We start from the raw sequence: 144,179 nt of genomic DNA on the forward strand, positions 1-144,179 counted from the left end.
TTTTAACCTAATGTTTTTCCTAATATTTTTCTATATTTTAACTTAATGTTTTTCTACACTTTTAATTAATGTTTTTCTACATTTTTATCTCATGTTTAACTACATTTTTGCTAACAAATTAATTTAAATACCATTCTAAAATAATCTAAAATAATTAAAATAATTTAAACATATTAAAAAATAAACAATTTTAAGCATTTCACTCACAAAATACGTCAAAAACAACTATTTTAAGTACGATTAACATCTATTAATCAAAAAATACATTAAAAATCTATTAAAAAATGGAGAGAAAAAAACCACTAACCAATTATGGCCGAAACCCTTAACCTGCTCTCCAAACATTTAGGAACCGCAACAGTAACAATGATAGCCACTAGAGGTTTGCGGCGGGTTTTATACCGTTTTGGAGTTTCGGCCGAAATAGTACGCGTCACATAGGCGTGCGAAATCGCCATGTGTGTACAGTCGGAGGACTTACAGCCGAAACTGTTACGACCGAAGTGTTTCGACCGAAACGGTACAAGATATCACAAACGGTGACAGAGCTTTGTGCTTTTACCCTGCACACCGGAAACAATTGGGTCACCGCTAGCCGAAGCCATGATAAAAAAGCCTAAAGACTCCCATAGTAAATGCAATTTGACAGGTGTTGCTTGGAGAAGGCAAGTTTAGACGAAGAGACGTACTCAAGAGAACTGAAAAATCGCATGAGGCAAGAAACCCTAGCAGAGTGAAAATAGATTCAATGTAGGAGAAACATTAAAAGGCATAGTTTTAATATTTACAAAATCTTGACTTTTATATAACAAGACTGAATTTTAAAGAGAATTCTATATTTTTTCTATTTTTGACATCTTTAATAACAAGAACCTTGATTTTAAAAGAAAATTTTTAGTGTTATTGTAGTTGTTCTCGAGAAATGTAGTTTAACAAAATATAGTTTAACAATTGGCATGCATTTTAGAATTTAAAAAATAAATTTAGTACTTCTTAATAATGTTTTTTACTAAAAAATTAAATTAATCTAAATATATTAAATAAATGGGTCAAGAAAATTAAAAATTTGAAAATAATTTCTATATCATAAAAAAAAGTGCCACTAGTGACATGTTCTTATCATTATAGTTTAATAATAAAACTATACTAGCAAAAGTAGAAATAAGAGTCTAAATTTTTTAATTTTTTAATTCAAATAAATTCTATATATAATTCAAATAATTTTATGTCATGAAAAAATAAATATTATATATTTTAATTTTAACTTTGAAGATTAAATTAAAAGATGATTTAGCAAATTTGGTTAATGGTTTGGAATTTGATATTTAATTTAAATGTACCCTTATATAATTAACAATACTAAATTTATTATTACCAATTTAACTCCCCTAAATTCTAAAATATGCTTTAGCATTATTGATTATAATTATTATTTTAAATTTATATATTTTACAAGATTGATTTTAATCTTATATTTGCATACTTTGGCATTCATCAAATTATTTAATAGACCATATAATTGGGTCCTATAACACCAATTGAAATGAACCAATCAAATTTGAGAAATATAATTTTATAATATGTAAAATTTGTAAATAAATAACAAAAATTTATAAATATTTCAATAACACAAAAAATAGTATTTTTCTAATTGATAGAAACTAATTCATAATAATAAACAAAGTGAATGCAATATTGCTGCTCAGATACAATAAACAACTAAATAAATTCTTATGAATAAAATATCTTGGTTGTTTAAAATCATTTGATAGAAGAAATTGAGAGAAGAATTATTGAGAAATTCAAAATATATAAATATATGTTTAAATAAAATATATAAAATCCAAGAATAACAACTAATAATTAAAATATATTTAATAACTTAAAAATTCAATAAAATTAAAAAATAAAGCAATTTAAAAACTCATTCGTAATTTAAAAATATACTATTGCATTCACTTCTCTACAATTAGTATAATACTTATATTGTTTTGCACCAATCAACTGTAAGTATTTTTCATTAATTACATATTTGTAAAGTTTTGATATTTATTTATTAATTCTTTATATTATAAAATTTATTTATCTCAAATACTATTGGCTCTATTAGTATTGTGTTATAGGAGCCTTTTCTTGGAGGCTCCTCCATATTCATTTTTTTTGGCCAAATTTTTGGTAAGAATTGTTAATATCAATATGTTTTTAAGATTAAAACTTTAAATACATGTATATAATATTAATATTAATTAATATGTTTTTAATAATTCATATATCACAAAATAAATATTATATGTAAATAGATTTTTAATATATATTATTATTATTTATTAAACAATATTATAATTTATGACATATATTTTCTAAAATATATTGTATTAAACTTTATTATATACATATTATAAATAATTATTACAATTTATAATATATAAAATGTATTATTATATAATCTATATACAATATAATTATATATAATTATATATATATATATATATATATACACACACACACACACACACACACACACAATCTTATCATTAATATTTTAAAATATGTCTTATTATAATAGATGTATAATTTTTCTTCAAATATTATATAATCTTTTAGAAAAATTGTTTTAAATGATATTAAATAAACCAAATAAAAAGTATTCTTTAAATGGGGTTTACTTTTTTTTTTTGGTCAAAACTAGTTAACTAATGTAACAAAAATTAGAAAAAGAAAAATATTAAAAGATCAATTTTATTCTCAAATATATTTAGCTAGTTATAAAGAATAAACATATTTGTGTTTAACAAATAACTATTATGTATTGCATTGACTACTTTGACATATAGATTCTAATTCAGTAATGTTAAAGTTGAATTTTGTGCTAATACTATTACATTCTCATTCCTTCTTATGAGTACTTATATGAACAACAAAAAATTTACTATTATTATTATTAAAGCTTAAATTTGATGCATTAAACTACTATTTTTATTTTTATGTGAACCCTCTTTGGTGCATTAAAATTAACTACTCTTCAAAAGATAGAATATTATAATAATTGTTCTAAAATTATTATTATGATAGAATATTATAATAATTGTTCTAAAATTATTATTATAATTTTCATTTATAATTATTATAAAACTTATATCAGTAAATACATGCCACTACGTGGCACTTGTTGCAATGATGCATTCAATTGAATTGAATTGTACTGTGACGAATATTTTATAAGTCAATATAATTTCTTGTTGCTCATAGCCAATGAAAGTATTGATAAAAAATTTCTATAAATTTATAAATACATGATATTTACTAAATTATAGAATAACTTAATATATTTGAAAAATACTTTAGATGCAATAATATCTCTTATAACAAGAACTCATGCAAAGCTAGAGTCCCTGCCTTTGGGTGAAATAGAATAGAGATTTGCTAGAGATTTGCTTGTAGTTTTGATTGTATATATAAATAATTGGTAAATATTATATTTATAAAATAATAATATTATTAATACAAAATTAATGTTATATTATTTATAAGTAAAAAAAATGTCAATAGTTTTATATTAAGCTTCAAATCATAATAATGTCTTAAAATTTAAAAATTGTAAAAGGTTAAAAAATTAATGTTAATCAAAGAAATTATGTTTGTATATACAAATATTAAAGATATATAAATTATGATATGATAGTTAAATAATCCTTTAAAACTTCAAATATATATATAAATAAAATTAAAAACCATCTTCAATTATATTTAAATTTTTTCTTTTTTTTATAAATAAGTGTTTATTAATAACTTATTACAAGTAAATACTTAATTTCATATATTATTGATTTATAGATTTATGTAATAATTATTTTTTGAATGTTCTATTGTCTCATTAAAAAAATTATTTTACATTTCTCATTCTTTATGTGGATCAATTGGATTTGTAAGGATCTCTAAGAGTTATATTCTAAAGCTTTGACTAATGGTTCATTCGGACATTGATGTTAATAGAGGTATCATTAAGCTCCTCCCCAAGGACAGAGAGAAGACTCTCATTAAGAATTGGAGGCCGATTACGCTTCTTAATGTGTCATATAAGATTTTGGCTAAAATTATGGCTCTTAGGTTAGTCAATATTCTTCCTAAATTTTTCAATTATACCCAAATCGGTTTCATCAAGGGTAGATATATTATCGATAATCTTATCGCTAGTTGGGAAGCCATGGAGTGGTCTAAATGCTCACATCAAAACTCTGCCATGCTTCTTTTGGATTTTAAGAAGGCTTACGTTAGGGTTGAATGGAGGTTTATTCTCATGATGTTGGAAGCCTTCGGATTCCCTCCCTTTTTTTGCAATACTGTGCGAGTGCTTCTTAATGATGCATTTGCCTAGGTTGAAGTTAACCGTGTTCTCTCTACCCCTTTTTCTCTTGGGAGATCCATCAAACAACTTTTTGTTATTGCCTTGGAGGCTCTTTACTATATCCTCATACATAATTCCATATCCCCTCAAGTCAGAGGTATTTACCTTCCTAATGATGAAGAGCTCATCAAGTGTCAATTTGCAGATGATACCGTGTTCTTCTTTGAGCTTTCAAAAAGTAATTTTAAAGCCATACAAGATAAACTCAATTTTTTTAGCTCTATATTTGGTGCCAAAATCTCTTAGGCCAAGTCTATCTGTTTGGGGTGGGATGAGTAGCCTCGAGGCTAGTTTTCCCAATACAATTTTCAATGGGGAGGCCCCAATAAAAATCACTAGATACCTTGGTATCCCTTTTTTGGTGGATCCTGCCATCAAATATATGTGGTCCTGGGTTAAAGAGAAGATTGATAAGAAGCTTTATAAATGGCATAATAGGGCGTTATCTCTGGCTGGTAGAATTCAGGTTTGCCAGAAGATGTTGTCCTCTTACACCATTTACTACTCTTTTGCTTGGTTTTTTAACAATTATCAGATTGCTGAAATTCAGAAGTCCACCAGACACTTTCTCTGGTCTGATGGACAAGGTAAAAATAAAATTCATTTTGTTAAGTGGGCTTGGTGCCACACTAACAACACCCTTGGGGGACTTGGGCTTAAGGATTTAAGAATTCAAGGTATAGCCCTATCTGCCAAATGGATCTTTCAATCCATGGAGAGTGATTGTCCTTGGAAAGTGCTGGTTAGAAATAACATTGAGAGGGGTGTTCCTAAGAAAGCCAAGTCTTGGACTAACCTCCCTTTTTGTGATCTCATTATTGGTAACTTTCTTGTCATGGTCCAAGGTTCCGTAATTTTCAGGTCTATTTGGAAGGCTTGGGAACATGTTAGAAATTTTATCGCTAACAAGGATTTTCATCTTAATAGTCAACTCCATGGTGAAAGATCCATTTGGTGGAATCTTCACCTAAATGGTAAACCTTTGGCCCTTACCCAAGGGTGCTCTGCCAGACTGTGATCTAAGAAGGGTATTAGGCAGTTCATGGATCTCTTTGAACAATATCAAATCATTCCTTGGGATGAGCTTAAGAATAAATATGATATCCCAGACTCTCATAAAAGAACTTATAATATGGTTGTGCAAGCTGCTAATGGTCTTCCCACTATATGCCATGTTGACTCTCACAGGTACCTAAAGTGTAATTGGCCTAGAAGAGTTATCACTAATTTTCTTAAGGCCAAGAATATTTATAGAATCCTTGATTGCAATACTGATATTATTGATCATATCAATGTTGTTTGGTACTCTTGTTATGATGTTGATGTGTGGAAAAATTATTTTGATGTCTTGTGGAAGAATTCTATTGAGCCTAAAATTAGATGCTTCAAATGGTTAGTTTTGTTGAATAAACTTCCTATTAAGAGAGATTTTTCTAATCCTGATATTTATAACTTATCTAGAGTTCCTAAAATCAGTAGACATATCCTTTTAGATTGTATTTTTGCTGAAGAGATATGGAATATGTTTGGCATTGCGTATCCTATTGATGTTAATATTCTTGATATTGTCATTGGTCATATTAATGGTCTTCCTAAAGATACCAATTTATTTTGGAATATGTTGTCATCTAGCACTCTCTGGCAGATCTGGAAGTGCAGGAACGAGGAAAGGTACCAAGGTAAGCCGAGGGTTCTTACTGAGTTTTTTTGAAAACTCACTTATTTTAAAATTTCTTTGCAGGTTCAGGCTACTATGTTGATCAAGAGGGATAAGCTGAGAAGGTTCCTTTAGGACGGGCATGCTACCTTTTTCTAGTATGAGTTGAAGCATGAATACCAGTGGCGAAGAACCCTGGATGATTTGCAAGCTTTTGAGCAAGCTTGTATTAGGCTGAACAGAGAAATCAGAAAGAATGTGAATACCAAAAAAGAATATTTGTTCTTATTGATGCAGTTTCAAGAACGTACAAGTATCGTTTGGATAGAGGGTCCCTTATGATGGATTACTTGGATGGATATTCACTATGATGTTCTTAGTTAGATGATCTATCTTCTCTTCTTTTTGTCTTGATGTACAACTGATACGGCTCTTCCGTGGTGAGGTTTGGCCTCCTTGTTATTTGTGGTGACTATTTGGTTCCTTTTTGTTTTTTGAAACTCTTATATCTAATAGAAAAAAAAAATAATAATAAAAAGTTGAAACAAGTGAAATTAGAATCATCCACTAAATGAAGCTGCTGACAAATATGTTAGCGCCTAACTAATAATAAATGGAACTCATTTATTATTCCTTCAAATTTTACGATTTTTTAGCCACAAAAATTCATAAAAACCCCAGGAAATTCCTGTCCATCCAATCAGAAAATCAGAATTAGAGAGACATAATTGATTTAAAAAGTTGAACGTTACAAAGTTTCATAAAAAACATTTGTTTTTCCATGCAAAAATTAATGCCGGTAAGAATTTGGGGGCTAACTGAAACATTAGTTTCGGGACTAAAAATTCTAACTATATTATGCCGCCAAATAATAGCTTGGAAAGTATTTTAGCTCTAGTGGTGGACCGTGCGAGTGAGATTTTAAAAGGCATACTTATCCATTCGATAATGCTTTAAAACAAAAACCATAGTAGATGTAAGAAAAAAAGAATTTAAAGCACAGATAAAGCACAGATAAAGCACTGCAGATACTCATGCCAAAATAACATTGGATTGACTGGATCCCAATGGAAAAACCAAAAAATTTAAATAACATTATTTACAACAAATCTACGTTTAAAATATAACATTTGAAAAAAAGATTGATGACATAATCAAATGGATCAAATAACTGAAGAAGTACTTTAAAAAGGACTAAAAACACAGAGTTCTATATTTCCTTCAACGTTTGGTTCATTTGCTTGTTCTATATTCTTGCATTTCCAAATGAGTATCCTGCAACCCCTTAAGCTGTCCAATCGGTTTTCCATTTGCAGAGATCGACAGTATTTTATTGTTCGCCCCACTTTTACATCGCCCGCTCCCGCTCTCTCAGCCTTCAACTTTTATCGGCAATTACTAACTTTTAAAGCGGAAGTCTTTGAGCTGCAGTTGAATTGCTGCTTCAACAATAATTGGTCAGCGATTGAATGCAATGGACAACAATCAGTGGAAGAGAAAGATAAGGTATGTGTTAATGGATAAACACTCCAAATACAAGCTTAAATGATTTTTAATGAATAATTCTAGAATGTGTCATAATTCTTTATCAGGACACCCACTGTACTGCTTAGCGTTGGGCTGTAGTCAGATAAGAAGGGTTATAGGGCATGACCCATATTTAAATCCCTACAGCTTTAAAATAAACCGTGTTGTAACAATTGTAGCGTTCAGAAAAGTGGCACATTAGCTTCCCTATTATTTGCTGAGAAAAGAAAAATCAGCGACCTCATTTTAAATTATCAGAAACACGAGTGCCGAAGTTTATTGGATTCATGGGGAAAATTCAGGGGAGGTTGGCATCAGATTTTAGAACGCAATGAGCGGTATAACTGCATTCTTTTGCCAAGGAATCAGTAATTGTGGAGACGGCCACGCTGTTGTCAGTTTGACGTAATCAAAGGTAGAAATACGTCCTTTCTTTACTGCGTACAGAGTGTTTTCATTTGGCTGTCTGAGACCGTCCAAACCAATTTCCACGATGTTGTCAACCTTACTTGTATTGCCTTAGGGCCAAAATGCCGGATCATTGTAGGGCTGTTGTCTAGGTTAAATAACAAGTCTAGACCAAAATTAGAACCAAACAGGGCTTATCAGAATGTTTTGGAACTGATATTGGAGTCAAGCAGGGCTGTCTCTTATCCCCTACTCTATTCAGATGTACATCCACCGACGAGAGGAATGGGTAGACAAGTTTGGTGGTGTTGATTTCCATTTGACCGCTATGTAATAAAGCTGCTCCTTGATGTGGACGGCCGTATTTTAATGGCAAAAATAACAGAAGCTATGAAGAAACACTTGAAAGCCCTAAAACTATTTTGTCATGAGGTAGGGATGGAGGTCATAATTTTTACCTTGAAGAGAAAGAAGGTTCATAGAGAATACATCTTGGAAGCCAACTCTTTGCAAGTGGTCATTGAACATAAATACCTGGATCTTAATTTCCACAGTAAACTCAGCTGGGAAACATGTAGAGCAAAAAGGTTGTAGGAAGGGTGGAAAGCATTACACTCACCACAAAATAGATTTAGAAGTGCCAAACTATGGGATTGGAAAATTAGGAAACTTTTTTTTGGATTTCTAGTAGTGCAGGTTATGCTATATGGTTGTGAGGTACGGGGGAGTAACACCAACAATTAAATGGAGACAAATACAATGACTGCAAAAACATTTAATCACAAGTGGACTTAAGATTAAATCATCTAGTCCGCATGAGCTTCTCTTGGCAGAGGTTGGGGCTTTTCCTATTGAGGCGACAACTATGTGCCAATTGCTATGCTAAATTAAGAAGATCAGAGAACATAGAGTAGCATCGCCACCCAAAAGTGGCAGCAAAAGAGAACAGTAAATGATCGAATAAGTCAGGTATTACAATAAGTGAGTGCCAAAGCATGAACTAAGAAATAAAAAAGTTATGTTTAAGGGAAGTTCAAGGAAAGCATGTGGATTGGGCATCTTGGGAGGAAAAGAGAGTACAACATCAAACATTTTAATCCCACACATAATCATACTCAAAACTTTAAATAACTACATAGGAATGTAAATAAAATGAAAAGAAAAAGTGCTAATTGTACTGATAAAAATCAGGTTGCACCAACTTAATTGTGAAATCAAAAGTTGATCAATATTAATGAAGAGTGAGAAGACAAAAATATGTTGTTGCACTCAAAAAGTGGTGGAGAGAAAATAACATTACATCATAGAGTGCTCAATCTACAAGGATATTTGGGTGAATTGCATTGATACACTAAAAGTGAACACCTTGAGTAAGTTGTTGGAAGAAGAAAAGATTATAAGGGTTGCAGATTTCGTAACCAAGATACACAACAGAAGATCCAACCTGCAGTAGGAGAAAGAGATTTAGTTGGTGAGAGCCTTTTGTTTTGAGCTTCTTGCTTTTTTATTTTGCAGGCTATCCATGTGTCCCAGAGACTGGCCTCATGGGTGTTATCAAAAGCTTTCTTTCATTCACACTGTCCTAACCTTTGTTTTTAGGTATGCATTAGTTGAATTTTATGTTTGCCATTTTAGTGTTCTGGAATATGCTTGCACCAATCTTAAGATTTGTAAACTTAGGATAAACTCCTTTGACCTGAACCTCCATTATCTCTACATGTCCACAGGAGTTGAGCTTTTCCTCAACTGTTGGAGGGATTTGAATATGAGACACACTTTTGGGAGTGTGCCTTATTAACATCACATTGCAATTCACAGTACTGATCCATGAAGTCCATTATATAAACAAAATGAATTGCATTCCCACCAGTTGTAGAAGTTTTACTGCTAATAAAATTATTCATTTTTCTTTAATATGTATAGAAGAGTGGTTAACACCAATTATTAGTAGCTTTAATCGATTATAAATTCACAATTTGTTTTTCTAATATGCTCTGAGGTTCTATATCTGGCTGTTGGCTACTGCCAATATGAGATGCACTGGTTTTCTTTCACTGCCCTATTTTCGTTGTTACTTCCTTCAGTTCGGTGCCTTTTCCATGCAAACATTCTGATTTCTCTAGTTGTTTTCTATGATCTGCCTTTAATGTGGTGTGGCATACACTTAAAATATTTGTAAAGATGAATAATTCTTAAATTCATGTCATAATCTTAGTTACCGATTCGGGTGCGGATATGGATGCGGATGCGAGAATCGTGTGCAGGTGCGTGCATTTTTTTTCAGGGATGTGGATGTGGATGTGTGTGTGTACACACACACACACACACACATATTATGAGTATGCAAAGAAATGCAATAAATATGCAAAACTAAATCATTTGGCAGTATGATACTTCAGTGTTCACCAACACCATTGATCAAGATATCTGATAGTTCACAAATATTCAATTGAAATTCAAATAACTAATAACTGATTCAATAATCAATAAGCCATATCATATATGTCTATGTTCACGATTCCAATGCAAATAAGAAAATCATCACAATTACAAAATCAAAATATAGTTCCTGATTCAGTGTTCATCAATCCGAATCAGAATCATATGGATTCACAGAAAAGTCCTCATCATCCCCAACTTCTCCAACTGCCACAAGTTCAAAATTATTTGAACAAAAAACAGTTCCACTTGTGCTAGATGCATCATGTGTCATGATGTTATGAACACCATCATTTGTGATTTTAGTAAGATCTTGAATTGTTGCATCCAAATTCAAACACTTAGGTTCTACATCCCAAAGCTTGGACGCCCCTTCGTTGTAGTGATTCTCCTTATGTGATGAAAGGCGCAAATTGGTATGAATGTAAACCAAGTCTTCAACTTTTTTTGAGCCCAACTTGTTACGTTTCATTGAGTGGATAAAGGAGTTTGTACTCCTATTCCGTTCAACAACAGAAGAACTTGCAACCTATATAGTGTTGCCAAAATTAAAGTAAAACATAAAAATTAAAAGCAATTTAGAGAATTGTAGAATACAATTGATAAACAAAAATTTAAAAAAAACCTACTTGTAAGAGGATCTTAAATGCCAGAGGTTTTAGATGCTTAAATGTTTAACCACAGAGGTACCGCCATGATGAGGAGGCACGTTGCAAGTGGTCTTTTACCTAACAATAGGCTTACAAGCCTATTCACTACAAAATTGTCAAACACAAGCCCTAGGAGTGTACTTACCGCTCCAAATCACTTCATGAGCATGTCATAATGCTCTCCAATCCACTTGACACATGAGACCACAAGTTCTTATTTTCATCCATTTTTGAGTAATTGCATTCAAAGATGTAAACAAGAACATTTAAGGGGTTTGACCACCTACACCTATTCTCCAACAGAGTTATCATTAGGATTAGTCTCCTATGGTCAAATGAACACAAACTTGACAGGTTTTAGGGATCCAACCTCTCCCAAATACCCAATCTTGGCAATTTGGCTATTAGATCTACAAGCCTCCTAATTAGGCCTCCTAACTCAATTTTTACCCACAACTTTGGTTCAACTTGGGATTTCCCAAAACTAACACCAGATATGGATACTCTTTTGGCTTTTCTACTAAATTCCCAAGTTTCAAGATTTGATCAGGGTTGCCCTTATAAGCCACCTATTAGGCTTATTAAGCTTGTTTTACAGGTCTGCTGATAGACCTTCGTTTTAGACCATTCCCCCATTCAATCCACTCATGCCAACACTTCTACTAGATCAACTACAAACCAAACAACCTTTCCACAATGATCAAACCCCTTGATTGAACTATCCAAGCAATCTACACTGCTTTGTTTGTGCAATTAAGCCTGCCACATAGAGATGCCAGGCTGCTAGGGCTCACTCACAAAATTAGCCATAAGTAGTAGCAACAAAAATGATTTGAGACTCTTAATATACATGTATGGACCCTGCAATCCTTCCAAGTTTCAGATTTTTTAACTGTGGATGCGGGTCTAAAATCTATTATTTGTTTCCAAACCCTAGTTGACAAGGGTTTCATCCAGGCGATGGAGATTTATTTGCTTCTCTCTTATCCTACAACTTCAGATTATCCAAGTATATGCAAGAGAAAGATAAAACAATATCCTATCTAGATGAATAATTTCAGTCTAGCAATCCAATAACATAGAAAACACGTACAGGAAACACATAATTTGCTGCAATTTTTCATTGTTTCATTCACCAACTTGCAGAATCTTCTTCACCACCCTTGCTCTAGCCATTACAAAGGTTTTACAATGTTTCTACAACAGTCGACAACTAATTTTTGAATTAGTTGCCTGTTATCACCTATTTTGCAAATGTTACAACTTTTTACAAATGTTGTCAATGTTGTTATTGACAACATTGCGACATTTTTTACAATATGTGACTTCCTAAGCATTCTAGGACTGCAAACAACATGAGATTGTTAAATATGATAGCATCTGTCAGAATATAAGGATAAACCAGCAAATTGTATGTATATGTGTGTGCATGTATGTACACCAGTATGATGAACTGGTATACATGCATACACACACTTAGACAATAAATTATCTTGCTGTAAAACTCATTAGGATCATCCTTGCATTAACCGATCAACCTAAGTATGAAAATCTGAGCAATCAGATTATTGTTATCTCTTGGATTGGACTGTACATCCCTGATCTATATCGATCATATGTGCATCAAGATGGATTGTGTGAAATGATCCACTACATTAATCAGATTGGAGGATATGAATGAATTGTTTAGCATGTAATCATGCCCGATAACTTTCGGGTGCATTTGCAAAAGGCACAATGGTTAATCCACAAACTATTGGGTTTTTTTGTTAATTAGAAATTTGCCTTCGTGTCTCTTCAAAGAGACATTTTCCTGTCACATCCATTCCTTCTTACGCCTTTGGACAACACTATATATGTTGACCAATCACAAAGAGGAGATCTTTGAAATCAATAAATGTTCTGCCTCAACTAGAGTTTTGCAATTAGACTTCATAATCAGTATTTCTCAATATTGATTTGACATCACATTTTAATAGAGATGACTATAATGACCTTAAAACATGATGAAATGGTTTTTCCCACATTTTGACCTCTTTTGACCAAATATGGACAATAATCTCTAATTGGTCCTAAAGTACATATTCATGCCAACTTTGGCTTGTAACAACTTTTGCCTATTACATTATTGTTCTACATGATCCATGTGACCTTATTATACTTATTCTACCTGCTAGGAACCTAGTTGGTTTGGGCCTTCAATTCAAGGTTGAGGTGTCGTCGGTAGAAATTGTGTATCGGCCGATGGGTCCCTTCGGAAAGGAAATTGTGTATCAGCCGATGGGTCCCTTCGGAAAAGAAATTGTGTATCAACCGATGGGTCCCTTCGGAAAGGAAATTGTGTATTAGCCGACAGGTCCCTTCAGAAAGGAAATTGTGTATCAGCTGACGGGTCCCTTCGGGAAAGTTCTTGTTATGTAGTCGACGGGTAAATAGTTTGTAGCGGACATGATGTATCTGGCCGATGGATACCTTCGGGAAGGTTTGTCGGAAAGTATTCGAAAGTATTCGATGTAGTGAAGAGCTCGAAGTTGAATGTCTGCCATGAAAGAAGTAACGCACCCCCGTGGACAAATAACTGAGAGAAGACTGTAAGTACTGTATATATGTAAATATTGTACATAATTGTTCCAGAAGTGAGATTTTCAAAAAAAAAAAAAGGTGATGAAAAAGCTACTGTACGGATTTTTGGAAACAAAGCACCGTACGGATTCTTAAATATTCACCGTACGGTTTTGGAGGAAGTGTATGGATTTTCCAATTCAATGTACGGATTTTTGTGCCGTATGGATTTCACCAGGTTTTGCATCTTGTTACAGAATTTTTTTGGAGGTTTTGAGCAGTGTACGGAAAAGCATCAAGTCTGATATGTACCGTACGGATTTTAAAATGATGATGCATTGTACGAAATTTATTGGTTCACCGTATGGATTTTTATAAGAAAGCAATGTACGGTTTTTTAACCTGCAGATACTGTACGGTTTTTAGTAGCAAGTTTACCGTATGGATTTTAAAGACAGTTCCCGTACGGTTATTTTCACACTTGTGATGTGAATATCAGGATTTAACTGTGTGATTTTTGAGTCAAACTCGATGACCCATGTTTCATGAGTAGTGATTCAACATGAATCCATCTCTCATGAGAATAAATGGAACACTTAGCACTCATTGGATCTAGGTGATGCTCACAGGGGTGAAGCACCGGGACTTCCCGGGAGGTCACCCATCCCAATACTACTCCAGCCTGAGCGCGCTTAACTACGGAGTTTCCTCCACAGTTAAACCCAAAGCTTGCAACCCCATTTGCAAAACCTTCACCAAGTGTTGTGCCTTATGAACCATTCATTAGAAAGCCCCTTAAGCTCATCAATTGATAAGTAGGAGATGATTTCCACAGCTAGTCAAATTGTGATGTGAATATCAGGATTTAACTGTGTGATTTTTGAGTCAAACTCGATGACCCATGTTTCATGAGTAGTGATTCAACATGAATCCATCTCTCATGAGAATAAATGGAACACTTAGCACTCATTGGATCTAGGTGATGCTCACAGGGGTGAAGCACCGGGACTTCCCGGGAGGTCACCCATCCCAGTACTACTCCAGCCTGAGCGCGCTTAACTACGGAGTTTCCTCCACAGTTAAACCCAAAGCTTGCAACCCCATTTGCAAAACCTTCACCAAGTGTTGTGCCTTATTTAAGCGTGGTGAAGGTTTTGCAAATGGGGTTGCAAGCTTTGGGTTTAACTGTGGAGGAAACTCCGTAGTTAAGCGCGCTCAGGCTGGAGTAGTACTGGGATGGGTGACCTCCCGGGAAGTCCCGATGCTTCACCCCTGTGAGCATCACCTAGATCCAATGAGTGCTAAGTGTTCCATTTATTCTCATGAGAGATGGATTCATGTTGAATCACTACTCATGAAACATGGGTCATCGAGTTTGACTCAAAAATCACACAGTTAAATCCTGATATTCACATCACAATTTGACTAGCTGTGGAAATCATCTCCTACTTATCTATTTTCACACTTGCCGTACGGATTGTGGAGACAGCGTACGGATTTCTTGTGATCGAGCAATGTACGGATTCTATGCAGTACGATGTACGGATTTTGAAAGGAGCTAAAGTGAAGACAATGTACGGATTTTTGAGTTTTGAACAGTACAGGTTCTAATGTATGATGTACAGATTTTATAACAATGATGCACTGTACGGATTCCCATCATTCCTGCCATACGGATTCAGGGAGGGAAAACTATTGTACGGATTTGTGGTCTTCTGGTGGTACGGCTTTGTTATTTGATTTTCCTTCTAACTTCTTCAGAGTACCGATTTTCAATCTCCTCTTGCGTGTATGGATCCTGAAAATCATTTCAAGGGTTGCAATTCACCCTCCACTTGTTTGAAAGAATTCTCCACTGTACGGATTTTCAGTATAATATGGTGTACGGGTTTTGCATAAATGATAAATATGGCATATGACTTCTACCTGTTATTGCATTCAGACTTTGGAGGACGTTATAGGATATTGCATAAGGAAGGAATCGATACGGTGGCAAGATGTATGGTGTAGCTGTACATTGGTAGCACAAAAGGGCGACAAGAGGTTTTCTTTAAAAAAAAAAAAAGAAAAAAAGTCGACAAATCAAGAATGCTCAGATTGAGTAACGGAGGATACCAAAGGGAAGGGGAAGCATTAGCGATTTCCAGAAAGAGTATAGAATCGGCAAAAAATGACAGAAATTGGTCTTGGTGGCGAGAGGCGCACTCGGGGCGCTGCCCCAGGACCTTGCGGGGGCGTTGCCCCTCGACCCCGCCGGGGGCGTTGCCCCTTGGACCCCCAGTCGTTGCGGATATCAATCGTGGGAGTCTGACCAGTTGAGAAGACTTGGAGCTGCGGCAGGCATGGAGTGTCTGTGTATCAGAGGCACTGAGAGTAGGTGTTGGTCGTGAGGCTGTCTTGGTGGATGCGTAGAGAGCTCGGGAGGAGCTGATCATCCAGTTGGAGGCAGTGCAGCGACACATGGTTCAGTGTCCTCGGAATTGGAAGGCAGAAAGCGACACAGGTGGCTATCAGGGTCAGATGTCAGATTGGCTAAGGTGACAGTGTTGAAGACCAGTTAGTCAGTCAATGTATTTTGGTTGCTGATTTGTCTCAGAGATTTTGTAATAGTCGTCAGGAGACGACTTTTCTTTTTAGGGGGGATGATGTCGTCGGTAGAAATTGTGTATCGGCCGATGGGTCCCTTCGGAAAGGAAATTGTGTATCAGCCAATGGGTCCCTTCGGAAAAGAAATTGTGTATCAGCCGATGGGTCATTTCGGAAAGGAAATTGTGTATCAGCCAACGGGTCCTTTCGGAAAGGAAATTGTGTATCAGTCGATGGGTCCCTTTGGAAAGGAAATTGTGTATCAGCCGACGGGTCCCTTCGGGAAAGTTCTTGTTATGTAGCCGACGGGTAAATAGTTTGTAGCAGACATGATGTATTTGGCCAATGGATACCTTCGGGAAGGTTCGTCGGAAAGTATTCATAACCCCTTCAGGAAGCATTGTAATCATATCATAGGAGATCAGAACCTAATGTAATATCTTGGCATATGCGAATAATAATAAGAGTTCTGCTGTTCGTGTTCGTGTCCATTATCTGTGTGCAATTCTTAATTAACTTATGCGGTAAACATGAGGTGCTCTTGCACTACACCATGTAGCTTTGGTCCTTTATTGCAATTTGGACTAAGTTTTGCTTCCAAAAAAATTAAGCCAAATTCTGCTCTAATTGTTTTGTGCATGTCATCAGCTTGGAAGAGTCTTGCAAAGTTTTGTAGCACCCACCAACAACTTCTTCATACATATGGTGCTATTCTATCTGGCATAACAAGTACTTCCTTGCTATAGTACCTTGGAGATAAGGCATATGCAAGGAGGTGCAATGGGGTAGTTATTTTTTACCAATGATGATGAATAATTGTTTCTAGCTGATTGCATAAGGCTTCACATTGTGTTGGGTCATTCTCATGTGTTTGTATGGAAAGTTTTACCTTGTCTACCTTTGTGTCCATGCCATCATAGACATCCCCCAAACAAGAACGATCTTAATCAGAAAAGCAAAGCGTAGTCATGATATGATTCGTGAAGTCTAATACAAATTGCACCATGAGCCCACTAATTGTCATCCAAGATCAATGCTTTGACCTTTTGCGTCCTCTTTGAATTTGAAGCCTTCATTCAATATACCCCACCGGCTAGAAACAACCATTTGGCTTAATGACCCTTGTACCTTGTCAAGTTGTCTTACAAAATATTATGAGATGCAAATCGAGTTTCAGCCACCTAAGTAAGTTAATAACAATATTTCAATAAATATTAAGAAAAGTTATATAAAATTTGATAATCGAACATGACATAAGATTATTAAATAAATAAATAAATAAAATTTAGTAATTACAATTTACTTTTAACAACTCCAATATGGAGAGTGATCTGAATATCGATTGTGACATGTGATGATATGTCACAAATATTTGTATTTTCCTCTTGGAAAATTTGCTTCACCCAATCTATTTGAGTGCCAATTTGTTTCATGGCCAAGTTTAGATAGTTTAAGGTGCATGGTGTCCAAAAAATAAGGTCATACCAGCCCTCAACCAAAGCACCTGCATCCCTACAATTTTTGGCATTGTTTGTGATCACTTGGACCACATTCTCACTGCCCACAGTTTTTATGGCCTCAATGATAATTCTGGAAATGAATTGTGAATCTTTCACTTTCCTTTCACAATCAGCTGCCTCAAAAAACATTGCCCCTTTGGGTGACTGCAATCACATTAATCAATAGCTGTTTTTGTGTATCTTTCTATCCATCATAAACAATAGAAACACCTGAAGTTTTACAAGAATTTTTGTTTGATGGAATAGCTTTATCTACACAAGTCTCCTCTTTTTGCAATATAGTGGTACACACCTTTTCATACCTAGGACTTGTGTAATCAACCGATGCTTTGTTGATGTCTGCCACCATTTCCTTTCAATATGGTAACCTCACCAAGTTGAAAGGAAGACCATTGGCATAGATGCAACGTGCAACAGCTTGATCAACAAGCTCTCTTGCCTCCATTTTAAATGCGGTGTCCAATAGACCTCTTTTGCAAGTAGTAGTTTCTATTTTTTCCTCTTCCTTTCTCAATATAGGTAATTGCAAGAATGGATGTTTGGAGGATGCAATTGGTTCAAGTGCATTGTTTTCTTTTCTGATGGAGGTTGATGAAAACTTTTTTTTAAATCTTTAAACCAAATTATCAACAACTTCTTGTTCTTTTACATATGAAGCTATTTGTGCATTAAACATCCCCTTCCCATCTGTGCCTTTGCACATTGCCATTCTGTTGCCAGTGTTGGCAATAGTAACTGATATGCATAGTATGTCGTCATTGATGACAACTACCTATACTTACTCTTGATCATGTGTGAAGGTTACGTATTCTACCAGATGTTTTTGATGATTAAGTTATGTGTGTGCCAGATATGGTTTTCTGGACAGTCAGTATCAAAGGCTTGATTAAACAGGTTTTGGTATAGTTATAGGATGCGATTACAGACATAGCAAGTAGACATAGGATTATGTATAATCCAATGATTGTGGGCTTCAATGTTGGCATATGCATGTGATATTCATCATTGAATATCTGGTTGGTAGTTTTTGTGAAAGACAGAGCAATTCGGTTTAATCCATTGGTATGCATGAATAATTAGTATTAATTCTTTGGTTAATGATACATTTTGATGGAGCTGACATCAGAAAAAGTCTACTTTGGTTAGCACGCTATGTTTTGGTAATTTGGTTATGGGAGATTTATGGATTGTGCACGTTTCATTATGGAAGCCAACAAAGTTATATTTTGAGTTATGACATGATATTTAAGATCGAGTTTTAGGATGTGATGGATATAGATGTGTGCATATGTAAAGAATGGTTGGCAAACATTGCGAGCAGATTCAAATCTAGTGTTTAGAGATAATATTTTATACCAGAGCTTCATTGGTACTATACAAGAAATCCATTGGTATGCATGAATAATTAGTATTAATTCTTTGGTTAATGATACATTTGATGGAGCTGACATCAGAAAAAATCTACTTTGGTTAGCACGCTATGTTTTGGTAATTTGGTGATGGGAGATTTATGGATTGTGCATGTTTCATTATGGAAGCCAACAAAGTTATATTTTGAGTTATGACATGATATTTAAGATTGAGTTTTAGGATGTGATGGATATAGATGTGCATATGTAAAGAATGGTTAGCAAACATTGCGAGCAGATTCACATCTAGTGTTTAGAGATAATATTTTATACCAGAGCTTCATTGGTACTATACAAGCATTTGTAATGCTACTAGTCAATTTGGTATAGGACTGTAAGTCCATTTTGATTGTGTAATTGGCTTTATGCCTTGATGTAATTGAGAAGTGAGCTCTAGGCCATATGCTTGAATGCAAGTGCATTTCCCTCTTTTTGTACTTAAGCCTTTCACCAAACATCCTTTAACAGGGCACCTTATTATTGCAATAGTGAGATATTTGTGGGTATCATCTCCTCCCGGTTTTTTTCTCTTAACTGATTTTCCTTGATAACAAGTCATGGTGTTATGTTGTTCTTGTGTTGGATCTCTTTTTTAAATTGCTTTTACATTCAACTTTAAATTGGGGTTTGGTTTAAAGAAGAACTTATAAAATAATGCAGCACTGATTCATAAAAACTAGCATCAGAGCGTTGTTCCTTAGGAAAAGCCTAACAACTTAAGGAGAAAGTTGATGGCAGCATCTAGCAGTATTCAGACTCAGCTGTTGAGAAATCTTGATTATCTTGACAAATCAAATGCTCACATTCTTGAATTGGAACTGAGGGAATCTGAGAAATTCATTGACAGTCTGAAAGATCAGCTAAAGCCATAGTTACACCTCCCTAGAGGACGGGGGGACAAGTTTCTAGACGGGGGGGGAATAAAGGGGTCTTAATTTGGGGATGACAGGGGGACGATGACGGGGGATGGGGGGGGTGTATATACTATATACTATACATGTGGTACTTAAATATAATGTTAGCTTGTTTGATATATTGGTGCATGGTAATTGAGTAAATCTGAATTTGATAACGTGATGCTTGATTGCTGAATTGTATGTTTTCTTGATCCCAAGATGTTGATGATTGATGTGGATTTGATGATTAGTTGCTTGATCTTGCTATTTGATTTTTGCTTGATTTCTTGAGGGATTAATTATTTATGGATGAATGAGGGGTTTGTATCAATCAGTTAATGAGTGAAGATCTATAAGTGATTCTTGAATGATTGAAATGGCCTCTTTTATGCTTCATTGGTGATAAGTTTACCACCTTTCATAAGTCTTGAGTCACTTCCCTCCTTCATTGCCCTTTGGGAGTAATAAAATTCTCTCCAAAATTGATTCACTTCCTTATTTCTTTCCCATTCCTGCCCTTAGTCCTTCCTTAATACCTATGCTTCATTGTTTCTTCCACCTTCCATCTATATTTGGTCTCAATAGAAATGATAATCAGTATTCTTGATCTGATTCCTTAATCAGATTTTACCTTTATCGATGTCTTCTGCTGCTTATATTCCATCTATATCTGCTTGGTTCATATCTCTTATCCTTATTATGTTTCTTCTTTTTCTAGACTAATGTCCTTGATTGTTCTTCTCTATATATCATCTTTCTGCTGTCTTATTTAATGCTTCTTCTGTTTACTTAATTGTGTCTTCCTTTCTGCCTGATTAATTCTTTGCCTAAGTCTGAGTATGACAGCTGTAACTTGGATCTGATCTTATTTGTTGTTGTATCATCTTAAAAAGTAAGCAACTACTTTGTGCTCATTTTTGGACCATTTTTAGCCCATTTTAGTGTGTTCCTTATGTTAGGACCTCGCATTGCACCTAATTGCATATTGAATTTAAATCAAGGTCCTCCCTTCTTCTTTAATCTTGCTCAAATTTCTGTGCACGATTTCCCATTTTTTTCTCCAATCACAAAATTCATTTCCCTCCCAGGACTTATTTAATCTCGAAATTCAAACCATTCATTGAAATCAATTACAGATTTAAATCTCAGACCATTGGATCCCTCGTGATTCATCTTTCAGGATTATGCAAAGTCTTGTTAGTAATAGGCCAAGGTTGGCCTATTCCTTGGAAATCGGTCGAAAGTCAGCCTACTCCCTAGGAGTTTGTTCTCACTTTAAGGGCCCAAGCCCATTCCGGGGAATCAAAAAGATTTCTAGGTTTGTGGTCAGCTTGTTAATTCTGACCCTCAAAATGTGTATGATAGGATGCTTCTTCCTCTCATTTTGACGTCCATCAATTACATTAATGATTCATCTTTTCAAGAAATCATTTAGATCAAGCTATTGTGCATCCAAAAAGTTCAAACTCACATTCATGGAAGGCATTGATTATCCATCAAGCATTCAAGCATTTCCTTCATAGATCTGGCTTCTTCTTCTTCATAGAAGGCAAATGAGTTTTGTTGTGAGGTTTTCACACATCGCCCCAAATCTTGGGGACCCCCCTTTTGCGCTTTTTTCATTGGTCCATTGATGAGGTGGCAGCTTCTCATTGGCCGATGGGGTGGCAACCCTAATTAGGGTTTTCAGGATCCAATCTGGATTGTTGATCTTGTTTTGATCTCCACCGTCCGTTGTATTTTTTGCCCCTATAAAATGCCATTTGCTCTCATTTGTAAAGTGGTCGGAGAAATTGTTGCAAAAATAATACCAAAATTGCTCTCTTTTTCATTGTTGCGATTGGCATGTTTACTTCCACTTAGTTAGAATTTTCTTTCAAGTTGTTAAAGTTGGTTGCATTTGAAGTTGTTTAAGTGAAGTTAAAGTAGATGAATAGTTGTATGGTAGCATTGGTAAATGTTTGATAGGGATCAATACTAGACCACTAGCATCCTAGCGGCTGGTTGGGAAGCTTTGTGTGGTAAGCTAGTTTATTTTTCCTTTGAATCATTGCACCTATGGAAGTGAGGCCGCTGGTCAGCTCTCATTAGGTTCGATGCCTGTCCATTTACTAACCTTCCATTCATAGGAATAGGAGTAGAATAGTGAGTAGTTGGGTAGTCGAAGTTTAGAGAGAGAGGGAAGTTAGAAGGAGTAGGCCAAGCATTAGAATACATCCATTCACCTCCCACAACCATCTCCTTCCCATCAACATCATCACTGGCAGACACATCCTTCATCACCACCACCAACATTATCTGCCACCCGCACATTTCACAAATCGAGCCACCATCACCTTCATCCCACCAAAGTCCAAGTCATCTTCAACAATTTACGTAAGGCCACCTACGTGATTATCAGCAAATCACATCGATAAAACTGAGTGAATATCCAACGGTGTAAGGAACATTGGAGCTATTGCTTATGTCTTCATGAGTAATAACTTTTCAAGAGAGGAGTTGCATGTTTGATATCCCATATTGAATATTCAAATCCTAATATGTTATGTAAGTGATACAAAACTCGCATCAACATTATTTGGCGCTAGGAGGGCAAAATCAAAGTTCATTGGAAGGTTGAATTGAAGTTTTGAATTGTAGGAGGGCTTGAATTGAAATTCATTCTTGAGAAAATTGGAGCGTTATTGGTGGACATACCCTCCATTGTCACATATCAACATTATCTGGCGCTAGAAGGAGGGCCCAAAATTTTTATTTTGAGGATTTGTTGGCATTTAATTATGAAGAAGAATGGTGCTCCCTAGATCAAATCAGCCTAGAGCAACTTGGAGAACACTTCAAGATCACATTGTAGCAAGTTTGTGCTCAACTGCGTGGGAGGAAAGTGAGAACACAAGAGAGTACCTGGACACCGTTGACGTGTTAAATCAAGAGGAAAGAAAAGCAAGAGCTATTGAAAGGAGAATTCAAAGGAGGATAGAACGTCAAAGAGAATTGGAAAGGAAGCTTGAGAGAGAAAGGAAAGCACAAAGACAAGCTCAAGCTATTGTTGAAGAGAACTCGAATTAGAGACAATCAGGTTGGAATCATTTTCAAGCTGGATAGAAAGATTGGATCTTTTTCCCCCGAAAGATTTGAAAGACTAATATCTGATAAGAGGCAGAGAATATTGAGAAATACACCACACCAAGAGGAAGACTTACTTGTGTTAGAATCTCCCAAGAAACCAAGAAATCGTCGGGTGGCTGATACCTCAAACTTAGCTAGCCCCTCAAGTAGTCTACCAGTCCAAGCTTCAAGCAGTCTACCAGTCCAAGCTCCAAGTAGTCCACCGGTTCAAGTTCAAGTTAACCCACCAATTTAGACCCTAGTCAATCAGCCAGTTCGAGCTCAGATCAATCAACCACCATGGATCCAAAACAATGCCTCATCACTCTTATTCCAACAATACCATGATCTACCAAAGAATCCAACAGTATTTTGCACCAAGTTTTTTGTCAATGATCCTAATCGTACAGCGGATGAGCATATCAAGGTATTCCAAGAGGCATTGTGTAATAGAAAAATTCGGGAGGAAGATGTCGCGTGTAGACTTTTTCCTTATTCACTAAGTGAAGAACCTTATTACTGGTTTGTCAACTTACCAGCATCATCAATAACAGGATGGGTTCAACTCAAGGACGCCTTTCTCGCAAAGTTTGGTATGCCCATCACACCACTGGAGTTACATAGAAGGTTTGTGGACATAAGGAGGCATGATAGAGAGACAATAAGTTCCTTCAGTGATCATTTCCATAAGGCTTACACAAGATTGCAAGCCCCTTACACAATGACAGAGGCTGGTGCATTGGAAGCATACTACAGTGACTTGGACAACCAGACGGCTATGTTCACAAGAATGGCGAATCCTGCTCCCACAACATTAACTGAGGCCTACACTAAAGCAATTGAGATAGGAAGGCAATTAGGCCAACAAGGAATGGAACCCCAAGGTGCGAGATACCCAAACAATCCGGTTCCATAGCTTGCATACCAGGTGCCTGCAAATCAGTTAATAGTACACCTGGGGCCTCCATTATCTCAAGCACCGCCATCAGTACCAGTTTATCTACAAGGAGCGAGTTCCTCCACGAGGACGCAAGAAGAGAAGGATGAGATGAAAGAATTGATTGACCAAGTCAAGAAACTGTCTACGGAAGTCACCCATTTGAGAAACCAGAACAACCAACTCCAAAGTTGCCAAAGAAATAATCAAGGGAATAATTACCCGAATCAAGGTGGAGGTTATCAAGGAGGCTATCAAAAATTCACCAAGACAGAGACTACCAAAGGAATAACCAAGGTGGTAGCTATCAAAGGAACTACCAAAACAATAACTATCAAGGTAATACCCAGTTACAAGACCAAGGATACAACAATCAGTCCAACTAGAGGAGAACTTGGAATACGGGTCCAAACAATGGAAATGTGGTATCACCACTTGATAATCAAGCTTCTGCAGATAATAGACCAATGGACTGAATATTCTTGGCTAAGTCCGCCATGTCCAAGTATTGCAGATTCCATGAGACGGATCAACATTCGGAGTTAGCATGTGCAGAATTCAAGAGAGCATCTAACCTGTTCCAAAACATAATAGATGAATCAAGTAACCAACAAGATGTTAATGTTACAGGATATGAGATTGTCCCTTCCTCGGGATATGATCAATGTCTGACTTTCGAGGAGTTTTCATTTCCACTGGAATTTGAAGCTTATAAAGAACCCCAAGGGAGATTTCCTCCTGAGTCAACAAACGGACCAGTTGATGAGGTAGTAGTTCAGAAAGGATCAGTGGGTCGGATTTTTCTTTCCCACCTTTGGAAGATACTGTTTTAGTTCAAGGAATAGGAGGGAACCAAATGTTTCAACAACCAATTAGCAATGCTAGGTTTTATCAGAGAAACAACAAGAGAAATGACGGACCTTTCACATCTTCCATACCCCCAAACAATTTCAATACGCCTCCACACCCAGATGCGAATAATATACCGAATCCCTCGAGGGATGCACCTGAATATAGACAAGGCAACCTTGGCAGTGGGAATGGACAATCGAGATTTCAACAAAACACACAGCAAAACAATCAAGGTACTCAAAGAATGCAAAATGTCCAGTCGACACAAGAAACAAGTAAAGGAAGGACTGAAAACAATGTCGTGAACAGTGAAGAGTTGAAGAGATTAGGACAAAGCGTGACAGAGGAGATGAAGAAGGTTAAAATCAGTCTCCCTTTGTTCGAATTATTGAAGGTAGCATAGATTAGAGACACGTTCCTTGATAGTTTGAAAGATAATAAATCACAAGGATTCCGCACTCAAGGTGCAACAACACAGACTCAAGGGAGGTCTCCTCCTAATCCGATGCATGTAATCTAGGACGCTCCAGGGAAAAATACGACAAACTCGTCTCAAGACATTCCATCCAGAGAAATAGGAAGTTCTACACAGGAAATTGCATATGGTGACATCAATGAATTCAACAGACAGTCGGGACCTCAACTAGTTTACGTGGCTCAAGGATCAACACTTGTAGAACAACAAACTCAAAGGCATCAGGACTCGATAAACAATAAAAAAAAAGTGAAGAAAGAAGAGGCTGCTCAGCCAACAGATTTTGGAGTGAAGCCAAAACAAGTACATAAGACACCCGTAGTGTATTACCAAGGAAAAGATGAGCCAGCCCCATTTCTGCTATCAGTAAGGATGTTTGGGAAATTGCTTCACAATTGCTTGATAGATTCAGGGGCATCAAGTAACGTTATGCCTTTGAACATTTGCAGAAGATTAGGAGTCACGCCTTTGGGCTCCGACAGAAGAGTTACATAAAACAGAAGTACCAGTAGTGGGTGAGCTACATAACATACATATGCAGTTGGCATCTGATCCAAGAATGGAACACATGGTAGACATTTCCGTGGTAGATGTGGCCGATACCTATGGATTGATCCTAGGTAGAGATTGGGCTAGAAGATTGAATGGATATATGGCAACGGACTTCTCTCACATGTGGCTCCCATGGAAGGGGCTAGCTAATCAGATCAAAATCGACAGCACCCCGAGGTTAAGATTGACGATCACAGAAAAGGACGAACCAAATGAAATATTGTTCGTGGAAACAAATATGAGCACCTACAGACCAAAGAAAGTAGAAGTATTGACTATGAACATCATGAGTGAAGGAAAGGATTCCACCGAGATCTTGATTGAGTTAGATCTAGATGCTTCATCCGATGAGGGTGAAGGCATGTTTGAAAACTTCAAGAATTTCGTGACTAGAATTGTGCAACAAGGGATGGAGTGGGGTGACCAAACACCAGTAAGAGACTTAATATTACCCAACTGGTGTAGAATTGACAATGCATTCCACTCGGAATTATCTTGCTCTTTGTGTACAGTGGCCTTAGAACAAGTGGAAAAGAGGATCCCAGGGGCCCTAAAACATGAGAATCAACATGGCAAACAGAAAGTTGAGATTCAACAAGTTGAGGAAGCTGAAAGTAGCGTGATGGGAGAAACGAAGAACCAAATTACACCACCAGATGAAGAAATGAGAGAAAATGATGAATCAGATAAGTCGAAGAATTTACAAATGGATTATTTAGAAAGAAATGGAATATGGACTCTAAGGTTCGATGGCTCCAAAACCAAGCAAGGAGCTGGAGCATGGTTCGAGCTAATTAGCCCAACAGGGGCAACCTATTTGGAGGCACACAGATTGCAATTCCCATGCACCAACAACATCGCAGAATATGAAGCATTGATTCTAGGCTGCTTGTGTGCTATTAAGAAAGGTGCCAAAATACTTCACGTACTAGGGGACTCATATCTAATAATTGAACAGAGAAAGCAAAATTTCGCTTGCCATGACAAGAGGTTGAAGAATTATAGAAATCGAGTTTGGGATTTGGTAGAAAGCTTTGATGCCTTCAACATCAAGTTCAGCTATAGAGCGTACAATCAGGTGGCAAATGCCCTTGCACAGATTGCAAGCTTGCTAGCACCAATAAAGTTGGATGGCTTGAAGATGTTTAGAGTGGAATTGGCATCGGTTCCATTAGTACTAGACAACGTCAAGAATTTCCAAGTGTTCGAAGATGATAGGTATATTCTTAAATTTTTGACGAATTTAGATATTTTCATAGCACAGATCATAGATGGCGAAGTGGATGAAGAAGTGGAGATTGACACCGAAGGAATTATGAGCCTAAAGACCAACACTATTCCAAAAGGAATGATTGAATTAGAAAGAATGTTTGACATGGATCAATTCCACAAAACGCAATATCAACCTACAGGAGGTGATGAGTGTGAAAAGGTTAATTTGGGAACAAAAGATTGTCCCAAGATTGTCCACATTGGAAAAGTTTGTACATCTAAGGAGAAAGCAGACATCTTGAATTTGATGAGGGAATTCCCTGACGTGATTGCTTGGGGATATGAGGATTTGAAGACATATGACCCCACCATCATTACACACACGATTCCATTGAAGGAAGGGAGTAAGCCATTCAGGCAACGACAAAGGCCGGTCAACCCTTTGGTAGAACCGTTGATATATCAAGAAGTAAAGAAGCTGCTTGATGCACGAATCATCTTCCCAGCGAGACACTCAACGTGGGTCGCCAATCTTGTCCCAGTCAGAAAGAAGAATAGAGAGATAAGGTTGTGCGTGGATTTTAGAAACCTGAATGGAGCATCAGAAAAGGACAATTACCCATTGCCATCATTAGATGAGGTTTTGCAGATTATGAACGGAGCTAAAATGGTCATTTATGGATGGATACTCAGGGTACAATCAAGTGATAGTTGAAGAAGAAGACAGATTGAAAACGGCGTTCAGCACGAAATGGGCAACATTTGCATATAGAAGGATGCCTTTTGGCTTGATTAATGCCGACACAACATTTCAAAGAGCTATGGACTATGCCTTCAAGGACTTAAAAGATAAATGCATTATCATTTACATGGATGACATAACGGTATTTTCAAAGAACAGAGAGGATCACATAATGGACTTAAGGAAAGTTTTCACAAGATGTAAAAGGTTTGGGATCTCTTTGAATCCAAAGAAATGTATGTTTGGAATTACCGAAGGGAAGCTTCTGGGATATGTGATTTCAGAAAAGGGTATAATGATAGATCCAGAAAGGGTAGAAGCAATTTCCAAACTTGGCGTACCAGGTATTAAGAAAGAGCTCAAATCTTTCTTTGGAAAGATCAACTTCGTGAGGAAGTTCATATCTGCGTTTGCTGAGATTGTGAAACCGATGAATGACATGTTGAAGAAGGATGCAAAAGTAGATTGGACTCTAGCAGTGAAAAGGGCATTTGAGGAAATAAAACATGCTATTATCAATGCACCAGTCCTAGTAAGCCCGGATTACGAGAGACCATTCAACATATATTCTTTTGCCTCTAATCACGCATGTGCGGCCATTCTAACATAGAAGAATAAGGAAGGTGAAGAGCATCCGATTGCGTTCATGAGTGCACCTTTCAGGGAGACCGAATTGAACTACCCAAATGTGGAGAAATAAGCCTATGCCTTGGTGAAAGCGGTAAAGAAATTCAGGCATTACATCTTGAGAAGCAAAGTACATGCAATCGTGTCAGACATAGCAGTAAAGACTTTGTTAATGCAAAGTGAACTTCTAGAAAGAAGAGGCAAGTGGGTCGCCATTATTCAGGAATATGACATAGAGATCCAACCAATGAAACTAGTTAGAGGACAACAATTAGCGCAGACGATGGCATCAGAAGGACCTGGACTTGTACAACAAGTTTACGAGTTGGAGGAGGTGCATCTCGATGAATGGTACCAAGACATAATCAACTATCTTTTAAATCACCGATGTCCTTCACATTTGAACCCAATGCAGAAATGGGCGCTAAGATTTAAGAGCAGAAAATACATGCTACAAGGAGCAGTGTTGTACAAGAGGAATCATGAAGGAGTATATTTGAGATGCGTTGGAAAGGAAGAAGCAAGGAACATTTTAGAACATTTTCATGACAAATGGGGAACATGACATGGATCAGATTTGGCCACAGCACATTGGATAGTAAGAGCCGGATACTATTGGCCAACTTTGTTCAAAGACACTCACGAGCATGTGAAGACTTCTCATGTTTGCCAAACTGCGGCGAAGAGACAGAGAAACCCAACGATGCCTTTGCGGCCAATCATCGAGGTGAGACCTTTCGCAATGTGGGGACTTGACTTCATTGGTCCCATCAATCCACCTTCCTCAGTGCAACACAAGTATATTCTAACCGCAACTGACCACTGTACTTGGTGGTCAGAAGCCCAAGCTTTCAAGAATTGTACTGTTGAGATCGTCATTAAGTTCTTAGAGGAAAAGATCACCACCAAGTTTGGTTGTCCTTTTGCTTTTGTTTGTGATAATGGTTCTGCTTTTACTTCTTTGAAATTTCATATTTTTTGCATTTGACCATGGGGTTATTTAAAAATTTTCATTAGGATATTATCCCCAGGGTAATGGCCTAGCAGAATCTACAAATAAGAACCTTCTGATCGTGATTGGAAAACTTTTAGACAGGAATCCAAAAGATTGGCACACACAACTGAGATACGCCTTGTGGGCGGATAGAACTAGAGTGAAAGAGTCCATAGGAAACACACCTTATCATTTGGTTTACGGACAAGATCCTGTATTCCCAATCCGATTGAAAATTCCAACTTTGAGGTTCATACAGGAGCACTACGATGAGAATGAAGACCGAGTCCAGGCTAGGTTGACTCAATTGATGCAATTGGATGAGAAGAGAGATGAAGCCCTAGATAAATTTGCAAAACATCAAGGGGTAGTGAAACGTTGGTTCGATAGGAGAGCACAAAATAAGGCCTTTAGGATTTCAGACTTGGTCTTATATTGGGACAAAGCCCATGAAAGGAAGGGACAACATGACAAATTCGACAAACTATGGAAGGGTCCCTTCTAGATATCCGAGATCATTGGAGATAATGCGTTTAGACTAAAGACACTCACTGGCGAGGATGTCCCATTGCCCGTCAATGGACAATTCCTCAAGCATTATTTCCAAGCCTAGGACTCCACCCGGAGCCCTTTTTTGTACATAGTTAGAATAGGTAGTTAGTAGTTTAGTTTGCTTTCAGTTCTTTAGAATAGAGTTTGTCTTGGACCATTTGGCCCAAGGGTTTAGAGTAGTTTCCCTTTCAGTTCTTTAGGGTAGTTTTCTTTCAGTTGTTTAGTTTAGGTGTTGTGAGGAAGCTCGAGTTTGATTTGTACCAAGTCATTTGACTTGAGATCTTTTACTCTTCCCTTAGTTGGAGCAATTTTGGTTTTGGGCCTTTGCAGGTGCAAAGGGGGGTACATGCTATCACTCGTGGGCGAGGTGTGTAGATTTTACATTTTTGGTGACAAAGCAGAGTTTGCCTTGTTCATTTCTCGAATACATTTAACGAGGTTTAGAGGTTAAAGGATGTGCTTAGTCGTTGGTCTATGGTAGGACTTGTACTAAACTTGGGTTTAACTTGATAGAGGTTCTTGAGCTATCTTTGACATGGTTACAACATTCTACTCACACTTAATTGCTCTGAGTTCTTGATGTCTCAAAGAGAAATTGACTTAGTAAAAGTCATACACCTGCTTCAGCGCCACTGTGGTCTTCCAAACCCTCCGCAAGCTTCATTGCCTGCAAACCAAACAAAAGATTGAAAAGAAAAGGAAAAAGAGAAAATATCATGAGAAAGGAGAAAAAGCAGTATCAAAGTGAAAATAAATATGAAATTTGGTTCAAGGGTGTGCAATCATCTCTATTAGTGCTATAAAAATAATCACTAAAGGTAGAACCATGATTGTGGTGCCGCAACGATAACTCCGTCGGGGCTATAGATGCCTGATTGGCAGCGGGGCTCTATCCAGGTTGCTTTTGAAGTAAGGATATTATAACAGCTAAGTTCAAAGGATCTAAGAGATTATCGAGTTCTTGTTGAGCGGGGAATAAATCATTTGCACACACGTGAGTAACTTCTTATGGTCAAAAAACTTAGGTTCAACTTGAGAGTTCTTTCCCTCGTTGAGTGCTTGTCCTTAAGTAGGTTTTCGGATAAACCATCCTGAGATTTTTTGTTCTAAGTTGTTTTATTCTTGAAACGTTCAAGAACATTTCATCCGTGGAGTCGCCAGATGTTGTGAGGTTTTCACACATCGCCCCAAATCTTGGGGACCCCCTTTTTCTTTTAATCACCTCGACAAATTTTTGGATTGCCCAAAATTTTTTGAGTTTTGAAAATTTCATGCCTTGGCACCTTCAGGACAAATTTGGGAGGTTTAGCTTATTTTCACCCAGTTTCAACTTGATTTCTAGAGCTATCAATTTTATCCTTAGGCCGAATAATTTTTTAAGTTAATTTCAACTTGGCAGGATAAAGTTGTGAATTTTGTACTTAGACGTTTTCTTTTGAAAATTTGGTTTTAACTCTGTAAATTTGTATAATTCTCAAAAGAGAAATTTTAATTAGGCTTAAGTTTTTGGAAAATCTCAAATTTTTCTTTGGTGAAATTTTTTTAATTTTGTTGAGGAAAAGTGCAAAAAATCGATTTTTGGTTCTAAATGCAATTTTAATTTTTTAATTTTTAGCTTGGCAAAATCGATTTGGTAGAAAATTGCAAAAAATTGGCTTTAATTGGATTAATTGCCTTGAAAACTTTTAAGTTTTTAATGAATTTAGTAATTTAATATTGAAAAAATGGCTTTTGGTTAGCCAAAATCCAAATTTAATGACGTATTAATTACTAAACCCTCATTAAATGGAAATATTTAACACCCTCAAGGCCATTTAATTTCGTTTTGCAATTGGAGCTAATTGGTAAATTTAAAAGTGCAATTTTCTTTTGGCAAAATTAATTTTTTTTGAGCTAAGTATTTAATTGTGGGCCTTAACTTGAATTTAATTTTTGTTTTTTTGTCTTCTCCTAGACCAGGTCGACCAGCTTTGAGGAGAAGAAAATTGGCTATAAAGGGAGTCTCCTCCCCATTTCATTTTCACAAATCACTTTTCTTCCTCTCCATGTGGGCGAATTTTGTGGAGGAGCAGATTTTTTCAAGACTTGGGTGAGTTTTGTGGAGGAGCAGATTTTTTCCAGACTTGGGGCGAATTTAGTGGAAGGCAATTTTTTGCATGCTTGGGCAATTTTTGCTTGCATTTCTCCATTTTCAGACCTTGGCGATTTTTCTTATGGGCAGATTCTTGCATATTTTGGTGGTTTTCTCCTCCATTTGTGGGCTGCAATTTGTGCCCTAGGTAGCATTTTGGGCATATTTCAGACTTCATGCATGGGTGAATTTGAGACAAAGGCAAAATTTTCCATTCTTGGCATTTTATTGAGGCAGATCTGATTCTGATTTTTGAGCAATTCATGGTGAAGGTCTGATTTTTTTCTACTTAGGACCGCATTTTTATACCAGATTTTGGCAATTTTGTTGGGAGAAGAGATACATATAAAACTTCGATTTTTGCATAGAAAGCAAGTGTTGGATAGTTTTAGGAGTGTAAATTTCTAATTTGCAAAGGGATTTGAACTTCTTGAAAGTTATATCCTAGGTTCCGAAAAGTCGCTGTTAGTTTATCGGTTAAGGTGAATTTTCATCATCTAGAGTTGCAAGGAGTGCTTAAGTTGACATCCATCTTTCGTTCTAGTCTAAGGATTGCTCTGCTTGGTTCTTCTTGCCTTTTGGTCCACCACTCTACCATCCTGTAATAGGGCGACGAGCATGGAGGATGATAGTGCAAGTAAGAATCCCAAGCGGGTGAACACTAAGAAAGACAAAGAGGATATGATGCCCAAAACTTTCTTCTTCTCGAAAATGAAGAGAATAACTGATACCAATATCTGTACTGTGGACATGATACTGATGAGGGACAGATTGAAGGAAGGACAATCCCCCTTGGCAAAAAAGATTTACAAGAGTGGAATTGTACACGCAGTAGCCTTTCCTCCCACATTGCCTTGTCCAGAATTGATTATGGAGTGTGCATCCATATTTGATCTAAACAGTAATTCCATCATTTTTGATGAACGGAAGAGAGTGTTGGCCAGCATCGGCGAACAAGCAATTGAAGAAACATTTAAGTTTTTAACATTCCCCAGTACAAGGGCATGACAATTGTAATGATGGATCAAGCAACTAAATCATTTAAAGATAACCAAGAGGCCTATTACACGCATCTAAAGCAGAATTGGATACGTGAGGGAAGAAAAGGAGTTAACAGATCATCGAGGCTTACAATGGCAGATTTCAAACCAAAATATCCTGATCTCGTTGTTCTGCTTAGTCGAATCATGGGCCTAGCTCAAGGGATGAGATTTGAAAATTGGATGTACTTCTTCATTGATGAGATTGAGAAAGGGAAAAGAAGGTTTGCTTGGGCCAAAATCATAAGCGATAACTTAGAATTGCAACTTAGAACCGTGCAAAACCAAAGGCAATTCTACATGAGCTCCTATCTGTTCTACCTAATTGCTAGATTGTACAAAAGTCCGGGACTTAAGGCCTTAGGAGAAGTTGGTAGTGGACCGGGGCAATATTTGGTACATGAATGCTATCCGCAGCTCCATTTACACAATAACAAAGATTACAAGATATTTTGTGATGCCTTTGCCATGAAGACAATGAGGGTATTACAAGGGACACCGGCTAAGAGACTTTCATTGAAAGCAGAGACAAGAATTAAGAAGTTTGGGAGTTGGTTCATCCAATTTCCGTAGTTTACATACATTAGAGTGGCAGGTAGTATAGTTTGTCCCAAGAGGCTTCCAAGGTACCCATCCGACAAGGTAGTTTTGTTAGAATTGGCTAGACAACTTGAGCACTATGATAGAATATTGAGAAACGAAGAAAAAATTGGCATTTCATTCTCAATCATAATTGGCAATGATAGCTGCCCAAATCAGGCCTCCTTTGAAGCCGTAGAAAAGGAATTTGAATGTTATCATCTAGGATGGTACAGAGCAAGGCAAGGGTTTGACCCTAATAGTCTTATCAAGGCATCTCATGGAAACGAATTCAAGTATGTTCCCACCATAGAAGACTTTTGGGCCAACGCCAAAGATGACTCTCATGTGAGAAAGCTAGCTTTCTCAAGGCTGAGGGTGAACATGATGAGGGCTATTAGGTGGAGAGGCCTCGATATTTCGGATCAACTGGAGGATGATGGAAATGTGTTGAGAGAAGACTATGATACAGTAGAAGGAACATAATTGAATCCAGTGGATTGGGATGACCATCAGGATCCTTCCTTGGAAGCAATTACAAGGGTAGTGGATTTACATACTGAGTCATGGTATAATTAAGGACTAAGGAAGCTACAAAGACAAAGGAATCCCCTTACCTATGAGATGATGAAGCCAAAAGAAAGACAAACAAAATCAGTTGGGCACAAGAATGAAGGAAATGGTCGGCAACAGGAAATAATTAGAAATGGCAAGAAGAAGATTTTGGAGGTAGCGAAGGGTAAAGAACATCCAGAGCCTCCAGCCAAGAGACAACATGCAGCGCCATCAAGAGAGAGTATAATTGAGGCTAGAGACCAAGAGGTCAATTCGAATGATAAAGGGGCCGCAGTGGAGGTGAGCTCTGATTCGGAATCAAGTGGCTATAATGAAAGCACCGAATACTCCCCTCTCTCGGAGAACTAGCAAGGAAATGATATGGAAGAAAATAGTAGAGAAGAAGATGGACCAATCGACATCGAGGCAATAAGTCAAGAACTCGAGGCCGTTGATGATGCTTTGTTAGTCGAACCAAATCCAAATTTGGGGAGATACACTGCACCACTATGGTTAAGACAAATGCTTATGCCAAGAGGCGGGATAGTAGCGGCCCATACAGTTGAGGACATACAAGGGTTAATAGAAAAGGTTGATAGCGAGAACCAAAAACAAATGGCAAGAACGGTGGCAAGGATAATCAGGAGCGACAATGATGATCACTGAAAGGTTCAGATTGCTATTCCAACAGTCAACAAGGCGGTGAATGAGATTGTGGCCCAAGAATATGAAATAGTGGAACATAACTTGGGAAGGAATACAGATGATATGGAGTGTGACGAGGTCTAGGAAGGTATAGCATCGATTAGAGAGAGGTTAAGGAAGGCAAATGAAAGGATAGTAAAGTTGGAGGCCGAGAACAAATATTGGAGAGATAGCCAACCCATCCAACAACTGCACCAGGCAACCCTTCCTCAAGACAGCGGGAGCAATTCAAGAGAGATATCAGCTCAGCTACACGAAGTTAGGGATTGGATCCATGATACAATCCAAGATGGGCGAAATTTCTTGCCTTCCTTCGTCTCGATATTCCAGTCATTAGTAACTGTTAGAGACAAGTTCAGATTATTCGAAGAAGAGTGGAAAGGTTTCTTTCCCATCAAAGATTTGGCTATTCCTAGGCTACAGGCGTTCATTGGGCTACCAGAGGCACATTTGCAAAGGGCCAGGTTGGTTGATGAGAGAGGATTGAGTATAGTTGAATCTTTGTTTGTTGCATTGACTACCAGATTTAGAACACTTGAAGAGATACATAACGAGATTGCACGACATAGTCCAAGCGTCAACACTTCTATTTCAACCATGATGAGCGACGTTGGGGTGACACTTGATTTTGAGGATATCAGAGAAGAGGATGTCAATGAAACAGATTTCGGATCGAGATTGGATAAGTTGGGAAAGGTTGCTATCAAGAAGAAGCATTTCGGCACCCTTTCCTCTCTCAGCGCTTTTATTGGATTTGCAAAGGAATATGAGAAGGATCACGAAAAGATACTACAAGCAACGAGCAATGTGGCAAAGTCAGCGGAACTCAAGGCGAAGCACACACCTTGTCCTCCTATGGAAGAAGTTAACGAAAGGCTAGCTAAGTTCATTGCCTTAGCTAAGAAAATGAAAGAAAAAGGAAGATTTATATTAGAAGATCATTTGGTGTAAGCCCAAGTGGCAAATTTCCCTTTCTTCTAGAATAGGATAAGTGTCTATTTTTGATTGGCCACCATTTTGGTGCTTTTTCATTGGTTGCTACTTTTTGCATTTTTTTCATTGGTCCATTGATGAGGTGGCAGCTTCTCATTGGCCGATGGGGTGGCAACCCTAATTAGGGTTTTTAGGATCCAAACTGGATCGTTGATATTGTGTTGATCTCCACCATCCGTTGTATTTTTGGCCCCTATAAAAGGCCATTTGCTCTCATTTGTAAAGTGGTCGGAGAAATTGTTGCGAAAATAATACCAAAATTGCTCTCTTTTTCATTGTTGCGATTGGCATGTTTACTTCCACTTAGAATTTTCTTTCAAGTTGTTAAAAGTTGGTTGCATTTGAAGTTGTTTAAGTGAAGTTAAAGTAGATGAATAGTTGTATGGTAGCATTGGTAAATGTTTGATAGGGATCAATACTAGACCACTAGCATCCTAGCGGTTGGTTGGGAAGCTTTGTGTGGTAAGCTATTTTATTTTTCCTTTGAATCATTGCACCTGTGGAAGTGAGGCCGCTGGTCAGCTCTCATTAGGTTCGATCCCCGTCCATTTGCTAACCTTCCATTCATAGGAATAGGAGTAGAATAGTGAGTAGTTGAGTAGTTGAAGTTTAGAGAGAGAGGGAAGTTAGGAGTAGGCCAAGCATTAGAATACATCCATTCAGCTCCCAAAACCATCGCTTTCCCATCAACATCAGCACTGGCATACACATCATTCATCACCACCACCAACATTATCTGCCACCCGCACATTTCACAAACCGAGCCACCATCACCTGCATCCCACCAAAGTCCAAGTCATCCTCAACAATTTACGTAAGGCCGCCTACGTGATTATCAACAAATCACATCGATAAAACTGAGTGAGTATCCAACGGTGTAAGGAACATTGGAGCTATTGCTTATGTCTTCATGAGTAATAACTTTTCAAGAGAGGAGTTGCATGTTTGATATCCCATATTGAATATTCAAATCCTAATATGTTATGTAAGTGATACAAAACTCGCATCAACAAGTTTGCAATCAAGGAGAGAGATCTGCATTCATTCATTCAAGTCTTCTTTTTCCTCAAATCAACATTTGTGGCAAATTACAACATCTACTACATGATGTTTTTGTTTTACATGATTTCCTTTTGGTTTTTGTGTTGAGTCAAAGCTATTGAATCAACATTTTTGATTGCATTTTGAGTATGATCGCATTTTAAGTATGATTGCATCTACATTGTATGATATGCTCTATTATTTGGATCTAATCTCTCCTAAATGACAACACTTTTTTCCTTTCATTTATTTCAATTCAAGGTTAATTCCTATATAGGGACCTGATCGAGGCAAGCTCCTCCTCAACAACAATTTTCTCCTCTTTCTTGTGTGCAAGAACAATTGTCAAAGTTACAAATCTGCATTTTTAGAGATTTGGGACTAGTGACAGACCCAATACAAAACTTGTTCTTAAAGAAAGAGGTTGAATTGGATCTTAGGTCGGCATATGTTCTAAAACTTTGATAGTTGAAAAGATACTAATCTCAGGGTCCCAAAGCATAACAATCTCAAGTTTTGATAATTTTCTGACAGGTTTTTTCTAGATCTAAAGCTCACTTGTCCTCTTCTAGCCCGTAAGGTGAGTTCATCATTCTCATTTCCTTTTAGCACGTGCTTTGATACATTAGATGATATCTTGTTGGTTATCATTGCATAAGTGTTTTGTCATACTTAACATATATTTATGTCTGTACAAGGAATACACAAATCCCTCTTTACTTGGATCTTGCATTTGTATCCCTTTATCCTTTTGGGTTGTGCAAATCAGATTTGGTCCAAGGATTTAGTATTCCAATGTCCAATACAATTTGGTGAGTCATCTACATCCTAGCATCACTCACCATTTTTTATTGTACAATTGTATTTTGCGATCATTTCAGCATTCAAGATCTTTTTTCTAATCTTCCTTGATGTCTTCTCTCAAGACTTTTCTTCTCCTCCTTATGCCCCTTATTGAGATAGGAGACACACCTCTTAATTTGGCAATGCACACCTCTTTTTAAGTTAATCGCTGCCCTTTAACATGGCTTGCCTTTTATTGTTTTATTATTCTAAATAAATTGTTTTGTTCTCAAATCAAGTTAGCTCTTTTAGGGTTAAATTTATTTTAGTATTCTTATTTAAAGTTGCTTTCTCCTATGGTTGGCTCCTCATAGCCTGGCACATTGTGAGCCAGATTTGATGGAACTTGAGTTTTGCCAGGACAGGGTTGGGTTCATCCAAGGCAGGCCTTTCTGTCCTAGGTACTTGTGGGTCTGTCCTGCCTTGGTTGAAACTGTTTTATTTGTGAATGAAACTCCTTTGTCGATGGTAAGTCTCATCTATTAGTGTAGCTCCAAGCATTCGCATGAACTTGCTTAAGGAGTTTAAATTAAAATCCGCTTATAAAAGTACTGAACATCAACCCTGATTATCTATCATGCTTAGTACTAACTACTAATGATCTTACTCTAGCCTTTTTTGATGTCCATGCGTGCCATGGCTTACCTTGAATAACAAGTGACATTTCAGTACCATCACAGTTTTTGGTTCTTACTATAACCATGTAACCATTGAAATATCTCCATTCTCAACCAAATTCAGTAAGGTTTGTAGTTACCATTTCTAACCTTGGTGCCACTAAGTGGATCTAGGAAGAGAACTCAATCCTTGTGGATGCCATTTGATGTTAGGCACCGAAGTCAATAATACAAGATGGAGTTGATGATATAGTGGTAACTAAAGCCTTGTGCTTAGAATTTTTTCTTCTTTTTCCATTGCCTTGGTAGATTCTTGATTTGATAGAAGACTATTTGAAAGATTTAGGTACCTCTGTGTTGTGATTCTAAAAAAGATATGAGAGGTGGTCAATTTTTCTCATCAAAGTGTTGATGAGTGTTTTGTGACCACACGAACATAGAATAAAATACCAAGGTATCTCATCCTCCCTTAAACAAAATCCTACCTATGCTAAGATTGAAAAAGACCTTACAGTTCATTCCAAGGTTCTTTTCTGTTAGGTCTTGACATTTGAATAAGCTCAATGGTCATTGTAATATGCTGGCAAGACAAAGTGACTTATGTAATTTGTTCTCAAGAAGACTTGGATAATTTCAAACTTTGAAAGATTTGGCAATGAGAAGTACTAAAAGATGTTTTCACAAAACATGCTGCAAGTAAATGAGAAAGGGTTGAGAATTCCTATTCTAGTCCTAAGAACATGAAAGATAATGATAATGATTGCTTAGATGAGATATACCACACTTTTCTTTGCTGAATCAACTATACAAATGAGTTACAATCTTGAAAAGTTGTGGAAGAAATTTCCATATTACATATGAACACCATCATATAACAATGCACATTCAGTAATAGAAGTTAATCATCCACTTAAAAGCCTAGGACCAACCTTTCCCCTCACATCAAATTAATTCAATTGCAAAAGGCATGTGTGAATGGTTTCAACATCACAATATAATCAATCTCACTTATTTAACAACCTGAGGATAAGTCTAATCCGAGGGAACGAGAAACCATGCAAACTCGCAAAGAACTTCAAGTTATCATTGAGCTTCAATGAAAACTTTTTTGTTTTGATAGCTTATAGAAAAAATCTCTAAGGTGGGAAAGCCCCTTATATAGATTTTCAAATTACAATGAGCAGCCCAAATTGAAATATTATTGGGGGCCCAGATGTCGCCACCTCAACCCCAATTAGGATTAGCTCATGGAAAGACATTGTCATAAATTAGTGGGTCCATGTAGTCCAATAAGTAGAGGGTCACTCAGTGATGGATTGGTCAAAGTGATCATTAATGAAATGAGCTTTTTACTACGCATATAATGCCCATTCGCCTAGAATAGATCAAGTTTGATTCCTTTCCTTAAATGCTTTTGAACTCCATAATGGCTAAATTCCTTTTACGCTTGCTAAAGTTCTCCCAATCCGGTGCTGACTTCTGAATCTTGTATATGATATTTGAGAATAAATACACTCCAAGTCTTCTACTAAGAAGGAATTTGTGCCATAGAGTTCTTCCAATCCACTCTTCAATCTTTTTGTTGTCACTTCCTCATCAGTTAACCTCTTTCCAAACATTGCTTCAACGACATAGAGGTCTCCATTATGAATAATTCTGATCTTTTTCCTTAGTTGAGTTGATTCTTCATTTGATCTCGAATATGTCCTTCCCTGTGATCATTGCACCATACCATCGAGTAAACTCACAAACTTCGCCTTCTCACTTCACTCCATCTATCACTATTTGTTTGGGAATCTCCATCTAAGCTTCCAAGTGTGAGATGTTCTAGTACTGGTAAATATGAGTGTCTTCCCATGCTTCATCCACACACTGTATGTTGGAAAGGATAGCTAAAGTCCCTCAATATGTTTGAGTTAGGTCCTCAACAAGCCTACATGTTGTGACCTAATCACACATCGCAAATGGGGACCGCTTCTTTTTGCTCTTGGTCTTGTCCTTTTGGCTTTAGTTCTTGGTAGTTTTGGGCTCAGTTCCTCGAGATTTCCTTGTTTCAAATGAGAATTGGTAAAATTGGCCAAGTCTAGAAAACAGTGGTCCACATGGCACTTAGAATGGAAACTATTTGTTTGTTTGAGAATTGAATGTATTGACATACTTAATTTTTTTCTAAAACTTCTATTTTTAGTATGCCTATTTTTAGTAAGTTTCACATCCTCCTAAATTGACCTTATATTGACTTTGGAACAACTTACTATTTTTAGCTTGTCTATATATGGTAAATTTCATTGCCTTCCAAATTGACCTTATTGTGACTTTGGAACAACTTCCTATTTTTAGAAAGTCTATTTTGGCAACAAGTGAGATTTGGTTGATAAAGAGACGGAAGGGTATCTATTTCTATATCCAGAAGAATGAGCAAGCAAGGTAGTCAATCAGAAAATGGTTAAGGCTTGAAACACCCTTGAAATATCTAAAAGTGGAAAGACATGAAAACATCAGAATAAACGTTTGTCTTGGAAAGTTTCTCTTTCATGGAAGACTTTGTAATATTCCCATCATAAAATAAATATATTTAATTAAACCTTGTTAATGGGCCAATTGATTTAATATATCTCGGACCCATTTTTAATTTAATTGTTTCTGTCAGCTATCTTTATACACCCTCGGAAGTTTTTCCCGACGGGTATTTAAGCACGACATGTAGGTAGTTGTAGGCATGGGATTTGGATTATTTCTTTGTATTGCGAATTCCCATTGGGATTCTCTGTTGTTCGCCATTTCGGAAGTGAAAGATCTTCCCTACTTGGCTTATCCAGTTTCTGTGGGATTGAACCCTCACCCTATTCTATTGCATGTAATACTTTGCTTGGCTCTGGCAAATTGGAGCACCATCTTTTGGCAAATATTAATTGAAGGATTATGTGTTCAATCTCCATTATTGTTGGGATTTTATCTGATGAATTTGGGATTACAAGTTTATGTTTGAAAGAGTGAAACCACCTTCCATTCGTACATTAGCACACACAACATTACCCATCCGTATGGCTATCAAATCATCATCATCGTGCTTCATTCTCCTTCATGCATACTACCTCATACCGTACAGCTAGTCTGGTAAACACATTCACCAATGAACAAATTGCCCTCCTTCCTATTGTACGACCACGAGCCTCTTTCATACGACCATTGCTCTTGTCCACCGTATGGCCCATACTTGCACACCGTACATCTCCTCCAAAAATCGTACGATCCTCAACCATTTGTGTACGAACGACTGGTCACCTTGCCTCCATTCCCTCAGCCACCATACGACCCCCCCTTTGTGTTACTGTGCAACACATCTATACTGTACTGTACGACCTGATACCTTACGGCCTTCCCATTGTCCGTACATTTTTGCTTTGACATCCGTACTGCCCTCTAGATTACCGTACATGCTTCATCTGATTGCCATTTTCTGGGGAGAAAGATTGTTTAAAAATAGTGGTAGGGAATGGAACATTTTAGTGGTATCAGAGCTTTTTGATTCCGCCAGCTTGTGGAAGTGAATGCAAGTTTATACTCGAAGGAGAAAGTGAAATAACCCTATTGGTAGAATGGCAGATCATCAAGATCTTATGATAGAACTCATGAATCTTTTAAAAGAGCTCAGCAGAAACCAAATACAAATCAATGAAACCCAAAGGCTGATGTAGATAACACTACAAAAATTATCCGAGGGAAAGACAACAGGAGAACAAAATGGATATAGCGACTACTTGGTCTTGGGGAGGACAAACTTTCAACCCTCTCGCTCTCGACCCTCGATACCCATATTCCTTCCAAGGATGGAAGCACTGTGCAAAGAAAGAGAGCCCACTTTTCAGGAAATGCAAGAAAAACTTCAGGAAGATTGGCAGAACGCGAATATGGAAGGTGATATATCTTACATAGACTATGTTGATCTAAGAATGAGATATTCTGGCAGGGGAAATTGCAGTTATTTTAATGATGATCTCAGGAGAAAGATCAGAAAGGTAAACTTATCGTCATTTGATGGATCTTGACCCATTACCACACAATCATGGGTTTTGAAGGCAGATACCTATTTCCAACTCAATCTGATGCCCAAAGAGGAAGCAATTGAATTCGTAGCACTTCATCTCGAAGGAGTGGTGCATGAGTGGTGGCATCATGGATTGATCACTCTCGGTCATGACCAAGTAACCTCTTATGTTGAGTTCATTGAGAGACTCATTGACCGTTTTAATGAGAAGGATCCTGAGCTAAACTTCAAAGATCTAGCACAGCTAAATCAAACTAGTACGTTAGATAACTACATCACTGAGTTCCAAAGGCTGTCAGTATTAGTCACAAACATCTCTGAAAGACATCAAATTGTGTTATTCATGGATGGGTTGAGAGAGCCTTTGAGAGGCTGGACCAAAGGGTTCAACCTGTGTGCGCTGAATGAAGTTATAAAAAATGTGCATGACATGGCCACATCTTCCTCCAAAACTCATGCAGTTGCACCAACACTATCCCCACAAGAAGACAAAGACAATGAGCGAATTCAGAAAAAACCTCAAATTGATGAAGATTCTCAGCAAGAGCTTCGAAGGAAAAAGCTTTGTTTCACGTGCAAAGAACCATGGGGACTTGGTCATCGCTGCTTGGGGAAGGGAAAGATTCATTACATTGAGGTGATTCCTGATGATGATGATGGACAAATACCTGTAGCAACTGATGAAGAAATTAACTAGCAGGAAAGAATAAATAACCTGATACAAAAAGGGGGTTCCATTGCTACCTAGAAGTGGTATCTTCAGGGTTTGTGGCACACTTCATGGAAAACGAGTCCCAATCATGATTGATAGTGGCGCCACACTTTCATCAATTCATCTTTGGTCACTAGTAAAGGCTTGCGCTTAGTTGAGCATGGAGGATTTGAGGTTAAGGTTGCAGGAGGAACCTTGTTACCTTGCACTCATGTGATCCCACGGCTACAAATTTCCATGGGAAACTATACCATGACAAATGAATTCTTTGTTATAGATTGGGTTGATACCGATATCATTTTGGGCATCCAGTGGCTGGAAACTCTTGACCAGTACACCCAAAGTTTCAAAATGATGGATTTTTCATTCGAGACGTATGGCAAGAAGGTGCTGCTAAGAGGAATGTCAAATAGAGGATTGAGGGAAGTCATAATCAAGAAGATGGAGGCCATTTTAAAACATGATTTGATCTAAGACACTACAAGTAAAAACTTGACAATCAACACCTTACCCCATTCCTTGGATAATTGGCGGGCCCATCTATTGGTCGAGTACTCCAAGAACACTTTTGCATGTCAGTTGATGGATGGCTATGTACGCGATGAAAGATACAAAGTTATTGATATCATTTACTTTGGCAGGAAGATCTACTTAGTACCTGACTTGGAACTGAAAAAGCTGATTACGGAAGGTTTCCTAGAACCAGATTTGCATTTGCTTGAGGACAAGCAAATTTTGGGATGGGAGGATTGTAATATCTCCGTCATAAAATAAATATATTTAATTAAACCTTGTTAATGGGCTGATTGATTTCATATATCTCAGACTCATTTTTAATTTAATTGTTTCCGTAGGTAAGTTTGGCCATCGACTATCTTTGTACACCCTCAGAAGTTTTTCTTGACATGTATTTAAGCACGACATGTACGTAGTCGAAGGTATGCAATTTGGATTATTTCTTTGTGTTGCGAATTCCCGTTGAGATTCTCTGTTGTTCGCCCTTTTGGAAGTGAAAGATCTTCCCTACTTGGCTTGTCCAGTTTCGGTGGGATTCAACCCTCACCCTATTCCGTTGCATGTAATACTTCGCTCGGATTTGGCAAATCGGAGCACCATCTTTTGGCAAATATTAATTGAAAGATTATTTGTGTTCAATCTCCATTATTGTTTGGATTTTATCTGATGAATTTGGGATTACAAGTTTATGTTTGAAAGACTGAAACCACCTTCATCCTTCGACTATCAAATCATCGTCATCGTGCTTCATTCTCCTTCACGCATACTACCCCATATTGTACGCCAATCTGGTGAACACATTCACCATTGAATGAACTGTCCTCCTTCCTACCGTACGGCTACAAGCCTCTTCTATACGACCATTGCTCTTGTCCACTATACGACCCATACTTGCGCATTGTACATCTCCTCCAAAGACCGTACGACCCTCAACCATCTGTGTATGGCTGACCAGTCACCTTCCTTCTATTCCCTCAGCCACTATACGACACCCCTTTGTGTACATGCTTCATTTGATCGCCATTTTGTTGGGGAGAAAGACTGTTTGAGAATAGTGGTAGGGAACGAAAAATTTCAGAGTTCTTCGGAAATCTTGGAAAAAAATGAAAAATCTTGAAAAATTTCAAAATCTTGGAGAAACTTGAAAGCTTGGACAAAAATAAAAAATCTTGGGAAAACTAAACATCTTGGAAAAACTGAAAAATCTTACAAAAATATCAGAAATCTTGGACAAAATGAAAAATCATAGAAAACTTTGAAATCTTGGAAAAATTGGGAATTTTGGAAAAAAAAAAAAAAAATCTTAGAAAACTTTGAAATCTTGGAAAAAAATGAAAACTCCTAGAAAATTTTAAAATTTTGGAAAAACCCAAAATCTTGAAAAAAATGGAAAATCTTGGACAAACTGAAAATCTTAGAAAAAATTAGATCTTGGAAAAAATGGAAAATTTTGGAAATTTTGAAAAATCTTGGAAAAACTCAGTCTTGGGAAAAGTTGGAAATCTTGGAAAAAATGAAAAATCTTGGAAAATCTCAGAATCTTGGAAGAAAAAATGGTTAAGTGTTGGAAATTTTTTCCTTCATGGAAGAAAAAATGGCCTAGTGTTCGAAAATTTCTCCATCATGGAAAGAAGAAAAATGAGAAGTGTTGGAAAATTTCTCCCTCATGGAAATATTAAAAAATGGCCAAGTATTGTGAAATTTCTCCTTCATGGAAAGATGAAAAAATGGCAGTATTGGAAAATTTCTGCTTCATGGAAGAAAAATGGCAAAGTGTTGGAAAACTTCTCCTTCATGGAAGGAAAATGGCTAAGTGATGGAAAATTTCCTCTTTATAGAAAGATGGAAAAATGGCCAACTGCTGGAAAAATTCTCCTTCATGGAAAGATGAAAAAATGGCTAGTGTTGGAAATTTTTCCATGGAGAAAACATGAAATTGATAAGAAAACATGAAAGAAAGCTTAGGATTTTGGTGAAATAGGATTGCATCAACATCTAACAATGAGGCAATGGATTTAATCATGGCACTCTCAAGTTTAAGACCAATTTCATTTATCTTCTTGCAAATTTGAAAATAAAATTTTACTGAAACCTGGAAAATTAAATAAATTGCAATATAGTATACTCAGATTTATTATCTCACCACCTTTTAATCTCAGATTTTGTAGAGAAATCTTCTTTTAGCTGTCTTAATCACTGCTCTTTTAAGAAAGTTTCTCTCTCCTAGACAATCCATTTCTACTACGAGAGCAAAAAGAGGGGGTCTCCAACATTGCAATGGGGCAGTGGTGTGAAAACCTCACTAACACCACCTAGATTAGTGGTGAAGGAACCTAAAAGTAGGCATGCATCTCCACTAGTCTAAATTTGTTCGCCTGCAACCTCCAATGAACTCTAAGTTAAAAAAGGCACACCTCAGCAAGCTTAACTCCAAAATAGGAGTTATCCATGTGAAGTACATGTAGGAATAGTCTACAATAACACAAATGACACGTTTGACAGTTTTTAATGCTTCTCTTACAAGAAATCTATCTTCGCATGATTTGTGTTATTTTCAGGTTTTTGTTGGAAGTGCTAATAAAATACTCCTTATGAAAAGAAAATGTATGAAATTCAACCATGTTCGACTTGTAGAAACTCTGATATATTCAACAGTTGAATTAATCACTTGTTTGTTGGAATGCATATTGTGTTTCTCATATTCACTATGAAATATAAGCATATGAACAAAAGTCTCATTCCATATCAAGATTTTCTGATAATTATCTTTAATTGTAATATGATCTTTACTTCCATAAATAATTTTCCACAGCCTATTCTGAAATGATGTCACTATCCTTGTACAGTGAAACCAATATATGTTTCTGTTCACTAATCAAAGTTGTTTCCCCATGCTGTATTCTGTATGAGAAATTAATTTCAACTTAAGGATAACTAAGCATCGAGAAATTGTGAGAACCAGTTCAAGTGATTTCCAATGTCAATAGCATTATTGTAGACTCATGCACTCATTATTTCTTAAAGTCGAGTAAAATTCTGATTCATGTTAATAGGCGAATTTCCTTAGCTATGTCAATTTGATAGCTTGCATGCAAATGCAATGCATAGTTCAAATTGTCATAGCATAAATTCGAGGAACTCATATAACAATGTGACTAGTGGAAACAAGCTTAAATTCATATTTTTGAAGTTGGAGTCACTGTCATTAATGCTCCAGTCAGTCTATCATGAATTATAAGAAGTACTTAATGATTGATTTGTATGTAACTTTATTTATGAAACACAAAGTAGTAAGATGTTTTCATGCAATTTTAGAACTAATCTTAAGTTTCGGTCCCAGATGAAAGTAGCTTCTTATTTTAGTTCAGATGTGCTAATTGTCACTTGTTCGATGATGCAGAGTTTGGCAGTCCCAATATTTGCCAAGGAAAGATCTAGTGCACTAGCTGCACTCGCTGTAGGTTGGTTGTTCCCTTGTAATGCATTTGCAGAAACATGCACAGATAATACAGGGCAAATATTCAACATGCCTCTACTTTTTGGTATAGCTCTGATAGGAGCTGCTGTTGGAGGTAACAAACAAAAACAAATGATGCTTTGAGATTATAGGTTGAGCCTTCGCCATTTGGTAATAGATTTAGGATTGTATCATGCTTTTAATGTTGCATGCATGGGTTTCTTTGCACATTCATTTTGTCAGAAGCAGATGATTTTGTTTAGAATCTACATCTTCAGTCAATTTTAGTTTCAATGTTGCAATTTGATGAAATTTGAGTACAGGGAAGGGATCCCATTCTGGTAACAATATATTTTCTGTTGAGCAATGTTTGAAAGCAGATTGTGCAGAAATGGCAATTAATTTTTGATGATATCCGACTCTTTCTGATTCTTTTTACTGATTCAATTAGATGACTTCTTTATCATTTTGGATGCTAGAGGTCAGCATTCTAATCCAGTTTTTTGACTGTTGGTATGCTTGTCTCGTATTCCATGTGATTCACCTGCTTTAAATTACACTTATCGTAATTTTACTTATTTGTTTACTGACCATCTGAGAAAACAATTTCTAAGAAAACAAATTTTTTCTTTTATTGAGGGTTTTGAGAACCCATCTAAAGGTCTGCAATTTTTTTGAAACTGTAACGTTTTCTCAAAGACAACACTATACATCAGGAGATTCTCTTGAGCATGCTTTTGCAACTAAATCATCTTCCATCATCAACTGTATGGTCACCTGAACATTCACTATCTTGTTCATCTTAGTCGAGAGAATCTTGTTCTTGGTTTACCATTTTCTAGAATTAAATTCACCATGTTTTTGGAGCTTGTTAGGCTAGGAAGCATTGCAAGACACTATTTAAGGATGCTGATTCATGACAAGGCTCAAAGTTATTGCAGCTGTTTCACGCTAATGTATGTGGTCCAATGAATACTTCTTCTATTATTGGTGCTAGATATTTCTTGCTTTTTGTTGATGATTTTGGTTGTAAAATTTGGGTTTACTTTCTTAAATAGAAATTAGATGTGTTTGTTGTATTTTGGAAATTTAAGGCCTTAGTAGAAAAAGAGTCTATCTCTCCAATTGTTACTCTCAGGTCAGATATTGGGGGGGCAGTTTTGTTCTGTTACTTTCCCCACCTTTTGTGATACACAATATCAAACGCTAGTTAATTACACTTTAAACTCGACAACACAACATTGTTGAATGTTGAAACTGTGCTATCACAAAAATGGCTAGATTAATGATGGGACACAAGAGTATTCCTAAGAAATTTTGTGCAGAAGCAGTTTTCGCTGAAGTCTATCTTCTTAATTGGTCTATCAAAGAGGTTGTTAAAGGGAAGACTCTTGAGGACACTTGGACTGGTCGTAAACCTAGGATCAGTCATCTTAAAGTCTTTGGCTCTTTAGCATATGTATGTATTCCAGATGCTTAGTGCTTTAAATTGGATTCCAAGAGTCATGAACATATGTTCACATGGTATAGTGACAACTACAAGCCTTGCTAACTAATTGATGTAGACATTGATCATCTTATCTTTAGTTGTGATATTGTCTTCAATGAAGAATGAGGACCTTTTCAGATCTCTTCATCCATGCCAATTTTTAAGGATCGACCTTTGTAGGCTATTGATTTGGGTGTCTGGCTTTCATTTGGTTCACCTAATGGGAGGGATGATACAAAATCTGACTTTGATGATGTACTATTTGAATTTCCTTTGGATGATCTTCCTCTTGTTAAACTTGTCCAGACCCTATTCCAATTATTCCTATTGCATTTAATGTTGGTTCTTTTGATCTTCGCAATAATGGTGGGCTAAGACTATTGGTGATCTTCGTCCTAATGAGTCATTGTGGGTAGACCTCCTAGAAATAAGAGCAAGCAACAAAATACAATTAAATTTTCTCTCATAGTCAATATTCATAGTATTTTTGAACCTCAAACATTTACTAAAGCTAAAGGGATTTCGAAGTGGGAAATAACTATGGAAGCTGAACACCAAAGTCTTTTGAAGAATAACACTTGGGAAGCCCATTAGCTGCAAATGGGTCTTGTTGATGTGAGTTTTGTTCCACTACAACATGCAGAATTGAATACTTCGTATTCTGGGGATGAAACACCAGATCTCTAACTCTCTCTTAAATAAGGATGCTCATATGCTAAACAATATATGGACTGTGTGATCAAATGAGACAACCTCAAGGTTTCTTCTTATTGTGGACTTTCACTTAGGTTTGATGATGTGATATGCTGGTTATCACAAAGGAACTTACGTTGTCCAATCAATGGATATCAACTTGACTTTAGTTTCTTCCATCCAACAAACTACGAAGGAAAGATTTAGAAAGCTATTCTATTCCTAGAATGCAAGAAATTGTGGATGTCTTTGTGTCTATACTAGACTTAAATAAGGATGCTCATATGCTAAACAATATATGGACTGTGTGATCAAATGAGACAACCTCAAGGTTTCTTCTTATTGTGGACTTTCACTTAGGTTTGATGATGTGATATGCTGGTTATCACAAAGGAACTTACGTTGTCCAATCAATGGATATCAACTTGACTTTAGTTTCTTCCATCCAACAAACTACGAAGGAAAGATTTAGAAAGCTATTCTATTCCTAGAATGCAAGAAATTGTGGATGTCTTTGTGTCTATACTAGACTTAGCTTAGCCATCAACATTAAGAAGCTAGTGTGATCTCCTAAGGTAGATGCTAAGTCACAAGGTTCGAATTTGACAATGAAGTTCAGCAAAGCAAAAAAAAAAAGACAAAAATTTCGACAATAAATTCGCCTTATATAATTTAATAAAAATAAAAATATATTATCACGATTCCTAGCTATGGGAGGGTTTGTAACTTTGTAGATGATTGTAAAATATGATATTTTTTTTTACTTTTCTTTGTTAATAAACAAAATCAAAATCCTAAAATAATAATTGTTCTATTTAATTTTGACTAATTAAAAACAATTAAAGTAAAAAAAAAAGAAAAAAAAAGTGCTGTACTAATAAATAAGTTAATTATCATAAATAAACATACAAATATTAATATTTTATCAATAGTAAATATATAAATATACATAAAATAATATACACAGATATAAATGTTTTCCTACAATAAATACATACTTATACAAATATTTTTCTCTCGTTAAAGATCTAATAAAAATAACATTTATTATTTAAATTTCATAGAACATTCCTAAAAATGAAAATAACATTTATTATTATAATCTTATTAAACTTTCAAACCTAAACAAATAAATAAAAACTATTATTAACTTAACCTGTGAGACCGTCAGTTGGAAATGGTTGTCGTTGGAGAAACAAATAGACGATGAAGTGTTTTGGCTGTCGTTGGAGAGACCATCGGCTGAAAGTGCATATAGTTAAGTAGACGCACAAATTTTGTTAATAGAGAGCGAATGGAGAACAAAGTTAAGTAGATGTAGACGAACAAACCTAAGTAGAGGTGAATGGCTCTGGAAAAGCTCTTACAGATTTACAATCCAAAAATAGTTCCATATTTTGAAGAGGCAATTGTATAAGTTTGCGATTTTCATAAAATTTGTTCATTTGAAATGCAAAAAGAGCTCCGCATGAATATTACCACGAACTTTGACAATTTTTTAGTTTTTTGTGGGTTCGCTGAATTTCAAACTTGAAGCTGAAAATTCAGCGAACCCTGTGACTAAGGGTAGATGCAAGATGTTCAAACTATTGCCATTCCATTAACACCATCAATTGGTGTGTACAATGTGCAAGCAATAATTGAAGTAAAGATCATAAATATGTCGCTCAACTATGCAAGACACACTTATAATCAGCAAGCAGCTAGTGGTTTGGTCTAAGTGAGCTCGCTAAATATGCATGCAAATTATCTTACATTCAACTAAACAATACTAACCAACATGAACTAGAATCAATGCTAAGTGACAAAATGTAGAAACAATGCAATACTCCAAAATGATACAGGCCATTCATCATGAAGATCAACAATGAATTAAGAACAATGTGGTAGTATCTTAGTGAATATGTGAAAACTGGAGCTTTAACAATGCATCTAACATTCCCACTATTCACTTGTATTCTGAGATGAAATTGAATAAGTAATGTAAATTTAGAAATGCTTGAAATTAGATAAAATAAGATACATACCTCATGATGGAATTAATCTGGAAATACCTGTTTTCTGATGCCTGTGTGCAGTCTTGGGAAATTTTGCAACCCGCTCTAGATTGGAAATGCTGAGATAGAGAAAACCTAGAAAACTTTTGTCTTTTTGAAGGTAGGTTGACCTTGACCCTGATAGTGGGGCACAATCTTTCCCCTTTATTTCCAACCTTGACCTGCACTGCTTCGACGGAAATTTTGTTCATGGATCTTGGAAGTTCGTCGAAAGGGTACTCAAATCTGCACTGATATTATTTGTCTTATACTTGTACCTGCGAGAAAAATGGTTTTGTTGTTTGGATGAAGGGTTTGCCTTGGTCAAACCCCGGTTTGGAATGAACCTTAGTAATGAAATTGAAATAGAGAATGCTAGCAAGTAGCAGAAGTAGATTTAACAATGAAGCTATTATATTCAATAGATATGCAATTGTGGTTTGGAATGAACCTTAGTAATGAAATTGAAATAGAGAATGCTAGCAAGTAGTAGAAGTAGATTTAACAACAAAGCTATGATATTCAATAGATATGCAATTGTATTTGAAATGTAAACAAGTATGTTGATATGAAAGCTTGAACATAACATTAGCAAATGTAAAATCAAAACCTCCATGATTGTATGGTTGAAATCCACCTTGAGAGAAGAATGAAGAGATCTGGAAGATGAATAAAGGATCTTGAAGGAAGATCACACCACCATGATGGTTAGATCTAGGGTTTTGAATGATGAATCTTGAATGCTTGAACCAAATCCCTTCAAAGGCTTGAATGCTTGAATTCTTGATCTTCAATAAATAACTTGAATGAAGACAGCAGCTTGGATACTTGATGGAATGCTTGCTTGATTGTGGAAAATAATGGATCATCCGATATCTTTTAATTGAGAAAATGAGAGGAGGCTTCCTTACATAGTGATCTAGGGCACAAACTTCTAGAGAGGCCGACATTGGAGAATTAAATCCCAATTAACCTCAATACCTAGAAATGGACCTAGATTAAATGCAATTTAAGAGTTTACGGTTTTAGAGACGAAAACAACTAACACGGAAGCGGGAAAACAATTCTTTCCGAAATTCGACATCCAGAAATCATAGAACCTTGAAATTTGGACCATGTCGACCTTGACCCTGAGGTCACACATCTCAGGATCTCAGTCCAAAATGCTAGAAAAATGCAGAAAGAAAGTGGAAAAGAGGTTGGGAACAGGGGGAGAAAAGAAGAACAGGGGAGAAATAACCATATCAATGCAAAGATCTAATCAAGGCGCTTGACATGATCCTAGACCACTTACTTGGAGGACTAAACGTTCTTAACATGGAAGTGCTTCCATATTAAGATGATACATTAAGCCCCCACTTTAACAAGAGTATGGATTCAATGCAAACTCTTGGTAAAGGAGAAGAAAGAAGAGATCCAAGTGGATTCACAATGAGATCAAACAACACTTAGCTAAGGATACAAGCCCCTTGGCTAAGGATTCTAACTCAACATACACGCACAAGGGTGCGAAAACAAGAAAACCAAAACACACAAAAGAAGGGTTAGTACCAAACAAACCCAAATCAACTAGCACAAGAAACCTTGCTAAGAAATATTTCTCATACTAATATCATATTTGGAAAGCTATTATACAAGCATAAATGATTACATTAGAAAGACAAGAGCAACACTATAAATAACATAGCTTCATGATCATGTCCTACTAGCATGAAAGTGAAAAGAGGGAAAAGAGGAAGTGATTACCTCGCCCAGTAAGATGCCTGCCTTACCGTGAATCACGAAGGGAGGGAGAGCAAAACAGGTGGCCAAACCTGATAGTTCACCCATAAACTGTGCTTGTGATTGTAATGCGTCTTCTGACGGCTTTTGGAATATCCATAGATCCACCTTCTTGTATTAGTATGAATATGGAATGTGTGTCTCCTCAGGATTTAACAACTTATATGCCTTACCTTTGGAAGATTTAGCATATTAAAAATGCGTCTCTTCAAGATTTAGCAACTTATGTGCATTACCTTCCGAGATTTAGCATGTAAATAAAAAACTATAGTATAAGGGAGACCCTATATATGCCCCCCTCCTTATCATGGTTGTCTACTAGACATGATAAGGAAGAGGAAGAGGATACCTATTGCACAATGCAAGGAGATATCTTGTTTAACAACAATGTATATCATATTCTTAGCGAGGGATATTGACCCCTACATCCAAGCGCATACATAATTGTGAAAAGGATATGTCACTCATGGAAAAAGGATTCTCAAAGAAAGAGATCTTATCAACAAGATCCCCACCATAGAGGAGTGCTTTGAGAGAAAATATCATCTTTCAAAGAAAAGCCAAGTGGGAACAAAGATTCAATCATCAAGCCCTTGACAAACAAGAGGAAGAGGAATCTTTGATTGAGGGAAACAACTCTAACGTCAAAGAAAGAGTAAGAGTTTATAAAGAAAAAAATTTGCAAAATAAAGAAGAGGTGATGACCTAGGACAACAACCTCTCATAGAAAAGTGATGCAGGAGCATCTTGGGTGTAAAAGCAATCTTGCATCACCCAAAAACATTTTTATTTTCAACCTTTTCTATTTTAAAAGGACTAGTGGACAAGGGGGTTGCTATTTCTGGGAACTTGCTGTTTTTAGTAAGTTTGTCATATGAGCTCAGAATGTTCTCATTTTCTACATGAAGGTTCATTTTAGAATTATAAGCCTACCATAAAAATCTCATTGCTCCAGCTTAAGTATCAGAGAAGTTATTGTGGATTTTCGGTGGAAACTTTTCGAAAAGTATCTGCAGGCTCATCGTTGGAGGCCTTAGAGTGCTTGGATGAGGTCTGGAAAGTGGTTATAATAGCCAATTGGAGCAACGGTTGGAGAGTTATGACCTTCTAGAGTTGAGCTACCCAAAATTTCTAAAATAAATGTCAAAGATGTATTTGGCCAACTCTATATGTATTTTTAGGGTCTGTTGGCCCTAGGTATTAAGTTTGAGCATCTAGAACCTTCCCGAGTGGCATAAAATTGCCTATTTAAGAAATCTCCGAACATTGTCTAGGACAACTTTGGGTGGTAGTTTGCAGCTTAGTCTTGCAGATTATTGTAATGAGGGCGCTTATGTGGGTTAGCATATTGTACATGTGAATTTTGTAATTCCGCATTTGCAACAATAATAAGTCCATATTTTGTTCTCGCATTTGCTGTTGTTTCTTTGTTTCCTGTTATGAGTTTATGGTATTAAGGGAAGTACCCTTCATCAAAAAGAATATCCATAGTCAAAACATCAGTCATTATAATGAAATAATGTTGCAAGATAAACAAATGCCACTAAGCTAAGGAAAGCAAATCCCTAGAAAAAGAGAAAGAGGCAAGAACCTTGCCCCCTAGGTATGAAAGACAAGGGATACCTTTGCAAAACAAATATTTTTAGAAAAGATATCTGGAAAAATAAAAGAAAACTATGGATGATTATGAACATAATACAAACCATAGGAATAAAATATAGAAAGGATAACAAATTAAGCTCAAAACAAAACATAATGGATCTGAGAGAACTAAAAGAAATACCTCTTGCCCCCTAGTGAAGAGACAAGAGGAGAAAGATCTATTGTATAGACGAGTGAGGAGTAAAATTATGAAGAAATCTCAAAGGGGGAGTTTCTTTTCTCTTCCCTTTAATATCATTATGGATCGAATAAGAAGGTGAAGGTAATTTAAAGAATTCTTGCACATCTACATCATAAACCATAGTTTGAGCCTCATCATAAGTGTGGGAAGAACTAGGAATAGCAAATGGATGTAATAACCCCAACTGGTTATAACTTCATCAAACACCAAATTCTTTTAAAATTCAGTTGTTTCACATTTTGTTAAACACTTTGCAATTAAGCTCTGATACCATTGTAATGAGCCCTGCTGGCTCTCAAACAATCTATGCCAAAGAAATGATTTCTTTCTTTTCTTTTTGAGGTTTTGCAATTTATGATACAAAAATATAGTAGAAAAATAGAAGATATTACAATAATTATTTCAGCTCAAATATTTGGATATTACATAGGGAATATATAGCTGAAAATTCTAGATTTTAATATCAACTTAGATACCGAGTATTTTCACAAAATACCAACAACCTAATTGATAAAATATCCCCTATTATCTAAATCAACAATAACTAGAAAAATTAGAAGTTACAATCCATGAACATACAGATAAGACATGCCTTGAAACCTATGTAGGGATGCGTTTTCAGCCCTAAGCCTTGAGTTTCAGAAATTGTCCCTGTTTCGGGGACTTGGGGGCGATAGGAAACTTTTCCAAGCCAAGCAAGAAATTTGGAAACTTGTCCTCGAAACTTCTGAAATGGTCAACATGTTTCCAAATGGTGTTGACCGTCCTAGGGACTCTGTAGTAGTTTCTCATCCGTCTTGGGGACTGTTTGAAGTTTCTGATTTTAAAATAAAATTGAACTTTAAAAAAAAATTAATAAATGGTGATTTTCTGCCCATTCGCTGGCCCCACATTAAAACAATAAAATATGTTAATATGACCCATGTTGAAAGATTTTTTTTTTGGAAACCATTACAAACTTAGCATTCAACTATGATTGAAAATTAAAACTTCAATTTTTGTTCAACAAACTAGACCTGAAAATGATTGTAAATCAGACTTATAAATATTCATATTGTAGACCTGGAAATGATCGCCGTTGGGTTGAGGAATACTTAGATTGTTTTTAGCTTTGATAATGCTCTGATAGCAACAATAATTGCCCATAAATAAATTGTTGTAGCTGATTACTGTGCAAACAAGATGACTACTACCCGTCTAGGAAGATTTGGCACAACAAATTTGGTTTTCCTCCAAAACCCACAAGAGAGGGCTCTAAAGTCTAATCTATGGTAGATTGATTCTCTCATTTGATGTCATCCAATGTTTCGATTCTTAGATGATGATTTGATTTAATGCTATGTTCTATGTTGATTTGATGATGAAATTGATAATTTTAAACTATGTTGCTATGATGAATGTGACAATGTTATGTAATTTTGAAATTCATATGAAAGAAAACCCGTCTTGGAAACCCGTTTGCTCGTCCCCCCGTCCCCCCATCTTGGAAACTCGGGGTAACATAGCTTGAAATCCTTTGAAATGAAGTGTAGCAGCAGTAAAAGAATTCTCCAACAAACAAATGGAATTGTAGATATGCAAAATGCTGCTCCCAAAGTGCAGATAGAAAATAACGCCCAGCAGCAAATATAAATGGGTACTCAACCAACTCCAAATTAACCAGCACCCAACCGCTTCTCAGCAACATTAATAACAATATACAAGATGCCAAATTCCAACTAGGTGTGGAGCCCAACTAAGGTCAGAATTTCAACCTTGCTTGGGCTTGGGGGCCACATGGAGGGTGGAAGTCTGCTCTCTGTTGGGCTCTGGCCAAGTAAGTCTTCTCTCAAAATGCTAAGTGTTAACTCCTTTATTCATGCTTGTTCTTTCTTTCAACCTTTACTTCTACACCGGTAACCAACTGATTTGTTTTTTTCACATGCCACATCTCAGCAAACAAATTGTTTTTCTCTCAACATTCATCATCAACTACTTCTATTGTGCCTTAATCTAGCTTATTGGCTTCTCGTACATCAAATTACAAGTTTAAGGATGACTAAGATAGGGAGCCCCACAAAAGGAGGAATTTCACCCTCTTGGGCTCTTCAGCCCAATGAAGAGTGGAATTCTGCTCTTTCTTGGGCTCAACCTAAAGTCAAAATCCTCCAAGTCTTTTATCTTTCAAATCTTAATTTTGACTTGCCTTGCACTTGTGATTTGCAGGTTGGTTTTGTAGTTGTCATCTTTTATTGTGAGTTATATTTCATCATGTCATGCTTTACGGAGTTTTGAGCCTCTTAAAGAAAGGGTGACAATCAAAGGTTGGTTGGCACAAGGATCCCCAAGAAGTCTAGAATCCTGCGCTCTTCAGCTTTTGAAACCCACAAAGGTAGAAATTCCAACCTGCTATGTGGTCCATCCAAAATTTTCCTATGTGAACTTTCCATTTGATGTTAATGTTGTACTTTCAGTCAGATTGAATTGACTTAGAGATAATCCTTATATGGTTATTGGTTAATTATCAGCTAGAAAAACCTTCATATATCTACTTGTATATATATATGTATGTATGTATGTATATGTTTTATATTACTGCTAATATTTTCTAATTGATGAGTAATTTATAAATTACCATAGAGACATGTCTCTTCTATGCATATTTATATTACATTCAATCTGCATTTGGAACACACAAAAATATGGTAGTGTTATTATATTTGCAGAGATCTTTTCTTCAACAAGGTTTTAGAGCTAATCCTGGAAAGAAGATCTCAATAAAGAAATTATAAAATACCAGAATTTAAGAAATAGAAAAGAGAAAGCGATGATTTAAGAAGCAAGCAGAAAGAAAGACAACCTTGACATACTCGATAGTCATGATCAGAGTTGTAGTTACAAATGATGCAATTTAGCACAGATGACAGCATAGATATATAATTATATGAGAAGGTCACTCATTATTGAGGAAATGATATGCCATACCATAAACAAAAAAGAAAAAGTTTCAAAGATCATAGGGTAAAAACAGATGGTGGCCTTGAAGAATAACGTGTACAATAATCTCACCTTTCAACTTATAGCAGTGAGAAACATATACATAAATAAAATTTAAATTCATTCATGGAAACAATCTCCATCAGAGATTCGTCGATAAATGAAGATGTTATTTGGGAAAATGCCCATATGATTATAGTTGATCATTGTATTTCCTAAAATAAGAGGAAGAGATAGACTACTCAGCGGATTGTCTGGACTTCCATTCAACTGTTGTGACATTGGAACAAACAATTATGCTTTGTACTAACTATGCAGCGATCACCTATTGTGGTGTTTTTTTTCCTTCATCGAGTGAAAACTTAATGGAAGTTGTCAACTCCAATGGATCGAGGAAGTTTGCAGAAAGAGAATTCAGAAATAGCTGAATAATATCGCCTTCTAGGTTCTATAAAACAAGAAGAGGTTGTAAAGGCCTTTTGTAGCCTTGTGTATCAGTTTTGTGGGTTGTACTGTAGAAATTGATGCATATCGAATCCTTCTAGACATACATAAGATGAAGAAGAAGACCACCAATGAGAATAAGGTATGATTGCCATCAATATCTTCTTGTATATTTCTACTTCTTGAAACGATGCCAGACAAAAATGAATACCACATAATTGTGTGAACAACTTGCGGTACAAAGATGTTAGCATGAATGCTGATGATATTCCTATGGGGGAGTATTTTGGCTTTGCTGGAGCATTGGAAAGACAGTTAGCGTGACTATGTGTTCCATTCATTTGTCATTGATGTCAACATACTGAGAAGATTGGTAGAGTAGTAGACAGTGTTTGAGGTCGTACAGAGGACAAGCACAATTGAGGACATGTTCTACAGTGTGTTCTAATTCAGTAGTCAAGTGTGCATGCAAAAAGTCGAAGACTGGTGAGAGTTATTTGAGATTTATAGAAGACAGTTTGTAGACAGAGTACTTGAGAAGTCGTTTCTGATGTTTGGATTATATCTCTTAACAAGGATATAATCTGGATGAGTGCAGTTAGACAGAGGAAGAAAATATCTTGGATGGTGTCAGCAAGTGCGTGAAGTCCAAGGTCGCACATATGAGAAGTTGTAAATATTGTGAGCCGACAGTGTTATGTAATTATGAAAAAGATGTAATATGTTGTGTTATCTTAATGAGGTCCTATTGTAATTAATTGGAAAAGCATCAAGGTTGACTCAATGAATTATTTTGAAGACTTGGTATAAAGTAAAGATATTTAGCTTGTGATGAAGTATGTATTGTGTGAAAGAAGCAAGTGAATGCGATAAGTAAGAAGGATTGGTAAATGCGAGTAAGCGATCAAAGGGATCATTGTGATGTGAGTTTGTAGATCTGGTATTGAGATCTGACAAGTGTTTGGTGCAGAATAGACATAGTAAGAGGACAACGCAAGTGTTGAATTGCTGAGATTAGTTGCATTTCTATTATTTTGAGAGGAATAATACAAAGACCAATTAGACATTGAGTTCGATGGTCTTGCCCTTGAAGTTGTTTGGACAATGGTTCCTTCTCCCTTCTACAACTCCTAGCAGAGTTAGAATCTCCTCATAGGGATTCAAAGCCTTCTAATAGGGATTGATATGTACTGAATGTATTTCATTGACTCCTAACAAGGTCCATCCTCTTACAAGGAACTTACATATTAGTACATCTTTTAGGGGTACCATCCCCATCGGGGTTTTCCTTCCAATCAACAGTTTCCCTAGTTAACATATCTGGTGTTATTGTGTATGTGTATCTTCTTATGATTGCTGTTTATGTTGATCAAATGTTTGAAGTTTAGTAAGGTTGATACAAATAATTTTGATCTGATCACTAATTCACCCCCCCACCCCTTAGTTATCTTGGTGGACTTTACCTTCTAACAAAAGATTCTCATATGGAGTTAACGGAAGAAAATTACAATGCTCATGAGTAGAGTACAAATTACAAAAAGGACATTAAAGTTTGAATGTCATATGTGTCTTCTAAATCAAGTCAATATAGATAGACATATGGGAATCGTGGATTCCATTTTGTATCGACTCTCACTAGGGTTGGTTACATTGTTAATTTTCGCCAAGGAAATGAAGAATGTTGTCAAAAATTGTAACGACATATCATTCTATTGACGTTTTGATTCATATAGCCTAGCATATCATTCTGTATTTTTTGAATCACATTTTACATTACAAAAATCACTTGGCCCGTATGCGGTTAAACTGCATGATGGATAATAAAATTGCATGCTCTTGTAATGTCTCCATCATAAAATAAATAATTAATCAAACCTTTGCTTATGGGCCGATTGATTTAGTATATCTTGGACACAATTTTATTTAATTGTTTGTGTAGGTTTAGCTGTCAGCTATCTTTGTAAAACTTTGGGAAGTACCTCCGAAGGGTATTTAAGCACGACATGTAGGTAGTAGTTGGTATGTGATTTGGTGTATTTCTTTGTACTGCGAATTCCTGTTGGAGTTCAATATTGTTCGCCATTTCGGAAGTGAAAGATCTTCCCTACTTGAATCTCTGATTTCGGTGGGATTTAACTCTCACCCTATTCCGTCATTATTGTTTGGCTCGAATTTGGGAAATCAGAGTGCTATCATTATTTGAAACTATAATATAGACTTGGTTCCAAATTGATGTTTTGTGCATATTCAATCTTTATTGTGTATCTTACTTGGGAGACCGATAGTTATTAAAATCTCTGCAACCATTTGTACATGTTTTGCTCACTCTCCTTGCCTCTACTGTACACCTCCGTACACTTCTTGTTGCACTTTGTACAATTGCCTCCTGCACTGTACGACAATCCTACCCAACTGTACAACCCTCCCCATTACATTGTACAGCCTTCCCTTCCTAACTGTACGACTTCCCATGCTTGCACTGTACGTACATCCAGAGTACTGTACAAACATCCAAAGTAACGTACTGCTCCACAACTTTGCACCGTACGACATTTGAAGCAATCTCCCACCCATCGTATGGGCATCTGCTGCGTTGACGGTAAAATTGAAGCGAAGTAAGACAAGAACATTACACTAGTATTTGAGACAAAGATCCTGCCGGCCTGTGGACAATGAATGAAAGTTTATAGCTGGAAGAGAAGGAGGTCCCACTCAATTGATAGAATGATAGATCAAGAACCCATTCCTGTGGAAGTCATGGCACTATTGAGGGATCTTTTGAGGAATCGGGCAGAGATCAATAACACTCAATGACTTACAGAAGAAACTCTCCTGAAATTGGTAGACAATAAGATACTTGGGGAACAAAATGGTCACACTTCTGACTTAGTTTTGGGAAAGGCCAATCCTCATTTGGCACCCTCTCGAACTTCCATGCTGACCTTCCCTACACAGACAAAGGTACCACATGGAGGAAGGCAACCAACCCTTGAGGAAATTAAAAAACAGTTGAAAGAAGACTGGAAGAATGCAAACTTGGAAGAGGATTTATCCTACAAATATTGTGCAGAATTGAGAATGTGATATTCTGGAGTCGGAAATCGAGGATATTTTAATGACGATCTTGGAAGAAAGCTAAGCAAGGTAAATCTGTCATCATTTGATGGATCTTGATCCATATTTTGCCCAAGCATGGGTAATGAAGGCCGATACTTACTTCCGGCTTAATCCAATGCTAGAAGAAGAAGCAATTAAATTTGCAGCACTCCATTTGGAGGGAATGGTGCATGAAAGGTGACATCATGACACTATCACGTTGGGGCATGACTAAGTAAATACTTATGCTGAAATCATTTGAAGATTGAGAACATAATTTCAAAGAGTTGGCACAATTGAGGCAAACTGGATTGGTTGACCAAAAGAATCATATAATTTCAGAAACTCTGTTTTGGTTACGAACATTCTAAAAGGAGAAGGATAGTGCTCTTCATGGACGGACAAACAAAACCACTGAGGGGTTGGGTAAAAGGTTTCAATCCTGCCACCCTTTCGGAAACTATAAAAAAAGCGCAAAGCATGGCATCATCCTCTCGAGGTTACTCCCACTCCAAGCTGCCAACATTTCTGAGGGTCAAAGATATCAAACCTTTGCCGAAGAAGCCTTCATTGGACGAAGCTACTAGACAAGAGCTCCAAAGGAAGAAATTATGTTTCAATTGTAAGTAACCGTGAGAACTTGGGCACAGATGCCCCGGTAAAGGGAAAATACAACATCAAACTCGTGTTGGATGATGAGGATGATTAGGAGAATCTATCCACAGAGGACTGTTACCCCCACAAGACTCCAAAATGGTTAATCTGAACTGTATTGAGAGAATCGCCGCATTGGTACAACATGGAGGAACCATCGGCTTGACTTAGAGCCCATGATGTATGGTATTCCGAGTACAGGGAATCCTTCAAGGACAAAGGGTCATTGTGATGCTCGATAGAGGAGCCACTTTAAAGTTCATTAACTCATCTTTGGTGAAATGAAGAGGTTTACCTACAGAGACACATGTAGGATTCCAGGTTAAGGTCATTGGAGGAACATTTTTACCGTGCATGCACCATGTTCCCCAACTAAGTGTCACCATGGCTAATCATACTGTGACGAAGGATTTCTTTATAGCGGACCTGGATAATATGTAGGTTATTTTGGGTATACAGTGGATGGAGACACTAGACAGATACACACGAAGTTTCAAGCGGATGGACTTCACTTTTGTTGTTGATGTAAGGAAGGTTGTTCTCCATGGGATGGCCAATGCGGGATCGAAGGAAGTTTTGGCATAGTGGATGGAGGTCATTTTTTGGCGTGATGACATTGCATGGGCTACACATTGTTTTATTTCGACAGAACCAATAAAAGGACAACAGGCACCCCACCGAGATGATGATCTTCATAATATCTTGAGTACCCATGATAAAGTTTTTATAGACACCCCTCTTGGCATACCTCCCCATTGTGGTTTGGAGCATACCATCGTGTTGGAAGTTGGTGCCAAACCAGTTATCACTACGCCATATCGCTATCCCAAAAAAATAAAAAATGAAATTGAGAAGACAATTCTAGTGCTATACGAGAAAGGATGGATCCATCCCAGCTCTAGCCCTTTTGGATCATTTGTAGTATTGGTAAAAAAAGATGGGACAATGCACATGTGTGTGGACTACCATGCATTGAATAAGAAGACAATAATAAATAGATACCCTATTTCCAGGATCGATGACTTGTTTGAGCTGCATGGTGTGGTTTATTTTTTCTAAAATAGTTCTTCGTTCTAGATACCATCAAATCCGCATTAGGAAGAAGACATGGAGAAGACGTTCATTGTCACTTGAGTTCTTGGTCATGCTGTACAGATTAACGAATGCATCGGCAACTTTTCAATCTTGCACGAATCGCATCTTCAACAAACCATTGCATAAGTACTTGCGGTATTTTTTGATGACATCCTTATTTACAACAAAACTTTGGAAGAATTCTTGAGACATTTGGATGAAGTCTTAGGGATCATGAAGGCTTAGTCTTTGTTTGCCAAGCCATACAAGTGTGAAGTCGGGATGATCGAAATTTCGTACCTAGGGCATGTTGTTAGTAAATATGGAGTGCAGGTCCACTAGGAGAAGGTTCAAGCTATCTTGGATTCGCCCCCACCAAAATCACTCTTTGAGTTGCGATGGTTCTTGGGACCGTGCAGTTATTGTCAGAGGTTTGTAATTCGTTTCTCTTAGCTTAGCACACCATTGACAGATCTGACTAAGAAAGGTTCCTTCCAATGGAATGAAAGAGCGCAATACACTTTTGATAAGTTAAAATAAGCATTGAGTACTTTTCCGGTTCTCTTCTTACCTGATTTTACTCAAACATTCATTATAGAGTGTGAGCATTCGGAGAAGGCATTGACGCGGTATTAATGCAAGATAGACACCTATAGCCTATGAAAGTCGAAAGTTTACACAAGCGGAGCATTTGTATTCCATTTATGACAGAGATGTTGGCCATCATACATGCACTGACCAAATCTCGACAATATCTAGTAGGTGCCAAGTTTTTTTGTACGTACCAATCATAATAGTTTTAGATATTTTTTGGAGCAACGGGATTAGAATGAAAGGCAACAAAAATGGTTAAGTAAGATTTAGGCTTTTGATTTTGACATTGATTAAGTGAAGGGAAAGAACAATGTGGTTACAGATGCCTTTCAAGAAAACTTGCCATCTGCCTCCTGTCTCAGATTTCAGCTGGCTGGAAAGCACTCACTGGTGTAATATTCCAAAAATACATTTGCATGTAAGCTAATGGACGACGACACTTAGGATGACCGATACTAGGTGGTGGTAGACATCATTTACTATAAGGATCGGATATACTTAGTACCAGAATCCAAACTAAAGCAAAGAATCTTGAAGGAAATAAATGCTGCACCCTTGGTCGGACACCCGAGTTTTCTCAAAACCCATAGACAGCTTTGGGAGAGGTTTTCATGAAAGGGACTTAAAGGAGATGTATTACAGTATGTACGAGAATGTGCAGTTTATTAGTAAAACAAATTTGAACACACTTTACCGTCCGGGTCATTGCAACCCTTGCCTATACCAAAACAAAAGTGGGAAAGTATCTCTATGAATTGCATCACTGGACTTCCTAAGGTAAACGAAAAGGATTGTATCGTTGTGGTGGTTGATAGACTGACAAAGTATGCACACTTCTTCGTCATCTTCTTAGATTTCCAGGGCGCATAGGTAGCCGACTTATTTTTCAGAGAAGTTATTCATTTGCATGGGTTACCTCGAAACTTTGTCTTTTGAGTTAATATTTCCTTTGGGTTCAAAAAGGCTTAAAGGACTACAAGAGTCGAAAAGGGGCCCACTTTCTCGTTCCTTTCCTTTACAATTGCCTTTGGCGGAAAACGGACTTCATGGGTCAAAAGCCCGCCAAGGAGAAGTCAGTTTTGAGTTTTTCGCCTAAGATGATTATGAGCGCTATGATGAATCTTGAATGTCTCCCAAGGTAGAATATGGTAGTGAAAATAGGGATTTTCCATAAGATAGCTCATTATCTTCTTACATCGATCCATGAGCCTTATTTGTTGCTCTTTGTGGGAAATCGCCTTCATGGGTAGAAAACCCGCCGAGGAGAAGGCAATGCTCATTTTTCCACAAGCTTCCTTCTTTCATCGAAAACATGATAAGCCGCGAACAAGCCTAGCTTTGTGAATAACTTTTGCATGTTGTAAGAATCCCCATCAATTAGCCACTAAGCTACCCGTAAACTCACAACATCAAGGAAAACCACCTAGTCATAAAATGTGAGAGAAGGGAAAGATGAAAAATCCGATGGAGACTCTTTTCACCTAAGAGGAATTAAAAGTAGACCTAGACAAACTTAGGCTTAACCTAGACACAAAATTTTCCACTTTTGCGAAATGGTTACAGGGTGAAAAGTCGGGCAATAGTTGGCTTTGACTGGGGACTTGGGCAGACTATACTCGAGTAAGGAATTCAAAATCTCTGGTTTCGCAAGAATAAAAGGTGGCAACACAACAAAACTAAAATAGGGAAAAATAGGGAAGCAAAGGCAAGAAAGGAAAACTAACTAGGAAAACACAGAAAAGAACTAAACGTAACTATAATACAATATAGGGGTTACTTGTTCTCAGTTCGAAATTTGATAAAGCTTCAGATCTTGACCATTAAAGGTCAGAGGTAGCACTTCACCATCTTGATAAGCCAATTTGAAAGAATTATTCTCGAACGCCTGATGAATTATGAATGGACCTTTCCACAAGGTATCAAAGTTTTTATGCATACCCTTTTGAGCACTTCACTTATCCCAGAGTAACACATTGTCTCCTACCATGAATTTCCGTGGTCTTGCCTTCTTATCAAACAGATTCTTTACTTGCATCTGGTTTTGTGTGATGTGATCTACAATTTCTTCTCTTTCCTCTTCAAGCTTGCTTAAGTACAAAATCCTCTTTTCTAAACCATCTTTATAGATATCATCTTCAATCACTGTTCTAAGTTTGTTCGTAGCCAATTCCAAAGGTAATGGGGGATTAGCCTTAGTTCCATAGACTAATTTGAAAGGAGATATGCCAATTGCCCTCGTAGGTGTTACTTTATCTGCCCACAGTGCCTCATGAATTTTCTTGTGCCAAGTCTTTTGATTATCTAACACCAATTTCTTGACAATATTTATCAAATTCTTGTTACTGGACTCAGCTTGACCGTTGCCTTGTGGGAAGTAATCAGACGAATGACTGACTGTGATTCCATGCTCAAAGCAAAAATTGGTAATCTCAATTGAAGAGAAATAGGCTGTGTTGTCCATCACTAATTTGATGGGAACACCAAACCTAATTAGTATGTTTTCCTTAATGAATTCGCATACTACTTCAGAAGTAGTTTTCTTAGTTGCTTTGGCTTCCACCCACTTAGTGAAGTAATTAATCGCAGTTATCACATACTGGTGACCGACACTGGATGTTGGATTAATCGGACCAATGAAATCAAGACCCCATTGTTGAAAAGGTCCCTCGATGATGACAAGTCTTAAGGGTAGAGCGGCTAATTGAGGATGCCCTACAAACATCTTACATTTTTCACATTTTGCCACCTAGGAATAGGCATCCTTGAATATTCCGGGCTAGTAATAGCACTGTCTTAACTTTTCTTGCTGTTGTTTGTCTACACATTTGAGGAAAGTGCCATCTATGGCTTTTTTAAACAATTTGCCATCCCAAATTACATACTTAGCTGCTTTGAATTTAAGATCCCTCCTTTGTCTTGCAGTTAGGCCCTCTGGACATTCTCCATATGTTAGCAGATAAGTAATATTTTCAAACCATGGATCATGAAGACCTACAGCCAAAACTAGTTGTTTTTCTCCCAATTCTTCTGATTCTTCAGCGATCTTGTTTTCCGCAATCACCTTGCACAAGGCATTACCCCTTACTAGCTTGGTAGGTTTAATTTCTATACCATACTCTTGTGTCTTTGCTATCCATGTTCCTTTGACATTACACCCTATATCTTGCTGTGTTAACACACTTATTATTGCTACATCCGGGACATAAATGACAGAATGTGAATGCAAGATGTAAAATCAATTTTTTTTAAGTGCTTTGACTATTGAAAAAGCATGTTTCTCAATTTGTGAGAGTTTAAATTCATGATTTTTCAGGGGTATGCTCATGAAAGCTATTGGGGCTTGTATCCCTTTATTATTATCTTGCATAAGTATTGCCGATAAAGTGTGTTCAGAAGCGTAATAGTAGATGATGAAATATTGCTTATAATTCAAGTGACATAATACTAGAGCATTAGCAATAGCAGTTTTTATATTCTAAACGGCCAATTTTCCCGCCTCATTCCATTTGAAATTTAAATTTCCCTTCATCATGTCCACAATACACTTTGTGGTTTCTGCAAAATTTGGTACAAACCTTCTGAGGAAATTCACCTGCCCGAAGAATGATTTAACTCCTATTTTATTTGATGGCAAGCTCAATCTTCGAATGGCTTCAACTCATTCAGGATCAATTCTAATACCTTCTTGAGAAACTATTTGGCCAAGGAGCTTTCCGTTTGTCACACAAAAGACAAATTTTTTGGGATTAAGTGAGATTCCATGTTCTCGACACCTTTGCAATACTTTCCTCAAATCCTCTATGTGATCTTTTCTCTTTTTCGAAAACACGGTGAGATCATCCAAGTATATAACTATAATCTGGTCCTTTAGATCAGCAAATGTTTTACTCATACACCTTTGAAATGTAGCGTCTGCATTAATGAGTCCAAAGGGCATTCTATGATATGCAAACATACCCTATGGGGTGGTGAATGCTATTTTATGCTGATCCTTTTCTTCCACTTTAACTTGATTGTAACTTGAGAATCCATCAAGCATGGACATCATTTCGGCTCCAGCCACTGTTTGTAGTAAGTAATCCATATTGGGGAGAGCAAAATTATCCTTCAGTGATGCTTGGTTCAAATTTCGGAAATCAACACAGATCCTTATTTCTCCGTTTTTCATTCTGACTGGTACTATATTAGCTATCTAGGTGGAGTGATGGATGGGATAGATGATTTTTGCCTTCAACATCTTGTCGACTTCACGAAATATAGCATCCGCTACCTTAGGATTGTAATTCCTCTGTTTCTGTCGAAAAGGGACTGCATTAGATTTAAGGGGAATCTGATGTTTTATCTTCCCACCTCGATAGCTTTTCAAATCTTCATAACTACAGGAAAAAACATCTCGATATTCTATGAAGAGTTGTTTTGTAGCTTCTTTCTCTTCAGGTGAACAACATTTCCCAATATTAATCATTTTGGGATCATGAGTATCTCCAGTATTCACCCCTTCATACCCGCCGGTAGTAGGACCTTTTTCTATTCTTTTTGGTTTTATGTAGGGATCATGTCTATTAAACAATTTTTCCAAAGACAAAGTATAGGGGAATGATATTACCTTGCAATCGAACTTCATCATTTTGATTTTGTTTCCTCTCGACATCAAAGTTTTCATGATTATCATCATTGAATTCATGTTCAGAATTGGATTTGTCATTTTCTGGGAACAATTGCAAACTCTTGTCGTCTTCAAAGACTTGCCATGATTCTATATTATCTGTAATAGAGGCTTGATAAACAATTTCAATCTGGTATTTCTTATCCTTGAATTCCGGATGGGGTAGTAGTAGAGAAGCAGAAACTGCTAAGGAATCAGCTTTGGTGTTCATCTCCCTTGGCACTGCTTCAATAGAAAAAGCATCTAGGCCTTCTATTTCATCCCAAACTCTGTTTCTATAATTCTTCAGCTTGTGATTCTTCACGGAGTATTGCCCTTTAATCTGTCTTACAATGAGCTCTGCATCACCTCGAGCTTTCAGGGTCTTTATTCCTCTTTCTTTTGCAGCCACTATCCCTAGAAGCAGGGCTTCGTACTCTGCAGTGTTATTTGTGTTCCCAAACTCTAGTTTGAAGGCTATGGGTTCGGGTTCTCTTTCAGGGGGTATTAACACTATACCTGCACCAGATCCTGACAAGGAACAACTTCCACCAAACTCCAATGTCCATATAGATGATGACTCTTGTTCTTCACTTAAGGCTCTCTTTTTTGAACCTTCAGTTTCTTGCTCATTTAGAATGTCTTCAGTAAATAACATGTAATTGCCGAACTCCAACTCTTAGTAGAGGATCTGAGCTTTAGGGTCATCTAATTTTAAGACAGTAAATTTTGCCTTTTCTTCAGGTTCTAATTTAACCTTCTTATTCCCTATGGGTATGACTGCTCGGGACCAGTCTAGTTTTATTTCTTCTCCTAGGTCTCGGCAAAAACTCCTACTTAAGAGAAGCCCATAGCTTGCTGGAATATTTGCCACTAGAATGGTCAATAAGAGTTTCTTTTCTGGATGAGAAGCTAAGGCTACTTGGGCATCTTTAATTTGTCCGAGCAAAGGAACCTGTTTAGCATCCATAGACTAACATCTTCCATGCACCTTAGTGAGGTTGAGACCCAAGGACTTAGCTACAGAACAAGGCATAACGTTGCCTGATGCACGTGAATCTATTATGCAATTGCTTAGTTTGCATCCATTTATATACAGTGAAATATAGAACATGTCGGGTTTTTGCTCGGGAGAGGTTGCTAGAACAGTAGAATCCTCTTGATTAAACAAGTTTGATGTCAAAGTTTCATCCCGCTCTTCCATGGTCACATTGTGATTTAAATCTATAGCATTCCCTTTACAATGATCTACCAACCTTTTCAACTCAGAGGGATGAGACTTCAAATAATCTATGGAGGAAATTTGGATTTTTGATTCTTCACAGAATTGAATGAAATCAAAGGGCATTTTTTCCTTACCTATCTGAGATGCGGATACTCCTTGATCAACATGAACATTACTTGCTGAAGGATTGGGATCATTCTTGTGAGCATTTGGAGGATTGATTCTTTTTCCTTTGACCTCGAGTCAATACTATGTATGAAGTTCCATCAATAGTTGCATAGCATTCGCCCTTCGATTCAAAATCTGACTCATATTCCAAAAATAAATTTCCAGAGTCGCCATTTGAGTACGAATCTGATTTTGAACAAGGAGTTGTAGTATTCAACTTGTTGGTGGATAATAACTGCATCATATGAGCAATTTCCGAACAACTTTCACTATCATTATCCGTTGTCAAATGAAAGACACACATATTTCCTTTCTTTGGTGCTGCTTCAATTGGCAACCTGGGTTGTGAGCCTGTGAGCTGGGAAAATTTTCCATCATTGTTCCTTCCTGGCAAATTTTGATAATTCCGCTGGTAGGAATTATTGAATCCGAGTAATTGCCTTTTTACTGCTACCAACTCATTTGACAATTTCTGAATCATTTCATCAGATGATGTGATGTTCCTGGAACTTCCTTTAGTTTGAAGTTCTTGCTTCCATTTTCTCACGGAAATCAAGTCATCTTCAAATTCAATCGCCTTCTTTTGTGCATTTGCTAAATCTGTGGGATGTGCCCTTCTCAAGTCATAATTGATATCTGGGGGCATCGCACTTATGAAGAAGGTTTTCAGATTACCGGTTGTGGGCCTGTTAGCAGCTGGAATTCTACTAATAATCTTATTGAAATTAGCAACGAAATCCCTCATACTCATGGTGAGTTGCTTTTTAATAGATGTCAACCGTGTTAACAAGACATGTTCATCTTCCACAGTCTTAAATCTTGTCTCAAAGGCCATTCTCATTGTATCCCAATTAGTGATCGAGCCATTATCCAGATGATAGAACCAGTCTGCCGCACTTTCTGTCAAAGTTTCCACAAGTAATCTTACGGCAACATCCTCATGTCCAACTCCTAAGATGTGAGTAGCTGCAAAGAAGGCCTTAATGTGTTCATCTGTAGTAACCCTCCCATCACCTGAAAATTTAGGGAAATTCTTCCTTGAACCGACTAGAAGTGGATGATAAGCTGTTAGTGCTAATGGTCTTGTTGCTGCAGCCCATGGAGCAGCCATAATTGTTTTGGCAAGGTATGGCGGGAAATTGACAACTGGGGGAGCAATGATTTCGTGCAGGGCCAATCCATGGCACGTAGTATGTGAAGCACTTTGATTCCTAACAGGGGAAGGCGGTCTACTTCAGCCTTTCTTTTCACCTTTCCGTTTCAGAATGTCTAGGATGGGAAAACGAAGCTCTATAAGTTTATCAAAAATAGGGTCTTGCCCACCCTGTTCCTTGGTACTTTTGAGGAACCTTGTTTGTTCTAGGGTGCTAGGTTAGTTTTGTCTTTGAGCTTCACGTCTCAATTGTCTTTCTGCTCTTCGGATGCCCCTCCTTTGAACAACTCTTTTTAAAGCTTCGGCTCTTCTTTCTTCCTCTTCCAATACTTGGCTAGTGTTCTTGTAATGTTCAGAGTTCCTCCTATGTCTCCAAACAAATGTATTAAGGGATGAAACTATGTCTTCTTGGTCATCTTGAAAACCAATGTTAGGTTGGAGCACTTGAAAAATGTTCTCATGAGGTAGTACCATTTTTCCTGATGATATAGGCTTATTAGTCAAGCGACTATTCATATCTCGAGCAGAGTCGCCAAAAATTTGTTGGTAAACAGATTTGTTCTTTTTTTGATTATGACTCTTGAATGCCCAAATTATGAACAATATCTGATTACAAGCAGTTGAAAAGCCACTTCTAGATAGATTGGCTTTTCTCTGAATTAATAGGTACAACTCCCTATGGTGGATTTGCAATGAATTGTGTTTTATTCCTAAAACTAATATGGGGGTGTGTTCTTGACCCGATAATAGAAGAGGTAAAACCAAGCCAAACCTAAACAGGATCCAACTCAGGCAGAAAAAGATTTCTGAAGAATTGATTAAGTTTATGAACCCACACATCTTATGAATTCACAAAGCTTAATAGCATAACAACTAATACTGAACTGAATTAATTAGGATCTTAACTACAAAGAAGAAGTTAACTAAAGTGAAAAACGTTTAAGAGATTCCTCTTTGAACATGCAATGACACTACTTATCACATTTGTTCGCTGCCTTGAAATAGGGGAATGAAACTCCGTTCTTTCCTTGCTTCAATCTAGACAAAAGAGAAAACATATAACTACAACTAACAAAAATGGAACAAAAAATAGTTGATACAAAATACCATTCAATTGACTCTGCAACATCAAGTACTTCACACTAAAAATTTGCCGACCTTTTATTGATCTTTCAATTTCATACATATAGGATTTTGAGATGACCATTACAATAGAAGTTCAATTGGTTCATCTCCTCAAAGAATGACAAATGGCAAGAAACCAATTTGTCGTATTGCAAAAATTACATAAGAAAGTGAAAAGGGGGCAGAATGTGAATCACTTCATCTTCTTCCCCTTTTCTACTTTTGTTCTATAAGCCTTAGCGGCAACTATGATTGGGATTAGCTCTTCATGCCTAGGCACGTGTATGTTGGTGTATCTTAAGAGCCACTTGGAATGTTCCCTGGCCAACTCCTTCACAGCATTCAATTGATTTGGCAATTCCTCCGTGGCCACATGTATGCATCTGCTGAGTTTCTGGAGTTCCACAACTTTGTTTTGATTATTGGAAGATACATTAGTCAGACTATCTAAAAATTTGAAGAAATTCTCCTTCATGACGTTTATCCCAACGAGTGCTTTCCCCTCGCCACTAGCCTGTGAATCTGTATGTAGTCCCCTCATGAGTTCAAATCCTCTGTCTTGGGTCTTCTTCACTTTATCCTCTGTTTCCTTAAGTCCTTTTTCTGCTAATAAGATCATTTCTGACTTGAATTGCATGCTCTGAAGCCATTCGAACAGAGGTTTGTCTCCTTTTGGCAAGATTTTTGCTTCAACGGCTTCCTTTGCCTTCATTTGAATGATCCTCTGTAGAAGAGAGATACAATTGTCACTGTTCGCTCTTTCTCCAGCTAGAGTACTGCTATTTGCTAAGATGTTATCCTTCTCTGTTTCTAATCTTAAGATAACATTGCCAATTTGTTCTATAATAGCGACTCGCTCTAATTTGAGCTTCCCAATCTAGTCTTTACCAATTTGGGCAAAGTACTTATCTTCCTGAAGTTGAGAGATAAGGGCTTGAACTTCGGCAGCAGTAGGATTTCTTGTTATTAATACTCCAAAGATAGTTGCAAATGGAATGACCAATTGTCTGATGAATCTGTTCAACTCTTCTATCTCAATCTTCATCCTAGCTTTTGACAACTTCAGGTTTTTCAATTGTCCCTCAATTACTTCATTGATTGACTTCCACAAGCCAACCTTGGTGTCATGTCCGGCCCCTCCAAGGTCCACCGAGTGCAGAGTAAAATCATCAGTAGTCATATCTTCAATTCTTCCTTATTTGTTGGGCTTGGCTATCTCCATTGTTAAGTGCCGTGTTTCTGGATCTTGCCCAAGTATAGACAAAGTTTTCTGCTTCTTTACCTTGGTTAATTCAGATCCAGAATGAACTGCAAGGGATATGGTATCCTTGGCGGGGGCGCTTTCATCTTTCCTTTTTCTCTCTCTCCAGAGTATCCTCTAACCAGGAATCAGTGCCTATCACCTTGGAGGTCGTCCCAAGTGAATCTATGCTAAACATCTTCTTCTTGACTGGAGTGATTGTCATCGTAGTTGAAGAGAAGGGATTCTTTGGAGCCTGAGAAATGAGCTTGGAAGAGCTCTGGCCTATCTCCACCTCTGAGGTTCTATTCGTTGCTTCATCAGATTTAGTAGAGTCACTGCTACTGCTCTTTCCATCTCCCAAATCTACTATCTGTATTGGGGAGCCACTTGGTTGCAGAAGTGTAGCACTTATTGGCAGAACTGGGCTATGATGAGGAAAGGGGATTGGTGTGACATGAGGAGAGGGAACTGGTATAATATGAGGAGAGGGAATTGAGGAACAACACTATCCTTTGGCTCCTCTGTCTTCTTCTCCTTAGCATTAGTTTGGGTTCCAATAATTGGGAGGGAGCCATCATGACACGTCTTAGCTATGGGAATGCTTTTGTCTAGAGGTTGGTCACTTCCGCCTGAAGGTTGAACCGGTCCTTGAGTGATAGCTAGTGTTACACTTAATGCAATCAGATTTCCACAATCCATGATTTATAATGTTGATTTTCTGGAATAGATTGTGTAGAGATTTTTCATCAACGTTTCGAATCACACTACGTGATCCATCATCAGGAAGAGAGAGCAAGAGATGTCAAATTATGTAAGAAGCAGATTTGGCATAGGGTCACAATTTAAGGAGACCAAGAAGAGAGGGACTGCACACTCCCCAACGCAAGTCAAAAGAAGTCAAAATAAAAGATAAAAACACACAAAAACAAGCATGGGGGAGACAAAACCACCCCAGACATAAAGAGAAAGCACCACGAGAGACCATTATAAATGATTTGATGCGTACATGTTTAGAGGGTGTTTTAGAAAGTCTACCCATTAGTAATAAAAAGTAATAACAAATAATGCGGGGGAATAACCAAATAAATACAAAAAATAATAAAAAGATAAAATAAAAGAAATTTTTTTTAAAACAATAGAACAAACACCTCTCAAACTATATGCTTATGTAAGTATGTAAGCGGATAATATAAACAAGCGTCCAAATATCAAAGAGCTCCCCTCCTAAATTAGAAATTGAATGAAAATATATAAATATCCATATATACTTACGAATAGGCGGGCAATAAATATAAAAACAAGCAAAACAAAAACAAACAAGTGGCACCAAGAAACATATATATATATATATATATATATATATTAATGTATATATATTAATGTATATATACAAATGTATATGTCTATATATATATATATATACATAAATATATATATATATATGTATATATATATGTATATATGTATGTATCTATATATATAAATATATATATATATATACTATGCTCCACGGAGTTTCCGGGACGGGGACGTTTTAGGGGACGGGAACGTGTTTCCGGTACGGGTACGGGTCGAAGCCAAAATTTAGGGGACGGGACCTCAGGGGACGGCTATAAAATATAGGGAATTTTAAATTTTTTATATATGGAGAATTAGACTTCTTTAGAGATATATTTCTGATATGCATACCATAACAATGATAAATCATAACATTGATAAACCATTCACCATAGAATACATGGAAATTGAAAACTATTAAGATTAGAATCAAAATGAGAATATGATATGATGATATATCCGAATATCGCATACAATTAGCAAAAATGCCCAAAGGCTCCAAGTATCAATCTATCATCATCATGCATGAAATGAAAATCAAAATGACACAATGAAAGTAAATACTAGAAGTGTAAATGAGATGTCCAACTCCATAATAATCAAAAGCAATAATGTATCTGAGTATCTGAAAAGCAGAAAGCCAAATATATGGCTGTCCTCTAGGAATCTAAATCTCTATCTAAATCAAGATCATCATCAATCTCATCCTCTGAATCACTGGCAGGGGTAGGCAGAGGGTCCTCATCCAATGGAACTCCAAGCAGCCCTGGGGGTGTGTTATCCTCATCAATCTGCAATGCATCCTCAGGATTAACATCCCAACGTAGTGCTGGAGTCTGTCGATACTCAAGACTCTGTCGCTCCTGTAGTCGCAATACACTATGAACAGCCACAAGCTTCTCTGATCGTCTAGAGGTAAGGTTGTTCCTCTTGACCGATTGAATGAAGCTATATGTAGACCAATTCCTCTCTGCAGCAGAGGAACTCGCAACCTGTGAGAGAAGACGGGTGGCAAGGGCTTTCAGCTCAGGTGCATCTCTACCATGCCATGTCCACCATCCAATCGGGTCCTTTTGAGCTAATGTAGCTCTATCAGTCCTCGCCTCTGGTCTACCAAATGTTGGACCACGAAGATTGGCAAAGTCAAGCCATTGCCCTCGAATTTTTGCAGCATCCTCTGCACTATACATTTTTGAAAGGGCCTTGAAGAAGCCGTCCTTCACCTATATTGAACAAACAAAAATTAAGAAGTGAGAACTTAGAGTTTATAAACTTTACAAATAAAATAAAATATTTAAAAATGTATTATAAAATCAGAATTCTTTAATAAATTAAACTCACCTCCTCATCATTAGATGGAAGCACTCTCCCAGGCCTTGGTGCATACCATTTTGGATTGACTGCATAGGCTGCCATATGAAGTGGGTTGTTCATAGTGTTCCACCTTTTCATTACAATGGGCTTAAGATGCTCCTCGTAGAACTCCAAAGTAGGTTCCTTATCTTTAACAGCTTGCTTGATCTGCCCAAGCATGCTATCAAAAGTCTCATAAATCTCTCCAAGGCTAGGAGAGTCAGTATCAGCATATCTAATGACCTGCACAATAGGGTCAATGAAGGAGCAAATGTATCTGCAAATGAAAGAAAATTGCAAGTGAGAAACATAATATGTTAAAAAAATCAGCAAGTGCTTAAATCAATTTTTTTTTTTTATTAAATCAGCAATAATAACAATTATGATATCCACCAATTCTTAAGTTTCTTACCTCATTGTGGTCCACCAATGTTCATCTAGGATTCTTCGTTTGACAAGTCTTCCATCTGGGGTGCTTGATTCATGCCATCTATTCCACTCTGCATTGACCACCATGGATTGTAAGGCCTCTTGGACCTCAAGCATCCTCTCCAACAAAATGAAGTAGCTAGCATATCGAGTCTCCACAGGCTTGAGGAATTCTTTTTTGGAAAATGTCCTAAATAATGCAAGAGATGTGTGATGATTGCAAATAAACATTTGCACGTCTCTAGCCTCAAACACCATAGTCTTTATCCAATCAATTTTCCCAAAGTCCTTCAAGGTGTTATTCAATGCATGTACACAACATGGGGTCCAAAAAATGTGTCTATAGGTGCTCTCTATTATCAATCCAGCTGATTTACACACACGGGCTGAATCAGTGACTACTTGCACAACATTTGAAGTCCCTACCTCTTCTATAGCATCCTTCAAAATCTGAAATTGGAAGGATGCATCCTTCTTTTTTCCCGAACAATCAATGGCTCTAAGAAAATAGGCCCCTGCTGTACTAGTGACAATAAGATTGATGAGTGGCCGATGTTTGATATCGGTCCAACCATCCATGATAATAGAACATCCATCACTCATCCATGTTTGCCTCATATCCTCCATCAAAATGTTTACTTTTGAGTACTCTTTGTCAAGGATAGTGGTGCGTAATTTAGTCTCTCCTGGTGGTACAAATGAGGGACCAGCAGCATAAATATCTTTGCACATTTGTTTATAGAATGAGGAACGAGAAACATGGTATGGTATGCCATGAGCAACAAGAAATCTGCCAATGGACTCTTCAGCTCTATCTTTTGCTTGTATGTTAAATAAATCAGCCACATTGGTATCTCTCTTAGTCTTGGCCTTTCCCTTCCCTTTACTAACAGTGCTAGTGGGAGTCAATGAGGGTGTGGGTGTGCTACTCATAGGACCCCCGGATTTCAATAACTCCCCCTCCACATACAACCTATTGGCCTCAAGTTTTTCTTCCTCCGTAATTTTTTTGCAACCTTTCACCCCTTGCCCACCTATCCATAAAAGATGGCAATACACTCTTGTGTAGCTCCCAAAATAATGCTTCTTACATAAATGACACTCCCATTCCCTACTACCCCCCGAATTTTTCTTCTTATTCTTGTCTACTTTTGTGGCAAATTGTAGGAGAGGTTTCTTAGGGTTGAATGGGCCTTTGGCATATTGTTTTAAGGCTTTGGAAGGGCACTCAAATGGATTAGGCATAGGGACATCTACATTAGGCTCATCAATGGCTGCCCTAGGTCTTTTTCTTGGTCTTTGTAATTGTGACACTTGAGTTTCTTGCATGGCAACTTCCATGCTATCACTACTTCCCTCACTCTCACTGCTGCTCATGTTTTTGCCTTTGGATTTTACAATGATTTATAGTATACTGCTGCAAGTTATAGAAAAAAAAAATATTTCAATGTTCCATTAACATGCCCTCTTTATGTCATTGAAAAAAATGAAAAATGACAACAAACAACAATGAAGTTTGAATCAAACAAAAAGAAAATAAAAAACATACCTAGAATGAAGTAGAAATGAAGGCAAAACTTTCTCTTCCACCTCCAAAACACACTCCTCTTTTGTTGTTGTTGAATGTTCAATGTTTTCCTCTTCCTCTTCCCAACTTGCAAACAACTCCAAATGAGCAATGAGCTCCAACTTTAACTATTTAAGAAGACACATTAGGGTTAACAACTTAACATCCATGTGGGCCCTAGGCGGAATAGAAAAGATTAAATTTTTTTTAAAAAAAACCATTTTTTTTAACTTTTTAACTCACCCATGGCCGGCTGGAAAATAGGGGACGGCGTGGGCAAAAGGGTACGGGCGAGGGACGGGAACGCCGTCCCCGGTACGGAAATCCGTACCCAAGTTTCCTACGAAATTTTTTTTTGCGTTTCGGGGACCGTCCCCTTTCCCCTCAAAAAGGGACGTCGCAGGGTACGTCCAAAATCCGTACCCGCGTCCCCGTTTCGTACCCGGTACGGGTACTAGGGTACAGAGGCAGGGGACGCGTCCCCGTGGAGCATAGTATATATATGTATGTGTCTATATATATATATATATATATATATATATATATATATGTATGTATATATATAATGTGCACACAACACGACAAGAAGAAAACCAACGCAAAAATAAATGAAAAAATAATAAACAACCCCCATACCCAACCCACGCCAGGAACTGGATACAAAAGATACCACAAAGCAAGAGAATGCAAAACAAATATATAAATGAAACAAACCAGCGCAAAAGTAACAAGGGAATCAACCCCACACGAAGGGACGAAAACTAGAAATGCCAGGAGATAATGCGGAGGAGAGATGAAGAAACACCAAAGACACAAAAGAAGAAGTGGCCAACCTGGGGTAACGTGCAAGGCACCCGAGGAGAGGAGAGGGGGAGAGAGGACAAGAACCGAGGAGAGAGGAGCAGCAAAGCAAGACGGACGGAGAGAGAAAGAGCTGCACCAACGCAATGAGGGTGTTACTCCGCATAAGTCACCAAAGGATGCCACGAGGGGTTGAGAAGCCATCCATCATCACGATTGACGTTGATGGGGTGGTTAATAATTTCAACTGCTTCTTTAAGCTTCCTCTTAAAATAGTTGTCCTCGTGGGAAATGATTTGCGTGTCCTCCAAACATATGTGATGCTTGGTCAGGGAGGAGTGTTCAGCAAGCGCCGATTTGTAAACCCTATCGTGTCTAATGTCAGCCACATGCTCCTTGATACGGGTGTGGAATGAGCGGCCTGTTTCGCCAATATAGGGTGTACCACAAGAGCAGACCACTTTGTAAACCCCTGAGTTGGCAAACGAATCTATGGGGTCTTTGATTGGTGGGACACGATTCTTGAGCTTGAAGAGGGGCTTGAAAGCAACATGCAACCCATTTTTGGACAGGATCTTGGCAATCTTATGGGAAATGCCTTCCACGAAAGGGAGGGAGGCAAACAGAGAACGAGGGGGGGGAAGAGAAGGGGGCGAGGAGGCAAAGTGGAGGGACCTAGCTTGGTTTAGGGCCCTAGAAATTTGCCTGGTAGAATAACCATTCAGTCGAAAGACTTGGCGAAGGTGGTTGAGCTCAAGGTTTAGATGATCAACGTCACAAATCCTATAGGCTCTTAGGGCCAGGGTCTTGAGAGTGCTAGTTTTATGGCTAGGATGGTGGTGGGAGGACGGATGAATGTATAGGTCGGTATGGGTGGCCTTTCTAAACACACGACGGCCGAGGGAGCCATTCGATTTCTTGATGAGCAAAACATCAAGGAAAGGCAATTGGTTGTTAGACTCTATTCTTTGGTGAAAGAAATGCAGGGGGTCAAATTGTTGATGTGCTGGTGGAATTCTTCTAACTTGTCCAGCCCATGAGGCCAACAAATGTTAGTATCATCTACATATCTTTTCCACCATTTAGGTTGAAGAGGAAAGGAACGAAGGGCCACCTCTTCAAAATGCTCCATATACAGGTTGGCGATGACAGGGGAGAGAGGGGAGCCCATGGCCACACCATCAACTTGCTCGTAGACGACCCCTTGAAAGGAGAAAAAGGTTGACCTGAGGCAAAGCTCGACCAGACTGGCAATCTCCGCATTGGTCTTGCGCTTCACGATTTCAATGGAATCGGGGATAGGGACCTTCGTGAAGAGAGAGACCACGTCAAAGCTTACCAGGACATCATTGGCATCAAGTCGAGTATCCTTGACAAATTGCACAAAGTGAGAGGAGTCTTTAACAAAGGAATCAGAATTGCCTATCAGAGGAGAGATTAGCTTGGCCAAATGAGCAGCCAAGGGATACGTGGGGGAACCTATAGTGTCAACTATAGGTCTAAGTGGGATGCCCCCCTTGTGGATTTTTGGGACCCCATAGATACGAGGAGTAACTTCCTTGGAGGGAACCAACTTTTTCTTGATGTCATCATCAAAAGAAGAGGCCAAGACACGCCCTTTGACTTTTTTTAAGATTTTACCACAAGGGTTACGCGATAAGGTTTTATAGCTAGTTGAGTCGGAGAGGAGGTCTAGCATCTTGGAGACGTAGTCTTGTTTGTTCATAATGACCGTAGCATTGCCCTTGTCAGCTTTGATGATTGCTAGGTCATTATGGCGCAACAAGCTTTTGAAAGCAAGAAGCTCAACCTTGGGGATGTTGCCCCTCGGTGGTTTGGCCCGCCTGAGGGCGACTGCACAATCTTGTCTGATAATGTCAGCAACATTATTGGGGAGAGAGCGGATGGCATTCTCAATCTCAATGAGGAAATCAACCCGAGGTATGCTGCGAGGTGCCATCGCAAAATTGAGGCCTCGCTTCAAAAAGTTGAAAGAGTGGGGGTCGAGAGTGGCGTCAGATAAATTGACGACTAATTTGCTCTCCCAGTTGGACACCGAATAAGAGGATATCGGAGCGTCAAGACGACGGGAGGGGGGACAAGGCTCAAGAGAAGAAAGAGGAACCAGCGGTGAAGATCCCAAAGAGGGAGAATGCGAGGTGGGAGGAGCACCCCCGTTCCTCTCCTTCGTAATCCTACTCCGTGGGGAAGTGGGGCCCAAAGGAGAGGCAAGGGTGCGGGAGGGAATGGAAGGAAGACCATTACTCCCATCGTACAGAGCTACATAAGGCAACGGCGGAGAAGGGGTGACGGGATGACAAAAAGTGCGGGTCACATCATCTAAAGACAAGCGGGGAGGAGCAGAGCTTGGAGGGGCTCGAGGAGCAGTGATCATAGGTGAAACAGCAGGGGCGGCATTAATGAAACAAGACAAGGGAGAAGAAGACGTACCTGGCGCGTCAAAAGAATGCCCGTTGGAAGAAACTGGCCGATGAGGACCTGACGCCTGCGGGGGAGAGCCGAGCTGAACCACGTCCAAAGGGAGTGTTACACTTGCTGTAGCACTCTGGGAGGAAGAGGGAGTTGTAGTTTCTGGAGAAGCTTGAGTGGCTGTGCCCTTACTCCGGCTTCTTTTGGTTGTCCATTCGACCCATTTCCCAGTTCTTTTGATGATTCAGGCCATCATAGCGTCTAAATCTTCCTTAGCATCCTCACATGGCTCCGAACTGATAGGATTGTTTCTTAACTTAGTCAGATATGTATTACTATACATATATTGCCCATCATCCTCCGATCCTTCAACATTAAGATTGATATTATATGTTTTTATTTGCTCCACTGTGAGCTTGACGAAAGCACGATCTCGACTTTCAAATTCATCTTTACAATCTGCCCAATAGTCTTCAACAGTGGTAATGTGTTTGGTCACACTCCCAATTTGCAACACATCTCTAGCATATCCATTCTGATCAATCATAGGTCTTAAGACCTCATACATCTCCAATTTGTATTTCATCTTGAACACTTTGAGCATATTCTTTGCATCAGATGGAGACTCGCAATTGTAAGCTCCTACTTTCATAGGGAACTCATATCCCTTCTTCTTCAAGCTTCCGCTTAGCACATTCACTTGGACCGCCTGCCTCACGATCTCTATCAGCACGATCATGTCGCTCGTATACCTGGGAAACCTTAAGGGGCATCCATCAAAAGCTGCAAGACGCAAATATGAGAAAGATGAGAATTGGATAAAATAGCTTCCAAACTGACTAATAGCCACCATTGCCTCCGGATTGAATCTCCTCTCCGGGCATCCTTGGAGTTCCTTGCAAATTCTCACTGTGAATGCGTCATTAACTTTGACATACTTTGCATAACAATTTTGCAATTGCAAACATGGATAGAAATCATAACACTTCACATCATCAGGGAAGTTTTCTATTCTTGGAAGGCCTGGCCATAACTGTAGAGATGCTAGCATGTAAATCAGAAAGGAAGACATATAGAAAGTGTTGTGGAACTTCGCGGCATTGAGAGCATTGGAAAGATTTTCACTTACCTCATGAGCCCAATCTATATATTGCGTATCTAAACAAATAACTTGTACCAAAAAGAAATACTGTTCAACAAAATTTAGAGCTTCTACCTCACCTTTTAGTTTGTGCAGGAGAACTAGAATATCTACAATCTTAGGTTTGAGATTAGTACCAAACAGAGTTTTGGGGATCTTACTCTTGGCTCTCCGCGGCTTTTGAAACCAAGATTGCATAATTTCCTTTCTCCACATCATCTTCTTTGCAGAGAACTCAAAGACTGCTCCTCCTACTGTCAAGTTCGAAAACTCCTCCCGTTCTAGAACTCGGAGGTAATTCACCACAGTTTACCTATCAATGGAGATTAATACTGTATGATTAGGTAACACAATTTGTTTGGTATCCGGATTGTAGTGATTTATGCATTCATAAATCAATTCTAGAGCTTGGACTGCCATCAGGAAACTAGCTGCCTCTACTAGTCCACTTCCTTGGAGCTTCTTAGTTATGGGATGAATTGGCTCTGACTTCAGCCTCCTTTGGAAATCTTGCATATCATAAAAACGGAATGAAGTATCTGTGAAATTTTGCAATGTGGACAATAAGAAATTAACCTGGATAATCCATAGGTCTATGGGTGCAGATCGTGCCTTACTCTGCTTGCTATATACTCCATTGAGAAATAACATTTTGTAATTATTTATACTAACCCTATGGGTGCCGACGATCTGGGTGTAATAGCTTTTAGTTTTGTGTCTTAACTAACTTTAGTTAGAACAGACTAATAATTGTTATGTAGTCGCCGACTTAGGGTAAACTAATTAATAGTTAAATGCTGAGGGTTATGTCCCTTAAGGGACATACCCTCTGAAATGGATATATAGGCAGGCTGTGAAGAGAGTATGGAGAAAAACAGCACACCTACAGTGTGATCTCCAAGTCTTCATAGCCTCATGGGTTATCTGCAATATTTTAGTACTCCAGTTTGTACATATACCAGGATCTAAAGTTATCTCATCTGCATATTAAAACCTGAATATCAGTTTTATTGCCAAGGTTATTCCTGTGCCTATCTAATCTTTGCATTTGAAGTCTGATCCTATTATTAGAATCTGTAGATCTTTACATGGTATCAGAGCCCTGTTATTAGATCTAGGGCTTTGTAGATTTTCAATTATCAAACTTGTTTATATCCAGTAGTTATCCTTCATTTCCAATGACATATACAATTAGGCCTGAGGACAGATTCGATGGAAGGAACATTTTGAATCATGGAAATTCAGAATCTTGATGATTCTCAAAGAAAATAATGTTAGACAGTTTGTTGATGGAGCATCCAAACAGCCACCTATTGAACCTCACAAATCCATATGGGCCAATGGAAATAGGAAAGCCATTCAAATCATCTTGGATGGAGTTAAGAATGACATCGTACCTATGCTTACAAAACACCTAACTGCCTACAATATGATGAATGCATTACGAAATGCATTTGAAGTAAATAATGCAACGAGGGTCCTTGCACTAAAGAGACAACTAAATCACATCCAAATAAAGAAAGGAGAATCAATAAACTCCTATTTTCTAAGAGTTGCTGGTATTAGAGATGAATTGGCAAGCGTAGGAACCATCATAAATGACATCGAACTAATGCTCATGGCCTTAAATGGGGATTGCCAGAATCATGGGAAACATTTGCACAAGGAATAAGTGCTGGAGATCAGCTTTCGAATTTTAATAGACTTAAGAATGATTGTCTTCAGGAAGAATCAAGAAAACTAAAGAAAGGAGGAAAACCTAAAGTGGAAGATGAAGAACTTCATGTTCTTAATGCCAACTCTTATAAAGGCAATAAAAAGCATTTCAAGAAAAATAAAGGAAATCAGAAAAATGGAAAGTCCAAGAAAGACCTATAAAAAATAAAATGTTTCAAATATGAAAAATTTGGACACTTTAGATCTAATTGTCCAGAAAACTCCAAACAACAAGCGAATTGCACAAATGTTGTGAGAGAAGAAGAAACTTATGATCCAGAGAATCGTGTTCTGTATTCCTCCTTATCAAATGAAATTTCAAATAAGGCATGGGTAATAGATAGTGGATCCTCCAGGCATATAACGGGATACAAAGAAACTCTAAATTTCTTGTCCGAGAAAGTTAACGGTGAAGTTACTATTGGTGATAACTCAGCACATTCAGTTAAAGGAATTGGTAGCTGTACTTTGAAGCTAAAAACAGGAAATACTCTTCTTCTGAAAGATGTACTATATGTACTAGGGATAAAAAGGAACCTAATATCAATTACAGCGTTAGAAGATGATGGACACAATGTTGCATTCATGGATGGCAAAGTATTAACTTGGGCTAAGAACTCTTCCATCAACAAAGCTAAAGTAATTGGTCAAAGGAAGGGATATTTGTATGAACTAAATATTGAACCCATTCAAGCCCTTGTTCACAAAGTAGAAGATTCAAACGAAATATGGCATAGAAGATTAGGGCACCTAAACTTTAAAACCCTATCCACTATGGAAAAGATGGTTACCAGATTACCAAAATTAAAACAAGATCACCCTAGTATTTGCAAAGGGTGTGCCCTAGGTAAAAGTACTAGAAGTCCTTTTCATGATAGTACTAGAAAAACAAATAATGTACTAGAATTAATTCATTCAGATTTATGTGGACCCATGTCTGTTGCCTCCCTTGGAGGATTCTGGTATTATGTCTTGTTCATAGATGACTTTTCTAGGAAAACATGGATTTATTTTGTAAAATTCAAAGAATCAGAAGAAATCTTACAAAGATTTAAGGAATTCAAAGCATTAACTGAAATTTTTTTACGACATAATATTAAAACCCTTAGAATAGAGAATGGAGGAGGATATACCTCAGATTTGTTTAAATTTTTTTGTAAAGAATTAGGGCCCGTTTGGTGGTGGAATAGGAATATGTATTCCAAAAATTGTGAATTCCTTGTATGGATGCACCAAAATGGGATTGGAATACGAAGCAAAAATGGAATACGTATTCCATTTTTGGCCCAAAAATGGGGTTTTGCAATTCCACCAAAATAGGTGGTATTGGAATACGTATTCCTATTCCATTTTTTTAAATTTTAGAAAACATAAATTTTCGGGTCCGCGAATTCCCATCAAATATTGGCTGAACCAAACAGAGAACAGGAATACATTCTATTCCAGAATATGTATTCCAGAATACGTATTCCTATTCCACTCACCAAACGGGCCCTTAGGGATCAAGAGGGAGTATACTATTCCTTATAACCCTGAACAAAATGGGGTAGTTGAAAGGAAAAATAGGACAATTATAGAAGCTGCTAGGGCTATGATTTTTGACCAAAATCTAGAATACTATCTTTGGGCAGAAGCCTCTTGTACTGCTGTATACATCCAAAACAGAAGCCTTCACTCCTATCTTAAAGATAAGACCCCTGAAGAAGTATTTACTAAAATAAAACCTAATATAAGTCATCTCAGAATCTTTGGATGTCTTGTATACATTCACGCGCCAAAAGAAAAGAGAACCAAATTGGAACCATCTGGAAGGAAGGGTATCTTTGTAGGGTATAGTGAAACTTTTAAAGTATATAGAATTTTGGTACCTGGACATAAAACTATTGAACTTAGCAGGGATGTAGTCTTTGAGGAAGATCTTGCATTTAAAAGAGCAATAAATTCCCATGAACCCTCTCCTTTATTAAATTCTGAAAGAATAAGTGAATCTGAATCCCAGAGGGAGAACTTAGAAGAGGTCGAAGATGAAGTAAACCTTGAAGAAAGTTCAAAGAAAAGGCCACTTTGGACCATAAAAATAGTTGAAGTAGCTCAAGATTTTGCTGTAGCTTCAGGATCAGTGAGAGAAAGTAAAAGACCTAAAGGATTCCCTGGTTATACAACAAATATGAATGATTTATCCATAACAGTGCCATCCAATCCTTCTGATGCTATTAAACATCCAGCCTGGAAAGAAGCTATGATAGAAGAATACCAATCAATTATGAAAAATGATGTTTGGGAAATAGTTCCAAGGCCAAAAGGAAAATCCATTGTTTTTTTAAAATGGATATTCAAAATAAAGCATGCCACTGATGGAAGTATTGAGAAATATAAAGCTAGATTTGTAGCCAGAGGTTTTTCTTAAAAAGAAGGAATTGATTATGAAGAAACCTTTGCTCTTGTTGCTAGATATACTACCGTTAGAGCTGTCTTAGCAATTGCTGCCTCTAAGGGATGGAAGGTACATTGGATGGATGTAAAGACAACATTTATCAATGGGAAGATTTCTGAAGAAGTCTATATAGAGAAGCCAGAAGGATTTGAAACCTATGATCCAAATGCCTTTGCTTGCTGACTCAAGAAAGATATTTATGGGCTTAAACAGGCTCCCAGGGCTTGGTATGAAAGAATTGCTAAATATCTCACTGGCTTAGGATTCTCTAAGAATGAAGCCGATCCGAACTTGTATTATAAAAGAGATAAGGATAGTATTGTAAAATTGATATTGTATGTTAATGATTTATTAATCACAGGTGATGATCATCTTATAGATCAGTGCAAGAAAGATCTTATCAAAGAATTCAAGACGAAAGACTTGGGTCTTCTCCATTATTTCCTAGGATTGGAAGTGCAACAGAATGCTGATAGTATCATACTGAATCAAAGGAAGTACACTTCAGATATCTTGAAGAAATTCGGAATGTGGAACTGCAAGTCCATGTCTTCTCTAATGCAGACCAATTTGCATAAACTTAAAGAAGCAGCTGCAGAATCACCTCCAATAGATTCTACTCTCTACAGGCAGATAATTGGGTCTTTGATGTACCTAGTAAATACAAGACCTGATATTTGCTATGCGGTTCATGCTTTAAGTCAGTTTATGTGTGAACCTAAGGAGATTCACCTAGTTGCTGTTAAACACATTATGAGATACCTACAAGGTACTCTTAATTATGGACTCAAATATGAGAGAGTTGCTTTAGATTGGCATGGATTCACCTATTCAGATTGGGGTGGAAGTGTTAAAGAATCAGCTATGATTTCATGGATATGCAGAAAGCAGTCTTTAGTAGTTCAAAGCTCCACAGAAGCTGAATACATTGCTGCAGCAATGGCCTCTCGAGAAGTAGTATGGTTGAGGAAGTTGCTTGTGGGATTATTTGGGCAAGCCATGAATCCTACGATCATTCATTGTGATAATCAGAGTTCCATCAAGCTCTTAGCTAATCCAGTTTTCCATGATAGATCCAAGCATATTGAAATTCCTTACCATTATGTAAGAGATATGGTAGACAGGAATTCTGTGAAATTGGAATGCATTTGTATTGCAGATCAGACAACAAATATACTCACCAAACCTCTATCTAGAGTAAAGATAGAACATTTTAGAAAGAGACTTGGTATGGTTGAGTTGTAATTCATTTTTGTACTATTTGATTATTAATAAAATGATAAATTTTTTTTGTCAGGCTATTGCCTGTTATGGGCTCCACCATATGTAATCATTATTTAAGAGGTGACGATCTCTGAAATAATGAATACTTGTGCAATAGGCATTATGAGAGGTGACAATCTCTTAGATAATGTCCTAATAGTAGATTTTACTGTAAGATCTAGATGAATTTTAGATCGTATTGTGACATTGACATGTTCATGGGTCACAAATTGGATAAAGAAAGAATTCTAGAAATTCTTCAAGTTTATCCTATATTCTGGTAGATCTTAAATATAGGATCTAGTTGTGATTTATAAGTACCAGCTTCTATGAGTCACAACATGTGCTTTATCACTAGTAGCAGTGATTTGTCATATCACAGGTTTAGTAATATGAATTTGTATCATATGTTATATGATACTATGTATTAAGAAGAGATAGACAGATATAGAGTATTAATTCTTGCTTAACATCTATATTGATGTTGCTAGATATAATATCTCTTTGTATTATTATTAGGTTAAGAGGGAGTGTTAGGAAATTAACCTGGATAATCCGCAGGTCTATGGGTGCAGATCGTGCCTTACTCTCCTTGCTATATACTCCATTGAGAAATAGCATTTTGTAATTATTTATACTAGCCCTATGGGTGTTGGCGATCTGGGTGTAATAGCTTTTAGTTTTGTGTCTTAACTAACTTTAGTTAGAACAGACTAATAACTGTTATGTAGTCGCCAACTTAGGGTAAACTATTTAATAGTTAAATGTTGAGGGTTATGCCCCTTAAGGGACATACCCTCTGAAATGGATATATAGGCGGGCTATGAAGACAGTATGGAGAAAAACAACACACCTACACTTTGATCTCCAAGTCTTCATAGCCTCACGGGTTATTTGCAATATTTCAGTACTCCAGTTCGTACATATACCAGGATCTAAAGTTATCTCGTCTGCATATTAAAACCTGAATATAAGTTTTATTGCCAAGGTTATTCCTGTGCCTATCTAATCTTTGCATTTGAAGTCTGATCCTGTTATCAGAATCTGCAGATCTTTACATGGACTTGATTCTGTTTAGCCCATCAAAACCTGCAAACTCGGTTGCCATTCTGTCTAAGAATGAAGTAAATTGAACTTTCGAATCTAGATGAAGAATACGATATTGAATTCACAAATATAGACTATTTGAAAGTGTTGTGCAATTTAACAGAATAATAGTTCAAGAAAAAGTGGTAGTTTGAATAACTATTATGTTTCCATCTATATAGGAGTCTCAATTCAAGATTCGTGCCACACAAATGAATTAAAGAATAAATCCATTGAAACAGTAAATGCAGGAGTTCTAACAGATATTTTGGTGTCTTTTCACTGTTTCCGTTGGCCCAATGGTAACTTTCCTTTCTTTCATACTTACTTTTCCATTTTCCATTAAGTTTCAGAGAATTATGAACAGAGTACCCCGTAAGGAAATATTTGCATAATAAAATTCTGCTCAGTATACCTTTCCCGCAATGGTTAGATTTTTCCATTATCATCTTAAGATGTTTTGTGTGTAATTTGTGGGCCCAATCCGCCTACAAAGTTGATTTTCTCTTGAATGTGTAAAATCGTCCTCATGGGTTGAAAATCTGCCGAGGAGAAGACGATTCTCATTTTTTCGCCCAGGCTTTCCTTTAAACTTTGTCTTTTGAGTTAATATTTCCTTTGGGTTCGGAAAGGCTTAAAAGGACTACGAGAGTTGAAAAGGGGCCCACTTTCTCGTTCCTTTCCTTTACAATTGCCTTTGGCGAAAAACAGACTTCATGGGTCAAAAGCCTGCCGAGGAGAAGTCAGCTTTGAGTTTTCTGCCTAAGATGATTCTGAGCACTATGATGAATCTTTAATGTCTCCCAAGGTAGAATACGGTAGTGAAAATAGGGATTTTCCTTAAGATAGGTCATTATCTTCTTACATCGGTCCGTGAGCCTCATTTGTTGCTTTTTGTGAGAAATTGCCTTCATGGGTAGAAATCCTGCCGAGGAGAAGGCGATGCTCATTTTTCTGCAAGCTTCCTTCTTTCATCAAAAACATGATAAGCCGCGAACAAGCCTAGCTTTGTGAATAACTTTAGCATGTTGTAAGAATCCCCATTGAATTAGGCACTAAGCTACTCGTAAACTCACAACATCAAGGAAAACCACCCAGCCATAAAATGTGAGAGAAGGGAGAGAAGACAAATTTGATGGAAACTCTTTTCACCTAAGAGGAATTAAAAATAGACTTAGACAAACTTAGGCTTAACTGAGACACAAAATTTTCCACTTTTGCGAAATGGTTACAGGGTGAAAAGTGAGGCAACACATTGTCCTTGAGCTTTCGGGAGTGTCTGTCTTGCATCAGAACTGCACCAATTCCGTTCCCCGAAGCATCACACTCTAAGACAAAAGGGCGAGAGAAGTCGAGAAGTGCTAGAACAGGGCATGTGCTCATCACTGTCTTGAGCCTATCAAAGACTACCTCTGCATCATCCGTCCATCTAAATGCCCCTTTCCGTGTGAGATCGGTGACGAGAGTTGCTGTCTGAGAGAAGCCTCTAGCAAATCTCCTGTTATAAGAGCAAAGGCCGAGGAAACCTCTCAAATTTGATACATTCCTCGGAGGCGGCCAATCTAGGATTGCTTGTATCTTTTCCTGGTGTACCTTAACCCCATCTACACCAATCACGTGTCCAAGATAAAGAATCTCAGTCAAGTCGAACTCACACTTAGATTCCTTCACAAACAATGAATGGTCCTCCATAATGCTAAGTACCTCATCTAGATATTGCAAATGCTCCTCCTAAGTCCTGCTAAAAATTAGGATATCATCAAAGAATGCCAACACGTTCTTGTGCTACTGCTTTTTAAAGATATGATTCATACATTACTGAAATGTGGCAGACGCATTAGTGAGCCCAAATGGCATAACCAAAACTCGTAGTGTTTGTAGTGGCATCTGAAAGCTAACGAACATGTATTTGATGGTATCCTAATCAAAGATGTATCTTCAAGAAATAGACTGCCCCATGTAGGTCATCTAATAGCTCTTCAATGCGAGGAATAGAGTACTTGTTCTTAATGGTTCTCTTGTTGAGGGCACTGTAATCAATGCACATGCAAAGAGTACCATCTTTCTTCACCAAAACTACCGAAGAAGCAGAAGGGCTGGAGTTGGGTTTGATGTGTCCCATGTCTAAGAGTTCCGTAATTGTCCTTTCTATTTCTTCTTTATAGTGCCTAGGGTGATGATAAGGAGTGGTGATGATGGGCTTGGCGCACTCTTCTAACTTGATATTCTCAAACCCTCTATCTGGGGGAATACCCGGGGATATGTCTTCAAAGACCCTTTTGTGCTTATCAAGCACAGGCTGAATGTCACTGTGAAATTGTTTTCTTGAGCCTAGTGTAGCCTTAGAGGAGATGAAACAATGTGCTGCCCACTCCATGTCATCATTTCTCATAATTGCCTCCATCTTGTGAGCTGATATCACTCTAGGTTCACCCTCAGGCATGGCCTTGAGAATCACTTGCTAACCCTCTCATATGAATTCCAGTTGCATCGTATTGTGATCAATTGTATACCTGCCGACAGTCTGTAACCACTGCCTACCCAACATGGCGTCCAACCCATCCAAATCAGCAACATAAATATCTGCCTCTAGAAGAGTTATCTAAGTGAATCAAAAGCCTTGACACTTTACCTGTGCACCTTAATCTATCACCCCCTGCAACCTTAACTTTGAACTCTGGTATATCGTCAACCTGTAACCTTCTCATCAAAACCCAACGTGTGCTTATGAAATTATGCGATGCATCTATATTTAATAGACACACAATACGCTGCGCTCTGACTACGCCCTTCAAATGAAAGGGGTGACTAGTTGGATCGCTTAAAGCTATAATAGGAGACTATCCCAGAGTGGATTCTTTCTTCCGCTCTTTAAGAGGTTGTTCCTCATTTCCTTCCTCATCGCTGCCATGAACATCACTCCTTCTTGCTGCTCATCCTCTTCTGAAAGAACCTCGACATAATGTATTTTTGGCTTGCCTAGGCACCTATAATTTGGTGTCCATAGATCCCTACAAGTGAAGCATGGCTTCTTCCTCCTCAATTCATTCCGTGTTTCAAAGTCCAACCTTGGGTGGAAAGTCTTTAGCTGATTCTTGATCTTCTGGATCGAAGTGACCCCTTATAAGGTTTCTTAGGAGGTTGTAGTATCGAAGAAGGTGAGTCCAAATCATGTGCGATCTTAATAGCATCATCCAATGTGTCTGGTTTAAGGACCTTGACCAAACCTCTAAATCTGCCATGTAAGCCCTTAGTGACCAACATTACCTTATGTTGTTTTGTTGTATCCGGAACCATAACCGAGATCTGCTGAAACTCATTAATGAAGTCATCTAAAGATCCACCCTGTCACAACTGCGCCAAATCTCTGTAGTAGACCTTAATATCCTTCTTGTCAAAACGAGTGATCAACGGAGAGCTGAAAGTCTCGTAAGATGTAATGAGACCATGATCTTGGGTGGCTAGTCCATGATGCCAACAATCATATGTTGCTCCCTCTAAATGCATTGTGGCAAATCCAATAGCTTCTGTTTTCGACATGGGTTTGAGTGTCAGGAATGTGTCCAGGTTGTGAATCCAAGCCCAAGCAGACGTCTTACTGCTGCCATGAAAATTGGGGAGGGATAACTTGTTCATGGTGTGCTTCAAGTCTCTATTCTATGCCCTAGGCCTCGTGTCCTGTTGTGTTGTCTCTGAGTCCCTCTTTTAATTCATGTATTGAATAAAGGTCAAATTCTGCTTAACCGGATCAGGGAATAGATCCCATTCATCATACATAGCCATAACATTATCTGGAAGTAAGCCTACTGCCGTGGGTTGAGCTACCTCCTCCTCGGCATTATTCTCAACAAAAATGAGCATCAAGGGCTTGTCAGTGTTTTGTGTGGGGGCTCTAACAATTTGGGTGATCCTGCCACACTGCCACCTCCACTGTGATGACTCGGGCCTCTCTTGTGAATTGAAGCTAGCTGCTGCATAGTCCCTGTAAGTTGCTGAAGTGCAGTAGCGATATTATTCTGCCCATCGCTAATAGCATGCAAATTTTCCCTCACTTCCCGTTCATGTTCATTAGCATTGTGAGCCATTCGGGTGGCCTGTACTTATTCTACTTGTTCAATTTATTCAACCTGTATGCTTGTCTCAAAGGTTAGGTCCTCATCAATTGTGTAACTGTCCTCTATCAATCTGATCTGAAGATCTGTTCAGGTTGGATGTGCTATTCATGCCTATCTGACGTTTTTCCTGTTTTAACTAACTTGCAACTCCAATAGTTTACCCACAAGTTGGCAAGTCTTGTGGCTCTAATACCATTGTAAGAGACTGAACTCAACAAATAATGGTAGGAATTGATCAAACTCAGAACAAGAGGTTAAGAGATGACGTTGGTTCTAACCAGTAAGGAAATACTTCGCAGTATGACAGTAGCACAATGTAATAATGATGGCATTCAGAAATAAGTTCAGAGTTTATACTATACTTCAAAACATAAACATCCAACCAAATAATTGAACTCTTCTCGTATTTCTCATTCCATAAGGGGCTTGTGATAATAACAAATCACATACACACACCTCTATTGTGAAAGATAGTATTGTTGCTCATATTAACAATAAAAATGCAAGTAAAATTAGGTGACAAAATCTGGTGTTTCCTTGAGTGGCTGGGCTGCTCACACATTCATGGTTGATGTCTCCTAAATGTCCTCGAGTCCTAGAGTTGCCATGGAAGATGATTGTCTAAGCACTTGGGACTTGTGTTTTTTCATGCAAGAGGGGAATAGTGATGTTCCTTGCTAACTCGACACGAGACTTGCAACTGTTACTATTAGTCAGCACTCCCAACTTCCAGCAGATCACCTACGGTAACTCAAACTTCACCCGCAACACATAAACAAAGCTCCTTCCTAATTGCGTGGGAGTAGATGATATCTGACAATTTGGAGTTCCACTTGCTAACGTCTTGCAAACCTGGTGATACGCGGTCAATATGACTCTCCCTACGTTTGTGATTGTCCACCTTTCACAAACTTGCCCTTCAAATTCTGACTATTACTATGGGCTCCCACCTTTGCATATATGTAGTGATGGTTTGATTCCTGGGGCAGACCTGATCAGAACAATGTTGCATGATATCTCTCTAATAGTTGTATGATAGTGTGCCAATGAACTGCAAAAAAAAGATCAATTTTGACCAAAAAACCTTGTTTTTCAGGTTGATTGTCAAATGTTTTCAAGCTAGAATGTTATGCGGATAATATAGGACCTCAGAGTTTGTCAAAGAACAACATGGTTTGCAAACAATAAATGAATTTTGTATGTTTCAAACAATTGAACAAGGGACAAGGCAACCTTTTCGATACACACTTGTGATATCAAAACTGATTTTTATCTATGCTAACAAGATGTTTGATTTGCAAGAACGTTTACACATGTCTAGCACATTCAAAAACACTTTCCAAGAAGATCTACCTAAGAGTCAAGGTTCATTACTCAACAACTTGGCCCATACTAAGTTCCCATTCACCTCGCACCAAGTGGTTTCCCATAAGAGATATTGGCTTTGTCATGGAGATGCCATAAGCATAACCAAGGGGACATAGATGGTGAGTGTAAAATCTTGGGCTGATATCACTCCAATATCTATGTCAAACTAAATGTAGTCTCCAAGAGCAGTTGGGGCTACGTCCAACTCCTCACACTACCTTAAGGGGTTTCGTCCTCAAAGTAACCAATCACATTTTAGCAACCTTTTGTAATTTCAATAATATCATATTTTCATGCTATCAATCCCAAGGAAGCTCATTGCTTTTATAACCTCGATGTGAGGGGAAGTACAAACCACTAGGCAATGTGGGATAAAAGCCATTTTCGTCTTCTAGTCACTTAAGTTACTTTTGTTATAAAATGACTTTAAGTCTTAGAGTAACTTAATAAATCCACTTCATAAAATTAAAGTGACTTAACTATATAAAAGCTCCTCCACTTATATATTTCCCCAACGAAACCAAATAAACTCCTGTGACTAGTTGACATCCTCAAGAGTAATGTCGTTAGGCTATTTGGATGGAAAGATAGACGAACAACGCGCCAGTAAGGCCTAGCGCGGAGGAGTGGACATTACATACAACAAGTAACCGTAGACCTAAAAGTCATCAAATTGAGAGGGAGAAGTTATAGGTGAAATTCCTTGTAATACATTCTTCTTTGTGAGAGCGAAGCTTGAGGTGAAAGTCCTTGTTCCACCCTCTAGGAGCAGCTATGGTGTATCGACCCTTTGACTTGGTTTATGGTGGATATCATGAGAGTTACTATTTTTCATTTGTGGATTATGTCATGAAAGGTGGCAATCTTTCATTGATGTATTTGTGAGTTTGTTATTGTAAGGTGACGACCTTAACAATGGTTTGACCTGCTATCATGATGGACTACATTAAGTTTTTGTCCCGGAATGTGTCGAAGATCATGATAACAATCGTATCATGATAAACTACATTAAGTTGTCCTAGAATGTGCTGGAAATCATGATAGTACATTTGTTCTTGTATTCTTTCTCTATTATCATGATAAACTACATTAAATTGTTGTCCCACAATGTGCTGAAGATCATGATAACAAACGTATCATGACAAACTACATTAAGTTGATGTCCCGGAGCGTGCCGGAGATACATGATACTTGTCATAATGGAGAGTTCATTAAATTGAAGTCCTTGAGATCATGTTTGTTATCTAATTGACAATATTCAGTTGTTGTCTCAGAGTGTGTCAGAGATCAGTTAACTCATATCCTTCTAGGATATATAATAATATATTTTGTTGGTAGGCATCATTATGTTGATGCTAGTGTTCATATCCCAGAATATGAGATTGATAAGATTGCTCAAAATTAGATCACCATTTTATGAGATGATCGTATTCATCAAATCCTCCCTCAAGTTCATAATACTTGTCATGATGGACTGCATTAAGTTGTCCTTGAGATCATGACTATTATCTGATAGACTACATTTAGTTGTTGTTCTTGAGTATGCTGAAGATTAGATAACCCATATCCTTTTAGGATATAAGTTATAACATATTCTTTGGTTGGCATCATGAACATGATGCCAGTGCACATACCAAGAGAATATAAGTATGATGAATATCATATCTTGGATGATATTGAAAGATAACATCTAAATTGATGGATATATGTTGATATCTTTAAATATGTCATTCCAAGAATATCATATTGAGATTATATCTCTCTATATGCTTGAGAGCATAATGTGTTCTACAACAGTCCTCCCTAGCTAAGAGGGAGTGTTAATGTTGCAGCTTCAGTCGGATTGAATTGACCTAGAGATAATCCTTCTATGGTTATTGGTTAATCATCAATTGGACAAACCTTCACATATCTACTTATATATTTATTATATATACTATATAAATATATGTACTATATAGTATATATATATAGATATGATATATAGTATTGTTAAAATTATCTAATTGATGATTAAATTATAAATTGCCATAGAGACATGTTTGTTCACAAGACATGTCCCTTCTATGCATAGTTATATAACATTCAATCTACATTTGGAATAAACAGATTTATGGTTGTGTTATTACATTTGTAGAGATTTTTTCTTCAACATTTAGAGGGTATATAAATCAAAACATTTGTGTCTCATTTTTTAATTTCTTATACTTTAAGCTGCATTTTATATAAATATTGTTAGGATGTTTGAGAGTGGCTTTAGATTCATAGGAGCTATAATGAAGATTTTAGATTTTGAGAGATTCTAAAAATATTTTGGACTTAGGGTAACTTCAGGAATCAACATGCTTAGATTAGTGCTCTCTTCCATAGCTTTTCTTGACTCTTGTAGATTCATTTGATATTGGAACAAGGACTTTCTGAGGATTCTAATTCATTTCATCATGAATCTCTTGACTTTAATTCGACATCCTTGACTAGCCTGACTCCCCAACAAGCCAAATTTTTTTAAAACTCATCTCTTAAACTCGAAGACTTGAAAATCTCCAGTAAACTAGGACTATCTAGGACAACTACCTAAGTTCCAAGCAAAAAGAGATGGTTCCCATTTGCAATGGAGCAATGGTGTGAAAACCTCACGATAGCTCTATAAAGCTAAGTACAAAGCTGACATAACCCTTGACAACTACAAAAAATTTCTCATTGTTAGGGGGTTCTCATAGAAACACGCATTGATTATGAGAAGGCTGTTGTGGGGATTTCACACCATCGCCCCATTACAAATACGGATGCCCTCTTTTGCTCTTGGTCTTCTCTTTTTGGCTTTAGTTCTTGGTAGTTTTCGGTTCAGTCCTTTGAGGTTCCCCTCTTTCAAATGAGAATTGGTAAAATTGGCCAAGTTTGGATAGTGTTGCCCACGCGGGCTTCTAGAATGGAAACAATTTGCTTGTATGAGAATTGAGTGTCTTGACAACTTATTTTTTTTAGAAAGTCTATTTTTGGTAAGTGTAGTAAATTTCATTGCCTGCTGGATTGATCTTATTTTGACTTTGGAACAACTTACTATTTTTAGGAAGTCTATTTTTAGTAAATTTCATTCCCTCTTGGATTGACCTTATTTTGACTTGGGAAAACTTCCTATTTTAAATTTTATTTTTATTTTTGGCAAGTCTATTTTGGCAACAAGTGAGCTTTGGTTGATAAAGAGACAAAAGGGTATTTATTTCTATATCCAAATGAATGTGCAAGCAAGACAACCAATCAGAAAATGGTTAAGTTTGAAATCACCCTTGAAATATCCAAAAGTGGAAATGCATGAAAACATCAAGAAAAATGGTGGTTGTAGAATTCTTCCATCATAGACAAAATCCATGACCACTCAAAAAATCTTGCCTTGGAGAAAAATTATTGTTGCAGAATTCTTCCATCGTGGACAAAATCCATGATCACACAAAAAATCCCGCCTTGGAGAAAAATTGTTGTCACGGGATTCTTCCATCATGGACAAAATCCATGATCACTCAAAACATCCTGCCTTGGAGAAAAATGGTTTTTGCGGAATTTTTCCATCATCAACAAAATTCACAACCACTCTAAAAATCCTGCCATGGAGAAAAGTAGTTGTCGCGGAATTCTTCCATCATGGACAAAATCCATGACCACTCAAAAAACCGCACCTTGGAGAAAAATAGTTGTGAAATTCTTCCATCCTGGACAAATCCATTACCTCTCAAAATTTTTCTGCCGAAAAGAAAACTAGAAATCTAGGAAAAGATGGCCAAGTATTGGAAATTTGTCCTTCATGAAAGAAAAAATGACAGAGAGTTGAAAAATTCCTCCTTCATGGAAGAAAAAAGGGCTCAGTGTCGAAAATTCTTCCTTCACGGAACAAAAAATGACCATCCTTAGTGGAAAAACAAATGGCATAAGTGTTGGAAATTCCGCCTTCATGGAACAAAAATGGCTAAGTGTTGGAAATTCCTCCTTCATGGAACAAAAATGGCTAAGTGTTGGAAATTCCTTCTTCATGGGAGAAAAAATGGCCAAGTGTTGGAAATGTCTCCTTCATGAAAAAATGAAAATGGCTAAGTTTTGGAAAATTTCTCAGTCATGGAGTGAATTGCAAGGAGTAGATAAAATTTGACTAATATCTTTCTAGAGAGGTAGAGAATATGTAATCGGCCTATATTTTTAATTTTGAAATTTATTTGCATGATTCTTATATTGCTTATTTCTATTTTGTAGGAGAAGAAAGCTCCAGTTCTATAAATAAAAGAAAGATGCTCAAGTCCCAAATTCTAGTTCTAGCTTCAAAGACATCCAAATATTGAGTGATCTAGTCCCAAACTTTCAAAATTCAATAATCAAAGTTCAAATTAAAAAATACAAGAACATAGATACGAGAAGTTTGAGGAGAGATTTCCAGAAAAAAGTCAGTCAAAGTTGGATCTTAGTTATAAAATGACGCAGTTGGAAAGGACTCGAGCTTACACGGCCTCCATCATCATTTCATGGCATCCAATTATCTTTGATGAAGAATTAAGGTCCCCTAGTAAAACTTCTATGCATTCAGAGAATGGAATCAAGAATAATTTATTCAAGGAAGACTGAGCATTTATTGAGTAATGGACATGCATAGTGGATATTTATTGCACTCCACTCTCTTTCTATGCAAGCATGCATAGTGGAAATCTATTACCCACTATGGTAGTGAATTTCTTATTATATTAATATAGATTCCTTTTCTTTGCCCTAATCCTAATTAGGGCTGATGTGGCACGATTTGGGCCATCAGGTATTGTGATCATCTAGGTCATCTGTTGTAATCGAGGATCTAAATAAAGGCCTCACTTCTCATTTGTAAGGTGAGGATTTTCTGAGATTGTTGCTATGAGCTACTAAGATAATTGAGTTTTCATTGAAGCTTGGTGACTACTTGATGTGTCTTGGTGCTTTCTTGTTCTCTCAAATTCCCTCATTTAGATTAAGTTTAGTTTAGTTAAAGTGTTGTGATTGCAATGGTGTTTTGATAAATTTCTCTGGTTCATATTTTTGACATATTAGTGATTCTAATTCGTTGTGCAAAGTTAGCCTGAACCCCTTTCATGCATATATTTCACTTCAATCTTTCATATACATTGTTCTTTATGATGGTGTATGTGGTGGTATGAAAATATTTTGCATTACCCTTGAAGATTGCATCAGCTCACATGTAGTTATAGTATAACTTGGCGAAGCAGAGCTCGATAAACTAAGGAATTTGTCCACCGGAGTACCATTTATTGTCATCACTACCCTTAGGATTAGAATATAATTTCTAAACCCTATCCCATTTCATTTTTGCATATTTTGTGAAAACCCACAAAACACTTTATTGCAAAACCTTTAGATAACTCCCACGTCCAGTATGGCTTGAATTGAATCTGAGTAAACACATGTAAGGCCCCTTGTGATCATCAACAGATCACATCAGCCATCGAGCTTATCCACAAACAAGACCTGACATTGAAGGAACTTTGGAGTCATCATATGCTCTTCTTGCAATTTCAGCATACACGAGACTTTATTAAAGAGAGGATAAGATATTTTGGTATTTTGTTCTACTGTTTGCTGGGTTATAAAACACGTATCAACAAATACTTATGGTCTTATAGCAAAAATTAGTACCATACGACCTGTCCTTAGCAACTTAGTTTAGATGGAAAGTCGTTTAGATGAATGTAAGCGTACCTTCCTAGATGGTGAGTTGCAGGAGGAAGTCTACACGATACAACCTCATGCTTTTAATGGGAAACAAATATAAGATGAGCAGACTAGTAAAAGCAGTTGATGGCCTAGAATAGGATCCTCGAACTTGGTACATAAAAACTGGCATGTACCTTTCAGATAATAGTTTCGAAGGATTTTGTTTGATTCTAATTTGTATATTGAAAACATTGATGATGATATCCTTCTTCTTGTTGTCTATTTTGATGACCTTATTATTGTAGGTAGTTGGGTACTTTGATTGATCAAATCAAACAAAGCTTTTGTCAATCCTTTGACATGATAGACTTGGGCCTTTTGCACTATTGTTTAGGTGTTGAAGTTTGGCAGATTCAAGGTATTATCTTCTTGTCTCAGTCTAAGTTTCTTACAGTCTGTTGGACAAGTTTCTGATGCAAGATTGCAAACTCGTATCCATACCAATGGAAAGAGGGTTGAAGCTGACAATTAAATTAAATTCACTTGTGAACAAATCAACATTCAGGCAATTGGTGGGCAGTTGTATCTATTTTTTTGCTACTAGACTTGATCTTAGTTTTGCAGTGAGCTACATTTCATGCTTTGTGATAGCCCCAGGCATCATGATCACTAGGTAGTAGCAAAGCATCTGCTATGTCATGTGAAAGGCACTTCTGTTTTTGTTCTTCTATACAATATAAGTCACAATCCGAAGGTTATGGGTTTTACTAACTCAAATTAGGGAAGTTCCATTGATGATAGATTATCAACATCTATGAATTTTTTCAGCTTGGGATCTGGTGTAGTCACATGGACGAGCAAGAAGTAGTAGATGTGTCGCTTTCCTTATTAAAAGTTGAGTGTCAAGGAGTAATTAGGGCAGCTTGTGAGATAGTTTGGCTTTGATGGATGCTTTTGAACATGCAAATTTTTGAAGAAAGTCTTATTGTGACTATCAAGGGGTGTGCTCAAACTGGCCAAGGATCTGGTCTTCTGTGAGAGAACCAAGCATGTTGACCTTTGTCATCATTTCATTTGACAATTGGCAGAAGATGGATCAGTTCAGCTGCTGTATGTTCCATCTGTAGATTAGACATAAGATATACCAAGTCTCTGAGCCTGAACAAATTTTTAAAATTCAGGGGGCACCTTGGTATAGTTGATAGATTGATCATTGAGGGAGGGATTTAGAACAATATTTTCATTATTCCTAATTTAATGGTCAATATTGCTGATTTTGTAAATGTTAGATTATTTCTAATTCTACAATTGTTTCATAATAGAAAGATTGTTTTGTAATCTATAAATGATCGCTTGATTGTTCATTTAATCCATTCATTTTTTATCAGTTACTTTCGTAATAATATCTATCTATTGGGGCAATGGCCTTTAAGAAAAGTAACAAGACATTACAATAGAACTTTTGTGGCAAAGAAGGCTACACAAGCGTACATCATAAAATCCTAAACCTCTACCCTTGCAAATCCAATTGAAACATCATGCAATAAGAGTTATCTTCGCTTTACATGTGATCTCAAAGTCATTTGTGAGAGGAAAATAGGCGTCTTGGTCTTTTGCATTTTTCTATTCATCACTATTGTCCACCCAACCAATTTTTGGGGATTCCATGTAATACTTCATCTCTTCTTTGCATTTCCCTCTAAAATCTAAAGGAAATTCCTCTTGTGAGAAGGATCTACTGCCACCATTTTTCATCCGTCTCCTCACCATTAAATGTTGCATGCTACTCTCAAGAACTATTTTGCCTAGATAATGAAAAACCAACTAATTGATGACATAGTTCTGCAATATCCACTAATAAACCCTTCTAGATATTAAAATTTTTTTTATCCTACACTCTTTGCTAAATAGCTTGCTGTAAATTTTCTTCAACAATGAAATCCTACATTCCAAGGGCTTCTAGAATAGGGAGCTAGAACTAGGGTTTTAGAGAGGGATGCATATCCTAGATGCATGACCTGTTCTCTAAAAGTTGCCTTTATATGCTACAGAACAAATGTCACCTACAAAAAACCATTTACATAAGAATAGTTCACTAGAGAAGCTTCAAGAGTAGGCACCCAGGAGGATTTTCCACATTTGTTAAGATGTGGAAGGTGAGGCCTGAGGTTGCTAAATCTACATAGTAGTGCTCTCTCTCTTCTTCTATTGCGTTGTCCAAATTCTAAAATGGTCATCTTTAGTGCGACATTATACCTCTGGTTGATACCTGATAGACATATATGCTAAATAGGACCTCTTATGACCTTTTCCTCTTTGCAAAACACCCTTCCCAAATGATGAAGGATCTCTTATAATTTATTTGGGGTGTATGTGACGACTTTTCTAGTGATGCATATTTTGGCCTAAAGTTTGCAACCTCATGTTCTTGCATTCTTGAATGATTTAGGTGCACTTCATTCTCTGGCTTCTGTTGTTGCCTCTCCTAGGTCAGGGTTTATTCCCTTTGACCCCTCCACTTTCTTCTCCTTTGGCTAGCTGATTCTGTATCAATATAAGTGTTAGGAGTCGCTCTTTCATGACATCTTTCTAAGAAGATGAGATTGTAAATTCACATAGAACTAGTATTGCTTATATGCTATTAGCTTGTACCATTATAGGATACAACTTTTGGATGCATTCTTCAAAATGTTTTTGTAATGTTCCGTTCCAAATACACAGGGGAGAGAGACAACTACATTCCAGTTTGCATGCAGAAACTGTGAAGCTCGCCTATAGTGTATATACTTAAGGGTTACCAGATATACAGAGACCATATGGTGGGGTACGATAATGCTTGAAGTCCGTACGGTAGTGCAGGAAGGTGTTTGTACGATGTTGCTAGAATCCGTCCAGTGATGCCAAAAGTCTGTATGGTGTTAGTGCTAGAAATCCGTATGGTGTTGCCAGAGTTTGTACGATGGTGCAGAATGTGTTTGTACAGTGGATGTTAGATGCCCTATAGTGGATGTTAAATGTTGAATGTCGTACAATGTTGCCTAGAGTGTTGTATGCTCAATGCCAAAGGTCATATGATGATTGAGAGTGTCCATAGAGTAGTAGGGAGATGACAAGTAGCAATGGGTGTGTGTGAATTGAAATGGTGTATGGTCCGTACGGTGGAAAGAAGAGAGCCAGAGTGGTTGGAGTGTTAGATAGCGCCCCCTTGGCGACGAAGATTAGATGGAAGTGTTAGGATTAAACCACGGACAAAATTAACAATTACATGCAAATATAACCAATAACAAAAATAATAGATCACACAGAAAAGAACACAAGACACCAAGATTTAACATGGTTCACCCAATCTCTGGGCTATGTCCACCAAACAGAAAGTGCGATATTATTACGATCCAGTAATTACAACCTGATTACAATCTGTAATCCCGTATAGCTCAATACTGCCGCAAGAACCAATTTTTGCATCATCACAATGAAACAATCCCTAACCGTAAGCTCTTTTATACAAGTATTTTTACCTCTTTAGGGTTATAATTAATAATTACATGTTGGCCCAAAATCTCGATAAAGTAGGGCCCAAAGTTTTTTTTGGCGCCCCATGAAGTATGTACAGTACTTTCCTGATCAGTCACCACAATCTAACAATCTCTCACTTGGGGACTGATCAGGCTCTACATGAAACAACAATCTCCCACTTGGAGACTGATCTTGTTGCTATGCCGCTACTCCATGAGGCTCCCACTAGATCAAACCACCCTGGACTCTGCTGTTCTTGTATTCATATTCAGTTTAGAAGACCAACTGAAGTTGAAGAGGAGTTCAACTTCTCCCTTGTTACTACCTTTGTAAACATATCTGTTGGATTGTCGTCTATATGTATCTTGTCCAACTTTAACTGTCCATCCTCCAAAACTGACCGAATCAAATGGTACTGCAACTGTATGTGTTTGATCTTTGAATGTAGAGCTGAATTCTTTGCAAGATGAATGACACTTTGACTATCTGTAAACAAATAATTATCCTTCTGAGGGTGTCCCAATTTTTTCAAGAAGAACTGAAGCCATATCATCTCCTTGGCTGCCTCTGTAGCAGTAACATACTCTGCTTCTGTAGTGGATAAAGCATTAACCTTTTGTAACCTAGAAACCCAGCGCACGGCTGCCCCACCAACAGTAAAGACATAACCTGTAGTACTTCGCCTGGTATCAATATCCCCTGCCAAATCTGAGTCAACATAGCCTTGTAAATCAGTAGTAGAGTCCCCAAAGTATAAACACTTATTGGATGTTCCTCTGAAATATCGGAGAATCCATTTGACTGCATTCCAATGCTCAATTCTAGGATGACTCATATACTTGCTAATGACTCCCACTGGATGTACAATATCTGGCCTAGTACATACCATAGCATACATCAAGCTTCCTATAGCTGAGGCATAGGGTACCTTGGACATCTTATCCTTCTCTTCTTGTCTCTTGGGACACATCTCCTTAGTCAACTTCAAATGACCAAGTAAAGGTGTGCTGATAGCTTTAGCATTCTCCATAGAAAAACGTTGCAACGCCTCTCAACTTAATTAGCCTGAGATAGCGTCAATTTTCTATTCTTCTTATCTCTGGAAATCTTCATACCAAGGATTTGTTTTGCTTCCTCCAAATCCTTCATAGCAAATGCATGTGCTAACTGGCATTTCAGCCCCTTAATATGATCCATGTTAGACCTAGCTACAAGCATATCATCAACATATAAATATAAAATAATGTAGCTATCATCATCCAACCTCTTAAAATAAACAAAATGATCTGAATGACACCTATTATATCCATACTCGTGAATAAAACTGTCAAATTTCAGATATCATTGCCGAAGTGCTTGCTTCAAGACATATAAATCTTTCTTCAATTTGCACACTAAGTTCTCCTTACCTTTGACCTCAAATCCCCTCAGCCATATATATCTCTTCATCCAAATCACTATGAAGGAAATTTTTTTTAACATCAAGCTACTCTCAATGCAAATCTTCAGTAGCCACAATACTTAAAACAATACGGATAAAAGTTATTTTAACAACAGGAGAAAATATCTCATCAAAATCAATGTCTTTTTTTTGTGCAAATCTTTTTACAACTAACCTGACTTTAAATCTTTTCTTATCTCCATCCTCTTCTTTTAACCTATAAACTCACTTATTCTATAAAGCTCTTTTACTTGTAGGCAACTTGCATAGATCCCATGTCTTATTCTTCAACAAAGAGTCCATTTCGTCTTTCATTGTAGACTCTCACTGAATCTTAGTATCCACCTGCACAACTTCATCATAACATTCAAGTTCACCAGCATCAGTAATCAAAATTGAATACAAAGAGGAAGAAAATCTTTCTGGAGGTCTAATTTGCCTTGTTGACCATCTAACATTCATTGGTGTGTGTGGTATTTGTTGTTGCGGTTGTTGCACATCATGAGGAATAACTGGAACATCATCTTTTGGAGTATCATCTAGCACTACATAATCAACTTCTTTCTTCTCATATTGCTGCAACAAATATTTGTACAACACTTTCTCATTGAATATGACATCCCTACTTCTTACAATTGTATGATTTTCAAAATCCCAAAGCCTATAACCAAATTCATTAATGCCATATCTAACAAATACGCATTTCTTTGACTTAGCTTCTAGCTTGGTTCTATTTTCAGAATTTATGTGAGCAAATGCTTCACTACCAAAGGTTTTGAGAAAAAAATAAATCACCTTCTTGCTAGTCCATGCTTCCTCTGGAATACCACAACCCAAAAGAGTAGAGGGACCTCTATTAATCAAATATACAACAGTATTGACAACCTTCGCCCACGTGTAGGGGCAACCCAGCATGCAACCTCATGCTCCTTACATGTTCCATTATAGTCCTGTTCATGCGTTCAGCCACTCCATTTTCTTGTGGAGTCCTTGGAACAGTTTTTTGTCTACGAATACCATTAGTGGAGCAATATTCTTCAAATTCATGACTGCAATACTCACCACTATTATCAGATCTGAGACATTTTAATTTCTTATCAGTTTCATTTTCAACTAAGCATTTTCATTTCTTAAAAGTTTGAAATACATCAGATTTCTGTCTAAGGAAATAAACTCATACTCTTCTAGTTGCATCATCAATGAATGTAACATAATAATGAGAGTCACCAAGGTAAGATACTTGAGCGGGTCCCTATACATCGGTATGCATAAGCTCTAATTTCTCCTTTTTGTTTTCCTTCTCAGTCTTCACAAAACTAACTCTTTTTTGTTTTCCATAAACACAACTTTTACAGAAATCTATATTAACACATTTTAGACTTGGTAAAACATTATTTGAATGAAGCACTTTCATACCTTTCTCACTCATGTGCCCTAGTTTATTGTGCCATAGTGCTATATCAAAATTTATAGCAGCTATTTGTTCTCCTTGCTCAATTGTAGCAACTATTCTTGAACATTCATTCTTCTCTGAAACAATTAAAGTATAAAGAACAATATGACTTGTACAAAGATATAAGGTGCCTACTTTCACACCTTTTGCTACTACAAGGGAACCTTTTGAAACCTTCCAATTTTTATCGTTAAAAGTAACTACACAGCCCTCATCACCGAGTTGCCTTGTTGAAATTAAATTCCTACTTAGCCTTGGAACATGTCTTACCTCATGTAGTAGCCAATGATTCCCATTCTGCAACTTAATCGTAACTTTTCCTTTTCTAACAATCTGACAGGGTTCATTATCCCCCAAATAAACAAGTCCAAAATCCCCTTGGACATAGTCAATGAAATAACCTCTATGAACTGTAGCATGAAATGAAGCACCAGAATTTAAAATCCATGAATCATCAACACTTTCTAAAGATAGAAGAAAAACATCCTCTTCGGATTTGTTACTTACTACATTTGCCTCCTTGTCTCCATCTGGTTTATCTCCTTTTTTCTTTTGATTCCAACAATCTTTCTTTTTATGCCCTAGTTTTCTATAGTACCAGTAGTCGTTCGGTCCTCTCGATTGAGACTTTCTCCCCTTTGACTTTCTTCTTGATTTTCCGTGATTTTTGGAATTACTTCCTCTCTTAGTTGTTCTGCCTCGACTTTGTGTGTTCAAAGCACTTCTTGATGTAGATCCACCTAAGGTTTTCTTACGAGTTTCCTCACTCAAAATAACATCGATCACATCATCATATTTTAGGGTACTAAATCCAGGAACATAATTACTCATAGCCATTACTAAGCCATTCCAGCTTTCAGGCAACGAACACAAAATCAAGAGAGCCCTAATCTCTTAATCAAAATTGATACCCACAGAAGATAACTGACTAGTAATAGTATTAAACTCATTTAAATGATCTGCAACAGATCCACCTTTTGCCATTTTTATATTAAATAAACGCTTATGAGAATTTCCTTGTTTGAAGCAAAGGGCTTTTCATATATTTTTGCTAGGGTTTGCATCAACTCTTCTGTTGTCTTCGCTTTTGTAATATCAAATGCCACCAATGGTGCAAGGCATAATCGAATGCTTCCAAGTGCCTTTCTGTCTAAAAGATTCTAGTCGTCATTTGACATAGATCCCTAATTCTTGGTTTTTCTTTCTAATGGCTTCCATAAATCCTTCTGATAAAGATAGTTTTCCATTTGCATCTTCCATAACTAATAGTTTTGCCCATTAAACCTATCAACCCTCAGCTTACCCTCGTCTGCCATCGCTCCGACTCAACTGTGAGACTTTCCTATAGATGATAACTGAAAAAAACCTTGCTTTGATACCACTTGTTAGGATTAAACCACGAACAGAAATAACAATTACATGCAAATATAACCAATAACAAAAATAATAGATCACATAGAAAAGAACATAAGACAGCAAGATTTAACATGGTTCACCCAATCTCTGGGTTGTGTCCACCAAATAGCAGGTCCGATATTATTACGATCTAGTGATTATAACCTGATTATAATCCGTAATCCCTTACAGCTCAATACCACCGCAAGAACAAATTTTCGCATCATCACAATGAAAAAATCCCTAACCCTAAGCTCTTTTATACAAGTATTTTTACCGCTTTAGGGTTATAATTAATAATTATATGTCGGCCCAAAATCCCGATAAAATAGGGCCCAATTTTTTTTTTTTGGGGCAATGCCCCAAGCCCCAAAGAATTTATGAAGTATGTACAATACTTTCCTGATTAGTCACCACAATCTAACAGGAAGGGAATGGAGATGTGATGGCTAAGCTAGAAGGAAATCAATATTGAGAATATACTTGCCAATTACAATCATAGAGTTATGCAATTAACACGAAATGAAGAATTAATACTTGCATATACTAGATAGTTGCAGTTCCAATCATGAAATATAATTGCATACAAAGATGGTACTCTAGATGTGCCATATCCAAAGAAGAGTAATACACAGACAGAATAGGGCGAGGGTTGAATCCCACCGAAATTGGACAAAACCAAGTAGGGAAGATCTTTCAGTTTCGAAATGGCGAACAATACTGAACTCCAACAAGAATTCATAGTGCAAAGAACCAATTCAGATTGCATACCAACTACTACTTACATGTCGTGCTTAAATACCCTTAGGAGAAACTCTTGAGGGTTTACAAAGACAGCCAACGACAACACCTATAGAAACACTTAAAAAAAAAATGGATCCGAAATCGATCGGCCCATAAAAAAAGCTTGATTATTTATTTATTTTTGATGGGAACATTACAATCCTCCTGTCACAAAATTTGCTTGTGCTCAAGAAAATGCAATGCCAAATGTTGTAGAATGTGTTCACCTTCCCAAGTCGCGTCATCCAGCATACCAATTATTCCCTCAGGGTACGGTTCCGTAGAGTCTTCTCTCGTACATCAATGAGCTCGGTCGGTTCTAACACGAGCTTCGCTTGTTCAATGAGTGGTGGAAGATCTGTGGTTACTGCGATGTTTTGTCCCATGACTTTCTTCAGGCAAGAGACGTGAAAGACGTTATGGATGCATCTTCCTTCTAGAAGTTCGAGTTCATAGGCAACTTCACCGATATAGAGAGTGACACGATATGGACCATAAAAACTTGGCTTTAGTTTTTCTTTTCCTTTTGCCTTCAATGAGGATTGCCTATAGATCTTTTGTTAATTCTCCGCCCTTTGTAAAATCTCCATCAAGAATCTCAGGACGTCTTGCCCTTCCTAAAGCTAGTCCCTTGCCCTTGGTGCACGACTGTCACCCAGTACTATGTCGATAAATGAAAAGATTTCATACTTGTATAGTGCTATGAAGGGTGTCATCCCAATAGACATGTGATAAATTGTATTGTAACAATATTCCCCTAGATTCATCCATATGACCCATGCCTATTGCTTTGCCGAAACATAGTTCCAAAGGTAGCCTTCTAGCTACTTGTTCACAATCTCCGTCTGTCCGTTCGTCTGAGGGTAGTAGCTTGTACTTGGTGACAATTCTGTTCTTGCCAATCAAAACAATTTTGTTCAGAAAATATTGACAAACCGACCATCCATGTTACTAACAATGTTTTGGGGTAACTTGTGCAGATAAAAAACTCTAAAAAATAAGTTGGCTACCTGTGCAACCTGGAAACCTAAGGAGATGGCAAAGAAGTGTTCATACTTCGTCAGTCTGTCAACCACCACAAAGATACAATCATTTCCATTTACCTTAGGAAGTCCAGTGATGAAGTCCATAGAGATACTTTCCCACTTCTTTTCTCGTATTGGCAAGGCTTGCAATAGCCCGATAGGTAAGGTGTGTTCTGATTTTTTTTGTTGGCAAACTGCACATTCCCATACATACTGCAAGACATCACCTTTAGGTCCCTTCCACGAAAATCTCTTCTTGAGTTGTCTATAAGCTTTGAGAAACCTCGGCTGTTTGGCCAAGGGTGAGGCATGTATTTCCTTTAGGATTTTCTTCTTCAGTTTGGATTTAGGTACTATATCCAATCCTTATAGTAAATGATGTGATCCACCACTTTGTATCGGTCATCTTGAGTATTGCCGTCCATTAGCTTACATGCAAATGTGATTTTTGGAATATTCCACCAATAAATGTGTTTTCCAATCAGCTGAAATTTGAGACAATAAGCAGATGGCGGGTTTTCTTGACAAGGCATTTGCAACCACATTGTTCTTTCTTGTCGCATATTCAATATCAAAATCAAAAGTCTAAATCTTACCCATTTTCATTGCCTCTCATTTAGATCTCGTTGCTCTAGAAAATATCTCAAACTATTATGATCGGTACGGATGACAAACTTGGCACCTACCATATATTGTTGGAACTTACATGCACGATGGCAAACATCTCTTTGTCATAAATGGAATATAGACCCTCCACTTGTGTTAGCTTCCGACTCACATAGGCTATAGGGTCTCTATCTTGTATTAATGCCGTGTCAATGCCCTCTCCGAACACGTCACACTCTAGAATAAATGGTTGAGTGAAGTCAGGTAAGGCGAGAATTGGGCAAATGCTCATTGATTCTTTTAACTTATCAAAAATATGTTGCGCTTTTTCATTACATTGGAAGGAACCTTTCTTAATTAGATCTGTCAATGGTGTGTTGAGTTGAGAAAATCCTTTTACAATCCATGTCTTCTTCCTGCATGTGGATATGATAATATGCAAAACAAAGATCTATTACCGCACCATGTAGCTCAAACAACAATTCATCAATCTTGGAAATAGGGTATCTATTTTTTATTATCTTCTTATATAATGCACGGTAGTCCACACACATGTGCATCTTCCCATCCTTTCTCGAGAAGCTCTTGAATTGTCTTCACGATTTCATCTTTGAAATTTTTTGGGATGGCAGTATGATAATAGGTTTGGCGCCAACTTCCAACATGATGGTATGCTCAAACTTGCAATGGGGAGGTATGCTAGGAGGGATGTCTATAAAAACATTATCATGGGTACTCAAGATATTATGAAGATCATCATCTTGGTGGGGTGTCCATTGTCCTTTTATTGGTTTTGCCGAAACGAAACAATGTGCAACCCATGCAATGTCCTCATGCCAAAAAATGGGCTCCATCCGCTGTGCCAAAACTTCCTTCGATCCCTCATTAGCCATCCCACGGAGAGCAACTTTTTTTACATCAACAACAAAAGTGAAGTCCATCCGCTTGAAACTATGTGTGTATTCGTTTAGTGTCTCCATTCATTGTCTGCCTAGAATAACATCCATATCATTTAGGTCCACTATAAAGAAATCCTCTGTCATAGTATGATTAGCCATGGTGATACTTGGTTAACAAGGTGCGTATAGGGTAAAAGTGATCCTCCAACAACCTTGACTTGGAAACTGCGTGCGTCTCTGTAGGTAGACTTCTTCTTTTCGCCAAAGATGAGATTTAGTTTAGAGTGGTTCCGCTATCGAGCATCACAATGACCCTTTTTCTTTGAAGGGTTCCCCATACTTGGAATAGCATGCATCTTGAGCTCCGAGCTAGGGCGATGGTTCCTCCATGCCGTACCAATGCGGCGATTCTCTCTGTACGATTCAAATTAACCATTTTGGAGTCTTTGTGGGGGTGACCGTCCTTTGTGGATAGATTCTCCTGATCGTCCTCATCATCAGAAATGACTTCGATGTAGTGTATTTTCCCTTTACCGAGGCATTTGTGCTCATGTTCCCATGGCTGCTTACAATTGAAACATAATTTCTTCATTTAGAGCTCTTGTTTGATAGCTTCATCCAATGAAGGCTTCTTCAGTAGAGATTTGTTATCTTTGTACCCGAAAATACTAGCAGTTTGGAGTGGGAGTAACCTTGAGAGGTTGATGTCGATGATGATTCCATGCTTCTCGCTTTTTTTATAGCCTTCGAAAGGGTGACATGATTGAAACCTTTTACCCAACCCCTCAATGGTTGTGTTAGTTCATCCATAAAGAGCATTATTCATCTCCTTATGGAAATGTCTGTGGCTAAAATAGAGAGTTTTTGGAATTCTGTGATGTACTCATCAACTGATCCGGTTTGCCTCAATTGTCCCAACTCCTTGAAATAATGTTTTGGATCTTTACCATCAAACCAATCTATCAATCTTTTAGTAAAATTTGCAGAAGTATTTACTTGATCATGCCCTAGTGTAATAGTGCCATGATGCCACCATTGACGCACCACTCCCTCCAAGTGGAGTGCAGCAAATTTAATTGCTTCTTCTTTTGGCATTGGATTAATCTGGAAGTATCGACCTTCATTTCCCATGCTTGGGCAGATATGGATCCGGATCTGTCAAATGGTGACAGATTTACTTAACTTTCTTTTGAGATCGTCATTAAAATATCCTCGGTTTCCGCCTTTGGAATATCACATTCTCAATTTTATTTAATCTTTGTAGGATATAGCCTCTTCCAAGTTTGCATTTTTCCAGTCTTCTTTCAACTGTTCTTGAATTTCCTCAAAGGTTGGTTGCCTTCCTCCATGTGGTACCTCCGTTCGTGTAGGGAAAGTCGACATGGATGGTCGAGAGTGTGCCGGATGAGGATTCGCTTTTCCTGAAACCGAGTTAGCATTGTGACCATTTTGTTCCCCAGATATCGTATTGTCTACTAGTCTCCAGAGAGTTTCTTCCATAAATCATTGAGTGCAATTGATCTGTGCCGGATTCCTCGAAAGGTCCCTTAATAGTGCCATGACTTCCACAAGAGTGGGTTCTTGATCTGCCCTTTTATCAACTGAGTGGGATCTCCTTCTTTTCTGGCTACAACTTTTATTCTCTATCCAAAGGCTGGCAGGATCTTTGGCTCTGATACCACAGTAACGTTCTATTCCAAATACACATGGAAGAGAGACAATACCCAGTTTACATGCAGGAACTGTGAAGCTCGCCTACAGTGTAGAAAGTAAAGGTTACCAGATACACAGAGACCGTATGGTGAGGTACAGTATGTTAAGTAACATGAATCTTTTTTGCAAATGTAATAATATTGCCATTGTTATAGATATGTTCCAAATGCAGATTTGGATCTCACATAAGTATGAGAGAAGGAGACATGTCTCTTGAAGAGACATGTTGCTTGAAGAGACATGTCTCCAAGGTTTAAACATCATTGGTTAGTATAAAAATAATATAACTAACCATATGTATAATATATACATTATTTTATATATATAATATATATAAATGAATATTTATTTATCATCAATAAAGAAACTCATGATCATATCAATCTGACTGTAACTACAAACCTAACACGGTAATGCCTGAAGTCCTTATGGTAGTGTAGGAAGGTGTCCTTACAGCGTTGCTAGAATTCGATGGTGATGCCAAAAGTTTGTATGGTGTTGGTGCTAGAAATTCGTACAGTGTTGCCAGAGTCCGTACGATGATGTAGGATGTGTTCGTATGGTGGATGTTGGATGCCCTACGGTGGATGTTGATTGTTGGATGTTGCACCGTGTTTCCTAGAGTGATGTACGCTTGATGCTGGAGGTCGTATGGTGGTTGAGGGTGTCTATATGGTGGTAGGGAGATGGCAAGTAGCGAAGGGGGTGTGTGAATTGAAATGGTGTATGGTTTGCACAGTAAAAATAAGAGAGCCAAAGTGGTAGGAGTAGGTTGGATGGTGGCCTCCTAGCGATGAAGATCAAATGGAAGGGAATGGAGATGAGATGGCTAAGCCAGAAGGAAATCAATAATGAGAATATACTTGCCAATCGCAAATCATAGAGTTATGCAATTAATACAGAAAGAAGAATTAATACTCGCATATACCAGATAGTTGCAGTTCCAATTACGAAATATAATTGCATACAAAGATGGTGCTCTAGATGTGCCAGATCCGAAGCAAAGTAATACATAGATTGAATAGGGTGAGGGCTGAATCCCACCAAAACTTGAGAAAACCAAGTAGGGAAGATCTTTCACTTTCGAAATGGCAAACAGTACTGAACTCCGACAGGAATTCATAGTACAAAGAAATAATCCAAATCACATACCAACTATCATCTACATGCCATGTGTAAATACCCTTTGGAGAAACTCTCAAGGGTTTACAAAGAGAGCCAAGGCAACACCTACGGAAACACTTAAAATAAAAATGGGTCCGAGATATACTAAATCAATTGGCCCATAAACAAAGCTTGAATATTTATTTATTTTATGATGGGAACATTAAATTTTTTGAATTGCAAAATCATGAGGTCATGGCTGCAATGTTTTTACCTGTCTAGAAATTGATAGTGTTTCATTTACCACAATTCAAATAGTTTTGGAACTTTTATCCATAAAAATAAATATATCAATGCAAAAACTCTTGTAGCAATTTCTTAGTTACTGATTTGGATGCGGATGCAAGAAGCGGGTGCGCAAATTTTTCTTGGGGGGGATGCAGATGCGTGTATATATATGCACACGCATACACTACGAATATGCAAAGAAATGAAAGAAATATACAAAATTAAAGCATTTGATAGCTTGTAACTTCACCAATACATGAATGTTCAATTCAAAATAATTCCAAGGCTAACAGCAGTATATATTTCTTCCCAAAAATTAGTGCAATAAAAAAAACATTCAGACCACCTCATTCAAAACATCCTTTATTTCAAGTCACACGCAATATCAACTTTTGGATGAATGGGAATATATATAAGTTTATAAATTGATTCAACCAAAATTTGGTTGCAATGTACAACTGTAAAACCGTAAACTGCCGGCACTGGTTGTGTAAGGGAATTTGATGTCTTATAAGCACCAAATAAGATAAAAATTATGAATTAATGAATTGATGCTTTAAGCAGATGTTTGATGTGATAAAAAACTTTCATTAGTTTGACAATCCAACAAACTTCGTTTATTTTATTGATTAAAATAATCATTCAAACTTCCCACAACCAATCCAAACTGATGCTGCCATATGTATCTGAAAAATCTGGAAGATGCTATTGATTATAAATAGTTTGTTGTTATAGTTTTGCACAGATGTCATCATTCGACCATGTCTTATTTATTATTTTCATCATCATTTCCATATGTTATCACCGCTGGAGGACATTCATCCCGATATCGTCAGTCATCTCCCATACGACCCGACAAATTTTTATGTTTTTGTTGTAAACTGGAATTCAATATTTGCACCTGTTTGAATTTCATGAGGCAATAGCAACTGAACACTAGTAGCTGTATTTTGAAAGCGTCTTCCAGCTAGCATCCGGATGCATCCGCGCCGGATTCCACTTACACTAGCTTCTGTCTCCGCCTCGAGCCTTCTGACAGATGCATAGATATCCAAGAGTAATTTCAATGGACTGCATCTTATGTCTGTTATATTAATACAAATCATGCCATTGAGGGAGGTAATACCCAATTCATTTGTGCATGTGTATATTTATGCTTATGTATCACACGTCAGAAACTTAAAGGCTGAATCTACTTTAAACGTTTCCAGTGCCATAAAAAAAAACCTGAATTTACTTTTGAATAGTAGTTTCATAGTCCTCTGCATTATGCTTGTATCAACCTGGGTTGGATTCTGATGTTACTCGACTTTTATATCATCATCATCTCTTTCATTAATCTCTGTTATTGTCATATGTCTCCCCTTTTCACATATCGATTAATTGAATTCTGCTTTCCAAGAGCTGATAGGTGGAGTGTTAATTGTCATCTCTCTGTCTTGTGAGTGGAGATAAAAGAGCATCAAATGTTTAGCCAGGAAGTGTCATTATTTATTAAGCTCAAGAGTGTCCTGCACTAACTTTTTCCATTCTTGAAATCCAAAGCTTTTGGCCTTTTACCTTGGGGAGGTGGTCATGTTTAGATGTTAGAATCTTCCAGGAATTTCCAAGGTCATAAGATCGATGATTTCCTTCTATTATTCTGTTTCAACTGCAAAGGGTGTTGAAGTGCCCAATAGTTTCAGCAATCCTTATACGGTACGGTGAATGCTTCTTGAGATAATGTCTCCTGCAAGTAGAGACTAGGGCACCTCATAGTTTTTGTTTGCATTCTCAGTGTAGATATTCAACTAAATTTCTCTATTTTTAACAGGTCACCAAATCCACCTAGCACTTGTGTGGTATTTTGGCAATTTTGCTGAGTAAGGATTCACAGATTTTACTTGCAGGTCTGTGCTTACCACTTTTCCAGAAAAAATTATCAAAAACCTGGCAAATCTGATTGTTTTGCTCATCACTCTAAAACCATGAAAAAATGGTGTAAAGATGTTCTTTTTTTCCTGTAATAGTCCTATTTAGTCATGTTGAGCACTCCAAGAATATGTATGTTTAGCTTTACAAGCCTTTGTTTTTGTCTTTTAAAAATCTATGAAAATGGTCTATGCTAATAATTTTAAGCTAGCATAGATCCATCCTAGCATGGTTTGATATGCACCTGAACACGCCCAAAAGATTTGAGGTGCCAATTGTACTACAACAAAAGTGTATAACCATAGGGATTGACACCTTAAGTCTAAAAAATACCTTTACAAGCATCTTAGGTCTATGGTAGTAATATCTTATATTTATATCTATATTCTTTTATTTTTATATATTTAAAAAATTATGATTTTTTGTAGTCTGTATATATTTTTATTCTATTCTATATAATCTTTTGTGGAGTCTGATAGTTCAGTGTTGGAATGAATAAAAGTAAAACCCACTGGAAACCCAGCGCCGGTAAGGTCCCCAGAATTTAATTAAGCAGAGCTCTTTTCATGTCCCTATTAAAATACTGTTGACTGGGAATTTATTGGGTCAAGGCCAACCCATCACAAACAAAGAAAGAACCGAGAATATTTCAGGAACAGAACATTTATATTATGCTCAAGATGGCTGACCCATACTTCCATCTTGCCGGCTGGCCTACCCAGTCAATCTAAATAAATGAATAGATTTGCATTTATTTAAAAAGGGCCAATCCCTCCTTGAGCGCCCATGTTTTGAATGAAAAGCTACATTTATTTGAAAGGGTGGCATCCTTTGCAATGGGCTATGTCACTGGCAAGTTGCCCTCCTGTTTGGAGATACAAATAATGTTTGGGTTAGGTATTGTGGAGGGCACAAAAAGACCTGTGTAAAAAGAAAAAGGTTTAGAAAGGATTAACAGCGGGAAAATAATTAAATCTTAACAGCAATCTGATTTATTGGCATCTGCCTGAAATTAGTTAATTCATTGTGAAACTAGGACATCAAAGAAGAGTGGGCATTGGATCTGATTACAGATTACCTGAACTCAGAAATGAATATAGCAAACAGCATTTATTTATTGGTCTAATAATGTCATATGAAATATGATGCATTACATGGTGAATTGGTCAATTTGTTATGCCTTCAGTTGATAAATACACACATTCCAATGCCCTTATAATATGCATAATTAATAATATAGTAGGGTTTACAATGATGATATTGATTCCTTCAAGGCCTACAACCATTAAACTCTCCCACTATGGAGTGGGGATAGGGTCTATGCATGCGAATGCAGGTAGCATAAGGTCCATTCAAATAGTGGTGACTGAAGAGGAGCCTTGCCATTCTGTGCTTCTGGGCTTGATGGACAGGCTCGAGGTGCTTGGTAGGATCCCCCAGGGTACTTTATGATTGAGATGAGTTATTGGGTATGCTCTTAAGAGAATTCTATTTGTATAATATATTGATGTTTCAGATTCTTTTAAATAACAGCGTCAAATTATATATAGTTGCTCATCTTTTCTATCAGTGACTAGAATTCTCTTTGGATCATTGTTGAAGTATATGGTTATATATCTATTGGTTACTAACTTGGCTGCAAGCTCTAAATCAAGGCATTAATCTGGACTACAATTAGGAATTCTAGGGAAAACTAAGTCAAGTCCTAATAAGGGGCATTACAGCTCTCTAAGATTGAGTTAAAATTATAAAGGACAGCATTTCTACTGTATCATAATATCCGTATCTATTTCAACAAAATGCTTTTGTAGAGTTTTCTAATTGATCTTTCTATGAGGGGTAATTTTGCAGTTATGTAGGTTTGCTTTAGTATATCAAACAATATTGTAATTTGATTACTGTTTGCTTTGATGCCAGTCCCAATCCTCTCCATGAACATATATTTAATAGTCCATAATTGTAATTATAATGCTAATTTACTGTGTTTGAATATCATAATTTTGGTGTTAGCAATCCATCGCATTAATTTACCAGCCAATAACAATATTGCACAGGGAAAGCAATAGATTTTGAAAATACATTTGCTGTTATGAAGACATCAAAACTCTCTTTATGAATTCAAATTGTTAGAATTTCAAAATCTTTTGATTTGAAGAATATAAATTATAATCTAATCAAACCTTGTAATATTGCTATCAGGATTTAACTGTATAGCTTTTGAGCCAAACTCATTGACCCATGTTTCATGGGTAGTGGTTCGCAAGAACCCATCCCTCATGAGAATGAATGCAATGCTTAACACTCATTGGATAGAATTGATGCTCATAGGGGTGAGGCATCGAGCCATCCCAGAATGTTCTCCATCCCAATATAGCTTCAACCAAGCGTGCTTAACCATGGAGTTTCCTCCAAGGTAAGCTCACTTAGCTTGCTGACTCATTTGCAGAACCTTTGTTTGACTCGAAAACTACACAGTGGAATCCTGATAACAATATCACAATTTGACTTTCATAAATTTATTAATCAAACCTTGTTCCATTACCTTGGCTTTCATTGAGGGAATATTATTTTAAATTTTCAGGTTTGCTTGCAAGACAAAGAAGGTTTGAGCTGGAAAGATTGAATTCTCAGCTGCGCCAGATAAATACAGCATTGAGAAGGCAAACCCGCATAGAGTCATATGCACCCAACTTGAGCTATGCACCAGTTGGTCGCACCTCTGACATAGAAACAAAAACTGATACACGAAGAGATGAAATGATGTCAAAGTTACGAGAAGGAAAAAAGGCTCTAAGGTTTAATAATCCACAAAAAGCATTTGAAGAATTTAAAGCAGCTCTTAAAATTGCAGAGAGTCTTGGGAATGCCACTGAAGCCAAAAAAGCAGCTCGAGGATTGGGTAAGCATTTCGATATTAAAAAACTATGGAACATTCTTAAAATACTAAGCTAGTAAACATGGTGCATTGCTTTTCTTTGCCAACCATACAAATTGAAAATCTTTCTTTTAATAAGTATATACCAGCAATTCTTAATAATTTTAAGCCACTTTAAATTGTTTTTCCCTACTTTCAAGCGTCTTTGCTTGATACTGTTAGTTTCCATTATCTGTGTGTGTAAGGTGGTTCCTGCTACATATATTAGGGAGTTGGTTGAGATGTTCCTTCTTTAAGCACACATTATGATGCAACTTAAAATGTCAAATGCAGGGGCCTCATGCCAGCAGCAACGCAAATACCGTGAAGCAATAAAATATCATTCCATGGTCTTATCAATCTCAGAGAAGACAGAAGAGTCATCAGGAAGCACTGAGGCTTATGGAGCAATAGCTGATTGCTATACTGAACTTGGGGATTTGGAGACAGCAGCCAAATACTATGACAAATACATAGAAAGGTTAGAGACTGATTGACAGATTGGATTTGTGATGGTTTGTTTTCTAACAAGAGCTTCATATATTTTACAAAAGACATATCTTGGAAAAATCATATCTCCGTTGCTAAGGGAGTTTTTATAAGTGTTCAAGGCATCTAAGCATCTATGCAAATGAGTTTGTTGAGTCAAAATAGGAAGGTAGAGACTGATTGACACATTGGATCTGTGACGGTTCATTTTTTAACATGAGCTTCATGTATCTTAGAAAAGACACAAATCTCAGTCACTAAAGGAATCCATAAATGCCCAAGGCATCTAAGCTTGTATCTACAATTTCGTTTGTTGAATAAAAAATGGGAACTTGAGTTGTAAGTTTCAGCCATGGTTTAATGCCTGTTTACTCACAATTGTAGGAGCTCTGGAAAATAATAATTTCAGTTATGGAACTATCCATTATGTATATTACCCCCTGCCCACAAGAGGCTTCTTTGTAGATTTATTTTCAGGTTCACCTTTTCATCCATGTTGTGACTTCAAAAATACCATTGTAGACATAGGTCTAAAAATGAGTGACAGATTTTATCAAAATTTGAACTGTTTTCGGATATGGTCTATATCTTAAGAATAAACGTAAAATCTTTTCTGTATCATTGTACGAATGCCCATGTGATGGTTGCATAGGTACATTTGAAAACCTTGTAAGTTATTTTATTGTGAATTATTAACTTTTTCATAGATAATGATATTAACATTGTCAAAGTTAAATTTGAATTTTATATTGTTATTCCTTTATGGATTCCTATGAAAGCTAGAACCATTTAGGAATATAGCTCCCAACCATCAGACATTTCTTTCTAAATTAATTAATTTCTTACTTGCTTTTTTGATGGTGAATGTGCAATGCCGATGTCATTTCTCATTTAGTCTTGTAGCTACTTTAATGAAATGACATCTCGTTTAGTCTTGTAGCTACTTTAATGAAATGTGTTTATATATGTATATAGTTGACAAATGGTGTAATCTTTTATGTATTTGGGCTCATTATCCTAGCCTTTCATCTACTTAGCAGCACGAAGGCATGTATAAGTTCACCTACAAACATATGTATGCATATCAACTAAATCATACTCTATCAATTTATACACATATTCCTACATGTTCATTTTATTCAACCACTTAGTACACTTAGCTATCCATTTACTTCAATTTAGCCATTTGCCAAATAGACTAGATAATTTACCCAACCTAGAAACAAGTTTATGCTTGTGGGAGTGACTTTGTGGTTGTAAACTTGTAAGCATTATAATGAATAAACAAAAATCAGGTTGACCAAGACCTATAACACCAAATTTTATGCTCAAATTCCAAGGCAATCCAATTGAAGTTGATCAAGACTTCAATAGGACACAAAACATCAACCTTGAACACATGATAGCATCACCAAAACCACACCAAGAATCACATGTTACATCAGCGAGTTGACTAGGACATGAATGAAGAAACAACAACACTAGAAAATCACATGTGATCACCACAATCAATGCAAACCACCAATATGATCATAACATGATCTAAGAGCACAAACATGAAGATTGCATAACATCTTGAAGCTTCACCACATCTCAAACTCTAAATCCAAATATATCTTTGTACCAATCAACAGTTTCACTGAAAAGTATACTCTGTCTCACCAGAAGGATAACTTTCCAAACTTGAATTCATGAGCAACACTAAGAAGCCATTACAAGCCCCAACTATACCACTAGCTTTGCATCCATTAAAACAATCAAATCCAATCCATGATGAAGGAAATACTGCTAGATAACTAAGAGGTGGTGTTGAATATGTTATAACTATATATTCTACAGGCTTTTAAAACACTTTTGTACCAACTTAAACACTTTATATCTTTGATCAATCACTTAGTAACAACATCAAACATCGAACTTCAATCTGATTTCATCTTTGCATCAAAATGGCAACTTACTATACCTTACTGTTTCTTAAAATACACAGTATCAGAGTTATCTTTCAATTTATACCAAGTTGCAGCAATAAACGTAAAACTTGAAATAAACATGCAACATCATAGACTTCCACATGAGTATTTAAGGTGGAAACCCTATAAAGGATAAAACCACCTAGGACCAACAACCCAGAGATTTTTATTGTTCTGAAGTGAGGTCAGTTATGAGCCAATCTTGTAAAAGGTTATAAACACATTGTTAATGTGCCCTTGTTAGAGGATTTTCACTTCATCTAGACCTTATCATTCTTTGACATTTCTAAAGAGTGGCCTGCTCTAAAGAACTTCAAAAATATTACTATTGAATGTTACCATATGAGATTTCACAAGACTGTTAGGTTGACTCCATTAAGAGATTTTTTGCTACATTGGATAGAAAGTAACAATGAAATTTATCTGTTAGGTTTTAGCACTACTTGCTTAATCCGATCTTTGCTTTGCTCAATCTCTTCCTTCTTATACCTTTTGGCATGATTCACACACTTACACGCATCAACTATGCACTTTTCTTGCTTGATCTTCACTATGTAACTTTGCTCGGTTCATTTTGGCTATCACTTCCTTCTTCCTTGATCAATAACAATAAACTTTATAATCATCCCTTAAATAGATAATTTTTAATCCATTGATTTTGCCGCTTAATTACAGTCGTCAGATCTTCATCAAGTTTAGATTCATTGAATCTAGACACTTGGTTAATACTTCTTCACCTCAAAGTTGTGCACCATTTGAAAATAACAAATCTCCTTCATTAAATCTTCATTGAGTTTCTCCTACAATTGGTCTCATAACTAAATTTGTACTTATCTTCAAATCTTCTTGAACACTCTTTATTTTCATCATATGCTGACTTCGGATTAAATCTTTTACAAAATTTCTCTTCTTGTTCATTCTTGGTTAACATTATATCTTGCTTGATAAAAACTATGCTCGATTAACATTAAGATTGTTTGGTTAACACTAGACTTCATCACTTCATCAGGGGCTTGGTGACAACTGTCATAGCTCAGCTAATATTGTATTCCTTCATTCACCAACTAAACTGTCTTTCTTATACATGATTTCATAACCTAATATAAAATAATCAAACCAACATTATATTGTCATAGTCCAACTCATTCAAGTGGCCATTGAATACCATACTCTTATGATTACTTAGAGATTCTATCTCGTTGAAGTGCCATTGAATACCATACACTTATCAAAACTTGATTCATCATACTTTCTTCAAATCATCTTCATCAATCAAATGATCTGGCACTCTACTGAATTAACAAAACGTCTAACCAATTAAGGCTTGACATCAATGACAACATAACAACTCATACAAATTTTTCGCATACAATAACAACATTATCAATTGAGGTTAACAATCTCTCCCTTTGGCATTGATCACAACATGTAAACATAAGATTTTACATTACATTACATTACATTACATTACATTACATTACATTACATAACATTACATCATAAGATAATCAAATGTATATATTGACAACAACACAACCCTTTAGCTTTTTAACATTATTCAAGTTCTTAGTCATTTTCATGAACTTTGTATTAGTTTTTGCTTGGTCTGCAACTTGATATACTGCCCCATTGGATAAACTTCTCTATTTAATAGCTTCTTCAACATCTTCTCCCTTTTATTGATATTCTCGCCTTGTTAGGTTCAATATCCCTTTTAGTCATATTCTCCTGCTTTGGCAGTAATGCCAAAGGCAACTATAAGTTCCAATGAGAAACTTATAAAACCTTGTAGTTATAACTCATACCTTGCATGTACTATTTACATTTGTTTTAGTACAATCACTTTCAGAACTTTATAATTGCTCTTAAAGTCAGAACTTTTGCATCAACTCCATAAAGATATCAACATTTGTCCACGAATTGATGCAACATGTATCCTTGCTTAGTGAATCTTGGATAGGGGTGGGGCCCCTAACTTACCTCTTAGATACTCAAAAACATCCTTAGAGAATGCCTTTGTGAATATATCTGCAATTTGCTCCGTAGCCTTCACATACTTGTCGTAGTTGTTTCTCTTGTACTTGCTCCTTCAAGTAGTGATACTTGATAGATATATGTTTGGTTTTTGCATACATCACATGATTCTTTGATATATTGATGACATTTGTGTTATCACAATAGATAGTAAAAGTTCAATAACTTCTTCTTGTAGGCCTTCCAACAATTTCTTAATCTAAACATCATTTTAACAATTAATTACAACAACATACTTAGCTTCAGCTGTAGATTGTGATATACAACTTTGTGGTCTTCATACTTATATCGTCTCTACATCCATTTTTTTTTTGTATTCCAGAGCCAATGACATCTCTATGTGTCTCTTTGAATGCTTTGTATCAACTTGTCCATTCTTCCTTTTTGTTGAAATCATACCATTTACATTGACATGTATACAAAACAAATTCCTAAATAATGATGTTTGCTTATGAATATAATCCTTGGTCTTTTTGATGTGCTTAGAGTATTATTTTTGACAAACTAATTACTTAGCGACAATCATATCTAGTTTTCTATTTCAATTATTTTGTTCGATGGTTACTTTCTTATTCTTTAATCCATGCTTTTACCTCAAAACATTCATAGATGGTCTTCGTTTATGAAAGGAAAGGTATTTTTGTAGAGTCATAGACGATTATGCTTCAAAATAAAGCTCTTCTTACATGTAGATCGTTGAAGATTTTATCACTATTGAATCACGCCATTGCCATTGCCTTAGTTTCTTTGCATATGACGCTGCCTCTGGCTTTAATGTATTTTGACCTGCAGTTATCATGCTTTTTTTGAGAATGATATTTGTGTAATCTTTGATACCTGTATGTCATGCATATCACTTGGATAATGTATTGTTTGAATGTAGGTGACTGAGTAAGGGCTATTTATAAACATGACCTCATTCTCTTTATTAATGTAATTGTTGTTGTTGATTCATTCTTTATACTAATATGTTGTTCACTTCACTATATTCTTTTATATATATATCTTTTCACATTTTTACTCTATTTATCGATATATACATCTATCAGATTTTATAAATTTGAATAAATACATATAATTATTTCTTCTTTAATTACTTGTCTTTTGACTTTATCAATATCATCACTGTCATATTATATAGTCATTTTGACATGATTATTTCTTTCCTTTGACATTGATGAAGGTTACGCTCACAACTTGTCTAAGCTTGTGGAATCCTTTCGCATTAATGACAATATTTCCACCAATCTCCCCCTTTGTCATTCATGGCAATAATAAATCTTTTGGATCTCTTCCTTTTGATCTCTCTCTCTCTCTCTTTGACATCAACGACAATGGGATGATTATCAAGTTGCCATCTATGAACTAGTCCTCAAATGGCCCCCTATGAAAGTTCTCTCATACTCCTTCTGAACACCAACTAACCATCTTCATAATGGGATCAACTTATCTCACTCTTTTTCTTCAAGGGTTTAATGAACACTCTCATAAGTATCTCCCCCTGAATTTATGCATCTGCTCAACTAGAAGGTATATGAATTGTAAGTTGTACTTTCACTAGTTTCTCCATTAGTTTTCTTCTTTCTCCAAACTTTTGTAATTCTTCCCTTTTGATTATTCTGTCTTACAATTCTCGAGGTTTCATTATTTTCTTTGTCTTCATCAAGTTTCTTCCTCCATACAAAGATAGGTCTTGTTTGTATGTTCTTTGTATATTTTGTCTTGTACCCTTCATGTGATTTCATGTTCCCATATCTGTAGTGTCGCACTAAGTGCCCATACCAATTTCTACTTCTCCATCCATAAAAGCTTTCATTTTGTGTTCTGCATTCTCTTGCTCTATGACCACAATAATTGCATGAGTATCAATATCCATAGAAGAAATATCAGAGTTCGAATTTATGCTCTTGGCAAGGGGGAATTTTTTAAAATTCTATCCTTATCCTTTGAAGATGTGTTTGACTTTTGATCATTCTTTCTATCTTTATCTTTGATAGGGTTTAACTTATCAATACTTCAACATATCTTTCAAGTTCTCCCTGTTTCTTAGATGGATCTATCAGGCACTATCTACACAAAAACTTATTTGTACCCTAGTAAAAAATATATTGCTAACAAACAATAGTATGTTAGTATATATGTTAGATAATTGTATTGATATGTGTTAGTAATTTTCAAACACTTATAATTAGCTAACATATATGCTAACATACTATTTTTTGTTAGCAATATGCTTTTTACTAAGGTGTAAAAAAGTTGTAGTGTAGACAGTGTCGATCTTCCATACTACTTCCTTCTTTGATGAATCTTTTGAATGTACAATCATGATCCTTCAAACCTCTTTCATATCCTTACCCTATTTTGCTAGAAGAAGGCCTTTGGCTATTAGTTAAAATTTTAGAGTCCTTTCCAAACTTGAAACAAGTGATTAGTTTGACAATTGTTTTCTCTAAATCACTTCTTAACATGGCAACTCCTTCCTCTAATTTGGCATAATTCACTTCCCTTGCATTTAACTTCCTCATTGTAATATTCTAAAGTCATTTGACATCTTCTAATTCTTCTTTCAAAATTTCAACAACTTTATATGATTCTTTTTGGGCTTCATATAATTTTTGTATTTGTGATTTCTCTATTGCACTTTTCTTCTTAGGATTTTCATTTTGTTTGAAGGCATAATAAAGTTCTTCCATGATATCAACATCATCTTCCTTGTTGTATGCCTCTCCTTCATCTTTGGTATATGGAATAGATCCTTCTTTGAGTTTCCCATTATCCAAGACTTCGTTTGTATCTGATTCATTGCTTCCATTAACTATCACCTCTTTTCCATTATTCAAAAGATCCACCTGATTTGTCACATCATCAGTTTCCATGTGTATTTCGAGTGTCGTTGCATCACATATGCTAGCTTCCATATTATCACATATATTCGATTCAATAATGTTGATGCAATCATCATTGAGTAGAGAGTTGATTTCTTTTTCAAGGAATTCATTATCCATTATTTCAACTCTAGCAGTTGGTGCATTTTTAACAATATTCTCTGTATTTTCTTTTCTCTTATTTCCTTTCCTTTTTCCAATGTGTGCTCAATAGATCTATCTTTAAGCTGTCAGGCTTTATAGAAGGAATCAAGGGTGTGTGCACTAAGATAGTGTACAATTTAGTGGAGACCACAAAAAAAAAGTAAAAACGTCAATAACTCGATTGAGTTATATGAAATTTCAAAAAGCGGCTAGGCTTGGTTACCAAGCCTAGAAAAAATACATAAATGTTAAAACCTGATCGGGTTTATAGGATGAAAAATCTATTCAAAACCTAATTGGTTTTGAAGAAATAAAAATAGGCTCCACCTCGGAAGCCATATCTTTCACATCTGGACCCCGATTGACTCCATTCAAAATGTGTTAGAAAGCTATTAAAGAGATCTACAATATCATCCAACTAAAATAATAGTAGGAAATCAATATTTTCTTTTCCATCATGTAAAATAAGTAGTCATTATTTTCCAAACATGGAGCGAATAGGTAGGTAAGAGTATTATCATAATTTTTCTTTCTATCATTTCTTTGCCTCCCTCTATCTCTTTATCACACACAAACTCATTCACTCATTCTCTCACTAAATCCTAATCTCTCTCTTACTAACTCTTAACCTCTCTCATTCTCACACCAGCTCCTAATCTCTCTCTCCCCCCCCTCTATCTGCCCTCCCCCCCTCTCTCTCCCTCTCTCTTTCTCTTTCTCACACACACATCCCCTTCTCTCTCTTACTCTATATCCTATCCCCCCCTCTCTCTTCATATTATTGCCCCTCCTCTTTCTCTCTCTCTCTCTCTCTCTCTCCCCTTATCCCTCTATCCCCCCCCCCTCTCTCTCTCTTTCACTCTTTCTCTTATCCTATCCCCTCTCTTTCTTCCCATCCCCTACTCTCTCTCTCTCTCTCTCTCTCTCTCTCTCTCTGACCCCTAGTCGCTAACCCTTCCCTCCCTCCCTCTCTCTCTCTCTCTCCTCCTCCCCTTGACCTTTGATCCATGAAATGGGAACTTCATGTTGAGAGGGTAGGGGATATGAAGAGGGAGAGGGGACATGATAAGAGAGAGTGAGAGAGAGATGGAAAGAGAGGGACATAGGAGCGAGGGAGGGAGAGAGAGAGAGAGATTGATGAAGGGCCACACCACCCTTACCAACTTACAAACTTATTGCCAAAATCATATAACAATATGAAGACAAATAGAAGACAAAATGCTTCACAAGCCATACTTTTATTATACTTGAAAATCCTTACAATATTCTCCAAATGAGAGAACTCCAAATTCTTACAATATAAGAGAGCTTCCACACTAAGAGCTTCCAACTAGCTTGCACACCAAGATCTTCTGCACAAGAAGAGCTTACAACCAAAGAGTTTTACTAAGAAGAACTTCCAACCGAAGATCTTATACACTAAGATCCTTCACCTTCAAAGCTTCTATTAAGAAGAGATCACACCTTGAGAGATTACACTTGAAGAGCTTGATTACAAATGCTCATATACCTTGTTTAAATAGGCACTTGCCATCCAAGATATTACAAACACAACCAATGTGGGATAAAAGGTAAATACAACTACCTTTAAAAAAATATTAAATTCCCACCCAAATACTACTAAGCACTACCATGTGGTCCAATTAGAAAATTACAAATGTTACCTTTGTGGATCACAACAAATATTCAATGCATGATTTAAGGAACTTTTCACAAACTTCTAAGATCCCACCTTCACACCTCGATAAATGAAATGACAAACATTTTTTGTTTTATTTTTCTATTTACGCCACCTATGCACCTTGAAAATAGAAATTCATTTTCCTCCTCTTTTTCCTTTTTAAATTTATTTTTATCATTTTTCCTCTAATTTTTTGTCACTTTCACTCTCCTCCACAATATTTTTAATTTTTATTTATTATTTTTTTGATAATTTTTATTTATTTTTTATCATGCCCCCTTTATTTTTGTGATGCAAGATGCCCCTGCATCAGACACCCATGGTAGGAAATTTTTTGTGAATATGAACTCACAAAATAAAGTAGCCATTGCAGATATTTTTCTTTTTCTACTCTTCCAACACCTAGCTAGAACAAGTGTCTACTATGGAAAATACTCCTTTGCAATTAACTTTGTCCTAGTATAACTCTCGTCCTCCTCCAATCTTTTTGAACTAAATACACTTGTAATAAACTCAACAATGCCATACCAATATTCCTTTTCATACCACACATCACTAGCAAGATCCTCATGCAAATCATCATCATTATCTTTCAAACTCATTTCATATTCAACATCCCATGGTTCATAAACATTTGTCTCTTTTACATATTCATCTTTTCTTATTTCATTCATGTCATCAACAATAAATGTAACTGCTTCACTTGCTTGATCTCCAACTAAGGCACTACACTCTTCCTCCATTGCTGAAGTTTTCAAATCATTTTGATCTACTTCGGGCTCAAAAATCTTATCATCTTGATGCTCTTCTTCTTCTTCTTCAACTTTAGGTTCACAAATCTTTTCATCTTCATCCTCTTGGTTTTCTTTTGTATCACGTGTGATGCTCCACTAGATCTTATTTCTTTTCCACATCCAAAGAATTGTCAACATCTTTTTTCTAATGGCACACTTTTCTCTTTGACAACTCTGCTTCTAATTTGTTCAATTTGCTTTTGCAAATCAAAGAATGCAACTTGTTTAATGCCTCTTGGTATCTTGCTCTAATTTTCTCAAGTTTAGGAATCCCCAGAATCCATCCAATCACAAAAGTCATATTCTTCTTTCTCTTCTCCATGATCAAGTCTTCATAAGACAAACTTCATGCAAACTGCCTTATAGTTGGCGATATGTCTATACAATCAAGAAATCCTTCTTGAAAAACTTCACCCAACATAAGGTCCTTTTGCAAATTACCTCATGTTTGACGATCTATGCACACACTCAAGAACTCCAGCTTTGATACCATTGATGAAGGGCCACACCACCCTTACCAACTTACAAACTTATTGCCAAAAGAATAACAATATGGAGACAAATAGATGACAAAATGCTTCACAAAGCATACTTTTATTATACTCGAAAATCCTCACAATATTCTCCAAAAGAGAGAACTCCAAATTCTTGCAATATAAGAGAGCTTCCAACTAGCTTGCACAGAAAGAGCTTCTACACAAGAAGAGATTACAACCAAAGAGATTCACCGAGAAGAGCCTTCAACCCAAGATCTTATACACTAAGATCCTTCACCTCTAAAGAGATCACACCTTGATAGCTTACACTTGAAGTGCTTGATTGCAATTGCTCATATGCCTTGCTTAACTAGGCACTTACCATCCAAGATATTACAAACACAACCAATGTGGGATAAAAGGTAAATACAACTGGCTTAAAACAAATATTAAACCTTGCACTGCATCAAATAAATAAATAAATAAATAAATAAAGATAGATAGATAGAGATAGATAGATAGAGAGAGAGAGAGAGAGAGAGAGAGAGAGAGAGAGAGAGAGAGAGAGAGAGAGAGAGAGAGCTTAGGGATTATGTAGAGAGATGCAATGCTTAAGGTAACACCCTAGATAGAGAGAGAGAGAGAGAGAGGTTAGGAGTTAGTTAAAGAATACGAGAGAGAGTTAGTAAGAGAGATATATCAGGATTTATTTAGTTAGTAAGTGAGTGTGTGTATGTGTGTTTAAGAGAGAGAGAATTAAGAATATGTTAGCATTCATGTTTACCTATTGATTATGCATTTGGAAAACAATGACTACCTATTTTAGATTATACTTAATTCAAATCGATGGAAAATAAAAATTGGATGACATCTACATCATGTTGTATAGCTCTTAAATATCTATCCAACACATTTTGAACGAAGTCAATCAGATTCTATATGTCAAAGTTATGGCCTTCGAAGTAAATCCTACTTTTAGTTCTTCAAAACCCGATCAAGTTTTGAACAAGTAAATTTTACTTCTTCAAAACCTGATCGGGTTTCATTTGGTCTTGTGATAGAATAGGGAAACAACCCAAAGGCTTGGGAGACTGTTTTCCCTTCAATTTTTTTCCTTTAGACATTTTTTCATCTTCTAAGATGAATTTTGATCTTTTCTTTCATCAGGTTTGCTAATGGTGAAGTGGATATCTCTAAAATTACTACCATAATATTACACGTCTTCTTAGCTTTTTAACCATATATATTTTTTTCTCTTTTTGGATAATATTAACAATGCAAATTTTAATTACTTTTACCAATTCCTTGACATTCCTTATAGACATATGTCTACCATTTTAAAAATAACTTTTGATATACTTCACCAAATTTAAAATAAATGATATATTATTGTTCTACACTTGATTCTATACACTTGAAAAAAATGCTTCCATTTCGATTATTTTGATGCAAGTTATTCCCTGCACATGAACATGTAACAAAATTTCAAGATGTAGTCTGTTCAATAATTCATAAAAAAAATACTCATCATAAAATTACAAAAAAGAAAATTTCTAGATATTACTCTTAACTATCATCCTACCAAAGCATTATCCAAAATATGAAATATAAATATGTCTTTTGTGCTACACACGAGAATAGCTATGTTATGTTTTCTAAAAAAATCAGAAACTATTTTTTGTGTGCGTAGGGTTTGACCCACCTAATCTTATCCATTTTGTAAAAACTCTGGCAGTTTAGAAAGTAGATTCAAGGCACTACAATTTATATATTTTACACATATTGTCATTTTGAGTGGATGAACCTCAAATGTCTCCTCCAAGTTTAGATTTACTTGATTTTAGAAAAAAGGTGGACACTTATACTCCCTTTTTTGTACACCATCTTGTTGCACTCACCCTCAACTTTGATATCAATTGTTCAGATCACTGCTGTCATTACACCAAATGCTTGAGCTATCAATGAACATCATAGTAGCCAGAGATAAGGATCCATGAGATGTGGTTAAGAACATGTCACAAATCCATTGGTCTATGTTGAACGATACCTTTACCTAGAGGTGACAGAGGCACCAACCTCCCAAAAATCCTAAAGATATAGTGACTAAATTCAGATATAGTTAGAATTTACTCGATTCTAATTGTGCGAAAGTTGATATTGATACACCAACAAGAAGGTCCATCTTCATATACATATACAAATTTGTTGTAATCAACAAGCTCCTTCTTGATCTCCTTGTCATTCTTATTTGCAAACTCATCAATTCTAACATTTGCACTTTCAATCGTTGTGTTAGTCACCTCATTCAAAAATTTGTAAGCCTTGCTCCTAGTAGAGTAACCTAGGAATATACCTTCATCACCTTTATAATCAAAATTTCCATCCCTTGCATCTTTATGAATATAACATTGACTTCCAAATATTTTAAAATAACTTACATTCGGTGTATGCCCATACCGGTGTACATATGGTGTCTTCTTTATTCCTTTCTTCAATTGAATTCGATTGAGGGTATGTACAATTGTGCTTATGGTCTCTCTCCAAAAAATTTGTGGAACTCCTTTTTTAATCAATAGTGTTATGACATAATCAATAATTGATCTATTTATTCTTTCTACAATCCCATTCTTTTGTGGTGTCCTCAGTGCAGATTGTTGTCTTTCATTTCCAATATAAGCATAAAATCTAGTGAATTTGTTAAACATAAACTCTCCACCTCTATCAGATCTTAAAAATTTCAATATTTTACTTGCTTCTGTTTCAACTCTAGCTTTATACCATTTGAACATATCAAATGTATAACATTTTCACTTTGAAAATATTATAGTCATCATTCTAGAATAATCATTAACAAATAGAATACAATATCTATCTCCATAATACCTCTCAACCTTCATAGGTCCACACAAATTGGTGTATACCAATTCCAAAATGTCATTAGTTAAACATGTCTTACTTGAAAAACTAGACTTAGTCATCTTACCAAGTTGACATTGTTTGCACACAACATTATTAGGTTTATGGAAGCTCGACAAGCCTCTCATTCTCTGCTGTTTACTCACTTTGGCCATGTTCTCAAAGTTAACATTACAAATTTGTTGGCAATTTTGTTAAGAAGTAAGTATGCAAATTCATTAAGGTTTTCATTAATGGAAACATATCATCTATATTAAGATAACATATTATGGAGAATGAGATTTTCATTGAAGACTTGGAAAATTGTCATCACAGAGTTTATCTATTAGCACATACAAATTTTTGGTTTGGGAAGATCATAGACAACTAATTGGCACATGCACACTTGAGGGAATCAAGAATAGGGTATGATGATCCTACATGCAAGAGAACAAGTCATTATGAGTGGTACATACAAAGTTATTACTATTTTATCAGTTGTAATATTGTACGTGCAAAATAGGACAAAGTTAATTATAAATATAATTTGTGTTAAGGAATTTTTTTTTTTATCAAAATAATTTCTTGTATATTTAGGGAAAACATCCTAGATATTAACCCAAAGTGGTAAAGAGTTAGTTTTTTATTTTTGTGACATGTGTGAAGACATGACGACCAATAGGAAAAAATTAATTTGTATAAAGGAAAAAGTTTTGGATGCAAAGTTGTCTAATATTTTTTGTGATGAAATACTATTGTATTACAATGTAGACTTGATGCTAGAGTAGAGAAAGATCAATATATGCAAAGTTGTGTACATACAACTACAAAGGACAAATCAAATATTGCCAATATCACCTTTATCAAAAGGTTGATGTATCTATTCCTTTTGTGTACAACATATATCATTGTAATTCCATGTTTGGGCACTAGGCTCATCTTGCATACATTTTGTAATTGTAATAACAACTTCTAACAGGGTTAAGGCTTCTAACAAGGTCTAGTTCTCTAATAAGGACTAGGACACTATACAAATGTAATAGACTGCTAATAGGGTCAACATCTTTCTCAAGATACTTTTGATTAGTGCATCATTTTATGGGTTGCATCCTCACTAGGGTCTTTCCTAGTTAACAAATAATGGTGTTATGGGTTGTAATGTGTTATTGCTATGTTTTCTTTTTAGTATATTCACGTGTGCATTCTATAAGATTGATAAAGATATCCATAGTTGGGAAAAATTTTGTGGAATACTTTTTCACCTCACACCCTTGCCCTTAGTATTTCCTATTTCTAACAATTGGTATCAAAGCATAGTTACTTAGAGGAGGCCTAACAACTTGAGCAAGATCACTATGGATGCAGATTAGTTGTAGAAGAACCTGGATTAAGCCCTTGAAGAACTTAATGTGATCACTGGAGAAAGAGATAGTCTGAAGAAGAAATAGAAAAAGGCTAAAGCTACAATTCAGAAGTTAAAAGAGAAGATTGAATCCACTAATGTCAAGAAGAATGAGTTAAATAATTAGATCAAGAATAGTGAGTTAAATAATTAGATCAAGAATAGTGATACAATTTATAAGCTTAAGAAGGGAAATGAGATCCTAAAGTATGAACTTGAGATTACCAATCTTAAGATGAGCTCAGTGGAAGATGAAAAAAAAAGTCAATTAGATTTGAAATTTGAGAATGCAAACTTGAAATCCAAACTTACAAAGGTGACATTTGAACTTGAGACTTCAAAGTTGCAATATATATATCTTAAGAAGTACAATGCTATTGTGAAAGGAGAGCTTACACAAATAGAGCAACATCTTGAGAAATTGTATTCTAGTAAAATCTTGATGAGAAGATCATGGCACAAAGACCTAGTTATGATAAGACTGGTATTGGTTTCTATGAAGCAGAATCATCTAAGAGATATGAAGTTACTGAGGTACCAGATCTTGTGATCCAACAACTTGAACATCCACAAGGAGATTTGAACAAAGAAGATCCTACAAAATCTAAAGTACCTAATCAATGTGAACCACTTAAAGAAGTCAAGAGGCAATTCATGAGAAAATGTTTTGCATGCAATGAAATTGATCACATGAAGAAGGACTATATAGGTAAGTATATTAATCATATTTTTGGCTATTGTTATAATTGTTATGCTTAAGGACACAAAGTTCGTGAATGTAGGAAACCTAGATTCAACAATAATATTTATCAAGGTATTAGCCTTACGCCTAGTAGATCTATTGGTACAAATAACATCATAAGAAATTGAATTGTGTTATAAGTGCAACAACTTTGGCCATATTGTTAGAGATTGTAGATTACAGATTAGTTAGTTAGGGCCTAGATATAGAAACAATGTGATAGTGTGCTAGATTTGTAACAACATGAGTCATAGAAGAAGATTTTGTAGGATGAAAAACATGAGAATGCCAAACAACATGAGACAAATTTAGAAGGAATGGAAACACCAATGTTAGAAGAAGAGAGAACAATAATGAAAGTTAGAAAGAGAATTTAAAATAGCATGTAGAAAAATTCAAGGAGACATTTGTTAAAGCTAAGATACCAAGAAACACTTCAAATTTGGGTAGAAAAGAATGAAATGACATATATGAAAATAAGTAGAAGTCAATAATAGTTTCTGACAAACCCCTATCAATTTAGGAAATTTATTTCATAGAAGTTAATGGAAAATTATTTAACCCTTGTATGATTCAATTAAGGCTTGCATAGGTAAGAGAATGAAGAGATGGATGTAAGGAAGCTATGCCTAAGTGCACATTAAATTATGAGTTCATGAGCGAGTGAGCGGACAAAAAAGAGTTATCTGATTTAAAATAAAAATAAATTGAAGTGGATTTAAATACTGAAATTGATTGTTTAAATACCATTTGATTGTGCAAAAGTTAAGGAGCCCATAGAAGAAAATTTCAGAGAAAATTTGAAGAGCATTGAAGCAAATTGGAAGCAAATTTAGAAAACCCTAGTTTCACAAGTTTAAAGGTATTTATCATTCGTCCAGTTATTTTTTAAAGAGAAATAAAGGTCTAAATTTGAAAGAAGGGCTATACTAGCTATTTGTGACATAAGTTAGAGAGCTAGGTATAACTTCAAGAGGTATCCATATATTTCTCTAGAGGATGATCCATCTGGTGCATTTTTGCAAGTTTTTATTAGGGTTCTTCATGTATAAGACATTTGTGCTTATATTCACTACATGTTTGAGTCAGTTGGAGATAATGATATTCATAAGGATATGAACCTAGTTTATAGTAATGACCTAACCTTCAAATATGGGTTTGAGCACTTAGGGAACCTAAACATCACCAAACATATGTTCTTTGACGAGTTTGACCAACATGATTGGACAAGAATAATTCTTATTTGAATTCATGAGGATATGTTTTGGTTATGTGACATTCTAGTGATGATTGATAATGACATGATTCATAAATTGAGTGGATTAAGTAATGGGGGTAGTAACCCTATGAATGAGAAGATGTTAAGAAATTGGTTGAGACTAACACTAAATCTGTGCTTGATGGAAGGAACATGAAATTGGACAAAATCAATTAAGTTGATGTGAGATTGATCAGTAAGATAATTGGTTATAAGATGAACTACAGTTCTAGCATAAACTCTATACCTTCTGGAATCATCCATTTAGCCTATATGATGACTGTAAGAAATGAAAAGGTAAACGTGTGTGAGATCCTTAGACAATATCTAGTGAGGAGTTAATTGAAATATATGTCGAGATGATTCTTGAGTTAGAAAGGGATAAAGACTTCCCTAGATAGGGTGCATATGAGGAAAATTTGAAAGAAGTTCAAAGTTTGTGATATAGTAAAGACATAAAGAATAATTTTGACAAGAAAATTGATGAATTTCTTAGAGAGACTAGTATGGAAAAAGAGGAATTCAGAGAAGAAATGGGAATAGAAAAGGAAATGAGAGCTAGTGGTTAGTTAGAAATTTTGGTTTCCAAATCACTTGCAATTGAGAGTGAATCTTCTCTAGAGGTGACAATTGCAAGACCATCAACGAAGACATCTATAACACCACATGAAGCAATAAAACTTGCCACACAAGAAGAACTTAGTAGAATTAAAGTGCAAACATCTATAACAATATCTCAGAGGAGATCTACTAGAAACACTGTAGTAGTAGTTCAAATTGATGTAAAGAAAGAGAAAGAAGAGCCCCCTAAGAAGCAAACAATGAAGGAATTAGCTACTAGACCTAGAAAAAGGCATAAACCTTTAGTTACTTACATTGGAAAGAAGAAGCCATAGGAAAAAGACACTAAATTAGAGAAAGATGAAGTAGAAAAAGATAAACTAGTTGACACCACTTAAGAAAGAAAGAAATGAAAGCCTAAAATTGAGAATATGAGCAACATGACCATCAATGAAGGAAATATAACCAAGTTCAACATATTTCACCATTTTTATGATAAATTTGAGAAGTTTCAATTAGAGAATACCATAATTAGATATATGATTTTGTTTTAATTTTTAAAAAAAAAATATTCATGGGAAGATACCCAATTATTAGTATGAGAGACTAAAGAATAGAAAAAGGAGAGTCAAGGAAGAAGATAAAACTATAAGGGAAAGAATTGTTAGAAAGATACATTAATTGAAAATTAGTAACATCTTGAGAGAATTATGAAAAATCTAGGGCCACTTTTGAGGAACAAGACTAGAGAAATCTTGATCACATGAGGCAATTACGAGTAAGTAAATAAAGAAACAAAGGAAGCAGTTGTAAAGATTATGACATATTTAAAAAGATACACTAGCTGAGACACAAAAGACTTCAGAAGAAAAAATAATGTTGATACTCACGAGCCTAGCGAAGAGGAAGGAAGTATGGTGTTTGGGGGAGTAGCCCCTACAACTCCTATTACCACTACAACAAAGGTTGAAACAAAGAAAGTCACAAAGGAAAATGTTGAAGAAGTAAACAAAAAAGGAGAGGAAATTATGAAGGAAGAAGGCATTGAGCCACCACATATTACCATTGATGTTGACACAATTAATATTGATAGTAATCATATAACATTAGATGAGATCGAGGATCCATTTAGGGATCAAAATCAAAGAGATAATATTGTTGACAATTTGGCTACTGAGAGCCTGTTAACTATCCTAGCTTTGATGGAGAGGAGAATGTTGAGATGAAAGAAGGAGAAGAGAAGAAGAGTGAAGAAAGGGATCTAGTGACATTAGTTAAGACCCTTAAAAATGTTGATGCAGAATTACAAACTGATTAGAGGATAATTGTTCAAGACACATCTTCTTTTGCACCATAATGAGGCATGCTAAGGTAGAAGAGGAAATAATCAGAAATCAATAAGCCAGAACAACATGAGAAGACCATTGATGATGGGTTGACACTTCAGCCCCTATAGCAAAAATATTCTAGTCATAGAGTAGAAGAGAAGATGGTTACTCCAACTAAGGAAGCAAGCAAGGAGATATCTAGTTCATCAAAGACTCCACTGGAAACTTTGTTAGCTATCATAATTGTTAGTGCAAATAATTAATTATTATTACACTTTACTTAAGTTTACTTAGGATAATGCATTTTTATATTAGTTGTCATGTAGACACCTAGGAATATGCATAGTCATATGAGTTGTCCTGTTGAAAACACATGAGTTAGCAACTGATTAGAGCACATGTTGTCTACAAAATCTCTTTATGAGATACACCTACGTAAACTTATCCTCTCATCATCACAAAAAATCTTGTTCTTAATGGAGGATAATCCACTTTTGGTGGACATGTGCTTAGTTGTGATGTTTATCTCTTTGCTAACTCCTAGTCATTCTAGTTGCCTTTATATACAAGGCACTTCTATTATCTATTCATATCATATCCAATTATTGAATATCCATTCTCATTTGATCATCATTAGTCTCTCTTGTGCTATTTATTGAGCTTCTTGATCTTGGCGTCATTTTTCCCTAAGGAAAATTCTTACATGGTATCAAAGCTATACCAAATTCTTACAATAATGAGCAGTACACCACTGGTAGCAACAAAAGGCCTAGAAATTGAAATGTTTAGTCAACTATCAACTTTTTGTACTAGTAGAATAATTAAGAAGAGTAAAGGAATTAAGAGCACTCAAGAGATCTTTGGGAAGATAATAGGGAAGTTGGAAAGTTTGATGAATGTGCAAATTTGTGAGAATAATTGACAAAAGTAGGTAGACAAAGTACTTGAAGAATATGACAATCATTTTAAGACTTTGGTAGAAGTTTCTACAATCAATGCTCAAGATGAACATGATGTAAATATATTCAACAAGGTATGTAAAAATGTGAAAGATGAGTTAGCAAATTTGAACACATGCATAAAAGAATTAAGGAAATGTGTTCATGAAGGTAAGGAACTATATAAGAATTGTGTTCTAGCACTTGAATACAAGCACACATTTACATCTTAGATTAAGGGAAAAGAAAATTAATTGAAGAATGTGACCAGTGAGCTGAAAAGTGCATTTCTCAAGTTATTCACTTGGAGTAGAAGATAAGTAAGATCCATAATGAGAGAAGAATGCTGGAGGTCAGTAAAGAGTAGGCATTGCAGATGTTTTCTTTGTTAAGATAATAGTTATCTTTGAAGATTGACCTAGTATAGAAACAACTTGATGATTTCTTGAAGGCAAAGGTATCATATGAGCATTTCAAATTTTTACACTTCCAAGCCAAAAAATTAGCATCTTATGGACTGTGCACACTTATCATAGTTTTAGATTCAGTCAAGGGAGCATGGAATAAAGGATTGATCAGCCTTGAAGAGATTTTTTTTTGATTGCATTGCATTATTATGAAACTCATTGGCATAGAAGAATGGTAGAATCAAAATGTTGACTTGTATATAACTTTTGACTCACCTTTGTCATTGATGTCAAAGGGTGAGTGATTGTATGTACTAGGAGATATAAGGAAGAATATGTAAAGATGGTATATAATAAAAATGATCCACATTTTTGAATTTTGTGTGGCCATGTGAAGAGCTTCACAATTTTGAAATTTAGGATTTTGGGACTTAGCCAATTTTTCTATATGTTGCCATCAATGCCAAAGAGGGAGATTGTTGGAAATTTGGATAGTAGGTAAGTATGGAAATGTACTAAGGTTGTCATTTATGGAAATATATCACTTGTATTAATTCAACATATCATGGACACAAAGTTTTTCCTTGAAGACTTAGGAAATTGTCTAAGTAACACAATTTGTTTGTTAGCATAGAAACTTTTTGGGTTTTCGAAGATCATAGACATCAGATTGGTACATGAAAACTTTAGGGAAGAAAGAACATGGTATGATGATCCTATATGCAAGAGCACAAGTCATTATGAGCAGTATAGACAAAATTATTACTGTTTTATCAGTTGTAGTATTGTATAGGCAAAACAAGATAGAGTTGAGGAAAGTGGTAATTTGTGTTAAGGATTTTTTTATTTATCAAAATAACTTCTTGAATACTGAGGAATGACATGCTAGATGTTAACCCTAAGTGGGCAAGATTTATTTTTAATTTTTGGGACACATGTGAAGACATGAAGGCTGACATGACATAATTACTTGGTATAAAGGGAAAAGTTTTGGATGCAATGTTGTGTAATGTTTTTGTGCTGAAATACTATTGTATTATGATGCAAAATTCATATTATAGAAGAGAAAGATCAGTGTATGCAAATTTGTGTACAGAGAGCTACAAAGGACAAATTAGATATTGTAGATATCATCATTGTCAAAAGGTATATGTATCTATTCCTTTTGTGTACATCATATATCATTATAATTGCATGTTTGGGTAGTGGGCTCATCTTGCATATATTTTTAAATTGTATTAACAACTCTTAACAAGTTTGAGGCTTCTAACAAGGCCTAATCCTCTAACAAGGATTGAGATAGTGTAAATATGTAATAGACTCCTAACAAGGTCAATATCTTTCACAAGATACTTTTGATTAGTGGATCATTTTGTGGGTACCATCCCCGCTGGGGTAAAAAAAGAGTCTCTTATGTCATAATCACACATCTTTGAAATTTGAAAATAGACATGTACTAATACCAGGGTCTAGGTAAAATATATTGCCTCTTTTTTTCTCTCCAATTCTAATAAAGTTTCCTTCATTATCATAGATCTTTACCTTTATACTTTGAAATTCCAACTTGTAACCTATATTATTCAACTAATAAACACTCAAAAAATTATATATTAGTCCTTGAACACATTATGCATCATCACCTTTGATTTTATGATTAAGTATTAATGGTCCTCTACCTTTCATTGGACATGGAACATCATTTTCAAGTTTAATAGTTACACCATCAAACTCTTCAAGCTTATCAAAATTACTAATATCATTATTCATGTTATTTGAACATCCACTATGAATAATCCATGTGTTATTCTTACCAACATGAGAAACAAGGGCTTTTTCTTCCTCACACCTTCCCTTGTTAGGATCTTTAACAACAACATATACCACTTCTACTCCTTGATTTTTATCTTCTGTATTTGACTTGGTGTGCTCCTCTTCAACAATGTAACATGACTTCTTTTCTTTGTGCTTGTAGTCCATGTGATCCTTGTTATTTCTGTATTTGTTCTCCTTCTTGTCTTTTTTGTCATCCTAGAGGCCTTTAAAATAATTTTGTACCAACTTAAGTTTCAAACACATTATTTTTTTAAAGGAAAAAGTGGACTAGCCATCAGATATTTTATTATTTTTAATTATTTTTAATCTGGTTCAATAACTCAATCGAGAAATAACCGGTAAGAAAATTCGACATCCTTACCTTATACAAATTGAAAAAATAGACGAGTTCAAGGATGAAGGTCCATGGCATTTGAAAAAAATTTGGAAACAACCTATGATGGATAGAGGAGAATCTTGGTTTGAGACATAAGCAATTCATACCTGATAACACATTTGATAGCCTCATGGACGATATTGGTGTTTCAAATGAATAATTCATCCAGGACAATATCTATGATTTGCATGATTAAAGCATCCTCAATACCAACTTGATGCAGGTGAATCCTATAATTTCTTGGTAGAATTTCCTAGTGGAAGGAACCACATTGTTCAGACATGGCATGCACCTCTTTGGCATATTCCATAATAGGCAATAAACATATTAAATGCAAAAGAGATTGGAGAAAATCAAATGAAATTTCTGACCTTGTTAGATATTTTTCACCAAAGATCATCTAGACCTTATCATTTCTTGTCATTTCTTAAGAGTGACCTACTCAAAGGACTTAGAAAACATTACTATTGAATGTTACCATATAGGATTTTGCAAGACTGTTAGGTCCACTATGTTAAGATATTTTGTACTACAAGGGTTAAAAACTAAAAGTGAATTGATCTGTTAGGTTTTAGCACTAGCTTTTTCAATCAGATCATTACTTTTCTCAATCTCTTCCTTCTAATCCCTTTTTGGTTGATTCACATATTTAACACATCAAATTTGCACTTTTCTTGCTTGATCTTCACAATGCAATTGTGGTCGATTCCTTCTGGCTATATCTTCCTTCTTCCTTGATCAACAAAAATAAACTTCGCAATCATTCCTTAAATAGTAAAATATCTACTTTGACTAATACTTCAATCCATTGATTTTGTCTCTTTTTTACAATCATTAGATCTTCATTAAGTTTAGATTCATAGAATCTAGACACTCGATCAATACTTCTTCACCTCAAAGTTTGTGCACCATATGAAAATAGAAAATCTACTTCATTATATCTTTATTGAGTTTCTCCAACCATTGATCTCTTAACAAAACTCATTCTTATCTTCAAATCTTCTCAAACATTCTTTATTTACATCATATGTTAGCCTCAAATTAAATTTTTTTCTAAATTTTCTCTTTATGTTCATGCTCAGTTGACATTACATCTTCCTTGATAAATACTATATTCGGTTAACACTAAGATTGATCGGTTAACACTAGACTTCATCACTTCTTCATTGGGTGCTTGGTGATAACTATAGTATCTCGATTAATATTGTGTTTCTTCATTCACCGATTAAACTATCTTTCTTATACATGATTTCATAACTTCATGTAAAACAATTAAACCAATATTATACTATCATAGTCCAACTCATCCAAGTGCCCATTGAATACCATACTCTTATAAATATTTATATCATCATACTTTCTTCAAATCCTCTTTATCAATCCAATCCTATTTATCAATGAAATGATGACACTCTGTTGAATTAGCACAATGTATAACCAATTAAGGCTTGACATAAATGATAACATAACAACTGATATGATTCTTTCACATACATTAACATCATTATCAACTATGGCTAACAAATACTTAACCACTATACATGGACATATTACCAACAAATCAATCATAACTCGCTCAATTTTTTATGTGATCCTCTGTAAGTTGACCAAGATCAACTACAAACATATTTGAAACATCAATTAGAATAGAAACACAAGATCTTCAATAAATCACTTGAATAACTAAAATCATGTAAATTTGACAAACAAAACACACTATAGCCAACATAAAAATATGTTGACATTAATTAAAAAACATTAATATCATCTAAATTGAACAAACAAAACACACTATAGGAAACATAAAAAATTATGTCAACATTAATTACAAAACACTAATATAACCACATAACAATCTCTAACATGCTAAATAAACTTCCAACAATCTCTATCCAACATCCAACAACACACACACACACATGACACAAATTTTAAAGAACTTTGGTTGATTAATATAATTTTAACACATTTAATTAATTAACATAGGTAAACTTAAGATAATTCTATTTACCTTGACATTTTGGTGAACTTTTTTGCTCCTATACATCTACCTATTTAAAAAAGTTGTACATTATGCACACCACATGTGCTCACAGACATGCATGTGTAAGGTCACTCACACACATGCTCTCTCTCTCTCTCTCTCTCTCTCTCTCTCTCTCTCTCTCTCTCTCTCTCTCTCTCTCTCCACACACACACACACACAAAAACACAAATTGTGTGCTTATTGCAATATATTTTTCATCTACTCTATCCACACTTGACTATCATATTAAACTTCCAGTTTAGATTTGACATGTCTCTAATTTTTGTGTTTGGTTAGATATTAAAGAAAAAAAGAACTAAAAAACACAAGCATAGAATTATGTTCTTTTTTATGTTATCGTTTTCTCCTATTCTATCCAAATCGGTCTAATGTATTAGGATTTCATTTTTATCATTGCTAGACCAATGATTTTGCTATTATTTAATATGAAAGTGTGCATCTAAGCTTTAATTTCATCTTTTTCCCCCTACTTAGGAGTTTTCATCTAAATACTAATATAACTCAAATTGGTGAAATCAAGTCTACTTTGTTTCTGATAATGATCACAATTGGGAGTACAAT

The 144,179-nt window shown here is 36.5% G+C and overlaps 2 protein-coding genes across 2 annotated transcripts; one reads left to right on the forward strand and one right to left on the reverse strand.

Annotated features, from left to right (window-relative positions):
• The first annotated feature begins 7,276 nt into the window (after positions 1–7,276).
• FLU (Tetratricopeptide repeat (TPR)-like superfamily protein) lies at positions 7,277–120,196 on the forward strand. Its single transcript, XM_089824357.1, has 4 exons — positions 7,277–7,568; positions 47,291–47,462; positions 119,026–119,343; positions 119,653–120,196. The coding sequence occupies exons 1-4, from the start codon at positions 7,329–7,331 to the stop codon at positions 119,853–119,855; spliced, it is 933 nt and encodes a 310-aa protein (XP_089680483.1). The 5' UTR covers positions 7,277–7,328; the 3' UTR covers positions 119,856–120,196.
• On the reverse strand, positions 75,490–78,767 carry LOC149559898 (uncharacterized). Its single transcript, XM_089824356.1, has 4 exons — positions 78,257–78,767; positions 76,691–78,124; positions 76,267–76,555; positions 75,490–76,148 (listed from the first exon to the last, which is right to left on the reverse strand). Exons 2-4 carry the CDS (start codon positions 78,082–78,084, stop codon positions 75,585–75,587), a joined length of 2,247 nt encoding a protein of 748 aa, XP_089680482.1. The 5' UTR covers positions 78,085–78,124; positions 78,257–78,767; the 3' UTR covers positions 75,490–75,584.
• Positions 120,197–144,179: the final 23,983 nt, after the last annotated feature.

This window comes from Cupressus sempervirens, chromosome 4, assembly GCF_028749045.1.
Source record: "Cupressus sempervirens isolate cs-2001-9-10 chromosome 4, ASM2874904v1, whole genome shotgun sequence".
Classification (NCBI taxonomy): Eukaryota; Viridiplantae; Streptophyta; class Pinopsida; order Cupressales; family Cupressaceae; genus Cupressus; species Cupressus sempervirens.

Bases quoted from the DNA above. Each gene is read 5' to 3' on its own strand.
- FLU (XM_089824357.1), top strand. From the start codon at position 7,329: ATGAGTATCCTGCAACCCCTTAAGCTGTCCAATCGGTTTTCCATTTGC. The intron at 7,569-47,290 runs GTATGTGTTAAT...TCGATGATGCAG, and splicing joins CAGTGGAAGAGAAAGATAAG to AGTTTGGCAGTCCCAATATT. The intron at 47,463-119,025 runs GTAACAAACAAA...TTAAATTTTCAG, and splicing joins GATAGGAGCTGCTGTTGGAG to GTTTGCTTGCAAGACAAAGA.
- LOC149559898 (XM_089824356.1), bottom strand. From the start codon at position 78,084: ATGAGCAGCAGTGAGAGTGAGGGAAGTAGTGATAGCATGGAAGTTGCC. The intron at 76,556-76,690 runs GTAAGAAACTTA...TTTCATTTGCAG, and splicing joins CATTGGTGGACCACAATGAG to ATACATTTGCTCCTTCATTG. The intron at 76,149-76,266 runs GTGAGTTTAATT...TGTTCAATATAG, and splicing joins TTCCATCTAATGATGAGGAG to GTGAAGGACGGCTTCTTCAA.